The 139525-nt window shown below is 46.5% G+C and overlaps 4 protein-coding genes, 2 long non-coding RNA genes and 1 other non-coding gene across 12 annotated transcripts; 3 read left to right on the forward strand and 4 right to left on the reverse strand.

The window, feature by feature from the left end:
• Positions 1 to 4484: 4484 nt before the first annotated feature.
• On the forward strand, positions 4485 to 5381 carry LOC135374620 (cellular tumor antigen p53-like). The gene has a single exon (XM_064607580.1). The coding sequence runs from the start codon at positions 4521 to 4523 to the stop codon at positions 5379 to 5381; it is 861 nt and encodes a 286-aa protein (XP_064463650.1). The 5' UTR covers positions 4485 to 4520.
• Positions 5382 to 14032: 8651 nt separating this feature from the next.
• Positions 14033 to 16340, reverse strand: LOC135374619 (uncharacterized). The gene is made up of 3 exons (XR_010417030.1): positions 15834 to 16340; positions 15525 to 15759; positions 14033 to 14902 (listed from the first exon to the last, which is right to left on the reverse strand). It is a non-coding gene; the product is annotated as an uncharacterized LOC135374619 (long non-coding RNA).
• Positions 16341 to 17519: 1179 nt separating this feature from the next.
• Trnaa-ggc (transfer RNA alanine (anticodon GGC)) lies at positions 17520 to 17592 on the forward strand. Its single transcript has one exon. It is a non-coding gene; the product is annotated as a tRNA-Ala (tRNA).
• Positions 17593 to 37837: 20245 nt separating this feature from the next.
• On the reverse strand, positions 37838 to 65850 carry LOC135374613 (uncharacterized). 3 transcript variants are annotated; one of them, XM_064607568.1, is made up of 4 exons: positions 64786 to 65850; positions 63153 to 63277; positions 62910 to 63002; positions 37838 to 44343 (listed from the first exon to the last, which is right to left on the reverse strand). In XM_064607568.1, the coding sequence occupies exon 4, from the start codon at positions 44315 to 44317 to the stop codon at positions 38786 to 38788; it is 5532 nt and encodes a 1843-aa protein (XP_064463638.1). In that variant the 5' UTR covers positions 44318 to 44343; positions 62910 to 63002; positions 63153 to 63277; positions 64786 to 65850; the 3' UTR covers positions 37838 to 38785. The 3 variants fall into 3 exon arrangements, 2 of the variants coding, with proteins under 2 accessions (XP_064463638.1, XP_064463637.1); XM_064607567.1 differs by having other exon boundaries at positions 62910 to 63005; XR_010417028.1 differs by lacking the exon at positions 37838 to 44343 and adding an exon at positions 60696 to 62791 and having other exon boundaries at positions 62910 to 63005; positions 64786 to 65830.
• Positions 65851 to 81125: 15275 nt separating this feature from the next.
• On the reverse strand, positions 81126 to 95428 carry LOC135374617 (zinc finger protein 184-like). The gene is made up of 6 exons (XM_064607579.1): positions 95012 to 95428; positions 93891 to 94008; positions 92199 to 92293; positions 91863 to 92090; positions 86620 to 86772; positions 81126 to 83735 (listed from the first exon to the last, which is right to left on the reverse strand). Exons 4-6 carry the CDS (start codon positions 91996 to 91998, stop codon positions 82582 to 82584), a joined length of 1443 nt encoding a protein of 480 aa, XP_064463649.1. The 5' UTR covers positions 91999 to 92090; positions 92199 to 92293; positions 93891 to 94008; positions 95012 to 95428; the 3' UTR covers positions 81126 to 82581.
• A 68-nt stretch (positions 95429 to 95496) lies between these two features.
• On the forward strand, positions 95497 to 117130 carry LOC135374611 (uncharacterized). 4 transcript variants are annotated; one of them, XR_010417027.1, is made up of 5 exons: positions 95497 to 95601; positions 97190 to 97314; positions 97453 to 97548; positions 108880 to 109101; positions 109488 to 111097. XR_010417027.1 is itself a non-coding variant. In XM_064607560.1 (5 exons), exons 4-5 carry the CDS (start codon positions 109035 to 109037, stop codon positions 116974 to 116976), a joined length of 5940 nt encoding a protein of 1979 aa, XP_064463630.1. In that variant the 5' UTR covers positions 95497 to 95601; positions 97190 to 97314; positions 97453 to 97548; positions 108880 to 109034; the 3' UTR covers positions 116977 to 117130. The 4 variants fall into 4 exon arrangements, 3 of the variants coding, with proteins under 3 accessions (XP_064463630.1, XP_064463631.1, XP_064463632.1); XM_064607560.1 differs by lacking the exon at positions 109488 to 111097 and adding an exon at positions 111104 to 117130; XM_064607561.1 differs by lacking the exon at positions 109488 to 111097 and adding an exon at positions 111104 to 117130 and having other exon boundaries at positions 97456 to 97548.
• Positions 117131 to 138240: 21110 nt separating this feature from the next.
• Positions 138241 to 139091, reverse strand: LOC135374621 (uncharacterized). The gene is made up of 3 exons (XR_010417032.1): positions 139008 to 139091; positions 138565 to 138605; positions 138241 to 138465 (listed from the first exon to the last, which is right to left on the reverse strand). It is a non-coding gene; the product is annotated as an uncharacterized LOC135374621 (long non-coding RNA).
• Positions 139092 to 139525: the final 434 nt, after the last annotated feature.

The raw sequence follows: 139525 nt of genomic DNA on the forward strand, positions 1-139525 counted from the left end.
AATATTGTCTGGTGTGAGGGGCGGAGCAGCCGAGGCGGCCCGTTCGCGGAAGATGCCGTCAGGTGGCGCGCCAACACGGATGTATGCGAAGATTCTCCCGAACGCTCCAGAAGCGCGTCTGCTGCGTTTTCGCCCATGTGGCCAAGAAGTTTTGCGGAGGAATGGAGCGGTGGGGGGTAAATATCAATGGAAAACAAAACAGTAATGGTAATAGCGTAAAACACATTGAAGACCGCTTATTCAAGCACGCAAAGGAAAAGGTATTCAGCTTTGCATGCCCCATGCGTAGCTTTGACGTCGCAAAGCTGATGGCAACCCCCCTTTTCAACTTTTGTATCTCTTTCTTTTATCAGGTTACTTTTCTTTGTTCATTCTTGCTTTTAGTTCTTTTTGTTATGTCACAGCAACGAGGCCGGTTAATCTTTCTTTTTGTTCCTCGATGTATAAAGTTTCCTATCAGTCAATGAAGACACGATCATCTCCAAATTTCAACCTCGCAATGTCAAAACAAGATTTATTATACACAGCAATAGCAACAACCTGTTTCGTCCCCTCATCATGATATATATGTACATACATATGCACACAATGAAAACAAAGAACATCTGTACATGAGTGTGAATGCTCACATAAGTGTATTCACTGATGGAGACCCGCCTCCTTTGAAAGTTTGTTTTTTGCTCTGCTCTGCGCGAGGACGGTTAATGCCCTTTACGGGGAAGTGCATTCTCATCACAGCATAGAACTTTACAATGTTTATTGTGAGACTATTTGCTATGGGTTTGACAGCCAACATGCTCAGGGCTTCGCCTTGTCAGTGATGGGAAAAGTACCTCAAAATTATACTTAAAGTAAAGTACCAAGTACCTGGCGTCAGTAGTACTTCAAGTGCAGTACAAAGTGCCCAATTCCAAAGGCACTTCAAGTAAAGTACAAAGTACTAGGCAAAGTACTTCAAGTATTCATCAAGTACATTGCGAATTTAATTTGTATCACTTTGCATTTCACTGTTTAGTACATGTGTCTTGCTTGTTTGGCAAAACTTTAGCGAGCATTCTTGACAAATGCTCTAAAGCCATAAAATCCTAGGTTAAGTGCTAACCCGTGAATATGGACTTAATCAGATGACACAATTTGCTGTTACATGTAGAGAGGTAATGAGTCATCTGGGCTCTGATTATGTATTATATCCTGATTGATCGAAGATCACCTGCCTAGTGTGAAATGTAAAAAGTAAAGCATGTGTGTGTCTTTCAGAGTGTTCATCATGTGATGCAATCACACACTGTGATATAAAATGATTATTAATTGCCAATGAACGAAACAATATAAAAAAAGCATAGAACCCTGCACTGGAAGAACTGAAATGACAATTGACCAAGTCATTGTGCTGCCGGTTGCAGTGTTATAATGTGGGATGTCTATGCATTCCATTCGTTTTACATAATCATATAGAAGTGTTGATACTTTTTCAAAGTTCCAAGCATCTCAACAATAAATTTGCTTCAACAAATATGCTCTTTGACAGCACAAAAATCCGTTTTGGCAAAATGTGAGACAGACTCTTGGTACAGCATCTCACTAAAAGCATTGATGGGCATTTGATGAGCATTTTTGATACTCTTTTGTGACTTTTGTCTGGAGCCCAAGTTTGTACTTGAGTACTTGATGGGAGAGCATTTGGAAAAATGTACTTTAGGTACGGTACAATGTACGCGGTTTATAATGTACTTAAAGTAAAGTACAAGGACACAGAAATGTACGAGTACTTGGTACATCAAGTACTTCCCATCACTGCCCCTAGCACATGCCAATACTTCTACTAGGCTGTCTGCATGCCCTTTATGATATTGAAAACAGCATTGTGAAGGTATCTTCAAGTTTGGAGACAAGCTTGAAGAGTGTTTCTGACTAGTAGCGTGGGCCCCCTGTTGAATTCGTTCATGTACGACGACGGATGGTCGCCGCTCTGTTCGTCTTTGCACGCCGCTTCTTCTTCACAGGGGCATCAGAAGTCTGCTAAAGGCTCACCATTCCACAGAAACAGTGCACAGCCGACGATAAAGTAAAATAAAGCACCTCAAAGACGCGACAGCGTCGCTATCTCACCCTCTGATATGTCACGGCGAAAGAACTCCGCCCGGGGACCAGCCAGAGCGCCCAGAAACTAGCCTACATCCGTGGAGCAGCGCGCCTGGTGGCCGTCTTCCGCAAGAGTCCCGCTTCGTCGGATAGGAGGCTGTGGGCGCTCCTCACACCAGACAATATTCATCTAGCCACCATAGCAGAAAACATCTAAACCAAATCGTATCAACGTCACTAGCGCCCCATGCGGAAGCTACAAACAACTATCGACAGACTGGCGTGTTTACGTCGGTATAGCGCCTAGGAAATGCATGAAGACGAAAGTTTGCGTGGCCATATTTATTTTGTAAAGCGGTGCCTGATATCGACGATTTTTTTGTAGGGTTTCTTGGCGTAACTTCTTCACTCTGCGGCAGCGGAAGTCTGTCTGTTCAATAGGTATCGTGCCACGCGCGAAAATGTGACTGACCTTTTATAGCATACACCCTGGGTTTTTTCCGCGTGGAAAATATTTTCGCGTTTTCGAGCAGAGCGGCTTTGAGGACTCATTCGCGAGAACTTAAATTCGCGACACAGGTTTGCGGGAGTGCTTTGCTCTTGCATATCGTGCCGCCGTCAATACTCGGACATATTTCGGCACGGAGATTGTTTACGTGGACTGCGGCATTCTAGGTCTATTCCTTTCTTCTCCTCACAGAGATGGGAGGTAAAATGGCCTTTAGAGACCTTGTAGGAGGCCATAGTACTGGCCGTGTGCAGGTCAGCCAGTTCATTTTAGCAGTTCTCATTATTTGTCACACGGGGCACTGAACAGTTCGGTTGAGATGACGTATAATCATACAAGCTGGTTTTGAGAATGCGGGGAAAGGCATGTTCTGGCTTCGTGGTATAGCGGTATATTGTATGTATAGTGCAAAGCGTTTATAGGAGCAACAAAATCATGATGAATTTTCATCTCTTTGCATCTTGCCTGATGGGATAAAACAATCTTCAGCGCTTGCTTAAACTGCCTACGATGCATGGAGTAGAAAGGGTCAGGTAGTCATGGTATAGTGTCGAACGCCGAACGATTTTCGCCCTCATATGGCCAGAGTTATTCGCGGGAACTTAAAGGGACTATCGCATCCGTCTCGGTTATATATATATTCAAGTTATACTCCGCCCCGGTTATTGTTACCGCATTTCTTCATAGTTTTAGTGCCTTCCGTGAAAGCGGCTTTGAGGCGAAAAATATTGCCATGTCATTCTTGTCAGTTACTCCTAGAGCAAAATTTGTTAACAGTGTGCGGGAAAACTTGGTAAGCAACGCTTCCAGAAGCTGCTGGTTACGTCAAGGAACAGAGCATTTTAATACTTCCGGCTCATTGAACATTTCAGTAGCAGGTTCCTCCTCTTTGCTAGCACCACTTGAATGTAGATTTTCAAGCAATATGTATTTGTTTCCCAATGTATTACCTTCCTCGTAATGCTTTCTATGCCGGAAGCATTTTAAATAAAAATGAATAAGTAATCTCATGCTGGTGGAAAGCAAAGAGTACAAGAATGAAATAAAGCCGTTTGCAATGCTGCCAAAGCATGCTCACGTATGTGGGCTTTGTGTGTGCCTCGTGGCCAGGAACGCGTAGCCGAGAAAGCTTGGCCACGAACAGGTGCGCTATCGTTCGTATCGCACATCCTCTGGCAGAGAAACGCATTTGCATGTTGAAGCCGTTTTCATGAAGTTAAGTCTTGTGGAAAGAAGTAGTTGCTTTAGGAGGTTTAAAATGATTCAGCCAAATAGTCCCGGGAGATGAGCAACCGCGGTATATTTGGATCACCCGCTTCTTTTTTTCTTTTTTTGTCCGGCGCACACTAACTGCACCTTGACGTAGCGGAAGATGCTAGCACAAGAGGGCACGACAACAAGCAGCCTGCTTCTTTGAAACGATCAGCTTTATTATATTTCTTGAAATAAATAAATAAATAAATCAAAGCGCGGAGTTAACACCATTTCGTAATTCCTGGAGTAGTTCGTTACAATATTGTGTACACATGTACGCATGCAACAGCAGCTGTCAAACCTGTAGGCCACGTATTTGCGCATACAGTTCAAAGCAAGACGCAACTGCGATTTTACATAATGTGATGTAAAATACATATATGACACCAAGAGCGCCAGCAGCGTTGGGTTCTCCACTTTTCAGTGAGCTTTTTGCGCACTTCAGAATCAATATCCCGACCAGTCGAATTTCTTAAAAAAGTACCTGATTTAATATTAATAGATTTCCCAATCATCCGTCCCAGTAGTGGCAGTCGTCAACGCATATACGAGCGCTCTATAGCATTTGCATTGAGGAGAACCCTAGGATGCGAGCGCCCCAAACGGCGCGGTGCAGAGGAGGATAGGGGAGGAGGTTGAACGGACGCTTCGAGGCGAATGAGCAGGCATCGAAAACATGCCTGGGCACCTTCGTTCAACTACTGTCAACATGGAGGCTGTCAAGCAAGAAGACGTCGAACCTCGTCCGACGAATGTTCAGGTACCAAACACAAACTGCGCAAACCACAGTGCCGAAGACTGGCCAGGTGACGTTGGATTCCAAGTTAAGTTCAAAGATTATGCATCAACAAACAACGTTTGGACGTACTCGGAAGACAGGCGCAAGCTTTACACCGTGATGGGCAACGCGGTTCCAGTTCATTTCGTCACTGACCAAGCTCAGCCTCCAGGTACGACTGTTTGCATTGTCGCCGTGTATCGAGATCCAGGTCTGAGGCTCAAAAATATTCGCCGGTGTTCTTTACACGCTGTGGGATCGGACGGAAAGAATAATTCTCGTGATCACTGGATGCTTTGCGATAACCCAGCCACCGTGTACTCCGAAGATGAAGCAAACGGGCAGCGTAACTTTCTCACAGTTCCTTTCGAGGATCCGGATCGTGAAAGTAACGATCTGTTTACGTACAGGTTGCGTTTCATGTGTCGCAACAGCTGTGCAGGCAGCATTAACCGACGGGCTACTGCAGTGCTTTTTATTCTACGATCTCCGGAAGGTCGAGACATTGCACGTCGTGTCGTGGAAGTGAAGGCTTGTGCTTGTCCGCGTCGCGATCGGCAGCGCGATGAAATGCAGCGGAAGCGTGCACCGTCCGACAACGAAGATGGCAAAAAGATTTACACAATTTATGTCTATGACAAGGAGAGGTACGAATTTCTGCGTGGAGTTAAGGACTCCTTGGAGAGTTTTGAAGCAGAGAAGGCGACGAAGAAAAAGAAGACGGCAACCCAAACCGTTCGCGAACATACCAAGAACTAGAGCTTTCAGTCTCTGCCTCAAATGTAACCAATAAACCCCAACAATATTGCATACCTTCCATTTATGATGTGTTATTCAGGTACACAGGTTGCACTCCCTTTTACTGCTTTTCGGGGTATGCTGCCTTTCATAGTTCGTAATCCGTCTTTTGTTGTCCAAGTTTGGTGGTGGGTGGGTGTGGTGGGTGAGTGGTGAAAGGGCTCGCCGTTGTCGGCCTCACAGAGGTGGGCAACGTCACGACTGACGCCCTGGGGGAATGTGCGTCCTGGGCCGACTTCTAAGGGAACTGTGCCGACATATGTCTGAAAACGTCTGAGGAAAACCCCAGACAGCACAGCCGGCACCGGGATTCGAACCCGGGTACCTCCCAGTCTCGGCGTGACATGGCCAGCACGCTAACCACTGCCTTCTTATCTACCTGCGGCCGCTTTTGAGTCGCTCGGCCCGAGTAGCCTGACCACCTAACCGCCACCACCATCCCCATCTCTATGACGACCGCCCGTCCCCCTGGAACTATCATACCCCCTCTCATACTCCTGGCCAATCGCCCTGTGTGGCTAAGGGCCATTTCCTTTGTGGTTGAAGAAGAAGAACCAGCCCACCAAAACCGCTTCTGTCCATTCGCTCGGCTTCTGCTGAGTTCCAGTCACCCACCAAACTTGGTGGGTGATAGTTCCCCCACCACAGATAGTGATAGTTATGATAGTTCCAGGGGGACGGGCGGTCGTTATAGAGATGGGAATGGTGGTGGCGGTTAGGTGGTCAGGCTACTCGGGCCGAGCGACTCAAAAGCGGCCGCAGGTAGATAAGAAGGCAGCGACGCTGGACGCCACTTCGGGGATCCATATCACCGTGTGTGAGGCTCCGAAGGAGAGTAAGGACGAGGAAAGAGGGATGCCTTGTCTGGTAAAGGGCAGGGTGAAATGGTTGCGGCGGGACCTGTCGTACAGGCGACAGTGCAGCAGCAGATGCTTAGTGGTCTCGACCTGCCCGCAGTGTGGGCACGCTGGCGATGGATGGGTACCCGCGCGGTGAAGGTAAAAGTTTAGAGGCTAGGCGTGGCATCGAAGGCGCGTCAGCAGGACTTCAACACGGCGCGAATGGCAGCGGTCAGTGTGCCACGCGAAGGAAAGGTGATCGTAACGGTGGTCAGGCAAGCGGCGTCCAGACAGCTCCAGCAGCCTCCCATATCTGGCCCGAGTTACTGCGGGCAGTGGAGGTAACAGGTCGATGAGGGCCCAGCGAGGGATGCCTTGGCCAGGTTATCAGCCAACTCGTTGACAGAGAGGCCACGTGGTCCTGGAATCCACGTCGAGACGACGTCCGTGATATGACTCGGAGTAAGGGACAGGAAGGTCTTCCAGGCGTCGGCAGAGGGGTCCGACAGAGCTGCGATGACAGATAGAGAGTCTGACAGGAACAGAACCTTGCAGAACTGAGGAGGGACCATGCGGAGAGCCAGTATCATGACGAGGAGCTCGCTCTCAAATACTGGAGTGAAGTCCGGGAGGCGAATCGGGAAGTGCGCATCCAGCTGCGGGAAGACAATTCCAGCACCCGCCAGCGGCGGACACGGGGGCATCTGTGGCAACAACCAAGTGAGAGTGGAACCGGCTGACGTGGTCCGTGAGGAGGGCCTCGAGCCTGGCCGGAGGAGCTAGGACACGTCCAGGGAGGAAAGCTTCGGCGATCAGCAGAGACAGGTCCCTCAGCGGGCAGGTGGGTGGGGCCAGATCAGACAGCGATAGGGTGCCAAAAAGGAGTCGACGAATACAATTTGGGGTGTGTTGGACCTGCGCCACCGCCGAGAGACCCACCGAGTCACGTTCCTGAGGGACTCATTGTGTCTGAACGCCAGAGGGCTCTGGCAGAGGGAAAGGAAGCAGTTCACTGACAGCAGGCGAAACAGGGTCTAGAGGGGAGGGATACGAGCTTCGGCATAAAGCGCCTGATTGGCTGCATATTTAGGGAGACCCAAGCATAGGCGCAAGGCTTTCCTCTCGATAACAAAGAGCCTGTTCAGGCAGTAGTCCGGGAGGTGGGAGAACAGAAAGCACCTGAACTCCAGAATGGGCCGCACATAACACTTGTAGAGGAAGGGTAAGGCGGTCCTCCGCATACCAATGCGGGGGCTGGAGCAGCATAGCTGAGCGGCCTCACTGTTGAGGACTCTCATGAGGACGCCTCACCCTCACCTCACGACGATGAGGTGAGGGTGAGTGAGGCCAGACCACGCTGAAAGTTCCTCATGAGGACAGTCGTGAGGCATTGTCCCTCATGAGGCCCACCGTGAGGGCCCTCATGAGGGCAGTCGTCGTGAGGCCATCAATACGTGAGGGCACAACGTATTCCGTGAGGAGCCTCACAGATGAGGCCGTGAGGCCCTTTGTGAGGAGCCCCACCGATGAGGCCGTGAGGCCCTTTGTGAGGAACCTCACGGTTGAGGCCGTGAGGCCTTTCGTGAGAAACCTCACGGATGAGGTCATGGGTCCATTCGTGAAGAGCCTTACGAATGAAGGGGAAGCCGCTGTATCCCCTCGCTTGGAGAAGGTGTGCGGCAGATGACATCACTCTGCGCGAAGGGCCAATGGAAATTTGAAGATCCTCGAGGATCGCCATGTTCCGTTCTTAGGTTTCATTCCTCCATATACAGGGTGGTCCACCAACCATGATAGAAATTCATAGTAAAAGACGTTGGCCCGGGAGGGACATGCGGTCAAGGGATTTTTTTTCTGCCAATAACTGTTGCCACATATTGGTAACATTTTTGTTTCATTTTAATTGACGGAAAGTTAATTTCTTGAATTGAGCTCCGAAATTTTCTAAGGCAACTTGACGTTTTCTTTGCGGAAATGGGTTCCCCGTGGTCATTTTTCTCGGTATAGCACAGAATCCCACTCGTAACGCAATGGCAATTGCCAAGATAAATTCTCAGGCCTGCCGCCATTACTCGGTATTCAAAATAACTAAAGCGATTTTGGGGTAAAATAAAGATTTATTTGATACAAAGCACTAATTCAAAGATCTGATACATGGGTGCACTGTGCGTACAAAACCCAGTGCGTTGCTGACACAATGGGACAAAGTTCGAACATGAAGCAGAACGAACACACCGTTCAACTCCTAATACCGAGCCAGTCTGATGAATGCGTACCATTTCATGATGACCATCTTTCGCTGCTTGCGGTGCATCCATTATAGCGAAGCGAAAAGCGCTTGTGTGGCACGTAATCCTGTCTTTGTTGACAGTCCTCGAAATCCAACGGTGCCCGAACTTGTTCTTCACGCTCCAACTCATGAAGCATCCCGGTACCGCAGTTGACAAATTGTTCGTGGGATAATATAGTTGTGCCCAGAAACAGCACAACACGCGTAGACTCACAATAACGCACGAATAAACCCGCCAACATATTTCTGCAAACTGTTCTGTCGATTGACACCACCGAACACAGGAGGACGACATGCCCGCCATGCTATTTCGAAACTATACTGAAACGGCCGCGACGCTGTACGCGCATGCGCGCGTACAAAATGCGATTTCAAAACGTTCTCGACCAATAGGAGCGCGCGCACAGTCTAGGTCAATGGGCTTGCAACATGGTGTATGGGCACATACTCTACAGCCGCGTGCGCGGGTACCTGAGGAGGACTGGTTTAACCGTTTCGCTGCATGTTTTCACCACGACCGTGCTTTTCACAGTTTGCACGATTAGCGATTTTTGTTTTTTAGCGTATAGATAAACTTTTGTAACCGCTCCGAAACCATTTTTGATGGAAAAAAGAAAACGGAGCCAACGGCAGCCAGCGGCACACAATTGTCAACTGTATGTCGTACGCTTTCGGTAACATGGGGTTTACAGCAATAGACGATATGCAAAACGCAGCGCCCTCTCGTAGCGCGCACGGAAACCTTCGGAATTCCGCCATGTCTGAGGCTCTCTCCCCGACCCGAGCCATACACACGACTCACGTCCAGCTTTTCTATCGCGCGTCTTGCCTCACACATGTGCTGTTTCACTATGTTATTCACATGGTGAGACGAGGAGTTCAAAAGAGAACGCAAGCAAGGTAAGAGTGCTTCTGGATTCCTTGTTGCATTGGAGCGCTGTCATTTCGATTTTGGGAGAGAGACTTACGTTAACCTAATGCAAACCTGCTCTTTAATGCCATTCTATGACATATTTAGACAGTTCAGTACAGTTCATTTAAGAACTATTTACTGCACTGTATACGGCATAAACATTTGGCACAAAATAAAAGCTTAGTACGGTTGTGGAGTATCGATGGTCAATTATCCCAAACCTACGATGTTTCTGGATACTATCGGTGACTGATCGATAGTTTTGCATCACTACGCGTTCCCTTGGTAGTTTTCTCTCTAGCTTCTTCTTCTTCTTGATTGTGAAGACTGATGGCACAAGAAATTCATAGATGTCCCGTCTTCCATTTGGCACGTTTGCGTCAAAATCAGTCTCTTTGAAGTGCTTGAACACACATTTGCTGTGCCAGCATTGAACTTCATCTTTTCTCTTGATGGCTAGCAGTCACATCTGTCTCAGGGAAGCTGTTGAAGGTGACTGTAAGGCGAGCATGAAGTGTCCTCGCACTAAATGATCGAAACAGTCAGAGTGCACCGTCTGAGGGGCCCATCTAAGGAGGACTATCTGTCTGGTAAACAGTCACGTGAAATGCAGTGCAACCAAACGTGACAATTATGTGGAGATGCTCAAATAACGAAAACTCAGATTCACCGAGCTGAGAAAGACCCCATTTTATACCAGTGCGTAACGGTGAGCATCACAGCGGGTTTCATAGCAACAACTACAATCGTACTAAGCTTTTATTTTGTACCAAATGTTTCTGCTGTATAAAGTGCACTACCCACTTCTCAAATGAGCTCTACTAAACTGTATAAATTTCTCTTGGGATGAGATTACAAAGCATCGTTGCACTAGGTTAACGTTATTTTCTTGCCAAACCTATGTCACAGCGCTCAATGCTTTCAGTGCAATAAGGAATACAGACATTTGAGGCTCTCTTACCTGGTTTACATTCCCTTTGAAACCCGTGTCTCATCATACAAATAAGATAGTGAGCCAGCATATGTGAGAAGCAGGACACATGAAAGAGCTGTTGTATGACAGCCGTTTGCATTGCTCGTGCCGGAGAGGACGCCTCAGACATGGCGGAATGCCGGTAGGTTCCCGGGAGTGCTACGAGATGGCGCTAGGTTTTGCATACGGTCTATTAACCCTATAAAAAAATATCACAAGATCCCATAGGATTCTTTAATGAGACCAAATTGGTTTTTATTGGACCATTCATGACCCCAATGGGTATTTACGTGTCGCCATTGAAGGGTTGAGGTGGGTCCGTATGTGAGCCCGTTAGGTCACATAGCTCCCCTATTCAATATCATAAGGGCTCTGCGTACGAGGTTACGGGGACCCAATTGGTGGACGCGGAGTGGTTGCGTGTGATCTAATGGTACACATATTCTCACTGTATGTGACTTGTGGGATGGAATTTGTGGCCGAAGAGTGGTCGCGTGAGAACTGATCTTACGCATTCTCGATTATGCCCAAACTGCATGACAGCCGTAGATCCACTTGAAAAAAAGAAGCAAAAAGTGGTGGCTCTATGTCGCAACTACAACGTGGATATAACTATGGTCACGGGGGATGCCACAGACGTTTTTAAAGTTTGTGTGCACCTCAACGTGCGCGAAATCTCGCAAACCAAAGACTATATATAATGAACGACTAGCTTTCGGAGCAATTGCCATCTCGTGCCATGCCACCAAATTGCTCGCCTCTCTGTATGAGATCCAACCTGATGTGACACCTTGTTGTTTGGAAGATTAGCACAAAACCAAAGTAATAAGACCGCTGTTATCACAGAGGGTGAAAGAAAAATATTCCACGAATAACATAAACATGTTTATTACATCGTCACTACACAACTCTGAAATTAGATATGCTCTTTATGCACAACATAAGTACTTAACTTTTGTGAAAATCCTGTACTTCTAAACATTCAAAATGAAACTGGGAGGACAGCTGTTTCGGTCTTCTTGGGCCTCATCAGCAGTACGCAGGCAGGCAACGTTTGAGAGAGGGGGGTGGGGTGATGTAGGGGGAAGGTGCGGTCAGCCTACTCTGAAGTGGCGGCTCGGTGCACCCAGGGGAGGGAGAAGAGAGGAGAGATGATGGTGGCACAGGAAAGGAAGGGGGCGTGCTAACTCTCTTGCTCGGGGATCTGGGTAGTCCAAGAAGACTACCCACCACAGAAAATATGCGAGCATCCCTCAGTGGTCTTCATTGGGAAGCTCCTTGTACCACGGTAACCGCCAGGATTATTGGCGAACCAACTTGCCAAGAACAAGGCTCGAAAGAAGGGTTTTGCGCAAAGGTTCACCGCAGGCCTATGTATGCATAATATAAACCCTATATAAATATCGTATTCCAGCTTATGCACTGTAAGTGAATCCGGTCATATGTTCGGAGGGGACCACGCTCTTTGTTGCTACAGCCCTGGGAGCCGAGTGCCTTTCGAGCTAGAATCAAGTCTTTTGGTCTAGGCTGCCTCCGTGTCTATGAAAATAAAGCTCAAATTGAAATCCATAAACGAGAAGGCGCTATTCGTTCTGGCTACATACAAGCAGGACCAAGCTGTTACATAAACTTGAAACTGACACATTAAGCGGCCTTGGTAGTCGCCATTCATTCCACCTTTCTCACCCTATGACCTTGTTCCAAATGCGGGAGAGGAAGACCCGGCCTTTGTGGTCGCCCGCCTTTCGGTGCATATGAGCATTCGGATGTTCTGGACGTTTGATGCTTATGAGCGTGTTCTCCCCTCCTGCTCATTTCCACCAAACGCTCAAAACCACCAACTTTTTTCGGTGCATATGAGCGTTTGGAGGTTTTGAGCGTTTGGTGCATATGAGGCACACTGCACCGCAACGTTTGAGAGGATGGCGTCAGAGGGTCATGTAGCACTTGATGCCTTACGTCAGGGTGTCCTAAGACACCTCTGAAAGCCCAGTGCAAAGTCAGTCAAGTGTATAATCAGGGATGGGACTCTCCCATTGATCGCAATGGGGACGTTATTAGGGCAGCTGCAGCACCAAATCCGACCCCAGTGGTTGCAAGACCAATTCTGCGCGTGCGCATCCGCTATGATTTTGGATAAGGCGGCGGGTACCGCATTCGTCCGCGGACGCTGTTTTTCATGCTTATCCAACATGGCGGAACGCTCTGCGTGCTTTCAGGTGGTACGGTGCTGTGCCTTTCATTCATTATTCTACTGGTGTACGAGGCGGACGTCAGAAAGTGACAAACACAGATATTGCAACGGAAATACTGTATTCATCACGCTTATTCACAGACATGCAAATATGATGTCACTACTTTTCTCGAAATCGCTGCACAAGCGTTGCGAAAAAGTGTATTTACATAGCTAACAAGCACATCACAGGGTATCGTCGCAACAAGCCTCTTTTGGAGAAGGCATGCTTTGTGACTTGCTTTACAGAATCATGAAGCTCGGCTTTCAGGCGGTCTTTAATATATTTGCTAGGTTCTTTGGCATGTCAATGTGGATTTCCGTACGTATACACAACGCTTCCGGGAAAGCAGTTTCGGTGCTCTGCGCCTCGAAGGACCTGAAAATAACCGATCAAAAGTGGATCATGCAATTCCGGTTTCTGCACGTACTAACTATATACCTTCGCAGAGATACGAGTATTCTTATTCTTACCAGAGCGCTTTTGCGTGGCGTACATCCGTGTATCCGTGCCTATCACATCTGTGCAATACAAAATCGCAGAACAGTTCACGCACCCACCCAGGCACATTCATCATATCTCATACGGTTGCTTACTTTGAAAAATACAGGTTGATACAAAGCGCACACTGTGGACAACTACCCCCCAACCGGGCAGTAGTTCCCACTCTCAGGGCCGTAATCCGTCCGCTCGGCAGAATCAAGAAGCGAGGCAACCAACAGAGTTTAACAACACAACATACCGGTTATTCCACAGCAGCACGACACGCAACCGCCGAAACAACCGGCAACCACTCGAAGACCACTCCGCGCGGGAAAACGCCTGCTTAAATATGAACGACCACGACCCCCCTACAACAGTTCCGCAGCCACAACAGTAGACAACGCCAGCAAATAATGATAACAACCAACGACGATAACAAAGTTCAGCCCGGCGAAACGTGATAAAAAGATAGTCATACAATTCCCCCTCCCCACAAGACTGGGCGACCCGCTCACAAACAGAAGATGAAGAGAGGAAAAGTTCAGAGGTCGACCCGACGTCTACAAATGGCAGTAGCCACCGGAAAGTCCGTGGGGCCGCGCCCCGGAGGTCCCAACGCCCCACCAAGCGGCGACCAGGGTCATGTAGTCGAGCGGTCCTCACACGTCGTCCGGCATATCGATGACGCAGTCCTCGGGAAGACGGGGTGGAGGGGCGGCCGGAACGCTCATGAGGTCTGGACGTTGGCGCTGGAGGAGTGCGACAGCCGCCGCGATGTCGTTCGACGCCGCACGCTCCCTGCGTGCTGTGCGTGCTGCATCGAGCCGGGACTGATGTAGGCGTCCTCGGCGATGAGCAGATCGGTGGATCTCCGCCCTGGTGGGGTGTTGGTGATCCACCGATCCGCTCATCGCCGAGGACGCCAACATCGGTTGGGGGGTTGGTGGGCCTCTGAGTCCTCTGGCGGGAGCACCCTCGGCTACTGCTCCGGCCGGTCTGGTTGTGACGTGGAGCCATCCTAAAAAATGGTAAAAGAATGGAACGGTCAGGGGGGAGCTCCCAGCCGAGAGGGTCTGTCCAGCCCTCGCACAACACTAATTATCGTAAACAGTCGTGAAAACGAAAGACAGACAGATAATTAGCGAAAAGGCCAAACCAAATCGAGAGCACTAGAAACTAGCGGCCGATGAGGTGGCGTCACGTGCGCTGTCTACGGGGACGTAGGTTGTAGCGACGTCTTGCAGGTCTGGGAGGGGCTCCCTGGTCCGAGTCCTGCAGGGGAGGAGGCGGAAGGTCGGTATCGTCTCCGTCCGGGTCCCGGAGGTGATAAGTCTTCAGGTCCGAGATGTGAACTGGCCCAGACTCTTCGCCGGTGTCGCAGCGACGAGGCCTGTAAGTGAGGCCGGAGGGGCACGCACTTACCTCAAAAGGGCCATCCCACCTATCTGCGAGTGTAGCTGCAAAGCCTCGTGACGCATCACTTAGCGGGTGAGTCCGTCGAATGACGAGGTCACCGACGCTGTAGGTGAGGTTCCGACGTCCACCGTTGTACTGGCGAGCCTGATCCAACCTTGCGACGTCCATGTTCTCCCGAGCAGTCCGGGCTGCATCGTCCAGCCGACTCCGGAGGTCCTCAGCAAACCTTGAATAAGGAGGCCGGGTAGCACCATCCCGGAGGCCCAGAGCATTCTCCACTGGAAAAGGTGCCTCTCGTCCCCAGTTCAGGAACGCCGGGGTGAAGCCTGTAGACCTGTTGACCGTCGTGCGTGTAGCGAACGTCAGCTCAGCCACGCGAAGATCACAATCACGGTGGTGCTGACTAGTAAAAGCAACCAACAACATTTTCAGGTTCCGATTAACACGTTCGGTAATGTTAGCCTGAGAGTGATACGGAGAAGTCTTCTTATACTGAATGCCTAAGACAGCGCAAGAATCGGAAAACACCTTACTTGTAAAGTAACTGGCATTATCGCTGATCAGTTGAGCTGGGAATCCGCACCTTGCAAAGGTCTCGAACAATTTCTCCCACACTTTTTGTGAAGTCAGCGTCCCTCAAAGCTCAACCCACTTCGTGAAGTGATCAGTAACTACGAAAAGATACTGGTTACCTCTGCGGCTACGGGGAAAAGGTCCCATAACATCACAAGCTACAATTTGCCAAGGCCTATTGGAACGAACAGGCTGTAAGCGTCCCGGTGGCAAACCACCACGAGGTTTAGCTTTCTGGCATACGGGACAAGTGCGAACATACTTTGCTACGTCTTTCCTCATTCCTGGCCATGTCCCAACACGACACAACTTTTCATAAGTTTTCCTGCCGCTACTGTGACATGCCAAGGCCGAGTCACGAAAGCAACGTATGAACGACTTACGCAACTTCCGTGGCACCACGACTCTAAACGGGGAGGAGCTGCCATCGTCCTCCGCCTGGGGTATGTACCTGAGCAGGATGCCATCCTCACCCAGCAGATAGGAGTCGTACCCTTCTACAGCATTTCCGGTGTCCGCTGGGTCTTGTTCTGCAAGCCACTGGGACACCCGCTGGCAAAGGCCGTCTGCTCTCTGAGCGCTGATGAGGTGCTCTCTGAGGCTCCTCCTCCTGGGTGCCTGCCAATGGGAGGACGTGGAGGTCAGGCACTTACCAAGCCTCTGCTTTCGCCTAAGAGATGGCGCAGCTTTACCGTTGGTTCGTGTGTGTCGCAAGGCTTCTGCCATGGCGCACCAATCTAACCAATGGCTTCGCTGTCCGTCAAGATGAGAATGACGACTGGAATGTTATGTAGACGTCGTTATCTACAGCCAAAAAATGTCAAGTTGGGAATATATAACTCACACTTTGTTTCTAGATGTAGTTATTGTTTTATGGTGTGGGGTACTACCACCGCCAGGAACATAAATGTACTATCTGTCCTGCAAACAAGAGCCTCGAAAAAATTATGACTGGCCCGCGTTCTCTTGAGCATTCCAGAGAGCTGTTTAGATGCTATAACATTATGCCAATTTCAGTTTTTTTTAAGTTACAAATTGACATTAACGTATTCTTAAGTGTTCGTAATAATCGTGTCGAATTCTTGGATTTGTGTAATCTTCGGAAACGTTCCTATTCCTATCAACATAGAGCTGTACAATTTAATGTACCGATATGTAGAACTAATTACCAGAAACAGTCAATACAGTACATGTCGGCGTCTTTGTTTAACCAGTTTATAGATGCGTCAGTAGAAACTTCCTTGTTTTCGAAACCAGAATTTTTCGATTTCTTTATATCCGGGGATTAATTAAAATTATATTTTTATGCGCTTCTTCTACGTAATTTCTCTATAATGCTGTCGTATGATGTTTTCTTCGGAGCAGAGTCTCGGCCAGGCCTTCTCGTCAAGATGCTGCATTAATCCACCGAATGCGACTCGATGTGGCCTTCACAGCTCAGTGGCGTTACCGCTTGAGACAAGTTGACTCTCGCACCTGCTGCCACTGTGGTGCTCTAGAGGATGAAGAGCACATTCTTCTTCATTGCCCCCACTACCAACCTTCCCGAACCGCACTCTCCGTGTCTGTTAGTCAGCTGGACTCTCGCCCCTTCTCCCTATCGAAATTGCTTGGTCCCTGGCCCAATCCAGCCCAGCAACGATCTGCGCTCGAAGCTCCTTTGACATTTCTGGACACCATCGGACTCCGATCGTCATTGTGAAGGGGCTCAGTATTTCATTCCCCACATCCCCACCAGCAATTGGCTAGAATATCGCTTCTGGAGATGAACCTCCCCACTCTCCTTCTGAAAATAAAGTTGTTGTTGCTGTTAGGCCTTCTGGCTTTTTACTCACTCCCATCCCAAAGGAAATAAAATTGAAATATGCATGCAACTACGAACTAACCATATTCAAAATATGCACTAATAGCCTGAATAGACACGTACAGGATGTCTCAGCTAAATGCAAACATATCTTTTAAAACTATGACGGTGAAAGAGCACACTATCGCCTTTCTGCGTCCTGAGGGAACATTAAAAGAAAAGACAACGTCTTGCGCTTTTTGTCTAAACATTTAGGTCTGCTGATTCCAGGTGAGCGGCAATCATTTGCGCGTTCTCGAATTCGAACGGTGAACTGAAAAATGCTGATCATGAAAGAACTGATGTTCTGAGGCTGGAACAACATAGAAGGGACAAATACATACAAAGCTTTCTATGTTGTTCCAGCCTCAGAACATCAGTTCTTTCATGTTCAACAGTTGCCGCTTGCGTCGATCCCGTCGAATGAATGTGTGTATGAGGGAGCGAAAATGTAAGAGTGAAAGGAGGATGAGTGAGAGAGAGTGGCTGGTTTGTCCCTTCACATGACGCACCCTGGAAGTCGCTGAGAAGGCGTGTTAGCTTAGCTCAATTGGTAGAGCCCTGGACCGGCAATCCAGAAGATGTGGGTTCGAGTCCTACAGCTAGCTAACCTTTTCAGTGACTTTCACCTTTCATTGAAAAATGCTGTTGATTCACCCATAAGAAATCAACGTTGTTTTCATGGGTGCATTTCCCAGGCGGAACCTGGATGTAAAACATTCTGGGAAAACGTTGTGCAGTGCACATTCCTTGTCGCGTAATTTTTCTACAGAGAATCGTAGTAGCGCTAACGTTCCCCTCTTTGCCGTCGGTCGGTCACCGAGGAAAGTGCGGTATATCTACGCAGTGCGGGCCACGCGTTGAAATTCTATGTGTGACCTACGTTAATCTGAAGTCGAAGCTTTGCATTCCACATTCCAGAACCATATGCTTAGCGTCGGAGTTCCATTCCATGCGCAGTGTGTGTTGCCTGGGACGTGCAGTCTGCTACGTCGATCACATTACTCCAGAATACTCACAGATATAGTTCCAAACTGAAGAAAGACAAATTATGTACGCTTGAGCTGAGCTTCACACATTTTCGCTTATCATGACACACAGGGGTATCCTCGTGTCAGCGTGTCACTTTCTTAAGGACATCGGATAACGTCTTAACTGTTGATTTTATCGTGTTATCATTACCCTTTCCTTGCATATAGACTTTTACGCCACTTTACTGGGAAGCGGAGTTAAACTGGTCGTTTACATAATTAACAGCTTTGCAGTATCAATAGTTCAGCGGTTGACTGATAATATGGCATTACAATGTGATATCACCATCACCGACATTTAGGCTATTTTGGTTGTAGACAGGAGTCTCGGACTCGCTAAAAAAAAAAAAAGCGTGGCCACAAGGGAGCTGCCATCCGTTGGTCATGGAAGGTGTTGCCTTCCGTTGGCTTCTTCATTCCGCTAAACTTGACGTGTTCCTTTTCCTAAATTCATCACTCGCTCTCTAAATTCAGCGCACTATGTGGGTATCTCACATGTCTTCGTTAAACAAATAGGCAGTGAATATTTTCCCACTACATCACTCGCTTCTGTGCTGTCGTCACATTATTATCGCGAAACTGGACAGACCAGAGCATGGAATGGTGAGTGGTTTCGTTTTCGCCATTTCCGGTTCCCGTTGGCGCGCAGAGCAGCATGCAGATGTCGGTTTACCGCACTGATCTCTATAGTATAGGCTGGATCGCGCATAGGGTGGTCCACAGCGTGGTCACCGGCCGCCATATTGGTGGGCCCATCGCATCCTGTCGTCTGCATTTAGTGCAAGCGGTGCTGCCCGTATTTTTTTTAAATTTCCTTTAAATTAAAGGGCATGTCACGCCAGTTTGTTGCAGCTTTGAGTACACTTCACGCGGACAGAGAAAGAGGGATAACTTTTCGCAGGTAAGCTCTTTATTTTGAAGAAAAATCTGTTTATTCGTATCGCGTGCATCTGACAACTCGGACTTGTTTGCATTGCTACTTCGCTGGTGCCATTGCGTACTAAGAAAGTATGTGTGGCTGCTCCTACAAATCTCAAGACCATGTATTTTCTATAAACAATGCGCTTGTGCTTGCAGGTTCCCCTCACAGTCGCTCAGCTGTGCCGAAGAACCGGATGCAGAACCTACGCCAATATGCCGATTTGTTCCACTGTTCTTTTAATCTGTGAGGTACTATGGAAGTAAATAAATTGCTGTGTTAACCTCGCATGTGCAGTCGCTCCTACAGCGTGTGTGATATGTCATGCATGTGCATGCTCTTGGTGCACAGGGCTTCGAATTTCTGCAATGAAATACGCTGACAGCTGAACTTCTGCAAAGCACTCGAGACAATAACGTTATTTTAAGATGAGGAATAGGGAGTTTCATTGCCAGGGTCCATACTCCACCTCATTGCTAGTGGTGATGTGGTGAATAAAATAAAGAGCCACGCCACACGAAAACTGAACAACAAACGAAAACAAACAAAAAATATAAAATCGGAAGTACCTTACAATAACAAACAGCGTGAAACCTTTCTGAGTAAAAATAATTAATTTTATAGGTTGACATTCACCGAATTCACCATCATGCGTATGTGCCCTGTGCACGACAGTTACGACACCCCCTATTCGGAATACAGGCAACGGAGAAGAAAAAGAAGGCAATTATTACCATTAGAAACTAGAGGAACAAGGATGAAGCACGTTTGGAATACATCAGCACACTGATTCCTAGGAAAGATGCGTGGTAATCAGCAATGAGGAGCGTTTAAAGCGCAATAAATACTCCAAATCAAATCGCTCCCCATTGTTTCCTATGGGAGACACGGCGCCAGTGGGCCCATCAACATGGCGGCCGGTTGCCGCACCTCTCTCCCACGAGCTCCTCTCCTATGCACGATCCAGCCTTTATACATAGAGATCAGTGGTTTACCGTGTGTATTCGTCTTTGGATTATTGTTGTCTTCGGAAATACGTGCCTACATTTGTTACGATGCATAACGATTTATTGATTTCGCTCGCAAAGCATACAGACGCCACTTCAACACGTCATAGGCGGTAAACATCTTCATGTGTGTTAGTCGAAGGCAAAGGGATGGCGGTGTCGCATGTAATCTCATGATTCACGTTTGATATGACAACGTTTACCTTGCGATTCTGGTAGCACTACTGAATTCTGCACGTATTCCGAAGGTTCGTACATCGGGACGTTCTTCCCTCCATCGGTTCGTTTCCCCGTTTGTTATCCCACGTGACTACACAGGGTTGACAACAAATGGAGCAGCTCCGCTGTAGTTAGTGGGCAGAAATTCGTCCACTAAAACTGTACATGACCAACGGATGGTTGCGCCCGGGAGGCGACGCTCGGGGATAGGAGAATCCCATTGACGGCGCGCCAAGTACGTTCTCTAGGGTCTTCCTATATTAACTCTATGATTTTAAAACTGAACCGTCGTCGTCGTCATCGCTGCGTGCCGCTAAGCGGCAGGAGTGGCGAACACTTTCCTTCTCAAAGTTTGTGTCACACCGGCAACTTTGGATAACAGCCAGTGATTATATGGAGCCGCGGTCGCTCGGTAACTCAGTTCTTATAGCGATATTCGCAGTAACATTCAAATATAAATGGCGTTGCGATGGTTGTAGACTAGTGCGTTTGTTGCGTTAAAGAGAGCCAGCCAATATGGCTGGTCTTCCACGATGATGCCAATACATATACATATACAAATGCGCGGCTCGTAAAACGGTCGTCGGGGCAGCATCGCTTGCGGTGTTGTTTCCGGGAAGATTTTTTCTAAAGATGTTTCGGTTTCGCAGCGGGTGTTCGCAGAGTTTTACAGAGGGAGAGAGCAGTCCTTGGTGCTATGGAGTTCGGAAGACGCTGGCTAACTTCGTCTGTGCTATTCGAAGAAACACATGGAAGGTACGTTGTTCACTAATAAGCAATACTTTCCTTCGTGCCGTTATCCCGTACGCAACTCTCCGCAGTCTTGGTCTGTTGCATGGCGACGACAAGCACGAACAGCAATCCTTAACGTGACGTGACTTCACAAGCAGGAGTTGGCATTGCACTAGTTCTAGTTTTAGTCCTAGCTTGTTGAGATAGTTATATGGGAGCCAGTCCTTGTGACTGGTCTTCCGCCTCGATGCCAATACACACAAATGTTTCGGTTTGCTCCTGTCTCAATTGCCTCCTCGGAAGAACGGAAAAACTCTGAATTCACCTCCATTTCTTAAAGGGACCATAACCAGGCCGCCGAACATTTCACAACTCATGGGACCCCGTGAAAGAACGCTGGTCATAATACCCAAATATTCATTTCGTTCGACTCATACCAGCTCGCAATGACCCATATAACTGAACTTTCAAAGATGAGTAGCCAGCGCGCCTCTTTCCATCATGCGTACGTCAAATGGCTACGTAGCCTTTTGCCGACCAATCGCCCGGCAGAGCTCCGAACATGACGTTTCAAATTACCAGTCAATAAACACGCTTCATTATCAGCTGTAAGCTTAGGGCTCTAATAATAACTAGAAACCAAGCCAGCGGAGAGGAGTATGTCAACATGTGGGCCGCCGTGATCGATACGGTAGGCCTAGCGTGTTACGAACGGTGGCTCCTATGAGTTCTCTGCGCCGCTCCTTCGTGTCGAAGCGCAGGGTTTAAACCGTAAGATACTCGTTCCCTGCTTCGCACACGGCATGGCAGGCGGAACACAGCGGAAGCGGAAGCGACTTGCATTGGATTGGATATCATTGCGCCGAACGCACCGGGTCTTCACATTCGAAAGGCTGCGGCAAATCCGGCCGAATCCAGAATGTCGGTTATGGCGCCTCCCGGGCTTGGACATTGGTAGGGGGTATCGCCCCCGTACAACTCCTTTGCTCTCCCCCATCACCCTCGCTCCCAGCTTTTCTTCTAGCCTCTCTCCTTATGATTTCTATGGCTGTAAGATGGAGTGCTCCGTTTGTTTGTATGGAACTTGAGTCTGCGCTCCGTGGTTCCGAAATTCAGCGTCATGATATCTCCAACGTTTTCGCATGGCGTAAACGTCTGCAGTTGGGCCGCTGTCGTTCGACGCGGTTCGAACCCGGTTTCATCCTGGGTGACATCGCCAGCAGGCTAACCACCAGGCGAGCTGGTGACGCGACACCGCGTGACTCAAACCAAAGTACGGCAGCGCACTCGTCAGGACCATTCGAAGATGAAGAAGACAGCCCATGGCGTGCCTACATAAGATTCCGGAACTGTCGTGCCGGATATCCATTCGCGCTCGCGGCGTGCTACTGCGCGGAATACTTTGCACGCGAATGATACCTATATTGAATGCCTTTGTTTCTGAGTATGAGACTGTAACTGTTTTGATATTGAATAGAAGAAGACTCCCATTCATCTAGTCCATTTCCCCAAGTGGAATAAAATCATACGCGGAATCCTTGATTGTAATTGGTGAAAAAAGTGCCACATCAAAATGACGTCAAGTTAGGGCGCAGGGTGCAGCTAAAATGCGAAAGAGTGCGGCGAATATTTCAACCGCATGCTATCACCTTTTGGTTTTGAGCGCTAGTAATAGACCTCTACCTGTTTGTAAACAAATGACGTCATAATGTTCTACAGCGCAACGAATTTGGTAGAGTTGAACCACGTTCAAAGCTAGTAGCGAACAAGGTCGCGCCCGAAAGCCACGGTCTTGGGGTGATTACGATGATCTCTGAAAGGGACGCGACCTTCTCTCCTACTTTTCTTTCAACAGGAGGCAGCGAACAATTGCCAATTCGTAGAACCCAGCACTCCCCTTCCGATCTGTTTCGGTCTGTCTACCAACGTCATGATGACGTTGATAGACAGACGAGGTTTATTGCAAGCAGTTTTTACTGTTGAAGTTGCAATAATATAACGCAAAGAAATGCGCACCTTTTATACCTGTTTATGGTTCCTTTAATGTCTCTAAAGGCCTTGGTGAGCGACTGTCTGCACGATGCTCTTTATGGCCTTTGCTGGCCCTTGCGCGGCCCTTTTTCAGGGGTCGTCTCACGACGAGCTTGTTGTTAGCCGAGAGTGTCCACTGCCGGCGTAACAAATCGAACATGCAAGCTGAGGGCCGCTCACCCAAAATGAAGCATTTGCGCCTGTCTCCTCAGTGACGAGCAGAAAACAACCTCGGCCCCGGCATTGACGACCTCCCAGTTGAGTTCAACAAGTGCTTCTACATAGAGTGTAACAGATTCTTGCATGACTCGGGTTTTTAACATCTGCTTTGCTCAGGGGTTGCTATGCCCTAGCATGCACATTGGTGTTGTTGTCCTCGAGGTCAAAGACAAATCTAAAAAACTGGACCCAGATGCTTATCGATCGATAACCATCTGGGCTCAGTTTTTCAGCGACTACACCGTTCCTCTTCGTGAGCGACTACACCGTTTTCACATCTCTCGCTCTGACGGTTGCCCATCTGGCGGGATGTGTGTAACTGCAGAGCACTGTTTCAGGCGTTGTCGTGTTCCTCTTTTGCTGTAGAGCACAGTAACCCAGATATTTCGTCTGTCGCCTGGGCCACCGTACAGTTCCTGGAACCGTTGCCTGTTCCGCGCGTTCAGCGTAAACTGTTGGCTTAGTTAATTACCGAGATCAGCTTTCAAATTTGGATCCGTCGTTGCTAGCCGGTTTTTGGTGGCCTAGACTTCGGAGGCCCAGCTATATTTCAGGCTGTCAGGGCAGGGCTTCGTAGCCACATTGTCCGTGAGCGAGCGAGTCTTGTGGAGTGCTCTCGCCGCTGGCTGATGTCTACTCGTCTTTTCCGCCACGTTCAAGGTGAGTGGCAAATCATATTGTAGCCAGCTCGCTAGGACCGTACGGCACTCAGCAGCGGCTCTCCCGTGTTTGAATTGTTTGCTTGGTATGGTCAGTACGAAAAGTAAACCCTCCTAGAGAGTGTTATTACCTAGCTTGTAGGACTGTAACGTAAAGTTAGTGTCTGTCCAAAGGGGACTACCTCCATAGGTAGCTCTCCTGCATGATAACAATACATATATATATATATATATATATATATAACGCTGATACTTACTTGATGACAATACACAACGCTGACGCTTTGGGAAGCCAGAGATTTGTACGCCGCAGTCATGGAGGCGCCGCTGGTTCCCTCCCTGCCTGGTGCCGTGGGTGGTCGTTCCGGAAGCGGCTGGCGATGTATCACGGCTGGCTGGTTGGACGCTCGTCGGCCGAGTCTCCAGTGGAAGCTGACTCATGGTGTCCTGCCGCTCTGTGAACGTTTACACCGATTCCATATTATTCGCACGGATCACTGCCCGTCTTGTGGCATCTCGAAGTCACCAGGGCACTTCTTTCAGTGCCAGACTCCGCTGCTCATGTGGAGCAGAGTGGCGGTTGTTTTTGGTCTTCCAATAGTCGACTGGGCCACTGGAAGGTTCATGGAACCGTTGCCGGTTGCAGCAAGGGATCGGAAGCATTTGGCATGTCTGATTTCGGAAATAAATTTCAAAATTTGGATACGCCTGTGCCGGCTAGCCTTCGGTGGCCCCGACTGTGGGAGCGTAGGTTTGGTTGAGGCAGTTCGTACTGGATAACGGGCGCTGATCACCAGGGAATAGGCAGTGCTCGGCCCAGTCGAGTGCTTCCGTCGCTGGCTCTGCTCCACTCGCATCTTCCGCTATGATCAGGGTGAGTGGCACATTCTGTTCTAGCCAGTTTGCTAGACCTGTACTGTTCTCCGTCGCGACTCTCCCGTATATCATGGATTGTTCTCATGGTATGACCCGTACAAACAGCAATCTCACTCAGGAGAGTTGTTATCCTGCCTTTCAGCATTGCGCGATACTAGTGTTCTTGTTCGTGTAAAGGAGCCAACCTACATAGTTAGCTCTTCTGCTTGATGACAATGCAGCAAAGGACATTGTCTGCGAGACATTCGACCATCCGGAATTCAATTTCATAGACACCTGCTACCGCCATGTGATTATGGAAAGGAAGTCTCGGGTGCCAAACTTCATCCGCGTTAGGCCAGAGTCACACTGTTTATACATTATACACGAACATCCTGTCATACGTGTATGACGAACGTGTATAATAAACATCCCCTAACATATGTTTGTAAGTCAAACGTCGCCATGCCAGTACCGGACAGCTGTTTTGGCCTTCGTCGGCTTTATCAGCAGTACGCAGGCAGGCAACGTTTGATTGGATGGCGTCAGAAGGTTACGTAACACGTGATTCTTCCTATGAGGGTAAGCTAACTCACCACTGAAAGCCCAGTGCAAAACCAGTGAAGTATAATAGGAAAAAAAAGATAGCCGGAGGTTTGGCTGCACGTATAGCGTACGTTTGTAAGTCAAACGTCGCCCAAGAGGCCCAAGAAGGCCCAAAAACAAACGCCCAGTAGTGGCATGGCGACGTCATGGCATGGCATATGGCGACGACTGGCATGGCCTCATCAGCAGTAACTGCTGATGAAGCCCAAGAAGGCCGAAACAGCTGTCCAGTACTGGCATGGCGATGTTTGACTTCCAAACATATGCTGTACGTGCAGCCAAAGAGCTATCCCTAAACATGTGTGATCATACAGTGCTGGAAACCGGTGGCGCTGAGAGAGTGTACGCCTTCTGCGGATGTGGTGTCGGAGGTCACGGATTCTGTGGCGTTGGAGCCTGCCGCTGTTGTCGCTCCTAACGCAGTGGATGGGGAGGAGACAGGGATATCCGCTGTAGCTTGTGTGCCTCTTCCGCGCGGATCAAGTGAGGATGAATACAGCAACGATAACTGCGACAGTCTGCGGTCTATGACGGTCGCTGGTTCCCGAGCGACATATCTCTTTCAAGTGACGAAGAAAACTTGGGTCAAAGTGATGTTGACTTTGTCATGGTGGTAGAGGCGTATCAGCTGTTGTCCCAGAGCGATCAACATAAGTGTAATGGTAGTTTTTATGAGGACATCATCTGACGTCAACTATGTCGTGGAGCCCATCGACCCATTTCACGACCCGCGCCGCGGCCGGGAGACCGGGCGTGCCTCTAGCCGAAAGCTGTACATCTTATCACCCCCCACCCCCTTCTCTTTCGATCCTCTCGCCAGGACGGCTGGATCTCCATCCCCCGCGAAGATAATAATAATGCGAAGATGATGTGTCTCTATCCTCATCGTCAGGGACATCTTAGCGCCCGCTGTGTTTCCAACTGTGGGTTTTTGACTGCCCCGAGTGATCTCCTTTTGTGCAGCTCCCAGAAGACGCTCGTCATTACAATATTGTTAACACTGCAAACAGGACATTAGACTACTTGATGTTGCGCTTTAGACAACAGGAAAATCGTGCCCAGTCACTCAGAGTCGCTTGCAGCTGGCTTTACATAATGCACATCGTACCTTACGCAACTTGGGATGGACGTTTCGCATGAAAAGTGTGCCGCGGCGCCTTTCACACGCAAAATTATGACAAATTTCCCTATGCCTAGATGTCTATGCCAAGAAGCTTAAACCTGTAGGTTTCCATCGCTTCCTTGGCGCGGTAATCGACTCGGACGTCGCTTGTGTCGCTACATTAGGCACAATGAAAGCAAAGGGAACAAGCGGGTTGCAGCGGAGTAGTTGGTTGAGGTACATACTTGAGTGAAAATGCAACAAGAGAAGCGAACAGGTGGGTCTGCAGGTCTCCCGTCGTATTTGTTTGAACCCACCTATCCGCGTCTCTCGCTGCATTTTCGCTCGGGTATGAAAGCAAAGTGCACCAAAGAGTCCCTGCAATTCAATATATTCGTGGCTCAGAATGGGGATATGATCAGCGTACCCTTCTCGCTCGTCGCACCGACGTTGGTGAGAGCAACTGTACTTTACAACCTTCCTATCCTGCACAGGATCTGAACAACATCCTTAACTGGCCTTCGGAAGCTGTTTGCTCGAAGCCCTCGTAAAACTGAAGAGGTATCAAGAGGTCATATATGTATCAGCGTCGCATAGATGGCGGCCTATTGGTGCCCTACTTCAAAAGCGAAGTTCCTTGCCTTGAGTCTGCGAGCGACCTTTCAGGGTATCCAAGAGCAGGAACATCCTGCTCGGTGTCTAATAACTTTTCTGTCAGGGCCCGATATCTTCTTTCATTTCTTCTTCTTCTTATTTTCTTATGTGATGAGACGCACATGCTCGCGTTTAGAGTGCTTGGGCTTCCCACCTCAAGGCATACGTTGTGGCAATGAGCAGTCTGCGAGCTACTTTCCCGGATGATGATATAACATCATGGCCTGTATGGCGCCTTTACGTGGCACTTCTTGCGCTTGATCGGCCACCCCCGAACTCGGCGCGTATTCAGCGTCACATAGCGGTGCATATACGACCACTGCTGGCTGGCTGGACGCCCGCCGGGCCAGTCTGCAGAGCCGCTTAGAGCATTATGTCTTGCAGCTGCGTGAGCGTTCTACGCGTTTTGGTGCAACGTCACCCGGCTGTCCCTTTTGCGAGTACAGGGAGTCATCAGAACATGCTTTTAGTTTATGCTTGTTGCCGAGTGTACTGTGGCATCGTGTAGCAGGCCTCTATAGCCTGACGGCTGTTGAATGAACCCCTGTTCGTGGTGTTTACCCTCTCCATGTCTCGGGAAACGCGGCATATTGTACTCTTGGTACTCGAAATAAATTACCGGGAGTCGATTTCACGCTGTCGACGAGCGCATGCGCAGCAGAGCCGCAGTGTGCAGGAGGTGATTCAGCTTGTTAACGCCGGTATTCGCAGAGTTCTTTGCAGGGAACGAGCGGTGCATGGAACAGTTGAGTTTCACCACCTCTGGATGACCTCTCACATTCCCTTCCGGGTGGACAATGGCAAGTTCGATGTTAACCTATGAGGTGTCCACATCCTCGTGTCGTTCTCCCTCTTGCGGCTTTCCAGTGTCATGGGCTGTTGGCTGGCGAAACTGACACGTATAGCAATTGCTAAACAGCCTTTGTCGCTGGGGCGAGACTTGGTATTCAGAATGTTGTTCGCGTCTGTTTGAGATGATACAGGAAGCCGGCCCCTCTAGCCGCCCTTCCATTTGATGCCAATACACTCTGTTGACTTCGCTTGTACGATCCTACACACTTGGCAATACGCTTCAAGGAGAGAAATAGGCAAGCTATGGACAATAAACGGAGTAAATGGTTAGGGAACGTTTAGGAAGATGAGTACACGATCTTCAACGAATCAGCATCAGTTAACTGAGGCGTCATGGTCATCTCGTACTGCTTGGGGATCAGGAGTGAGGAACATTTTCTAAACGCCTCCGGCCACACCAGCAATAAAGTTGGCTTACTGGTACTGATGACATATAGCAGTCGGCAGATCCGAATTGCGTATTCGCGCTGAATGCCGTTGTAATAGTTGTAATTTCCTTAGTCCTGTGTCTTGTAGTTCCCCCTATCAGGTCTGTGCCCTTCCTGGACTGTCAATCAACTTGCTCACACGGGCCCTGCGTAACGCCATCTACTGGGCGCACAGCCGTCAGCAAGCCGCGGTACTGGTGTCTTTTGACCAGAATAAGGCGTATGGTATACCCACATGGACCCGCGGCGTCTGTCCTCCTCGTCGTTCACAGTTGGCTGAGAGGATTAGATGGCTATGACGTAAGCCCATTTCAAAGGCAATTATCCAGCAGTCACGCCCTGCTATTTTTGTCCCATAACTCCGCCCCAGTTGTACTGAATACAGTTAGAGGTCGATGTGTCTACTCGATAGTGAAGGATGATGAGAAAGTTGTCCTGCAGAGTACTCGCTATTCACGGGAATCATCATAGTCCCTTTAAGTTCGTTGATTTGCTCATCACTTTCCCGCTTACCTGGTAGTGACCTGGTGCTACAGTGGCTTGTGTTTCCTAGGAGTCGTTGCCACGCCGATACCCCTGATTCAAACTGCCACCGTAAGGCACGAGTTCCTAGATGGTGGTGGTGGTAAAAGGAGTTGCCGTTGTCGGCCTCACATGGTCGTGTTCCTAGGCATGATCCTAGGCAGAATATTTCACAGAATTGTGGCACCAGTTAACTCAGGCGTCGCTGTCATCGCGTTCCGCTATGAGAGCAGCAGCATTTTTGTTCTAAACGCATCCGCCACACCAGGAAAGATGGATGACTAGTGCTTATGATATGTAACAGTCGCCAGAACCGAATTTCGCGTTATGCGCAACCTCCATGGAGCGAATGTACAGCGCGAACTTCGCTCAGCGTCAGACACCCTGCGCGAAGCGTCAAAAATGTGAGCGTCCGCCGCCCATCTGCCCATGCCAGATATTTTCGCCCAGTGTCCGCGATTCCGGAAGCGTCAACTGCAGATGGACCAATCAAAGTGCTCTTCAGCTACGAATCTACGCAGGATCGTGTGCACGTGGTCGTCTGATCTCGTGAATCATCGTCATCGTCCTCTTCTTGCAACTGGATGCTGTCGTCTGCTCGCTGTTTCGCCAACTGCATCGCTAGAACGTGAGGCATTCCCTGCCAAGAAACATGTTTTCCTTTCGCAGTAGTGAATATGCAATTCGGTACGTTACTGGGCGCATCTTTTCACACAATTGTTCGATTTAGTTGCAAAATTTGTCATTAAATGCACTTTTTCGAGCAACTGATTTCACTGAGCATGACATGCATGACTTCCCGACGCCGCCCGCTGGTTTTTCGCCCCATGGAGCTGGTGCCGGTGAAGAACTGGCGGCGAAAGGCGCGTGGCAGTCTGCCGCGCGAACTTCGTTGCAAAAATTCGCTCCATGGTCATCGTCCGAAACTGCATTTCTCGCCGCTCCCGAATTGCCAGGTAGACCATGGTACGTTGACTCTGGCGCTACCAGCCACATGTGTAACGACAAGGATTTCTTCACGGAGAATTATCGTCAGTCAGCAGAAACTGTTACCGTGGCGAATGGTCTGAGAATTTATTCACATGGAATCGGTGATGGCATTCTACAGTGTCGCATTTCTGACTCCAAGTGCAAGTCGGTCAAGGTGAAGAATGTACTCTACGTACCCTCCCTCGAGAGTAATCTTCTGTCTGTCAAGCGCCTCACGCAACAAGGCAACGTGGTGACATTTCAAGGGGACCACTGTATCGTCACTAGGAGGCAGGAGGTGTTGGCTAAGGCAAGAGTGGAAAATGGCCTCTATCGCTTGTCCACTTTGAGTACTACGGCTGCCAATGTCTCTCGGACGTCTAGTCACCGAGAGTGCGTACACGTATGGCACCTTCGTCTCGGGCATAGAGACGCAGTAGCAGTCAAGCGTTTACAGCAGGAGGATTTGGCAGATGGGATCCTGATCGGTGACTGCGACCACTTGGTAAAATGTAACAGCTGTATCAAAGGAAAGATGAAGAGGGCATCCTTTCCTAAAGAGACTTCGTCGCGAGCAGGAGCTGTTCTGCAGCTTGTCCACACGGATGTCTGCGGCCCCATGAGGACTCTAACGCCTAGCAAAAACAAGTACTTCCTCACTTTCATCGACGATTTTTCACGATACACTGTCCTGTACCTGCTGAAATCTAAGGACGAGGTATCTGCAAAGCTGGAGGAGTACTTGGCCCTGATGAACACGAAGTTTGGGCGTCATCCGCAGATAATTCGCGCGGATAATGGGACAGAGTACACCAGTGGCAAGACAAAGGCCCTTCTGCGCAAGTACGGTGTAACATTCCAGACATCAGTTCCGTACAACCCAGAGCAGAATGGGGTCGCCGAGAGAAAGAACAGGACACTCTGTGAGAGCGCAAGGAGTATGCTTTTCGGGGCAGGCCTTCTAAAGTTATATTGGGGCGAAGCTGTTACGACTGCCTGCTACCTTCAGAACCGGCTGCCTAGCAAAGCGGTATCGAAAACTCCTTACGAAATCTGGACTGGCAAGAAGCCCCACCTGGAACACTTGCGCATGTTTGGGAGCACGGCCTATCTTCATGTTCCTAAGGAGAAGCGAGACAAATGGGACGCTCGGGCTCTTGAGGGTGTGCTAGTGGGCTTCAGCGAGACGCAGAAGGGGTACCGGGTGCTTCTTAAAGGTAGTCACAGTGTCAAAGTGACACGCAGTGTGATCGTTGACGAAAGCCCGATCATGGAAGCGTTCGGTGGAGAATCACCCGCTTTCCGGCGTCCGGGCACACAGCGTTCGGAGCAGTCGTCTTCTGGTGACGTTGAAGTGGAGCTGCCTAGCTTTCGCCCTCCTAGCTTGCCCTTGCGCGGTGACAGCGTTGGAGATGTTCCGGTGACTGACAGAGTTGTACCAGGGTCCGGTGCGGATGTTCAGATGGCAGATGGAGTTGCTCCCGCAGCTGATGGGGATGGTCCCGTTCAACCACGGCGCTCGAGTCGGAGCAACAAAGGAGTACCTCCGGACCGTCTTTCTTATGTAGCCTGCGCGGCATCCGCGCCCGATCCAGTTAGCTGGAAGGACATGCAGAAGTTGCCAGCTGCTGACAAGGACAAATGGATAAAGGCTGCTGTCGATGAGATCGATTCGCTTCTCCAGCTCAACACCTGGGTTCTTGCACAGTTACCGGAGGGCAAGCAGCCCTTCGGTTGCAAGTGGATTTTTAAAACTAAACGGGACAAAGATGGCAACGTTGAGCGTTACAAGGCAAGACTGGTCGCTCAGGGGTTCTCCCAGCGGTTTGGAGAGGACTATGATGCCACGTTTGCTCCAGTCGCGAAGCTCACCACACTGCGGATTCTTTTAACAGTGGCAGCTGCCGAGAACCTGAGAGTTCGTCATTTCGACGTAAAAACCGCATTTTTGAATGGCGAAATCGAAGCAGACATTTATATGCAGCAACCGGAAGGGTTCATCGCTTCAGGGGAGGAACATCTCGTGTGTAACCTTCAGAAGTCGTTGTATGCACTTAAACAGGCTGCCAGGGCATGGAACATCAAAGCCAATCAAGTACTACTTGGAGCGGGCTTCACACGGAGCCAGGCAGACCCCTGTTTGTACACCCAAGTAGTGAACGGATACCGGCTATACGTACTTGTATACGTGGACGACATGTTAATTTGCCATCGAGACAATCCTACCATAACAGGAATTTGGCATCAGTTGAATAGGCACTTTGAGCTGAAGGACCTTGGACATGTCTGCCACTACCTTGATATCAAGATAGAGAGACCACGTCACGACTGTTTCCCGCTACATCAGAAGAACAAAATAGATGCATTGCTGGAGAAATATAACCTCAGTACTGCTAAGATCAGCTTCACACCAATGGATCCAGACTATCTGAAGTTTACGGGGGAAGAAGACCTACTGCCCAGCAACGATCTGTATCGGAAAGCAGTCTGAGAGCTGCTGTATCTGAGCACGACGACACGGCCTGATATCGCCTGCGCAACTGGCATACTTTGTCGTCGAGTGAGCAGTCCGCGTCAGCGAGTTTGGGGTGCCGTGAAGAAGCTGTTCAGGTTCCTGATGCATACTCGGGACTTTAAGCTGACCCTTACAGGTCGACAAAGCTTGGATTTGACAGGATATGTCGACGCAGACTGGGCCGGCAACGTCACTGACCGCAAGTCAACAAGTGGCTACATCATCCTGCTTGGAGACTGCCCGGTCACTTGGTCAAGCAGAAAACAGTCATCTGTTGCTCTGTCGAGCACCGAAGCAGAGTACATTTCCGCGGCTTATGCTTTACAGGAAGTTTTGTGGCTGCGTCCATTGTTGGAAGATTTCGGACTAGTCATTGTTCAACCGACACCTATGTTCGAGGATAATCAGGGCTGCATTAAGCTTGCCCTTAGTGAAGGGATCAACGCCAGGACAAAGCACATCGATGTCCGTCACCATCACTTACGTGATCTAGTAGCACGCAACATCATCAACTTTCAGTACCGCGAGTCCGCTGACAACATCGCGGACGCGTTGACGAAACCTTTACCACGACCGAGACTGGAGGCGTTAAGGTAACGGATGGGGCTCATCGAGGGATAACCTGTCGAGGGGGGGTGTTAGAAGAAGTCGACATGCTAACCTCGTTGCGTGCGCACCCATTCTGGCGCACCTGCCCCACTTTCGGAATAAACCCGTCCCGTGCACACGCACTGTTGCTGCCTCCCAGGTTTACTGCTTTCTCACAGTACGAAAAGCAACCTCTCCTAGAGAGTGTTCTTATCTAGCTTGTGAGACTGTAACGTAAAGTTAGTGTCTGTCGAAAGATGACTACCTCCATACGTAGGTCTGCTGCTTGATGACAATAGGGACCGTGCGACACCTAAGGGGGGGGGGGGCGCGCTGCTCCGTCGCGACAGCGCCGCCAGTGGCGGTCTTGAACGTATCCGACGTGATACCACGCCGCCCGTTCTATGCATTCTCAAGTGGAACCGTAGCTTGCGTGGCGACCTCAGTAATTAGAAGGGCTAAGTTTCGAAGTGCAAATAATGTGGAACCTTTCTGGGGCGCGAACGAAGAGAATGGAGACAAACTGCACAGAAGCAACCACCGTATTTATAATGCATCTAACAGTACGGAAGGAGGACAGCCACTCGCCTCTGCCCGGTCAAAACACCTGTAAGTGATACGTCGAGAGGATGGTTATTTGACTCCTCACAAAATGGCTTGCTAGCGATGGCTATATACGTGTATTCCTCTGACTCCAGCCATTTGTAATATCATGTTTTTGACTGAGTCTTGTATTCCTTTCGTAGTCTTTGCACACACATAGCTTCGTCACTGAAATTTACATCGTGCGTCCGTTTTATCCATACAAATAAACACGTGGGGTCACAACTTATTGCCTGAACTTGTACTGCAGTTTTTCCAGTATCTTCAGACACAATAACTCTAAAGAGATCCTCAAAGAAGAAAATATATGAATTTTTACCTCGGCTACCGCCGTAAGCTTGCGGGACGACAGCTGTGAAATGGTCGGTGAGTAAATACTAAACCTTTTGGACAACGTAGAACTTCTGTTCTCTCTGTGAGACTCGTCATACCGGGAGCAATATCGGCTCTGGGCACCGGCGATGAAACACCTCAATCATTATCTCGAAATAGGTTGCCGTTTGGTCGGTGCATTTGACGGTGATACAGTATCCAGCGGCGTTTCACCGTCACGAAAGTGGCAACTGTAAATCATTGATCATTTTGCAGGTCCTCATTCAGTTTCATTGAACCTAGAACAAAAGAAATAGAATATATTCGCTCATGTTATGCACACCTCATGCAATGGCCGAACGCGCGTCACAAACGCTATTCGCTGCGAGTCTAGTGACCTCGGTGGTATTGGAAGCGTACAAATCACGAGAAATGAAGCATCTGGTCCCTAATGAAGAGTTCTTTTAGGTGCTGGTACAGTTAGCGATGCTGTGGCAAAAAAAAAGATACCCGCACTTCACATGTAAACAAAGCTGGCTACCCGGCGGCTATCACGCAAGGTACTTTCTCCGGAGGCCGCATCGCGGCGCCACCAGTTTATCGCACAGTCCCTATATAGATAGAGATCAGTGGTCTCCCTATACATCGTATAATTCCAGCTCCAACTTCCGGTAGGTACCATTCGTTAGAACTGGTAATTGAATAGCAACAGCAGGTGGGTCTCCCCGCCCGCCGACGCCACGAGAGCAATGACGGACCCAACCGAGAGGTGGCGAATGTTCGCTAGGCGCGAGGTCTCAAACCCAGGAGCATCAGTTGCGCGGCGCTGGCATACTTGCAGGTCATGCGCTCCCGCGGTACGCTTATGTGTGTCCGACCCTGTACCTCGGAGTGACCATCTCGACAGAGGAAAAATACCTAAAGGAACATGAAGACCAGATGCGAAAGAAGGCGACCAAATACGTCGGAGTGCTACGGGTGCGAACACTGTGGTCTTTCAATCGTTTTGAGGTGACAAGGAAGTTGTGGAAGGCAGCGGCAGTGCCCGGGCTCATCTATGGGAACGCGGTGTTATGCTTTTCGTCGGCCACAACCGGATTCCTCGAGAGAAAACAAAGAGAAGCCGGCCGTATAGCACTTAATACCCGCAGATCAGCGCCCAATGCAGCTATACAAGGGGACTTGGGCTGGTCTGGCTTTGGTGCGAGGGAAGCAAAAGCCAAAATTACGTACGAGGAAAGGATCAGGACAATGTCCGAGACATGGATTCCGAACAAGATATATAGAAAAATGATATATAAGGATCAGTACACTGGTTGGCGGAAAAAAACACGATCCTTTCTGAAAACCGTGGACCTAAATGAAAAGACGTTGACCGACGGGGACCATGTAAATCGCGGTACCATTAGGAACCACGTCCGTTTTCGGGAAACGACCCTATGGCGCAAACAAGTAAACCTAAAATCAGCACTTCGAATTTACGCAGCTGGAAAGGAGGTAATAAAGGCGGAGAGGACACTCTACGATAATTCACCATCAAGTAGACTCTTGTTTGAGGCACGCGAGGGAGTACTCCGAACGAGGAAATGGAGGGCCAAGTTGCGACCACGGCAGGAAAAAACTGACGACTCAGATTCACCGAAGACCGACACACGCTGCTCCATTTGCGGGCAAACGGATGAAACAATTGGACATATCGTGATATCGTGTTGCAGTGCTCAAAGTTGTCACCGGAAGCGGATACAGAATCTTTGCTAGACGCTTTGGGATTTGGCGGAGAAACGGACGCTATGGTGCGAAAAAAGTGGACAGAAATTTTATTAGAGAACGGTAATTTTTGTGGTTAGTTGTTTTCTTTTTTCCTTTAGGATTTTAAGCTAGGACGCGCTATTTTAGCGTTGTCTGCCCGCTACAAAGGGTACAGCCACCAGATTCGTCATGATCATCATCATCATGACGTTTACGCAAACGTCATCACCGGTCATCACTCACATGATCAGTAAAATGGCGGCGCACATGATCGCCGGTGAACACGTCTGTAAACAATGTCACTTTTGCTTCTGTGCTTGGATTGAAAAACATGTTTTGATCGTACTGACAAGTTTGATCGAATGCTGCAACAGTTAAACATAAACGCTCGGGGATGTGACCTCATAGTACATGGTGAAGTGTTGCGTACAGCGGCTAATTCCTTCGCAATATTTCCGCGGTACCGGCTGCCCGTTGATAAATAAAACTTGTTGTGAATGTATGTCATCTTTTTTTTTTTACCTAAACTGAAAATAAAGTGTCCGCAAAAAGAAAAAAAAACGTCCCCTACCTCAGTCATTTGGGCAGGCATAATCAGGCATAATTTATCGCTTTACCGGGTTTTACCATGACATGGTGTTCCTGAAACCTTCGCTAGGAAGTTTGAGAAACATCTTGGTAGTCCAGTAGTTACCGAATGAAGTATTTACTGACGCAGGTTAAAGGAACAGTGTTGGGGAGCCCCAGAACAAAAAGCAGCAACAAACTATTTACATGAGCCAACGTTTGCTCTTGACATACACTATGTGAAGTTTGTATTGTATCACTATATACAAGGCAACATGACCCAAGGGCAAGTGGGTGAAATATTTACAAACTATAAAACAATGAAAGGATGCTCTATATAATATATACATTACTGTAGTAGAACAGAGTGGTGTCGAGTGTACAAGCAACATGTTCATACTGAAGATTCCAATCACTAATATCGTTAGGAAAGAATTATTTCAGAAAGGAAGTGATATTACAATGAGGAAGCTTAAGCACATGGATGTCGTTCAGACGAGATGAAATGTAGTTAAAAAGCGATAGAACTTGCGTCGTCTGTTTTGTCTGTCTGTGTGCCTTGCGTTGGAGTTTTATCGCTTTTAGAAATCTAGTTAGCAGGGACTAGGAGACGATCGCCAGTGTTTGTGTTGCGATACATTTTATGGAAGAGACACCGCCTGGCTATCAACTGTCTTGACTTGAAGATCAACGTCGAGGTTTTTCTTTATACGTGAAACACTCGCGTCTCTGGAATAGTTAGATGTAATGAAGCACATTTTGAACTGACTCTAATGCTTGAATTAAGTACTCTTGATGGTGATCCCATATGGCCGATGCGTATTCGAGTTTGGGCAGCACGAATACACGATATGAAAGCAGCTATGAAAGTGATGTGGTGGGAGCACAAGATGGCTGCGAAAATTTAATTTGGTAACTCTAAACATAACTCTAAAAACAGCACGCCCTCAATGGTCCCATATTGGTCCGAAATTGGCAGCCAAAGTTACGTTGGTCCAGTATATAGGCCGTGCAACAAAGGTCTGGTAATACGCCAATGAAACTGCCAATATTGGTCCAATGTTGCAAGCCCGTGGTGAGCCAATGAAGAATACGAATGCCCTGTAGCTATAGTAACTGCCACTCTGGTCTAGTTTTAATTGGTTTGAATGGCAGCACGACAACGGGAAGGCATCACAGTACAATGCATTATTTTTTCTCTCTCTCTTTCGTCTTTTTTCTTATATTTACCTGGGTAGGTACTGAAACACTGCCATGGGTAGCACAGTGGTGAGAGTAGGATAAGCCAAGGTAACACCACTTATTGCTCTTCATTGGCTTGATTGGCCCTCATTAGGCTCACTAAAACCGAGACAGTGCCAATATTGGACCAATATTGTGCGCTGCTCGGGTAGTTAGAATCCGCAAAAGTAACTGTAATAACAACTAAAGCACGCATCCCGAGCTTTCACAAGCTTGGCCATAACTATAACTTGCGTCCCCTCGAAACACATGTCCTTGTGGCTGCTATGAGGCCCTAGGACATGTCCTGCGCTGTGTGCGAGCCGCATATTCTGATTCTCGCTCATGATGAAGAGGAATAGCAGTCTCTGTTCGAAATATATGGGCGGCTCTCCTCATGGGACTATTCCCTTCATCTTTGCTTACCGGTTCACTGAATTTTCTCCCCATCTGCATCTCTTGATGACATGTAAGTGGACACATTACTTCCAAGGACAACTGCATATAATCATTTAATCACACGTACACAAATCTAATTTGTAACATTCATATTTGAGTCAGTCGAGGTTCCTTTCCACGAACCTTGATTACTTCAAAGTAATATGTTCCGTAATCTGTAACGATAACTGGAAAAGCAATTTGGAACCCGTATATTTATTCGGTCGTAATGAAAGTACGAGTGTATCACACATGTGTTTCGCTCGACAATATTTACTTTACACAACTCTGCAGCGAAGTGAGCGAGAGTTCCAAAATAATTTGAATTAAGCCCTCTCCAATGTGCGAAAAACACTTTTGTTCATTTACATTTGGGTATATACATTTGACACCAAACATAATCGCACTAATCGCACGCAGCCGTATTCTAATACTGTGGCATATCATAGCTAACCATATAACTAGCACATTAGGAACAGACACATTTTTTACACATTTTCAAATCACCTTACGAACCTACTACGGAACGGTACTTTGTAACATAAGGAACAAGAAGAAACAAAACGCGTTAGTCATAATCTCAATCACAAAAAATCACAAGTGATTTTTTTTTCTTTCATTTTTGACACTGGATGAATATTTGTGCTTTCTCGGATGAAGGCAAGGATTTAGTATACAGCTGTTCAAAGCTCTATTAACACTTCCATATCGTCTTCAGAGCTCGTGTCCATTGACAGCTCTGTGCCACTTGGTGCTTAACCACAACCGTTGCTAACAATCGTCAGCATCATGAATGAAAGTCACTCAAGCGAGTCCATTTCTGAAGGAAGCTAACCAATTCGGGATCTTGGCTACTTTGGAGGGCTCCTTGTAATAGTTCCTTGCCTTCATCGTCCTTAGCAGAAACATTTGTATGTGGAAGCAAGAAAGAAATATAGTTCAGGAGTAGTGATATCTCAGACTCTATTAGACGCCGCAATGAATCACTCGCTACATAATACTTTCAAATGCGGCTGAGTGTTGCACAGAAATGCTTATCTACTGCCATGACATTTGAGTGGAGTACCATCAGTTTCAGACAAGGCGTAGTTTTCATACTCATATAGGCCTTACGAAATGACAGCGGGAGAATAGTCAATAAACTCGCTGTGTCATAATCACAAGAATATGGCAATAATGTCACCAGTCCTTCTTTCATATAACGCCTTGCACACATTCGCGTTGGTGAATCACCTGTCCAATCAGGACAGTTTATAAGAGAGTGAGGGATGAGACATCTCACAACGTTCATTTTCCTTTCTACAGCGGAAATAGCGCAGCACGTGTAACCCAACACGCCACGCATATTAGGGAATGAGTGGGGAAGAAGGAAGTTCACGATATCAACGGCATCACTTTCACAGGCCAAGTGAAGATGTGTCCGTCCACAGTTGTCACGGGAACTCATTCTAGAGCGGAGTAATAATAACTTCACAACGTCCATGTGTCCATTTGGGGCGCACATATGCATGGGCGTCATTCGATCCACATTGATCACGTCCACTGATGTATAAAGAGGAAGGAGAAGCTTCACCACATTTGTGTGTCCATTCGACGCGCTCAAGTGCAATGCAGTGTTCTCTTCTTCATCTGTAAAGCACACGGATGAATGGGAGAGGTGAAGTTCCACAGCTTCCACATTACCTTTCCGTGCTTCTATGAGCAACTTCATATTGCCACCGTGATCGACCATTTCCGTGTCGACATCGTCAATGTGGGGATCATCGGTGTTATTCGTGTGCGACCATCCCCGATATAAGGTAACAATGTCCTCATTTTTTACTCCACGTTCTACATAATCCTGCTGAGTGAGATTTAAATGCGGCAGTAACAGCTTCACGTAATTAATGTAATTTACTCCGTGTATCTCTCGTAGCGTGCGTAGCTTGCACTTGGCCACATCATGTAGCCGTTTACGGCTATAACGATCACCAGCGATGACATCTAAGTGGAGGAAGAGAAGTTTCAGACACCAAATTTCTCCTTGGAAATCCCCGGCGAACCACGTACACACGGGGCTTCTGCTGATCCTCAGTGCATGTCTAGGGTCAGTGTGTCGCAAATAAGGCCATAGAGTTTGCATCACTTTCCTTACACCATCTTTCGCCCAGACGCACAACGGTGATGAGCCGAACGTTTCAGGTGAGTTCACGAGCGAGTGTGGGATGAGACAACTCACAACGTTGGACTCCACACTCGAATGATATTTCCAACTTGTCCTAGCAACGTCTGAGCACGTTTCTCCTCTGTAGTTAAGCATGTGCGCATTTGTGTGAGGTAGAACAAACGTCACAGCTTTAAGGGAAAGAGAGTGAGAAGCCTCATGAAGCGTTGTGTTCGGCCTGATGTGATGTTCGTCATATGTCCGAGTGCGAAGGAGTAACAACTTCATGGCCTCCAAATCATCTCTCTTTGCACATATATCCATAGGAGTTCGTTGCTTATAATCGAGAACATTCACTGAGGGATAAAGAGGAAGAAGTAGCCTCACAATCTCTGCATCTTCACTCAAGTGCAAAGGAGTTTGAAAGCGTCCATTGCTACTGCTAACGGGTAAATGTGCGAGGTAAAACTGTATTGTCTCCAGATTTCCTTCTTTCGCGCTAATGTGCAACATTGTGTTTCCATCCTGATCAAGAATTCCCATATCGCAGTAAGGAAGGAGCATTTTACAAACAGTCTCTGACTTTGCGTAAAAAGGGACAGTTCTATTGCTACTGTCTGTAAAACTATCAAGGTTTCCAATTACCGAAGGCTCTGCAGAACATCTCGAACTTTGTTCCTTGCGTGATTCTAATTGGTCCATGATGTCTCTGTGCAGATCTACTGTACTCTCTCTCGGGGACACGTAGCTCAGATACACGTCTAAAACACCTCGTAGGTCGTGTCTCACAGCCGTGAATATTGTTCGTTCAAGAAAACGTCTCTTTTGCTCCAAGGTTTCACATGTGCGTAGATTTTCGGTAGAACGTTTCACTGCTTCCTCACTGCATCGAGCGCATAACACGTTGAGTCTGTCTCCCACAGCCGAAGTCTCAGTCTGCAACCATTCCATCCACTCTCCAGCGTATTTTACGTCCCATGGAGAACGCAGCTCTGCGTACCCAAACGGTGACATTTGAAACAAATCCTTCTTGATTAGCTCATCATCCATTGGAAGCCTCTTCAATGTTGCTTCATCAGAATGCAGGGCTGCTACATGCAATAGCGTCCTTTCGAGCTCATCGACTTTCAACATATCCTCTCTTTCGACAACGAGTTGCTCCAAATATAAAGCGTCGTTGTTCATCACAGCAGAGTGAAGGGGAAAGGACTCTGATGCCAGTGCGTCGAACAACATCATTACACCGCCGTATTCTTCTTCACGGTACAGATTGACAATGACATCCCTCACGTCGAAATTTTGTCTTATTTTTGCCTTTTGCAGTAGGTAATCAGCTGCAAAGAATTCAGTGAAAGTCTTATGAACGAACTCTGGAATTCCGTTGTTAAGACCATTCAGAAATCCTTCTTTGAGACTGTTATTAGCTGCGTCTTTCATTAAACGTCCTTCGGGCTCTAAATTCTCTAGTTCGTCTTTGTTCAATAAGTATTTCAAGGTTTCCTCAGGGAATATACACTTCATAGCGAGGAGTTTATGGTTTTCGTAAAACTGAAGCGCTGCGGAGTCATTCTCCTCTTGTACGGCGTGTAGGCGGAGATTTTCTTTTCTTTTTTCAATTCTGAATACAAGGTGCTTGTACCACACAAACAACTTGTACACGTGTACAATATATAAGTTCTTATTCTTATCGGCTGATATGTTTGCACGTTTAAGTAACGAAGAGTAATCATCAGACTCTGCAATTTCCCCATTCTTCATTTCAAAGATCATACGAAGCAGGAGAGGGGTTTCTAGGACTGTCTTGTTTGTCTCCTTCAAGTTCGTGTGCAGTCGCTGGAACAGCTTGGAGGCTCCAGTATTTTCATTGGTTGAATGAGCTGTTCCCTCATATTTTCTAATGAACTCCACCTGATTTTCGTCTGAAAAAGGAAGGAGTTCATATGACACCGTGTGGAAAGCATCTTGTGCATGGGACTTAAATACAGTGCGAGTAAACATATATATCTTGCAAGCTTTCTTTTCAGATAGAAACGATGTAAGCTCCGAGACGCACTTGCGGCATTCCTCGTTCACTTCATCGAAGGCATCCAAGATGACGACAATCTCGAAAGGGCTTCCGTCGTTCAAACTTTTCTCGAACAAAGCGAACTCCAGACCATCTTTTTGTACTTGGCAGAGATCCGCTAGATATCTGCACATATCCGCTTGACTCGGCGACGCTGTTTTAGCAGATGCCATTCTCTGAGGAAGGTCGACGTACATCACCCACCGCTTCGTATCTCGATTTTTTACTTCTGTGCACAAGCGCTTTGCTAGAGTACTCTTTCCCATACCTGGTGCACCAGAGACTATGACAACCTTCTCCTCTACGTTCGACAACACAACCTTCTCGTTCAGTTTCAACAACGCGTCCTCGGTGTAACTCTCACTTCCCGTCATTGGAAGGTGACTGAGACGACCATTTGATTTGGTCCACAAGAGTCTCTTATGAGGTTCGTCGAACTTTAGCAGGTGCACTACTTTGTTTCGGAAATGACCATCTTCCAGGAGAGCTTCGTAGTCACATGGCTCGTGGACGAGTACAAATTTCTCGAAATTCTTTAAATCCTCCTTGGCCTTTGCCTCACAACCGGGAGGTAGAAGTGTTGCGACCTGATTGTGTGGACAGCCCAGAAGTGCGAAAGCCTCACTGTGGTCATTTAGATTGCATTCTTTCAAGTTAATTTCCAGGGCTCTTCTGCACTCTCTTTTCACGTAATAGTTCTGAACACGTTCTTCTAGTCCATGAAGACGAGGTCCCAGGTCAATGTTCTTCGACTCGCATAGCTTTAGGAAAACCGCAGTGTCAACGCATTGTAAGAAGGTGTACATATTTATTGCCTCTGGAAGCCGTGAAACATATTGACCTTGAAGTTTTACGCGAGAATTTTCGAAAACTTCGTTTTTGCAGCTATTCGTGACATGCTTAAAGCGTGCTTCGTCGATCCTGTGATCTTCGTGCACCCCGGAAAATAATGCACCTTCTTGCACTTTTTTTATCAAGTTTTTTTTCTCACTGTCTTCCACGAGCAAAATGACTTTAGTTCCAGCCACACGGGACACGTCACTCAGGAATCTAAGAGTTTCTATAAAGTGTGTGACATTACGAACTGTCACGAGCACAAATGCACATTTGTTCTTCACTAACACATCACAGTCCAGCGTGGGGCAGCTCTCGTGTGCTTCAAAAAACAAGTATGGTCGACCAGTAGATTCCACAGCGTTGTGAACCATTATTTCGAGAAGCCTCAGTTCTGGACCCGTAACAATGTGAAGCGACCCCTTCTCCCAGAGACTTCTACTTATTGGTTTCTCGAATTGGACATTGAGTTTGCCAATATCGCAAGCTTTGTTGAGTTTCTCGTTTTCCCTTTTTATCTGTTCTGCTTCTACGGATGGAATGCCATTCTGAATGTATTCCCGCATGTCCGGTATGACATGTTCCTCGAAAAACTTTCGTAGTTTCGGTACTTCCCGTTCCAGAACCCTATTTCTATCGTCGCAACCATATTGGGCCAGTATGTGAGGAATCCGTACAATTAGCTCTTCTTCTTCATCATCGCTGAGAGCTAGTTGGATGAGATCATCGAGTCCGTGTTTCCTTCCTTTTATGTCATTCAGAATGGCTCTATATTGCTGTTCTCTCTCTGTATCCCCGCGGAAATAAGGCAGGCAATCATTATTATATACTAGGCGAAGTGCCATATGACATAACTCGTGAATGACAGTTCCACAGGTTTCTGCTTCTGTAGTGCTGGCCCCGATGAAAACTCTTTGTTTGTTGCAGAAAGTGAGACCGACTTCACCTTTATTGCTCCGTCCCGTAGTCCGCTGAACGCTCTCACTGTTGAAGTCGAATAGTACTTGTAGGTGCGGTGCTGTTGCAGCCACTTTCAGAATATTCCTGTTTAATTCGTCACTGGAGAGGTGCTCGAACATCTTCTCCAATCGCTCATTGAAGTCATCACATCTGGTGACGCTCCGTGATTTGCTTTTCAGATAGTCGATGTAAGAGTCCACGCGTTCTGTGGTGTAATGCCACTCCCGCTGAATTTCAGCTCGGTCAAGAGGTGTGAGACGTTCGTAACACGATAATTCTACGTCGTTCTTCACTCTGCAATCACGCGATACTAGCAGAGCATGAATGCGGAAAGCTTTCTCTTCAACAGCTTTGTAGCGAGCAGATACATTTTCATCGGCATCTAACCACATTTTCAGGGCAGGCACAGCATCCAGGCACTTTAGAACACGTGTCTCATCTCTGTCCACTATGGCTCGATGCATTTCCTTCCTGACCTCCTTCCAGTCTTCTGACGTTTCCATCTTCAGATCAACTACAGACGGTGAAGCCATTCTTCTTGAGAAGAGACGACAAACTCCTGCAATTTTGAGGGGAAATTAGAAACACGAGCACATTGATCGAAATAATTCATCGAACACAGGCTGGCAATGTACGATCGTTACGTAACATGTTAGCTTGCTCCTGCTATGAAAATTCAACAGTGTAAAAATGACTTCTTGGTGTGAATTATGTTGTTTTGTGTTGTTTAAAGGGACTATGAAACGATTTTTTTCTTCGTTTCGTTCGAAAGAAGGCATTTTTCTGAGTCTAGAACCGAAATTTTACTTTCGTCGCGCGAGCGGATTTCTCGGGAGCGAATTTAAACGGAGCGGCGAAGGGAGGACAGCTAGCGCCGCGCCGTGGCGAGCTACCGAGCGGAGACACAACGGGCAACTTGACGCGACCACGGCCGGCTCAGCAACACGTCATCGTGACGTGTTGCCGAGCCGAGGAATCCCGCCAGGAGCATGCGCCGTAGGATCCCGCGTATGCGTTCATCGGGACTGGAAATCTCCATGACAGCAGCTTTCGCGCGATCGGCAGATTTCGGCAGTGGCGGCAGCCACAGCGCGAGCTCGCGGCATTACTTGCCATTGTGCAACACCGGTGACGTAACGGGGAACCGAAGTGCGGTCCGTACAGTTACACCATCGGCAGAGAAATATGCGCGGGAGAGGAGGAACGCGGAAGAGACATTTCCAGCGCGCGCTCCTCGCAGAGTGGAGCGATTTCGTCCGGAAAAATTTGTGGCATATTAGTTTCTCTGCGGGAAGAACAGTTTCCATCGAAAAAAAGTGTGGGGGTTCGGGAAATTTCATAGTCCCTTTAAACATAAATCAGATTGTTGTGGGGCTTAACAGCGACATAATGGACGAAAGCCGATTCCACGTTAATGGAGATGTGTCAGTAGGACAAGGGCTGAGTAGTAGGTGAGTCATCTCTGAATAGGAAATTAGCAACAGCACCTCTCAAAAGATCCAGTGGCACCCCCGGGCAAGAATTTCATCGTTTTAACCCTCCCACACTGGAACCAAGAAGCGTGGGATACGTAGCCGAAGGTTAAACTATCTGTTCTCGGGGCTATTCGTGCGGTCGCGACCCTCCGTAACATCGACGATTGTGTGGACGTTACATAAAACGATATACTGGCCACAGTAGACGACACGTATCAACGACGACTAAGTGCGCGTGGCCCATTTCTAACGCTAGTGTACGTCACCCTACGTCACATGGTATATGCTTGGGGTAGTTGGTACCTTGGCGAGGTTGACATAATGCAGTGTTATGAACAAGGGTCAAACACGAAGGGGAAAATACAACCACACACACGTTTTCCTTCAATGTTGATGTTTGTGAAAAAAAAAAAATTGGGATCGACTTAAGTCGTCACGCGACAAATTCGGCTACTCCCATAAACGGACCCCCACCAAACTTAAGAAGGAATGGAAAAGGAAAACAACGCAATTTTCGCGAAAACTGTGGGCCAAAGGCCAAGTCATCGGTTAACGTTACGCAGAATGAGTCACACGGTTTTACGCTTAGTCGACAGACTCCCACGCGCAGCGCTGAATAAATGTCACAAGCTCTGCCAAGGCAGCATCCCTCTTGTCAGGTGGCTAACGATCGAGCACTTTTAAGCCTTAACCGCATGCGGCGGTTTCTCGACGGAAAGACGGCCAACTTTCCCACCGGCATGACAACTCGAAGGAAAAACGGCGGGATGAACCGCATGCACAGATTTCCACTGTGGCGGACGGTGGCGCCCTAGCGGCCGTTTCGTTAGTCCGTGTTAAATTTTGACTTCAAATTAACCGATAAATATTCTCCTACACACAGAAAAGTTAGAGTGACACACAGAACAAGTTCTTGAAGTCAAAGCATATTCGCGAAGCAACCGTTAAAAAATGCGCCCTCAGACAGCAGCGGGCGGGCGAGACCGTGCCTTCCCACTTCCAAGGTTAGCCATACGAGCATCCGAAATGCCCGCCACTGGTACGGCATGTCCGCTCATGGAACGATAGCGCGTGAAGCAGTGCTATTGGCAGCCGTCGAGCGGCCGCTTCCGCTCCTCGCCGAATTTTTCTGTTACCAGTGGGCGCGTTAGGTTCGTGCTCCGGGAACATTCCCTCTTTCAGGGGATCACTTAACACCTCCGAAGTGACTTCCGGTGCACGTTCCCGGGTGCACCCTGCGCACCCCTTCTTCGGAGCCGGGGAGCCTGGGAACGCTGGGGAAGAGCGAGGCCAGTTCCGGAGCGTGACGCATGTTCCGGTGTACTGCCTTTCGAAATGGCGCAACCGTTGGAACCACTGATCTCGATTGTAAAAGGCTGGATCGCGGATAGGGAGCGCGAGCGTGAAGAAACCGGCCGCCATCTTACGGTGCTCACAACAGTCGCCGCAGCGATCATGGCAACTTCTTGCAATTACGGTCGTACCAACCGTACTGGCAAGGTTACAGGGCCTAAATTTATACAGGTGAGTCACTCTTTATCGAGGAATAAATAGGCGTTCATTCTGTATATTTAGTTGACCATTATGAAGTGTTTTTTTGTCCAAAACGAGCACTGGATGCAGGTTGCTTAATCGCTCTTCCGACGTTCAATCGAGCACACTTGCATTTTACCCGGCGGCAAATACAGTTTGAATGCATAATATGCTTGAAAGAACACGTTACACTACACAGGTAGTGTTGTCATCAATATATGTGCGAGCACTCGAGCGCTTTTTTGCATGCATTGCTAGCATGGTACACGGTGTTCTCTGCGGAAGCAAGTGCCACATTCATTTCTTTGAATTACCTTCACGCGCAAGTTCGGTATTACGTCATAATGAGACCACGATTGTCACCTTTTTTCATGTATTGGTATTCTTTTGTGCCTTGGTTTGATTTGTGACAAAGAATCCTACATAACGGTGGTGTGGCGCGACTTGAATAACGCCTTTGTCTGAGCTGTATCGTCAGCTTGTTACGATAGTAATAATTTGTAGCGTGTCGCGCTATTTGAAGCAGTTTTTAAGGCAAAAGTGGTCTCTCAATACAGGTTTCGTCATGAGGGCTACCCAGTGAATAATCTGTGTAGTGTGATACGGCTGGGTGTACAGATAAGTGTCACGTTCCTCATCCACTGGTTTCTACTTTACAGGAAGGAACAACCTCAGTGCACGCACTGTGGTTAGCCTCTCTCAGTTTTGCATATTTTCTTACATGTTCACATCAGAAATACACCTTACACTTTAGGCTCCTTCACCCAGCAATATAATAATTAGATATTATTATTCTTTTTAGAATAGTTTTTCATCTTTTTAATTTTTAGAAGATACACGGATTGTAAACCATGTTTTAAACTGATGTTTTAACATTTGTCCAATACATTTATTAAACAACATATTCATTTTTAAGTGGTTGCACCCAAATCAATGTTCTGATGTATTATTTCCTTTGTTGTCGATGCACCATAAAAATTGGAGTAATCATCATCAATGCAGGTTACTTCACAGCTGCCTCGACATACTCAAGAAATGGGTGCAGAACCTGCGTAATGCCCACAAACTTTGACTACCACAGCACCTCCAGAAAGTAAAGGCATATGTGTCACGTGGGATTTTTAAAGGCGTTCACAGTATATAATACCTTGTATTAACTGTTGTAGATGTAAGCCGTCTCTACAGTACACTCTCAGAAATTAAAACCGTGATAATTGTTTCAGTTAATAGGCATGCACATATACGCTATAAGAAAATTATTTCGTGAGAATGCACTTCTCTGGCTACTGGTGTTGTTTACATCTACTGTTGATCACATTCATTTATCACGTATTATATTCTTATATATACTATTATGTTAACACATATTTGATCACATTAAATTCAAAATTCATCATATATAAGAAAATACCAGGAGGGAAGTTGCTATTCATTGCTCATTCTAACCTAAAATTGAGTGCTACAAATTTAGAGAGAGTACCTGTCCATTGTCATTCCTAAAATATATATTGTCATTGTAGCAAGGTCATAAAACAATAAATGTAGTCTTTTGTGACCTCCCTGCACGTTCATTGTATCCTGAAACGCATAAGTGCAAGAAATAACTCGAATAAACTTGATGTCGTATATACTTGATATAAAATGTTGAATAATATAATGTATGATATAAAATGTTGAATAAACTTGAACTTGTATATTCTCTTTACTCACCATCAGTGGTCTTCTTTACAAAAGCATATCGTGTTAGATTTTTTTTGTTTACGTTTCACAGACTGGGTACACGAGGGCCAAAATGACAAAATCACAACTGTTTCAAGCTCCAAATCGTCCTGCTGCAATTATCCTGTTGCAGACCATACGTGTGTAGTGCAAGAAGGCCCTTGCACATCAAAATGTAAGATGGGAGTCACAGTTAATGCAAAGTGGTTCCTATGAGAGACTTCGATGCTGAACAAAATTGTGCAAACTGCGGAAGGTGCCATAGAAGATATTCAGAAAGCGTGTCTGGTCTCACAACGGTGTTACGACGCTCTCTATTAGATGACGATGATACTCATTGGAGTTTCAGATGTGCAGCTGCATTTTTTCGAACATGCTCCACATAACAAGCATGACAAAGTCAGCACTGGATAGCAGGCCCCTGTTCCTAAGCAGCGTTGCTCACGCTGCAGTTGTATTCAGCAAAAGCATGTGAGTACTCGAGAAGGGCATTCAGTTTGGCACAACCGCGCCTGCAAATAATCAACAAATGAAGGAAGAAACAAACAAACATAGAAGGGCTGTACTTCAAAAAGAGGTAAATCCTGCGTCTCAAGGAGGTGTTACCACTTTTAAGTAACTTAATTGATTAAGCTTACATCACTACCTGATTAACTGTCCTAACGAGCGTGTTCTAATTGCGTGAAGCAATTAGATCACGCTCACAACGTATTTGGGCTGCTTCGGTGTGTCCATATTTGTGAGGCAAAGCACCGCAGTCGTTCACTAAAAGACACTTTCTGCGGCGGTGCTTGATATAAATCATACGAAACCGATACACGGCTAAAACAACGGCTCTGATTCTACAGAACGATCTCTTTCTGCCATGCGAGTATATCCTTTCCCGGACCGTTCTTTATGGAACAATTTTTGTCCAGAACGCAGCACGGGATATTACATACATGGTGGTTGTTAACCTCACATCGTTTCTTGTTGAAATATTGGCTGGGAAACGTACTGTAGTACAATCCCCAGCGCTGCACTGTTGTGACGGTCTAGTTTCGGAATGCAAAACATAACGTAATTAAGAATCGAACGGCAGGACACCTGTGAAACACTGTTAGGATACATCAGTATACTGGCACCTTACAAAAGTGTGTGATGACAAGCAACGATCAACGCCTGCAGCGCTATAAATACTCACAATCTCCGTTGCCTCCCATTGTTTTCTATGGGCGCACACTGCGCTTTAGGGCCTCCCAGCATGGCGGCCCGAATGCACGCCTCTCCCCCGCGAGCCCCTCTCCCATGCGCCATCCAGCCTTTATACATAGAGATCTGTGCGCGTGACGTGCATAAGAGCAATGCCGCACGTGACTTGTGCATGCCTGTTTGCGCGATAGTTGATTGTCGCGTGCTAGCATTTGTCCATTATGATGTTTTTGAGTAGCAATCACGCGTTATGTAGACTAAAATGCAGAGTAGCGTCAATGTAAACACAGGTATCACGACGCAGCCTTCTGTTCAGTACACTCATGAACAAAAACACCTCTCTGCATTCCCAGCAACGGCACGGTCCTCCGCTCCACTTTGCCCATTGGGGACGTCATGCTCACGTGACGGCTGACGTACATAGAGGATCCTTGGGGCAAGGAGTATGCGAAGGAGAAAAACGAAACCGGATGTCTTCAGAGGAGTATTTTTTATTCGATATCTCGAAAACCACGCCGTTTTGTGAGCTGACACTTTCCACCCAGCATGTAAGCCTCCGTGGCAGTTGGAAAAAATCAACTTCCGGTTTTCCCGGACTGTCCCTTTAAGGCGGTGTCACACTGGGCCGACAACCGACAGAACCTGTCGACTGACATCCAAAGGCGTCGTGTCTGCGAACCAGTCACATTGCACATACAAAAGACGGTCGACACAGACATTCGTATGTCGGCCGTCGCCGAATGCCGCTATCGACGGACCCTCCTGACAAACAAGCTTGGCACACTGAATGACAGCGACAACCGACAAGTCCCTTCTTTCAACATGGCGTCCCGAATAAGCCTTTTGGGAAAAGTACGGCGAATTCTCGTTGTTTACACTTGGTAGTCATTATCACGAACATACGAGACCAACACAGACGCAGGTGTATCTCATTCCTTGACGCTATGTCTCCCCTGCTTCAGTTCACCTTAGAAGGCTTTGCAATGCGCTTTCCGTGGCGTATTCGGCCCTTGGTGATTGCGTCAGGTGAAGTGGGATTGTGTGCGCTGACATGTGTGTTGTTTACGTTCATGGACCCCTATTCCGTTTTGGGATTCGTCAACGGTGCTCCGAGTGGTGACCTCATAATTATTCTATGTACGCTTCGATACCCCACCCGACGGGGGACTCCTAGGTTGAACTTCTGGACAATCGGACTCCACAACCGCAAGTTCAATTTCTCCCGTCTTACTGTTCTCCTTCAACCAGCGAGCTTGTCCTCCAAGCTGAGTTTGTTACAATACTTCATGTTCCAGCATAACTAGTAGAGTGTTTGTAATAAATTATGCTACCGATACGAGTGTGTGACTGGATTACTCAATGATCGGGTGACCTGCATGTCCTGCTTTTAAAATAGTTGCTGTTGTTAAGTAAATACAAATACTTCTACCATTTAATACCGTTCGTGAATAGGCCAAGCCACAATCTATGCCTGAAAAAAAAGGAAAAAAAAACCTTTTCGTGCAGTATGTGTCTGTTGTCGGCGGTATACTTTGAGCAACGATCAAACCATTGACATCGTCAGACATTGTCTGTCTTCCGATTTTGTCATCCAAATGTATCATACAGAAGCGACATTTTGTCGAATTGCGTCTGTCGCTGTCGGTCGGCGCAGTGTCACAGCTGTGCTTTGCAATACAAAGTATGGTGACAACGTCTGTCTTCCGTCGGCGCCATGTCAGTGTCAGTGTCATGTCGGTCCAGTGTGACAGCGCCTTTAGAGTGAGACGGAGCGGAGCATAACGACACGAATCATCAGCCACTGCTGGTGAGTTCATAGTTCGACGGCACTCGGTGAAACGCGATGCGTCAGCAGCCGTCGGGGGAGCAGAGCAATGCTCAACATCTGGCGCCGGCCACCGAGCTGTGCACGGCGTGAGCTCTGGTGGGCTCGCGTTTCTCATGCAGGAAGGAAACACAAGGAGCGGCTCTCCGCACCAGGCTAGCGTAGCCACCCTCTAGCGGTCGCTCGAGTCAACATCGCCCATTGCTTCCTGTCCACCACGTGATCCCCTCTAAAGTTTCGGTTTTGCGATACTTTGTTTCTCGCGCTGCTCTCCGTATGATTTTGCTTTTTGAAAGTAATTTATTGTGAACTACAGCTCGCATTGTCTGCTCTGCTGGCGCCATGCTGTCTGGAGGGTCACGTGAGCGGTCATGTGGTAGACAGGACTGTACCAGAATACAATTCGAAGCCGGATACGCTCGTGCCGATTGAAAACTGTCGGAAGGGTCGCTCCTTGTGTTTCCTTCCTCCATGGCATTTTTCATTATGGCGTCGCCCATTGTCATTGTCCTGGACTCTCTGTTAATTTGTTTTGCCCACACCGGCCTTGTGATTACAAAAATGTTTAACTAGATCCTATGGGAGTTGTATAGAAATGCCTAGATAAAGCAGATTGAATTTCTACAGGAATACTGTACAGTTTTCATGTACTCTTAAATATATTTTCTATAGATAATTGGTGACTGGTTTCTATAGAATCTGGATACAGGCGAGTGGATACAAATCCTATACAAAGCAGTTAGGAACTGTAAAGAAACTGAATAGAGATTGAATTGAGTAGCTGTCCGGGAATTCTATACATTTCTTGTTCGATGTATATACACCACGTATACATTGTCTTTATTTGTGATGCTTGGTGTTTGACTGCATAGCCCTGAGGAACATGCAACATTGACGATGTTGTAAGGTAAAACACACTCAGATTTATTTACATTTTATGTACAAAATTACTGTTGTGAGTGGCCAACAATGTAAATAATTTGAGTTTTTCAATTTTGTTCTGAAAGTTATTATTTTCCTTTTCACTAATTTATTTTGTGAAAATAAATCAATTTGATAGCTGCAAAGACAGTTACTGAGTGTTGTGCGGGTATTGAGCTACGTAAGGTGAGAAGATACATTTCGATAGGGGATATGTCTCTATTGAGAATGGATACAGAATATATACATTCTGGATTCGGATGTCTGCACAGAAAATAAATTAATTTGATAGCTGCAGAGCCTGTTACTGATAGTGCGCAGGTATCTAGCTACATAATGGTGAGAAAATATATGTTTCATGGAGGATTTAAATCTATAAATAATGGATACAGAATATATACATACTGGATTTGTATGTTTCTATAGAAAACATATAGAACCCACTAATTAAGCTCCCTATATAGATCCTATGCAGTTTTTAACTACAAGATAGACACTGGATACGCTAGGTAGGCATTCTATAAAACCCCTATAGAAACTAGAAATTCATTTTCGTAAGGGATGTCACCCGCGGAAACTGGTCTATAGAATACACGACCGATGGTCTATAGACGCGCGACTTTCTTCTTCAACTGAATGTGCACGTTGGGGGTCCCAACCCTATTACAGCAGTACAAGCAAACACAATGGGAAAACGGATTGTTTTCCGTCGGATTCCAGCACGCGTGTACAGTTGCCAGGTATGACCGCTTTCCCTATACGAAGTGAGAAAACCTTTTATAGCTTTTTCGTTAGATTATGACCCCGGTAGGATTAAGATGAGGAAGAGTGGCGTAGCGATAGGTTCCTGTAGGCGCGGAGTGATGGCGAAGACTACGTCTGACTCTAAACCAACTTCTAAAACGCGGGTGCTTCTCAACGCTGGTGCGGGCGCCTAAGAGCTGCGTTCCAAAATGACACACATTTAGCCACCATGAGTTTGTGACATCATGGCATTCTTCCTGACCCACATGAAAATGAAGGGAAGCGAATTCGACCCGCACATTTAGATATGGCAAAGAAAATGTGCAAAGAATGCCTACGAGAAGACTGTAGAAGTGTTCCTTTTATTTTCCTTATATTTTATGGGGGGAAAAAGGTCCCTGGTTGTGTGGGCAGAAAAATGGTCCCCCAGGCTCCTGCGCATCCAAAAATACGAGGGTATGGTTGCCGATAACTGATGAAACACGTCACAGCCGACCGAGTTTTACCATTCGCTCTCCCCATTTGTTGAAAAAGGAGGCATAGACCTTTTCTCATATGTTAATAGATAATAACATCTCCAAGCGAATGTAATCGCTTTTATGTTCACCATGTATGAATGGAATGCGGCTTTTATTCTTCATAAACATCGATGTTAATTAAGAAACCTGTGTCCCCCAATTTTTAAAAATCAGGAGGGTGTATGACAGCATTTGGTCGGCTAGGATCAGTTTCATGGAGTTTCCAGAGTGACTGCTCTATTTTTGTGCACACGGAACCCCGTTGGACCATTATTTCCGCCCACGCAACCAGGGACCATTTTTTTCGGGACCCGAGAACGCCCCACGGGGTACAAGGTTCTAGAGTTTCCCGCCAAATCCACACGAAGTGGACTTGAGAAGAAAATTAATGTCAGCCGTCAAACGTACACGTGTCACAAAATAAGCTATTTTTGTGTACACGGAACCCCGTTGGACCATTGTTTCCGCCCACGAAACCAGGGACTATTTTTTTCGGGACCCGAGAACGCCCCACGGGGTACAAGGTTCTACAGTTTCCCGCCAAATCCACACGAAGTGGACATGAGAAGAAAATTAATGTCAGCCGTCAAACGTACACGTGTCACAAAATAAGCTATTTTTGTGTACACGGAACCCCGTTGGACCATTGTTTCCGCCCACGAAACCAGGGACTATTTTTTTCGGGACCCGAGAACGCCCCACGGGGTACAAGGTTCTAAAGTTTCCCGCCAAATCCACACGAAGTGGACATGAGAAGAAAATTAATGTCAGCCGCCAAACGTACACGTGTCACAAAATAAGCTATTTTTGTGTACATGGAACCCCGTTCGACCATTATTTCCGCCCACGAAACCAGGGACTATTTTTTTCGGGATCCGAGAACGCCCCACGGGGTACAAGGTTCTAGAGTTTCCCGCCAAATCCACACGAAGTGGACATGAGAAGAAAATTAATGTCAGCCGTCAAACGTACACGTGTCACAAAATAAGCAATTTTTGTGTACACGGAACCCCGTTGGACCATTGTTTCCGCCACGCAACCAGGGACCATTTTTTACGGGACCCGAGAACGCCCCACGGGGTACAAGGTTCTAGAGATTCCAACCACGTCCACACGAAGTGGACATGAGAAGAAAATTAATGTCAGCCGTCAAACGTACACGTGTCACAAAATAAGCTATTTTTGTGTACACGGAACCCCGTTGGACCATTGTTTCCGCCACGCAACCAGGGACCATTTTTTTCGGGACCCGAGAACGCCCCACGGGGTGCAAGGTTCTAGAGTTTCCCGCCAAATGCACACGAAGTGGACAGGAGACGAAAATTAATGTCAGTCGTCAAACGTACACGTGTCACAAAATAAGCTATTTTTGTGTACACGGAACCCCGTTGGACCATTGTTTCCGCCACGCAACCAGGGACCATTTTTTTCGGGACCTGAGAACGCCCCACGGGGTGCAAGGTTCTAGAGTTTCCCGCCAAATGCACACGAAGTGGACATGAGAAGAAAATTAATGTCAGCCGTCAAATGTACACGTGTCACAAAATAAGCTATTTTTGTGTACATGGAACCCCGTTGGACCATTGTTTCCGCCACGCAACCAGGGACCATTTTTTTCGGGACCCGAGAACGCCCCACGGGGTGCAAGGTTCTAGAGTTTCCCGCCAAATGCACACGAAGTGGACATGAGAAGAAAATTAATGTCAGCCGTCAAACGTACACGTGTCACAAAATAAAGCTATTTTTGTGTACACGGAACCCCGTTGGACCATTGTTTCCGCCACGCAACCAGGGACCATTTTTTTCGGGACCCGAGAACGCCCCACGGGGTACAAGGTTCTAGAGTTTCCCGCCAAATCCACACGAAGTGTACATGAGAAGAAAATTAATGTCAGCCGTCAAACGGCACACGTGTCACAAAATAAGCTATTTTTGTGTACACGGAACCTCGTTGGACCATTGTTTCCGCCACGCAACCAGGGACCATTTTTTTCGGGACCCGAGAACGCCCCACGGGGTACAAGGTTCTAGAGTTTCCCGCCAAATCCACACGAAGTGGACATGAGAAGAAAATTAATGTCAGCCGTCAAACGTAAACGTGTCACAAAATAAGCTATTTTTGTGTACACGGAACCCCGTTGGACCATTGTTTCCGCCCACGAAACCATGGACTATTTTTTTCGGGACCCGAGAACGCCCCACGGGGTACAAGGTTCTAGAGTTTCCCGCCAAATCCACACGAAGTGGACATGAGAAGAAAATTAATGTCAGCCGTCAAACGTAAACGTGTCACAAAATAAGCTATTTTTGTGTACACGGAACCCCGTTGGACCATTGTTTCCGCCCACGAAACCAGCGACTATTTTTTTCGAGACCCGAGAACGCCCCACGGGGTACAAGGTTCTAGAGTTTCCAGCCAAGTCCACACCAAGTGGACATGAGAAGAAAATTAATGTCAGCCGTCAAACGTACACCTGTCACAAAATAAGCTATTTTTGTGTACACGGAACCCCGCTGGACCATTATTTCCGCCCACGAAACCAGGGACTATTTTTTTCGGGACCCGAGAACGCCCCACGGGGTACAAGGTTCTAGAGTTTCCCGCCAAATCCACACGAAGTGTACATGAGAAGAAAATTAATGTCAGCCGTCAAACGCACACGTGTCACAAAATAAGCTATTTTTGTGTACACGGAACCCCGTTGGACCATTGTTTCCGCCCACGAAACCAGGGACTATTTTTTTCGGGACCCGAGAACGCCCCACGGGGTACAAGGTTCTAGAGTTTCCCGCCAAATCCACACGAAGTGGACATGAGAAGAAAATTAATGTCAGCCGTCAAACGTACACGTGTCACAAAATAAGCTATTTTTGTGTACACGGAACCTCGTTGGACCATTGTTTCCGCCACGCAACCAGGGACCATTTTTTTCGGGACCCGAGAACGCCCCACGGGGTACAAGGTTCTAGAGTTTCCCGCCAAATCCGCACGAAGTGGACATGAGAAGAAAATTAATGTCAGCCGTCAAATGTACACGTGTCACAAAATAAGCTATTTTTGTGTACACGGAACCCCGTTCGACCATATTTCCGCCCACGAAACCAGGGACTATTTTTTTCGGGACCCGAGAACGCCCCACGGGGTACAAGGTTCTAGAGTTTCCCGCCAAATCCACACGAAGTGGACATGAGAAGAAAATTAATGTCAGCCGTCAAACGTACACGTGTCACAAAATAAGCTATTTTTGTGTACACGGAACCCCGTTCGACCATATTTCCGCCCACGAAACCAGGGACTATTTTTTTCGGGACCCGAGAACGCCCCACGGGGTACAAGGTTCTAGAGTTTTCCGCCAAATCCACGCGAAGTGGACATGAGAAGAAAATTAATGTCAGCCGTCAAACGTAAACGTGTCACAAAATAAGCTATTTTTGTGTACACGGAACCCCGTTGGACCATTGTTTCCGCCACGCAACCAGGGACCATTTTTTTCGGGACCCGAGAACGCCCCACGGGGTACAAGGTTCTAGAGTTTTCCGCCAAATCCACGCGAAGTGGACATGAGAAGAAAATTAATGTCAGCCGTCAAACGTAAACGTGTCACAAAATAAGCTATTTTTGAGTACACGGAACCCCGTTGGACCATTGTTTCCGCCCACGAAACCAGGGACTATTTTTTTCGGGACCCGAGAACGCCCCACGGGGTACAAGGTTCTAAAGTTTCCCGCCAAATCCACATGAAGTGGACATGAGAAGAAAATTAATGTCAGCCGTCAAACGTACACGTGTCACAAAATAAGCTATTTTTGTGTACACGGAACCCCGTTGGACCATTGTTTCCGCCACGCAACCAGGGACCATTTTTTTCGGGACCCGAGAACGCCCCACGGGGTACAAGGTTCTAGAGTTTCCCGCCAAATCCACACGAAGTGGACATGAGAAGAAAATTAATGTCAGCCGTCAAACGTACACGTGCCACAAAATAAGCTATTTTTGTGTACACGGAACCCCGTTGGACCATTGTTTCCGCCACGCAACCAGGGACCATTTTTTTCGGGACCCGAGAACGCCCCACGGGGTACAAGGTTCTAGACTTTCCCGCCAAATCCACGCGAAGTGGACATGAGAAGAAAATTATTGTCAGCCGTCAAACGTACACGTGTCACAAAATAAGCTATTTTTGTGTACACGGAACCCCGTTGGACCATTGTTTCCGCCCACGAAACCAGCGACTATTTTTTTCGGGACCCGAGAACGCCCCACGGGGTACAAGGCTCTAGAGTTTCCCGCCAAATCCACACGAAGTGGACATGAGAAGAAAATTAATGTCAGCCGTCAAACGTAAACGTGTCACAAAATAAGCTATTTTTGACTACACGGAACCCCGTTGGACCATTGTTTCCGCCCACGAAACCAGGGACTATTTTTTTCGGGACCCGAGAACGCCCCACGGGGTACAAGGCTCTAGAGTTTCCCGCCAAATCCACGCGAAGTGGACATGAGAAGAAAATTAATGTCAGCCGTCAAACGTACACGTGCCACAAAATAAGCTATTTTTGTGTACACTGAGCCCCGTTGGACCATTGTTTCCGCCACGCAACCAGGGACCATTTTTTTCGGGACCCGAGAACGCCCCACGGGGTACAAGGTTCTAGAGTTTCCCGCCAAATCCACACGAAGTGTACATGAGAAGAAAATTAATGTCAGCCGTCAAACGGCACACGTGTCACAAAATAAGCTATTTTTGTGTACACGGAACCTCGTTGGACCATTGTTTCCGCCACGCAACCAGGGACCATTTTTTTCGGGACCCGAGAACGCCCCACGGGGTACAAGGTTCTAGAGTTTCCAGCCAAGTCCACACGAAGTGGACATGAGAAGAAAATTAATGTCAGCCGTCAAACGGCACACGTGTCACAAAATAAGCTATTTTTGTGTACACGGAACCTCGTTGGACCATTGTTTCCGCCCACGAAACCAGGGACTATTTTTTTCGGGACCCGAGAACGCCCCACGGGGTACAAGGCTCTAGAGTTTCCCGCCAAATCCACGCGAAGTGGACATGAGAAGAAAATTAATGTCAGCCGTCAAACGTACACGTGCCACAAAATAAGCTATTTTTGTGTACACTGAGCCCCGTTGGACCATTGTTTCCGCCACGCAACCAGGGACCATTTTTTTCGGGACCCGAGAACGCCCCACGGGGTACAAGGTTCTAGAGTTTCCCGCCAAATCCACACGAAGTGTACATGAGAAGAAAATTAATGTCAGCCGTCAAACGGCACACGTGTCACAAAATAAGCTATTTTTGTGTACACGGAACCTCGTTGGACCATTGTTTCCGCCACGCAACCAGGGACCATTTTTTTCGGGACCCGAGAACGCCCCACGGGGTACAAGGTTCTAGAGTTTCCAGCCAAGTCCACACGAAGTGGACATGAGAAGAAAATTAATGTCAGCCGTCAAACGTACACCTGTCACAAAATAAGCTATTTTTGTGTACACGGAACCCCGCTGGACCATTATTTCCGCCCACGAAACCAGGGACTATTTTTTTCGGGACCCGAGAACGCCCCACGGGGTACAAGGTTCTAGAGTTTCCCGCCAAATCCACACGAAGTGTACATGAGAAGAAAATTAATGTCAGCCGTCAAACGCACACGTGTCACAAAATAAGCTATTTTTGTGTACACGGAACCCCGTTGGACCATTGTTTCCGCCCACGAAACCAGGGACTATTTTTTTCGGGACCCGAGAACGCCCCACGGGGTACAAGGTTCTAGAGTTTCCCGCCAAGTCCACACGAAGTGGACATGAGAAGAAAATTAATGTCAGCCGTCAAACGTACACGTGTCACAAAATAAGCTATTTTTGTGTACACGGAACCTCGTTGGACCATTGTTTCCGCCACGCAACCAGGGACCATTTTTTTCGGGACCCGAGAACGCCCCACGGGGTACAAGGTTCTAGAGTTTCCCGCCAAATCCGCACGAAGTGGACATGAGAAGAAAATTAATGTCAGCCGTCAAATGTACACGTGTCACAAAATAAGCTATTTTTGTGTACACGGAACCCCGTTCGACCATATTTCCGCCCACGAAACCAGGGACTATTTTTTTCGGGACCCGAGAACGCCCCACGGGGTACAAGGTTCTAGAGTTTCCCGCCAAATCCACACGAAGTGGACATGAGAAGAAAATTAATGTCAGCCGTCAAACGTACACGTGTCACAAAATAAGCTATTTTTGTGTACACGGAACCCCGTTCGACCATATTTCCGCCCACGAAACCAGGGACTATTTTTTTCGGGACCCGAGAACGCCCCACGGGGTACAAGGTTCTAGAGTTTTCCGCCAAATCCACGCGAAGTGGACATGAGAAGAAAATTAATGTCAGCCGTCAAACGTAAACGTGTCACAAAATAAGCTATTTTTGTGTACACGGAACCCCGTTGGACCATTGTTTCCGCCACGCAACCAGGGACCATTTTTTTCGGGACCCGAGAACGCCCCACGGGGTACAAGGTTCTAGAGTTTTCCGCCAAATCCACGCGAAGTGGACATGAGAAGAAAATTAATGTCAGCCGTCAAACGTAAACGTGTCACAAAATAAGCTATTTTTGAGTACACGGAACCCCGTTGGACCATTGTTTCCGCCCACGAAACCAGGGACTATTTTTTTCGGGACCCGAGAACGCCCCACGGGGTACAAGGTTCTAAAGTTTCCCGCCAAATCCACATGAAGTGGACATGAGAAGAAAATTAATGTCAGCCGTCAAACGTACACGTGTCACAAAATAAGCTATTTTTGTGTACACGGAACCCCGTTGGACCATTGTTTCCGCCACGCAACCAGGGACCATTTTTTTCGGGACCCGAGAACGCCCCACGGGGTACAAGGTTCTAGAGTTTCCCGCCAAATCCACACGAAGTGGACATGAGAAGAAAATTAATGTCAGCCGTCAAACGTACACGTGCCACAAAATAAGCTATTTTTGTGTACACGGAACCCCGTTGGACCATTGTTTCCGCCACGCAACCAGGGACCATTTTTTTCGGGACCCGAGAACGCCCCACGGGGTACAAGGTTCTAGACTTTCCCGCCAAATCCACGCGAAGTGGACATGAGAAGAAAATTATTGTCAGCCGTCAAACGTACACGTGTCACAAAATAAGCTATTTTTGTGTACACGGAACCCCGTTGGACCATTGTTTCCGCCCACGAAACCAGCGACTATTTTTTTCGGGACCCGAGAACGCCCCACGGGGTACAAGGCTCTAGAGTTTCCCGCCAAATCCACACGAAGTGGACATGAGAAGAAAATTAATGTCAGCCGTCAAACGTAAACGTGTCACAAAATAAGCTATTTTTGACTACACGGAACCCCGTTGGACCATTGTTTCCGCCCACGAAACCAGGGACTATTTTTTTCGGGACCCGAGAACGCCCCACGGGGTACAAGGTTCTAAAGTTTCCCGCCAAATGAGAAGAAAATTAATGTCAGCCGTCAAACGTACACGTGTCACAAAATAAGCTATTTTTGTGTACACGGAACCCCGTTGGACCATTGTTTCCGCCCACGAAACCAGCGACTATTTTTTTCGGGACCCGAGAACGCCCCACGGGGTACAAGGTTCTAGAGTTTCCCGCCAAATACAAGAGTATTAATACCGAAACTACCGCAGTGTGTCGCTAAGAGAGCAGTCGTCCACCCCTCTGAGGCAATGAACTGGCCGCATTTCGCCTGTTCCCGCTTTCCGCTAGGGTGTCGTGCAGAGGTGAAAGTACACAGCTCGCGTGTTCCGTAAACTTTTGTCCTGACCTGTACGTGCCGAAATATGCCCGAGTATTTACCGCGGCACGATATGCAAGGGCAAAACACCCCCGGGAACCTGTGTCGCGAATTTACGTTTCACGAATCACTCCTCAAAGCAGCTTTGTTCAAAACCGCAAAAATATTTTCCACGCGAAAAAAAAAAAAGAAAAGAAGTCTATAGTAATAATATATGTACAAGTTCCTCGGCCTGATATTTGCCGGAGCGCGTTTTGCCGTCACGCGCCTAACGTATTGGTGTGCACGAGTTCTACGGTTGTGCATTAGAGTGCCACAGTATTTTTATGAAAGTTCCACGTTATGTTCCTTATTTTGTGATCGAGGTATCGTATATCATATTTTATGACCGAGTCAAAAACGGAACATAAACAAGGTCCCATGACTTGAAGATGACTTTTCGTGTGATGTGGAGCCAGGACACGACAGCGATATCGACACGAGCGAACTATTGCTGGTGGTTTAAAAAAAAAATTAACATTGTGACAACCTTGCGCGAACCTAGTAGAGCAATGTGGCCAGACGTGTGGCAGACCGCGCAAACTATGACGGCGCACTTCTCAAAACTTAGAAATCAACTTTATGATACTTCACAAGTAGAAGCAACACTTTGAGAGAACACAGTGTGGATACATGGTTTTCAATGACATAAGTGCATTAGAGTCCCCAATACTACAGGCTGAGAAAACTTGAGTGATGGGCGACAAACAAAAACAAACACGACATGGTTGTGTCACCCATCGCGGAGGCTTGCTCAAGCTGAGGTTACTCCAACAGCTAGTCTGCATCTGCGTCATATTATGTATAGGTCCTGAAGACACGTGATTTATTCCGTTGTTTGGTCTGGCAACCCAGGAGTGTCCGAAGGGGGATTCAGGAGGAATGAAATCGATACTTTGCAGATGCGGACATATAAAGAAGGAATAAGGAACGATTGATTGATTGATCGAATGGTGAAGGCAAAAATGTAGATGCTAGTCCCAAAGTAGTTGAGATTTGCTAGTCCAGAATTATTCGGGACTCGTTTATCAGTAAAATAAATTTGTCTTTTAAACTTTATTTTCTGCGAGTTTATTGGCACGTCGTAGATACAGACCATCGACTTTGGAAAATTTACTTTTAAAGTTCGATTTGTGAGATCCATTTTTCAATTCAGTCTATCTTTACATTGGTTACTTCAGCGTCGTCCCATTGTTCCGATTATGGGTTCTGTATCAAGGGCGACTTCCGTATCGCTTTACGAAGGAACCTGTGACGTCAGCAGACATTGATTTTGTTCTCTATCTTGGCAGGGAGGCGCAAGACTCCCATTTTGAACAGATCAGAAGACGAAATAACATTCTGAATGACAGAAGGACAGAACTTACCTTATTCGATGTTATAGAAGTGTACAAGCGTCGCAGTTCCCTTGGGTGCCCTTGGTTGGATGAGAGAGTGTCGTCGAATGGCTCAACGAATACCTGCTATGCCAAAGTAAATAAATAAATAAATAAATAAATGTCGAGGGAATGTGAGCGTGACCAAGGTCACAGGGACCAACTATGCTATGTGATGTGCTCAATGTAACATCGCCACCATGGAGCCTATAGTAGTATTAGAGTCTTACATACCTTTGTTGGACATCACGTGATGTTTTTCCAAGTACCCCGCGGATCACGTGTCAGTCTTTGGACCCTGCACTGATGGTTTCCTGGTTCGTCGTCATGGGTTTTCCAAGGTCAGACCAATGTCCCTCCTGTAACGTGCCACGTGACTTACAAACTGCTCTGATGATCTGCCATCGTTAGAGATGACACGTGACGTCACAAGCGTGGCGGAAAGCGTGTTGTCTTAAATTCCATATAAGGCCATCTCCATGCTTTGTAATTACATACTTCCCTTGACGTTCCAAGGTGTATGTGGTAGAAAGCATGCTACGAAACGATGATTGGTGGACGGTCGAGGTTTCCTTTATTATAAGGGATACTACCAAAACTAACATAGTGGTTAGCATGATGGCTTCGCCACGCCGAGACCGGGAGGTGACACGGGTTCGAATCCTGTCACCGGCTGTGCTTTCCGAGGTCTTCCGTGGGTTTTCCGAAGACTCAGACGAATGTTCCCCACAGTTCCCCCTGAAGTCGGCCCAGGACGCACATTAACCCTCCTGTCCCCAACTCCTCCCCGCTGTCCTCTCTCCATTTGTTCACGTCTGTACGTCACTCACAGCCACAGTTGCTTCGCGGCGCTCACACGGAATTCAAATAACACTATATATGAAAGAGATAATAACAGTTGCGCTAAGTATTCGGGCAACAAAAGACGTTTATAAGGTCATGCCCAAAAACTGTGAAAGATAAACATAAACTGTCCATAATCTTTTAAATGCCCCCTCCCATGTCTAATATTATTGAGCTTTAATTCCTCCTAAAACAACCGCTCATAGCCATCTCGTTGATAGACACACCCTTCATGGAGGACATTACGTTTATATTTTTCACGAATGACCGTTAGAATTGTAATGTCATACACTTGACAAACTGCACAAATATAAAAATGTGTATTATAACACGCATTAATTAAGCTAGAAGGGAAAATGATTATATATTACGATATCTTATCCCGTATGTGAGCAAGACTTACACACACTCACTGCACGGTGACTAAGGAAAAGACAAGGTTCGAGAGGGTACTTCACGTGATGCCTTCATGGGTTCGTATCGTCTTATCAGTTGTTTTTGCACCTGCAGACCACCCAAGGTGACCTTTCCTAGCGAGGACATCATTAAACTTACACTTTATATAACGAACTATGACAAACAGACGACAACAATTGTTCAGAAAGACACCACCATACACGAGAAGGGATGGCAAGTGAGATTGTTCCCCACTGCGGATGCAACAGATCGTGTTGAGATGATAAGGGGGATACTGATGAGCGAACTACGCAGATATTTAGGGAGTGTAACATTAATGACGAACATTCGAATTAACCGTAACACACCCGCCAAAAAAGGGGGAAAAGGCAGACGGCACAAATAGGTGCGAATTCTGAGCGACCATCGGTGAGAGTGGCGCTTTATATTAATCCAAGGAGAAACAAGGGCACGCTTCGGTGATCCTTGTGAAATTTAGTTAGCCAGACGCAGGGTACGTACAATTTACAATCACTGTGAGAACAGCAAAAAGAAATCGGGACTACACAGTGACACGCTACAACGCAGCATAAATAATAGTGAAAGATATACGCATTGGGGATCTCACCTTACTCTTGAGTTTCACTGATGTTCACGTGAAGAGATGGAGCTCCATCGATCACCTGGCGGGGTCTGGAGGGACGCTTATGGGAAACCTGCTTATGTGGAAGGCAGATAAGGCGTTATCTTTCACCGCGCCTTTGTTTGTCATGCGTGTAAGTGTCACCTCCTGGTGTGGGAATGTGGGTTTAGAGTAAGACCGAAGGAATAGAGTTACACCACTACACTGCAAGCAGTATTTAAATGATAAATCGTGGCTTGAGTAGTAAAATAGTATGGAATAGTAGCATAGCATGGTTTGGTACATGATGCCTTTTAAGCAAATATAGTATAGAATGTGGTGAACTCACATTCATAGTCTATGCCTTGATTGATAGAGCAGAGATGACGTCATCGGGTATCATTGCTTTGGAGCGAGTATCTTAGTAAATGAAAGTGGTATAATGCGGAGAAAATTTAATAGAGGAGAGGATATTGTTGGCACTTTCCACCAGAGTGAGGGCGAGATTCAACACAATCCATTTTAAACTCTGCATTAAAGAGTGTACGTAATCTCTTTGATACAATCCCTGCTATCTTCCAAGACATTATGCACCTCTGTTCTATCCTTTCTGAACTACAGAAGGCAAACAGCTTTGCAGGTCCTCTGGGGTTATAGGGAAGATTGGAGTGAATCGATGTGCTCGATTTGGCCGATAAAATCTCGAGACCATGTTCGCATAAGGCATCAGTCCGAAATAGACGGTAATGCGAAGGAGATTATAAATTTTAAAGTTAACGCTTCCCACACGTAGGTTATTCCTCTGTAGAATGCTCCAAAGGAGAACGTCCGAAATGCTGACTCCATATTTGCCTTGTCTCTGTATTATTTACGACGGAAATGTTCCTGAAATGAGGATGAAGTGATGGTATTCGACATAAATATGTTTGTAGAGTGGGTATTATAATAGAACTGCGTTAAAACCTTCCGGGTATTTGCTTCTTCCTGCCGATGTCTACCTTAAGAGTGGAATTATACCAAAACCAGCTCCCGTGGCATAGAGGTTAGGATGATCACTTTGCTACGCCGAGACTGGGACGTGACACGGGTTCTAATCTTGTCACCGGCTCTGCTGTCTGACGCTTGCCCTGTCTTTTACGAAGACTTAACAGAAGAATGTCCCCCACAGTACCCCCTGAAGTCGGCCCAGGACGCACATTAGCCCACCTGTCCCCAACTCCTTCCTGCTGTCCTCTCTCCATTTGTTCACGTCTGTACACCGCTCATAGCATCTGTTGCTTCGCGGCGCTCACACCGAATTCAAATAAACACATATACAAAAGATTATAACAATTGCGCTAAATATTCTGGCAACAAAAGACGTTTATAAGGTCATGTTCATCAACTGTAAAAGATCTCATAAACTGTCCGTAATCTTTTAAATGCCCCCCTCCCATGTCTGTAATATTCTTGAGCTTTAATTCCACCGCTCATAAGAACCGCTGTAAAAACAACCGCCCGTAGCCATCTTGTTGGTAGACACACCCTTCACGTGGACATTACGTTTATGTTAATGAATGACCGTTATAATTGTAATATCTTATACATAACAAAACTGCACAAAAACGTGTATAATAATATGCGTTTATTAAGCTAGAAGAGAAAAATATTATATATTACAAACTCTTATACCCTATGTGAGCAACACTTACTCACAGTCGCTGCACGGTGACTAAGAAAGAGATAAGGTTCGATAAGGTACTTCACGTGATGCCTTCATGGGTTCTCATCGTCTTATCAGTTGTTTTTGTACCTGCGGACCACCCAAGGCGACCTTTCCAAGCGAGGACATCATTAAACTTACACTTTATATAACAAACTATGAGCAAAAGCCGACAGCAATTGTTCAGAAAGACACCACCAGACACGAGAAGGGATGGCAAGTGAGATTGTTCCCCACTGCGGATGCTACACATCGCGTGAGACGATAAGAGGGCAATGCTGGGCAAACTACGCAGATATTTAGGGATAGTAACATTAATAAGGAGCATTCGAATTAACCGTAACACGCCCAACGAAAAAGGAAGAGAAAAGACAGACGGCACAAACAGGTGGGAATTCTGAGCGACCATCGGTGAGAGTGACGCTTTATATTAATCCAAGGAGAAGCAAGGGCACGCTCCGCGGTGATCCCTGGGGGTTTTAAGTAATCACCTTCCGGACGCAGCGTACGTTATTTACTGTGACAATACAGATTAATATACAATGAGTCACAGAGGACTTGCAGGATCAGGGAAGATAAACGCAAGAAAATCCCGCTTCTAAAAATACGCTATACAGTTGATAAAAAATAATTTACGAACCCTGTGAGAACATTTAAAAAAAATCGCAACTACACAGTGAAACGCTACAACGCAGCATAAATAATAGTGAAAAATATACGCATCGGGGACCTCACCCCACTCTGGATTTCTTTTAAGTATAGTAGTGTAGAAAGTGGTGAACTCACATTCATAGTCTATGCTGTATTTGAGAGAGCAGAGATGACGTCATCACATATAGTTGCTTTGGAGCGAGTATCTTAGTAAATGAAGGTGGTATAATGCGGGTGAAATTTAATAGAGGAGAGGATATTGTTGCCACTTTCCCCCATAGTAAGGGCGAGATTCCATTTTAAGCCTTTTTCTTTAAATTTCTGGATTGAAGACATTATGTAATCCCTTTGGTACAATCCCTCTTGTCTTCCCAGACCTTATGCAACTCTGTTCTACCCTTCCTGGACTATAGAAGGCAAACAGCTTTGCAGCTCCTTTGGCGTTATAGGGAAGATTGGAATGAGTCGATGTGCTCGATTTGGCCGATAAAATATCGAGACGAATTTCGCATAAGGCACGAGTCCGAAATAGACGGTAATGCGAAGGAGATTATAAATTGTAAAGTTAACGCTACCCACACGAAAGTTATTCGTTTGTAGAATGCTCCAATGGAGAACGTTCGAAATGGTGACGCCATATTTGCCTTGTCTCTGTATTATTTACGACGGAAATGTTCCTGAAATGATGATTAAGTGATGATATTCGACATAAATATGTTTGTAGAGTGGGTATTATAATGGAACTGCATTAAAACCTTCCGGGTATTTGCTTCTCCCTACAATATGTCTTCTGTAGTCCATCATTCGAGACAACTTGGAGAATATGACTTCAGAACAGACGTCTTCCTTCAACTGCACTACATCACGATGGAAGAGTTTGTCAAAGAATGTTGTCTGTAAATCGAATAGCGCTTTGTTTTCTGATTATGTTATCGTACAACTAGAGTTTGTTTACATGCATCCATTTATATCTGTATGCACGCATGTCATGCGCGTGCAAGATGTGTTTCCTTTTGTTTCGTAAATTCATTCCTCGCTGCTCTAAAGTCTTCGACGATGCAGATATATTAATAAACTAAACAGACATTCTAGCCAGTCCTACTGTCCTCTCTCTTGTTAAAACCAGTAAAACTGTGCAATCCTCCTCTCTAGTTGTCGCCGTCTGTTCCCCGTAATGGCAGCTGTTGTCTTAAAGGTACTGTAAAGCAGCACCGATCAAATGTCATTTAGTGTGGCTATTCGATAGTCCTAGCCACCAGGACAAAAACTGTGCAAGTTTCATTCCAATCGACGGTGCAGTTAATTAGAAAATTACAATTAAAGGTTACGGGCAACACTGTATTAGGTATTCGGAATGAATCCGTACTTCTGACACATATGGCTGCAACCACACTGCATGCGTATAACACTGGGCCCGACATAACAATCCACCATAAAATCCGCCCCTGCAATCCACACAACGATCCACATCTGATGATAAACGGATAAGCGATCTGAAATGAAATGCTGAGCCGTTGAAAAAAATGTGTCAGCCGTTCAAGAAGCCAGACGGCGTCGGGACTTGTTTGTTCACAGAGGTTCACAGAGAGAGTTTGTTCGTTCGAAAGAGGCCGCGAACAAAAGGAGCGCGCAGGCGCAGCAGAGCAGTAGGGAGAGCCCCCATCGAACAGCGGCCAGCACTGGGTTACTTCGCAAAAACAGGGGTTAACAGGTTAAACTGTTAACAGGGATTTCAGAATGCATAGGTAAACAGGAAAACTAATAATATGGCTACTAAAATAACGAAGTTCCGATGTCATAGTGTGTAATACCAATTTTCAGTGTTGCCCGCTGTACAGGGGGTTGTTTGACACCAGGCGTCGCACCGCTCCACTACGCCGCATCTTTCATGGCAAATTAAAAATATTTATAGCGCGTTGTCGGTCGTATGGTTCCGCACATGGTATTTAGAAGCAACAAAGTCTCTAGTCACATCGCCGGCATATCATGCTTGTCTACTGCTTTACAGTACCTTTAAAGAGTTGTCAGGAAATAATAGAAAAAATAACACGGCGGCTTCCAAAGTCTTTGATGCAATTATGGTGCTTATCTATTCTCAGAACCTGTTAGAAACGGCGTGTTTGATGGCCTCTTCGCTAGATAAGGTCTCCTCTTGGGTCCCGCCGGCACGAAAACAACTGATAAGGCGATAAGAACGCACGAAGCCATGAAGAGCAATTCCACTCGAGAGTTGTCGGGAAATAATAGAAAAAATAACACGGCGGCTTCCAAAGTCTTTGATGCAATGATGGTGCTTATCTATTCTCAGAACCTGTTGCAAACGGCGTGTTTCATGGCCTCTTCGCTAGATAAGGTCTCCTCTTGGGTCCCGCCGGCACGAAAACAACTGATAAGGCGATAAGAACGCACGAAGCCATGAAGAGCAATTCCACTCGAGAGTGGTCTATCGATGAATGTTTTATAAAAGACACCAACATTCAAAGTTCGCACAACGACGTAAAACAACGACGACAATAACAACAACAAGTAAATTAGAGTGAATGATAATATTGGGCCAAACTTAAGACTCAAAAAGCAAACTAATGGTGAGAAAGGATAAATAGGTAACTATAAACTATTTAGGACTACGCATTCATATTAGAGATGGGATGAATCCAAATGGTTCCGAATTCGAAATCGTTACCAAGGAAAGTTCTTCAAATCTTACGGAACTCCAATCTTTCCAATCATTTCTTTAAAAAAAGGTCTAAACAACGAGGAAAAAACAACGTACAGCAAATTGTTTCGAATCAGCATATGATACCTTTGTTTAATGAAAAACAAATTAAATGATTTTTGAATTTCAGGAGAAAATATAGCCATATTGTTCTCCTTAAAGTTAATTTCCCGTATTCACCAGTCCCACTTAGCCACTGGTTTAGTGACGTCTGGTTTAAGTTGATCACGTGAGAACTTCGTCCGCCAATCACGAGCAATCCTCCTCTCCAGTTGTTGCGGCCTGTTCGCCGTACAGGTGTCTTTGGATTGTCTCGCGGCATGGCTTAGTGGGTTAAGGCTCGTTGGTGGTAACAAAAGTCGTGCTGTAGACTGGGAGGTGGTGGGTTCGAATCCTACCACCGGCTGTGCTGCCTTAGGTTTTTCCTGGGTTTTCCGAAGACTTTCCAGACGAATGTCGGCACAGTTCCCCCAGAAGTCGGCCCAGGACGCATACTAATCCCCCACTCCTTCCTGCTGTCCTCTCTCCGTCTGTCCACATCTGTACGCCGCTCATAGCCACTGTTGCTTCGCGGCGCTAAAATGCAATAAAAAAAATAATAATACTAAGAAACGGCGGCTTCCAAAGTGTTCAATGCAATGAGGGTGCTTATCTATTTTCAGAACCTGTTGCAAACGCTGTATTTCACGGCCTCTTGGCTAGATAAGGTCTGCTCTTGATGATTGATTGATTGATTGATTATGTGCCGGTCTGCTCTTGTATGCCGCCGGCACGAAAACGACTGATAAGGCGAGAAGAACGCACGGAGCCATCACGAAAGTGGTCTCGGCGTCGAATCCTGACAATGGACACCTACGTTCAAGCTGTGCACAATGGCATGAAAAAAAAAAGCCAGGACGAGAATAAGGACAAATAAATTAGGGTGAATGATAATATGGGGCCAAAGTTACGACTCAAAACAAAAGTAACAGCGAGAAAGGATAACTAGTTAACTAAACTATTTACCACTACCATTTATATACTATGGATCGATATCTTGTGCCCTCAGTATGTGATTACCTCTGCATTCCGATATATTTGCCTCAAAATTTCACTATTTTCTAATTCGCTATTTCACTATCCTCACCTATTTTCGCTGTAACGCAATTAAGAGCCAGAGGTTGCAAAACTAATCAGAAGTGGAACTGTTACAATTGCAGTTAATGGAACAGAAATGTAACTAATTCATCAGCGATGTTGAAGTCCGTATAGTTATTTCGGCGTGTCGGTGCATTATACATACTACATAGCGATAATGCGTAATAGAGACAGTGAACGTTACGGCCGAGACAGGCACTCTGTAGCAGCAAGCTGATTTGAATCGATGCAACGAACACTTAAAGTGACTTCGACTACACTCTTGTCGATACCCGTCCGCCGGACCCGTCAGGGTGTCATACTACCTAGCGGGACGACGCTTTCATAGGAGACGCTCGGAGACGCTTTCATACGAACCAAATATACGGCAACCAAAGTAATATTGCCACGTATCTTCTTTGGGGCGACCACACGCAACAACAACAGGCAACGAGGCGTCGAACGACGGGCTGGGGCCTGTGACACGTCGCGCTACATTGCAAGCGATCCTTCTGGAAGCATCTGCTCCTCCGCTCGCATCAATCAAGGACGGGCCGACGAGCTCGGAGAGGCCTCCCAAGCAGCACATTGTACTAAAAGTCGGGTGCAATAGGGGTGGACGGTACGTGTCTTATCAATGTTCGTTGTCTGTTCAATGTTTCAAGAGTCTGTTCAAGGTCTTCCACCCCTAGGTGGTTCAAGGCCAACCCCTATTGTATTCAACTTTTAGTACATTGAGTTGCCTGGGTTCTGTATTTCCTCCTCTCCACCGACGCGCGCTTTCTACAATGTTCGCCGCCGTGCATAAAAGTTTGTGAGCTCCCAGTCGGACCATTATTCTGTAGAGGACGATGGTCTTCCTCTACATGAGCCCCTACCGGCGATGATGGTATGCCACGGAGAGGCGATGACGGTAGCCTATCTCCATGGCCGCGCCGGTGGAACTGAGGCAGGTGCTCCAGGCGCGTGGCCATCTTCGTCGTTGTGCACGGCCCGCTACAGTGCTCCCCCCTCAGACGCGGAGCGGCGATAAGAAAGATCGAAAACTCACCGCCACACTGTGACCCCACTAGGACGTTTCGCTCTCCTCGACGCCCACTTCGACATGGTCCACCTGGACATAGTGGGACCGCTGCCCCCGTCCTCCGGCAATCGCTATCCGCTCCTTGCAGTAGAGTTTCTCCAGCAGCTGGAGCGTCCTCTACCAGCCACGTGTTAGCATTTGAGTAGTAACTTCGGGGCGGGTCTCCTGCTTTCCTTCGGTTAGACTTGTCTCGCTAAATGTTATCCACTAAAGCGAAGCTTATTACAATCGCTCAGTACAGCGCACCTTTATTTAGTGGCTCTAGGTTAGACAAAGTTACACTGCGCGTTTGTAATTTCTTGTAATGAAACATGTATGAGACGCGACGCGCTTGCTAGGAATGACTCTAGCCAGGCAAACCTCGCCGAAATGAAAAAGGAGTTGAATACTCCCAATTTATTCCGTGGGTTTGACATTTTTACGGTTGCTGGTTTTCATGGTTTTCTTTTTGTTATTTTTTTATTTTTATTTTATTTTTGCGGTGGGTTTTAGTTTTCCTGGTTTCTGACGGATGGGTTGGTGTTGGGTTGGTGCTCTCTTTTGATAGATTCCTTGTGGAATTCGAGGGAGAGGTGAAATTGCGGTACTACATGATCATCTTTATAGGAAAGGCCCGTAATAGATAATAGTGAGTTTTAGCATACCGTACGCTGTCGTTTTTGCGTACGCAAGGGATAGCATCTTGGGCCTGCGCAATGCGTAAAGCCCTGCTTATGCCTTGCGCGTGCGAACCACCAACGCTGTCCCTTACGTGCGCAAAGGTGACGTTATACTGAAACTCACTATTAAGTGTATAGCAAAATACGCGGAAATCCACCCCTCTCATTACAGGGCTTTCTAAACGGCAACCTATAGAGACCTTACGTAATCCTTATTAAGCTAAAGGTGCCGTCATGTCTACTGTTCAATGAAAGAATGTCTAAAAATTGCTGTGTAGTTCTGCATCTTCGAAATTTCATTTTCGTTTCGAACGTTTCTGCAGAGTATACTATTATAGTTGTGCAATCAGCTCTCAGACATAATTTCGTTGACGCCAGAGAGCTACAAGGCCAAGGAAACGCCAGCTCAGTATCCATGGCAATTTTAATCGAAATTTATTATCCCCTGTACCGTTTGTGAATACTTTATGCAAACTCAGTGACCAACGTAGCTGTGACCTACCTCTCGGCGTGTTTTAACTCTACATATCTACCCCCCCCTCCCTAACCATAACAATACCATAACCGTTCAACCACAACATAACAATTGGGCAAACCGACAACTACTGAGATTACATGCGTACGGAAATAGAATTTCGCAAAAGTCAGGGATTTTGGCACGAATCCAAGCCAGCACACGTTGCGACAATGCCCCGGGACATCTTCAGCACTAGCCGAATGATGTGCATTCACAGGTCCTTGACCCTTTGACAGCGCTACTTTGTCCAAAAATTTGTCCAGGAAGTTCATGGGCCAGAAACCGTGTCATAACAACAGTCAGCAACTTTAGCTATTTCTAAGGCCAAGTAGAGCGGGAACAGCCGCAACACAGTCAAATCGTGTAGTCAAAGCAAGCGAGGATACGCACCCTTCACTACCGAACATTTTGCACAGCGCCGGTAGGGGACATATGACGCTGGCTCCACCTGCCTGGTGCAAGGAGCGGATCTCCTCACCGCCCGTGGACCGTTACACTCGATGGCCAGAGGCGTTCCCCATGCCGGACATGTCAGCCGAAACTGTCGCCGCCACCTTCTTGTCTATGTGGATATCGCGTTTTGGCGTACCATCCCAAATCACAACTGACCGGGGGCGGCAGTTCGAAAGACCGCCGCTTTCGCTTCCCTCCTCGGCACCACCAGGCTGCGCACAACGTCCTATCATCGGGTCACCAAATGTAGAGGACGATGGTCTTCCTCTACATGAGCCCCGACCGGCGATGATGGTATGCCACGGAGAGGCGCTGACGGTGGCCTATCTCCATGGCCGCGCCGGTGGAACTGAGGCAGATGCTCCAGGCGCGCGGCCATTTTCGTCGTTGTCCACGGCCCGCTACAATTGTTTTAATTAGTTCTGTCTAAGAGCTGCCGCTCTCGTGTTAGCCAGCTAAGCAGTTAGAATAGAGCGTTCGCCGATTATTCGCCGTCTCGCTCGTCTGTTTTCATCCGTGACAATATATTACTGCGTGTTGGGCTGAAGTAATGAGGTGGTTGCAACGATGTTCCACTATGAGGACCAGCTGCCGTGGCAAAGTAATTAGGGTGGCCGCTTTCAATGCCGAGACTGTGAGGTGAAACGGGTTCCAATCGCAGCACCTTCTCTGCTGTCTGATGTTTTCCCAAGGACGCATACCAACCACTCTGCCTCTCACTCCTTCCTGCTGTCCTCTCTCCATCTGTCCATGTCTGTACGCTTCTCATAGCCACAGTCGCTTCGCGGCGCAAACGAGGAATTTTCTTTAAAAAATTGCTCCGCGCGAAACGGATAGAAAGCAGCGCTGGACAGCTGGCGATATACAAGCTGCATGCATAGCTTGGTCCGAATCCACGTGGAAACTGCAATACCGCGCACCAAGATATGTGACGTGTGCGGTTTGAGGGATGCTAACAGACGAGGACAGAAGAAACCACATAGGACTGGCGTAATATACAGACTTAACAATGCTGAGTACTCGAATACTCGTGGCACTCCTACCATCTACGGACGACATTTTTCGTGTGCGCTGTGTACTAGCGGATCTTCAAAGACTGATACCTCGCCATGAGGAAGGAGGAACGTATGATATATCGTACGCTCCAAATCGACATTATCAATGATGAAAATTGGCCAATCATAAATAAAAATCATTCACCCTGGTAAATGACAGAGTTACAAATCTCGCAACTTTCGAATCCTCTCTTCAAAAGCGTTAAAAAAGCCAGGAAAAAAAACTCTTCTACTGAAACCACGAAGGGAGTTCCCTGCCGGTTCGCTGGATTTCTACCAAACCATGTTTATATTTTTGTAACCCGAAGAAGCGCAGTCTCGTGCACGAAAGTCGTGTTTACCGTGTGTAAATAAATCAGTCATTCCTACCGTATAAATATCACTTTCTGATTTTCTCACCACCGACAACTTGAAATTGCCTATTTTTTCTGCCTTCGTATCGTCTATGTTCTACTGAAAAGTCATTTGAAAGTATTTTGAAGCATAACTTGATAACTTTGTTTAATAAAAACACAATTTTGGGGCAAGATATACATATAACTTGGCCTTCTGATCCTGGGACCGCGGGTTCGAACCCGCGAACCCAGGCCGCCAGCAACTTGGTGGCAGGGTACATCTTGCTTAAACATCCCGTCTTCTGCTAGGGACGTTAATTAAATTGCAGTTGCACATGCATTTAAAGCACCTTGTAAAAGGAAAGAAGGTATTTAATTCCAATAAGATAACTGCTTGTACTGAATTGGTATGTGTGAAGGTGGGCGCCAACAGTGAGCAAACAAATGCATGTGAGTGTAACTTAAGGGGAGCATCGCATCCGTCGTGGTGGATGTCGGAACTGTATTGCCATTCAATTCCTCGTTCATCACAGACAATGACGCCGAAAATGCGACGGGAATTGATGGAGTTCCTTCTCTACAATTTAATGTAATGAAATGGCAACAGCAGATGGCGGATACTGAGAGCATTCCTGAATACCCTTTCTGTAGACGTCACTTGGGCAAGGCGAATCGGTGAGCGTCCTTTGGCACAGACAAGGCCAATCAAGGAACGGCACAGAGAGCTTAGTAGTAGACGGAGAGGTCCTGCAGCCAAGAGTTCTCTCGAATCCGAGAGAAGCCTATTTTAATTCAATTCTAAGCCAAAATCCAGTTCTAAGCCACCTGATTGGTCACTATTAGCTCCGCCCACTTCACGGTTTGATTGCAGTCTGTCAACGAACGCAAGGAGCTTTGGACTCTGAGAGACTTCTCAGTTAATACTGTGCACTAAACGAATGTGATTTGTTCAAAACTTGTCTTAGTTGTTTTGAAATGCGGAATAACGAGCGAATAGACATGAAAACGATGAGAAGTCGATGGTAGTCAGGACCGGCTGAAAGGGGAGCCAAACTGACTCCTGATTTGCCGAATGGTATGCATCACCGTGCTTTTTCACTGCTTGCATGCCCAGTGTTGCCTGAATTATCTCAAACTATGGGCTCTATCGGGAGCTGTGGGAGCCTGGTCTGGCTGTCGACGCGAGCGGACGCTCCATGGCTGCAGGGCAAAGGATGAGTCATTTGCCGTAGTGGATAAACCTTTTCCCCGACGTGTCTGGTCTTGGCACATTTTTGCCTAGCTGTGAGTTCGTTTTATGCGAACATGACCAGTGTATGCACTGCCCCATGTTTAGAGTTGATTTGTAGTGTCTTCTTGAATTTTTACCCGCACCTAGTACTTTTTCTGTGTTCCAAGCAAACCAGAATGAGCCCAAACACTGTAGTTAGGCCTAAGCGCCCCGATGGCTAGCTTCGCGCTCGTCCTTTTCCCTCCCAATGAGTAATATTTTGTACATGATCTCATACTTGTTCAACAGTGTTTTTCTTGTTGCCATGTTTATTCCCCTCCAGTATTTTGTTGCTCTGTCTCTCTCTTTCATGCGTATCGACATCGGTGGAGCCATGTGGTGTGATGCCTTGCAACTCTTTTGCCACAGGTCTGTCCCTGCAACCCTCGTGCACCGGGGTGATTTCTTCGAGATGGCATCGTTGATTTTCAAATAAATTATTACTGTGTGTCTGCTCTCTATCTTTTTAGTTATTATTTTTCTACAACCCGAGTTTTATAAACAAAATCTACGACAAGTGTTGCATTGAGTAAGATTATGCACTATTTAAAAATAAGCAAGTTTCCAGTAATTGGAAAAGTAAAAAGTGCAATACTTGTGGATTTTCTGTGCAAAACTTTGGTTCAATAATAGACCTCTCCTTGTTTGTAAACAAATGACGTCATAATGTTCGACACTGGCACCAATTTGATAGAGTTGAACTACGTCCAAAGATAGTGGCGAACAAGGTCGCGCACTAAAGGTACGGTCTTGAGGGGATTACCGATGGTCTCTGAAAGGGAATCTACCTTCGGTCCTACTTTTCTTTCCATAAGAGGCAGCGAACATGTGCCCATTCGTGGAACCCAGCTCTCCATTTCCGATCTGTTTCGGTTTCAGTCTGTCTACCAACGTCATGATATGACGTTTACCAAGTAGAGGTTTATTATTACTGTACTTCAGTGTTGATTTTGCGTTGCATGCTAACTGGTGCTCGCAGACGACGCTCTGACACAATTTCCAACAATATTCACGACGCGGCCAACGTACTTTACTTAACTCAACATGCGCAGTGCTGAGGCATCCGAGGAAACTGAAACGCGAGCACAAGCATAAGCCAAAAGCATGCAATGCCAAGGCGTTCAAGGGAGATGTACGAGTAGTAGATGTAGTAGCGGATGCCAGCAAAACACATGAAGTGAGGCACAATTGCGCAAAGTGGAACAAAGACTATGGGGGAAAGAGGTGAATCGACGATAGCTAAGGCTGTGGTTCTTGTGATTCATACAGCGCAGGTGGTTTCTTTCATTTCACAGTGATGCTCCACTTCTTTCCACAGTAATGCCTATGTGTTCGTGTCGTGTCCTGCTCTTTCACTCAGGTGGATGTCAAGTCGAGGAAAAGCATGCACTACCAAGTGAAAGAGGACGACCCGGGTCATCAAACGAGTGTTCGGTCGTATTTTTCGCGTCATACCCAAGGCTCGTTCGCCGAACGTCTGGGAGGAGGCGCACGGGTTTATGCCGTAGCAGTGCTCAAATTCCTGGTTTCTGAAGTGCTCCAGTAAGCGGGCAACGCGGCTGCCTGAAATGACACGAGGATCATGCCCCATCACCGCCTCGTGCTCGCCGTTCTCAGCTGGCAGTTTGTCGTTAACCTCTCCAGCGTCAACATATAGGGTCGTGGACAAGCTGGCACTACTGGTGCGTATCAGTACTTCTTATTGAGTCTGAAATTTCATAAATGGGACATTCTGAGGGCATACCAGTCCAGGCGCATCTCTGATTCTCGATCTTTGAAAAACTAGATGGCACCACATTAGCAATGCCTTGTCACACTGTTCGCGTTCCAACTCTACAAATAATCCCTATTGTGCACGATGCACAAGCACAATGTACTGAATGTCGAGTGCAATGGGGTGGACGGTATGTGTCTTATCAGTGTTCTTTAGTTACTTTTCCATTAAAGGTTCCATGCTGGGACCGCAACACCACATCAACAAACTGCAATTCACGGGAGAGCCATATATGTCTGCATTAATAATCGAACTCTCTCGCCAGCACTACTACTACTACTACTAAATCCGCCAGCAATTGCCTGCTGCTGTGTGGCAAATGGATTTATGTGGCCAACAACATAGGGCACTGCTGAGCTCGCGTGTGACAGAGAGGGATCACTTAGTTGAGGTCATTCCGCGGTCGCGCATTGCGGGTACACCCGCATTTTTCCCGCAGCGGTCACGAATTCCTACCCGCAATTCGTGACGATATGCGGGTAACTGCGGGTATCCTCGAGTATTCTCGCACCCGTGCCCAGCTCTACATATTGTTTCATGAACATGGTTTACACTGGTGGTGACATTGAAGCAAATTTGAGCCTTGTCCCAAACGATTTGCCGTATGTTTTAAGTACATGTAAGTGCATATTTCACACGTTGCTGCATATTTCCCCCGCTCGTCACATATGACGTATCAATCTGAACCACATTTCGCATTGCAATCCGCCGATTAGACACTTGGCATCGTGACGTCTTCTTGAGATTCCGTCCCTGCTGCGTCCACACCACTCTGATTGCGCTGAATGCAGACTGTGCCCTCTCTGTCTGCAACAGAGAGTATAGCGCGTTCTCTTGGCTCCTATCGTTCGTCCGTCGCTTTTACGTCGTTTCCTTACGATGCCAAGACCTAAGCCTTCAATTTCAGGCCTCTATAAGACATGGACGACAGAGAATCCAGATTTGTTCACCGAGGGAAGGGTATCATTCCGCAGGATTTGCGAGAAGAAGGTAAGAAAGCATGGAACATTCAACTATATAGACGAGCGACACTTAAGTTTCCTCCCTTAACGTGTACAAGGCATGGGCTTTCAGGTATTAGGGAGGATTACGAACGAGATTCTTTCGAGCAAATAAGCGCAAATGTGGCCTGCTTTGCGACACAATGTACGCGCAAAGACGTTTATTAACGACACATCATCAATGCCGTTCTTTAGTTTTTATTTGCTTCACAGAAATTCATTGTCACGGCTGGTTATGTTTCCTGACACGATTTTTCCGTTATTTTCCTTTTTTTTTCTGTCTCTTATAGGTCAGTGCAGACAGGAAGTTCCAGGTGGACCAGCATGTGAGGTCTCACATTTCTGAAAAAGCAAAGGGGAGCAGAACTTCCGCAACTTCTACATCCCCACCCTGCGAGCTCTCGCCCTCAGAGCTTGACGAATTTTGTGCGGAAGACCTTTCTGAAGACTTTGTCGCAACTAACATATTCCGTGGTGCAAACTCGAAAATTCGACGTTAAGAAAATGCCTCGAGAAGTACACTCGCACGAAGATACCGGCAGAATCAACTCTCCGAAAGAATTACCTGCCTCGTTTGTACGAGAAAGCCGTGAATGAAACAAGGTCTTCTGTTAGAAACGGCCCAATGTGGCCTGCTGCGGATGAGACGACGGACGCCTGCGGTCGCTATGTAGCGCATCTGGTTGTTGGAAAACTTGACGATAATCAAAGGTCCAGAGGCCTTGTCTGCTTGCGAGTTGAACACTCGAGAAAACAAACCACGGCACCGTAGCCAGATTCGTAAACGATGCTCTCAAGGTACTCTCGCCAGATGGGGGGCGGAGAGAGAACTTTAGGATATTGTATGCAGGTGCAGCTGCGTACATGATAAAGGCTGCTGACACCACGAAAGTTTCCTATGCAAACGTCATGCACGTAACATGTTTGGTGCACGGCCTCAAGCACATGGCAGAAAAAGTTAGGGGGCCAAAGAAGGTGTCACTCGAGAAGAAAGTTTTTGTGAAGGCGACAAGTCAAAGAGTAACATACCGAGCAATGATGCCAGACGTTCCCCTGCTCCCTGAACCTATTGCGTCACAAGAAGGGGAACCTGGCTGGAGGCAGTCGATCTCTACGCCGCTCACTTCGACACCCCGAAGGACGTGGTGAACACGTTTTGTTCCGAGGACAGCGACGCAGTCGGAGAAGCACAAGCGCTCTTTGAAAAGCCAGTGCTAGCTGTGGAGATACAGTTAGTGAGAACGCACTTAGTCTTCTTTGCACGAGCCATCCGGAGGCTTGAAACGGGAGGCCTCCTGCCTGTCGAATCCTTGGATGTGGTGAAAGGTGTACACGAGGGGCTCGCAAAGGTCGGTCGGCGATCTGTTTGCTTCGGTTCCTGACGCCACCCTACCGAGGGTTGTGCAGGCGCACCTTACTTTCAGTCTTCGTGTATGTTCCTCTCACAACGGGCGACGTAGGGAGGTCATTTTTGACAGTACTCAACGGTACCTGGTGGCAAACATTTCCTTCAACAGTTCATATCATCCAAACACCGCCTCCTATTATTATTATTTTTTTTAAATATCCCGCTTTAGTGGCCTTTCACTGCAACCCCAACGTATCCAGTTAAAAAGCTTCATATACAGCTCGAGTTTTTACCGCATATATGACACATTTTTACTGCATGTTTTGACCAGGTTAAGTGCACAGATGCGTGCATGTTTCATTACTTTTCACCGCATATGACGGAACGAGGCCATCGTTTTTCTTCTCATGTTATTACTAAGGTTGATGGGAGCTGTACTTCTAGTCGTTGCAGTCTCCGGTCCACCCTTTCGGCACAAACCAACAAAAAAAAATGTTCTCGAGACTGACGTCACAGCCCTTACTCTCTCATACTATACACAATAATCCCTTGGTGATTTCTCCTGAGATTTCATTCAGAAACTGTTAACAAATTGCAACGCGTTCCACAACAGATGCTCGTAACACATATTCTACACAAAGGAATTCATCTTACAAGTCGTGACGTCTTGTAGAAATATTCTTTTATTTCTTTGGGTTGACTTATTCGTTTGTGTCATCAGGTGAGGAGATGCAGGGCGTAAACGAAGCATTCATCATAAACAGAGGAAATGAATAAAGAAAGGAACACAGAGGCAAAACGGAAGCAATGCAATGCATGTTTTTCATGGAAGTAAACACTGGTTAGCAGTTCAGAGCCATTGTATGTCTGTCCCTTCGTTGGTTGTTTGTTTGTTTGTTTACGTTTCACATATGTCACCACCTCTTTTTACCCTCTGCCTGTTCGTGAGTGAGAGTTTCAAAAATGTGAAACACAAGTAAAATACGGCGGAATACAGATCGCATCGGAATAGCGTTCGCCTATCTGTGCATGAGCATGTGCTTCTTCAGATGTCTGCATCAAGGACATGCGACAGCCCAGGACTGGTGCACTTTAAAGTGTACGCGGCCTCTAAGCACTTGTATGGTCACCATCCCAAGTGTGTCGTGGCTGCATGTTAGGTCACAGGTTCATGCTCTGGCTGAACTAGCTCTAGCAGCAGCTTCTCTAACTTTGTGCGTTCGTCCTCTGCAGCACAGAGGTTGCACTTGTATGGCTTCACACCCATGTAGGTCTTCTTGTTTCACTGCAGGTTTGTGCTGTGCCTCAGCTTTGCAGAACAGAGAACGCTCCTTTGTGGTTTCTCACCCCAAGCTGTCTGCTTTTGATATTCTACACGACAGGGACTGCACATGTTTCACACCGCAAGTTTGGGTTGTGGATGAACACTGCAGGACAGAGGTTGCAATTTTATGGCTGCTCAGCCGTGTGTGTTCGCTTGTGACGTGTCAAGGTTCCGCGCTGTCTGAACTCTGCGTGGCATAGATGGCACTTGTATGGCTTCTCGCCCGTGTGTATCCGCATGTGCTGTTGTAGGTTCCCGCCCCTGCTGAACTCTGCATGGCAGACATCGCAGTTGTATGGCTTCTCGCCCGTATGTGTCCGCTTGTGCTGCTGTAGGTGCCCGATCAGGCTGAACTCTGCATGGCAGACTTCACACTTGTATGGCTTCTCGCCCGTGTGTGTCCGCTTGTGCTGCTGTAGATTCCCGTTGTAACTAAACTTTGCGTGGCAAACGTCACACTTGTATGGCTTCTCCCCCGTGTGTGCCCGCTTGTGCTGCTGTAGGGCCCCGCTGCGGCTGAACTCTGCGTGGCAGAGGTGGCACTTGTATGGCTTCTCGCCCGTGTGTGCTCTCTTATGCCGCCGTAGGTTTCCGCCCCAACTGAACTCCGCAGGGCAGACATCACACTTGTATGGCTTCTCTTCAGTGTGTGTTCGCTTCTGCTGCCGTAGGTGCACGCCCTGACTGAACTCCGCAGGGCAGACATCGCACTTGTATGGCTTATCTGCCGTGTGTGCTCGCTTGTGCTGCCGTAGGTGCACGCCCTGACTGAACTCCGCAGGGCAGACATCGCACTTCTATGGCTTCTCTCCCGTGTGTGCTCGCTTGTGCTGCCGTACGTGCCCGCCCTGACTGAACTCCGCAGGGCAGACATCGCACTTGTATGGCTTCTCTCCCGTGTGTGCTCGCTTGTGCCGCCGTAGGTGCGCGCCTTGACTAAACTCCGCAGGGCAGACATCGCACTTGTATGGCTTCTCTCCCGTGTGTGCTCGCTTGTGCCGCCGTAGGTTCCCGCTATGACTGAACTCCGCAGGGCAGACATCGCACTTGTATGGCTTCTCTCCCGTGTGTGCTCGCTTGTGCTGCCGTAGGTTTCCGCCCCAACTGAACTCCGCAGAGCAGACATCGCACTTGTATGGCTTCTCTCCCGTGTGTGCTCGCTTGTGCTGCCGTAGGTTCGCGCCCTGACTGAACTCCGCAGGGCAGACATCGCACTTGTGTGGCTTTTCTCCCGTGTGTGCTCGCTTGTGCTGCCGTAGGTGCCCGCCCTGACTGAACTCTGCAGGGCAGACATCGCACTTGTATGGCTTCTCTCCCGTGTGTGCTCGCTTGTGCCGCCGTAGGTGCCCGCCCTGACTGAACTCCGCAGGGCAGATATCGCACTTGTATGGCTTCTCTCCCGTGTGTGCTCGCTTGTGCCGCCGTAGGTGCCCGCCCTGACTGAACTCCGCAGGGCAGACATCGCACTTGTATGGCTTCTCGCCCGTGTGGGCTCGCTTGTGCTGCCGTTGGTGCCCGCCCTGACTGAACTCCGCAGGGCAGACATCGCACTTGTATGGCCTCTTCTCAGTATGCTTCGCCACATGGTTGTCGTCACTTCGTGACCACGAGAATGCAGAGGGATAGATGTTGCACCCAGAACCCTTCTCTCCCATCTGTATATCCGTCGGAGGAGGAGTGGAACACTTTTCAGACTCATTGTGACACTCTGCAAACATGTGGCATTCGAGGCTGGCATTCGACATGCATGCGAGTGCACGTGGCTTGCTCTGGTCTCGATGTCGCCCAGCGGGTTGGTCATTCATAGTGAATAGTGCAGTGCCGTCGGGCTGCAGTTCAACTGTTGTTGTGCTGAACTGTGCACCTGAAGAAGCGCAACTAGAGTATTCTTGATCACAAGTGCCTTTAGGCTTGCCCTTAATATGGAGCGTATCAGTGTTCCCTCTTGCGTCTGAAATTTCACAAATCGGACATTACGACGGCATAACAGACAAGGAGCATCTCTGATTCTCGATCTATGAAAAACTAGATGGCACCACATTCACAAAGCTTTGTCAGGCCGTTCACGTTCCGACTCCACAAATAATCCCCATTGTGTATGACTGAGGCCACGAGCTCAAAGCAACTCACACCACTCCGGTATTTGCCAAGGAGTGAAGTGTAGGACTATCGCTCCGAACAATCTAAGCTCAATTCGAAACAGTCACAGCATTTTGTTTCTTTTCCTGTATGAATATTTTTGTTAATTTTTGTTTCAGTGTCGTATAATTAGGTTATGCTTAAATATGCACAGTTATATCTCCGCCATCATGTGACCCCGAATGTGCAGGAAGGGCTTCCGGGCCATTATGCGCATTTGACACAGCTAAGCCATTCCAGTGAAAACTAGCCAACGATGTACTAGCTCAACCGTTTCGAGTAGACTGGAAAAAATCGTTCATATTTCGTTACTGGTGTACATGGAACATAAGTTCTCTTTTTCGCCACTCTCGCAGTAGTTTCGGCTGAATTGCATATTAAAATTAGAGGGTGGATATTTTCACCCACGTGGGTGTTTCAGAATCTGTTAGACGTTAAGTACGGCTTGCAACTAGGATGGTCCACTCAACCTGCCCTGTGCCCGCTTGTGCCCGAAATCACGATTTAAAAGTTAACCCCTTGATCGTTTTGAAAAATACCTAATTTTGTTCACTATATTTGTTTGTTTTTTTCCTTTGCAGTACGTGGCATTCCATAGAAGGTGGCACAAAAATTTCTGCTCTATGTAAATCGATGGCCGAGATGTTACATTCTGCAGAAAGGTGACAGAGAGAATACACAAATGTAGGAAGCCCAAAGTATTCGGTAAATTCATCAACACCCGAAATATAGAAATGCTTCGCGAATGCCCCTGAGAATGAATGGGGACCAACGAAGAGCAGACGGCGGGACTTTCTTTGTTGACAGAACACCAGTGATGGCTGCTTGCTAAACCAGCCACACAGACATCGTCCTCCATGCCCGAAGAACTCAGACTCATTTCGTTCTTCGACAGTTCGAGGAAAGAACGAGTGTTGAAAGCAGTCAGTCCTGCACCGGAATGCTTTGAGTGTGCTCTGATGGCTTAGCCGCGTTGATCTGGGTACATGCAGAGTGATGTAGTACTTATGATGAATTTGAAATTGACCACTAAGTAATTGAAAAAAAAAACAAAAAAAAAAGGAACTGCAGCCGATGGGTCTTTCTAGCTCTCCCAGCGGCATTAAGTCACACCGTGCGTAAAGAGGAGTAACTGAGGTGTGACAACAGTACGACTTGAAAATAAAACGTAACGCTCTCCTTTGAACGGATTCAAGAAGTCGGATATATTCGCGTTGGTGTAAGGGTCCCAGAAATTATCACTATATTCCAAAATAAGACGGACTAATGTTCTGATAGCTGTTAACGCAGTACGAGCTGTGCATTCACGAAAATGACGTTTAAGAAACCATAATTTCTTGTCAGCCTTCTTCGTTATGTATTGGATGTGCATATTCCAGAGCAAGTCTGATGTAAGAGAAACGCCCAGGTATTTGTATTTGGAGACCCTCGAGAGATTCATTGAGTTAATACAAAAATCGAAGGTGAGCGGTCTCCTTTTGCGAGTGGCACTCATGACCACACACTTCTTTATGTTAAGAGGTAACTGCTAAGTCTCACAACAGTCTGCTATTTTCTGCAAACAATTATTTAAACCTGCATAGTCATCACCGCCACTGATCTCTTTATAGAATACACAGTCATCTGCAAAAAAGTTCACTTTAATATCGCTACCCACGCTAACATCATTTATGAAAATTAAAAACAACAAAGGACCCAGGACCGAGCCCTGGGGGAACACCGGGTGTAACTGTTACGAAGGACGAGTCAGCGTTATTCGTGTGGGCAAATTGTTTTCTACTGTAAAGGTAATTGGAAAACCAAGTATAAAGGTCATCTCTTATAATTTCCTTCAACTTTAATAATAGTCCTGTGAGAAACTCTATCAAATAAAAGTAACGCAAACTTGTCAACGAGCGTCTACAACTTTAGCAAGATCATGGGTTGTGTTCACAAGCTGTGTCACTGCGCTTAGGCAGTGGCGAAAGCCATGTTGACAGGTAGAGAAGAAATTCTTACCTTACAGATATTTGGAAATATGCTTATATACGACATGTTCTAATGCCTTACTACATGTGCTCAGAAGGGATATCGGCCGGTAATTTGCAATGTTTAGTTTGCAACCTGTTTTAGGAACTGGAACAACCTTGGCTATCTTCCAATCGTCCAGGAGCTCCCCACGTGTCAGAGATACGTTGGGACTAAGAAGGCACTTGGTGCCCCACTCGGCGTACCGAAATTAATGCATACGATGCATTTTTTAAATTGAAATTTATCTCTAATCTAATCTGTCTAATCTTATTACCGTGCCACACGGGCAGTCTCCACTGAGGCCAACGTCCATCGAAAATGCGTGTGGCGCCATCAAGCGGGTGATGCGTCAACTTCTCAATGAATGTTGGATCCAATGTTTTCTGTTAGGTTGACACATTACGTTCTAGGGGAACCTACCTGCATCTTCAATGGTCATCAATCTCGATGGTCGTTCAAGACAGCCCTTGTGACAGCGGTATTGGTATTAGTGCGTTCAGCTACAGCATTAAGAGTTTAAGCTGATCTTCAGAATTACAAGGTGTCCTAGCAATTGTTTGCGCTCACATCATTTTATACCCAGAACGCACTGTCACACTCAATCTGGATCGGTGCATCGGTGCATTGAAGACTGCCCATGTGTCACGGCCTGGGTTTATAAATGCCCTTGAGCACTTTGTATTTACCTTCAGGTATTGAATCACAGTTGCGTCCCATCTGGTCCAGCTCTGTTATGATTGCAACATTGTAAGGCTCTGTCTTCACTTCTATGATTGGATGTTCATTGGAAGATTCCTCTCGACGTTCTTCTTTAATGTGACACGTACCAGATGTCACTCCTGCAGTAAAACAAAAAAAAAAAAAAAAAAACGGAAGAAGTAAGCCATATTGCAAATCTCATGCGACGGTTTATCTCCATAATGAAGCTAATCACACTACGTTGTAATCTGTCCGTGCACATTGCATTCAAAAACGTCGGTCGACAAAACCAGAAATACGGGATGCGATAACCACATGTATGACATCTTCCTAAGCCACGCTCACATGTGCCACGTTTCGCTCCTAGTCGTACTAGCCCCTGCATTTTAGTACCCCTTTAAAGTAATGCATACAGATATGTTTCTTTGCCTTTAGCAGAAAAAAAAAGAAATGATCTCTAAGCTATATGTGCAGGAGTTGAACCCGTGCCCGATAGTTTGGCACAAACGAAATCACATCGCACCAATGGGAGTCACGTGGCAATGCTCCTCCTGCTGATTGGTCGATTGGCACAACCAACTTTTGAAGTTTTTGCTCACTGACCGATCTCCACTAACTCCAGTTGATGGTCCCCACTCACTGCCACCAGCTCTGAGCTGGCCTGTGTGAGCGCTCCCTTACAAACATCTGTCATACTACTATTATAACAATAATATTAATAATAAAGTTGTACCTTTATATCGTAAGACGACTACGATAATGAGTAGAGCCTGAATTTTTAAAAAAAAATTGTGTTAGGTTCAAAATCCTCATTTAGGCACGAAAAATTCGATTCCGTATTTACATCACCGTGTCCTCTTAGTGACCATCTTACTGTTTGTGCAGATATGCAGTTTGAACACCCTCCACCTAAGAAAAAATGTAAAGTAATTAAGTTGTACAACAAAGCAAACTTTGACGTCATTAACGCTACATTGGCCTCCTGTTTAACGGAATTCACTGAACGATCTATGCACCGAACAGCGGAGGAGAGCTGGTCAGTCTTCAAGGAGCTATTGAATGGCCTGGTGACTGCTCATGTACCATCGACCACTATATCACACAATCCATCAGCACCGCGGTTCAACCTATCAACTAGGCGGTTAATTAACAAGAAGAAGCGTCTTTTCCGCAGAATTCGTCACGACCCGAACCCTGATCGCCTGGCCGCTTACCGCGCATGTGCAAAGCTATGCTCCTTCGCGATTAAGAAAGCGAAAAAGGACTTTTACGCGGACACCTTACCCAATGATGACACAAAATCCACGGAAGTTTTGGAACGTGTTAAATCCGGCTACCACTCAAACAATTCAGTTAAGTGACGATGAAGGCAACAGCCTTCCCGAGAATACCATCAGTGAAATATTTAATGAAAGCTTCGCAACTGTGTTTATCTCGAGTAATATCCGTAAAAATCGTCCTGTCCAAGAAATCATCCTACCGCCAATGAACGAAATCTCAATCTCAGCAAACGGGATCGCTAAGATAATTGACGGTCTCAAAATATCTTCGGCTTGTGGATTTGACGGTATAAACGCCAAAGTACTGAAAAGTACAAAAAGGATATCTAGCGAGTTTCTGGCAATCATTTTTTCGCAATCACTCTTGTCCAGCATTGTCCCTCTAGACTGGCGCTTGGGGAGAGTTGTGCCAATTTTTAAAGGAGGGGACCGTAGTGAACCATTGAATTACAGACCCATTTCTCTGACAAGTGTTCCTTCCAAAATTCTTGAACACATAATCTATTCAAATCTTTCTTCCTTCTTGGAAGCCCATTCTTTCTTTTATCAACACCAACACGGATTCCGTAAGAAATACTCTTGTGAAACCCAACTTGCCAGCTTCGTTCATGACCTACAAACTGGCCTGGATAATAGGGTGGAGACAGACGCTATCTTCCTCGACCTCAAAAAGGCGTTCGACAAGGTATCTCACACGGGTCTTCTTTATAAATTATCTCGTTTAAACCTTCCCCCATCTCTCTTAACCTGGATCGAACAGTTCCTATCCTGCCGTAAACAAGCCACGATAGTTAACGGTACCTTATCATCCTTCTGTTCTGTCACGTCGGGTGTCCCTCAGGGCACCGTTCTCGGTCCGTTATTATTCCTCATATACATTAACGACCTCCCCACCAACATCACTTCAAAAATTCGGCTTTTCGCAGACGACTGTGTGGTGTACCGAGCAATATCGAGTATATCAGACCAGGTCATATTACAACGCGATCTTAACTTAATTGGTGAATGGTGCAAAGTCTGGCAAATGGAACTCAGCTTGCCGAAGTGCGTATTTGTTCGTTTCACCCGTTCCGCACAACCTGTAACTGTTACCTACTCTATCTCCAATCATTCTCTTTTCCCTTCCACATCATGCAAGTACCTGGGCCTTACCTTTTCATCTAACCTTTCATGGAAGGACCATATCTTAGCCATCTGTAAGAGGGCCAATTGCTCACTTGCTTTCCTTCGACGCAACATAAGACAAGCGCCCTCAAATGTTAAAATAATTGCATATAACACTCTGGTTCGACCTCAGTTGGAGTATGCAGCCTCGATATGGGATCCCCATCAGTCATATTTGGAAACACTTGTTGAGTCAGTCTAGAACCGGTGCGTCCGCTTCATCCTATCGGACTATTCCATTCAATCAAGTGTGTCCTTAATGAAACTTAATCTAGGTCTTCCCTCTTTGACATTAAGGAGGAAGTACCTTCGGATCTGCTTATTCCACAAATTTTTCTACACTACATCCCTGAGTCAGCTATACATCATTCGGGCCCGGTATATTTCTCATCGCACCGATCACAGTCTGAAAGTATCACGTACTATCTCTCGCACAGAGTCCCTCAGACACTCTTTCATACCGCTCGCCGAAACCGAGTGGAACTCACTCCCACAGAACATTGTTGACATCGCAGATCCCCTAACCTTCCGCAGGCATTTACTTTCCCATTTGTTTCATTAATAACTCTGTTGTCACATAGACCTCCTTCCCTAGGTCTACTGTGTCCAGTGTACCATCGTTATTGCATTGAATTACTATTGTTATTATTGTTATAATTCTTGTTTGTTCTCCTTTTAAACTAATAGTGTGCAAAGGCTGTTGTAAGTTTTTTTTCTTTATCGTCTACCCATGTAATGACCCTTTGTGGTCCCTTGGGTTTTGGAATAATAAATAAATAAATAAATAAATAAATAAAAATGCCATTACAGGCACGGCACTATAAATTGATTTTTTTCTCATCGTAGCACTGAAAGCTCAAAAGGAAGCGAATAAACCTGTTTTATCCGCAGGAAGAATATGGTAAATGGTAGCTGTGACTGTTTTCCTTATGTTTTGCTGCACGAAATGCAAAACTTTTTGGTCCTACTATGGTCACAAGACTTCTGTTCATTGCCACCTGTTCTACAACACTTCACAGGAGGATTTGCAGAATGTACCGTAATCTCAGCGTATTAGCCACAGCTTACACACATTCTTTATTTTTATTTTTATTTTTTGCTTGCAGGCGCTCTGCGGCTTATCCACTGCGACGACATCGAAATAGATCATGTAAGAATAAAACACTCAAAAATAGCCCTACTTGCAAAATAAACTTCAATATAAATAATAGGAAAATCCACCCTGCTTAAATAAACTACGACAACTTTGAAGAATAAACACCTTCGAAATAAACCTTTTAAAATCCACCGTCCCTGATTGGTGGACAGCTGACGGCTCAACATCCTCCGCGGAAGGTAGCGTGCTCATCGTGCTTGGGACTACCCCGGGTAAGAAGTGTGAACGAGGATCTCGCTCCACTGGAAGTAGGTTGTCTGTCTGTATGTGACGCGTGGCCAGTGTCGCCAACTTAGAGGGGCGATGCCGTCTGCTTTGGCAGCTGGCAAATTTTTTTCGTCGTGCAACTTGGCCAGCTTTATCTCTCTCTGTCTATCCTTTTTTTTTCTGTGTGTGTGCATGCTTTCTTAACATTTCTTTCCTTGAGATGGTCCGCTGGATGGGGAAACGAGCATTTTGGAGCGATGGGTCCTGAGTATGCTTCCCGGTGACAAATCGTCGCTCGTTACCGAGTAGGTGCTGGGGTTTTCGGATGAAATGATGTTTTTTTTTTACTTTGCAGCTCAAATTCTCTATAAAGGCCCTGAATCCTGCTTATGCCAACCGTATCAAACGAGCATGTGTGCTGCAATCCCTACAAAACTGCTGAGGCAGCCGTAGAGATTCAGATTCGAAGCGTTGTCTCCTGGCTTCAATTCACATTGCCACCATTTTAAATTCCGCTCCGTGTAACAGATGACGTAATAGCATCCAGTGTGGATGACCGTCGCCGCGCAATCTGTCCACAACACCGCCATGGCTATGCTCTTCCCGCCATCCTCCCGAAGCTCGTTAGCCTAGTCCGCAGCTCGGCTTGCTCAAGGGTCAAGAGTGAATGCCCGGTATTTATACGCGCATCGTCCTCATCACTTTAAGACTCGATATTTTGTGTAGCTGTTATGCAAAGAAATGTAGTTGATAACAATACAAACACGACTAAGAAACATCACAATAGGAAGTTCTGGAAAAGGGAACATTGTATCGCCCATAAACTATCATACGGAATATTACCTTCCTACACCTAACCATGATTTATTTTAACTGCCTTTATTTTTAGAGCGTGTATTTTTAAGCGGTTTATTATTAAAAAAATATTCTAAACGGTGAAGTTTTAAGCGTTGATTCTTTAGTATTTTATTTCGAAATATTTATTTCGGTGTACAGCCAACCAACGGTATAGCGTACCTTATCACCATTTTTGCTCCGGAATTTTCCGCATAGAATTCCGGTTTTAACGAAAGGGCCGACACTGTCTTTGGAACAGCACCGCCCTGCCAATGCACGAACAACGCGTAACAGGGTCAAGACCACATTCGAGTAGACTGACCTTCCCCACGAGGCCACTGATCCCTCGATCCATGAGAAACCCCTTGCCCTTGTTACACGTTCCTCATGGATCGATGGTTGTATGCGTGTCTGAGCAACTTGTACTCCGCCACCAATTTGCTGGTGTCCTCACAAGGGTTTGAACCCGCAACTTTGGGACCAGTAAGTGAACACGCTAGCAACTGAGGCATCGAGGCCAGAGGTCTGAGCGGCATATCTACAAGATCTTACTATCTTCAACGTATAGTTTATACGAGGATTTTACCATCAGCATCACCTCCTGGTGAAGGCTTGCTGCACTGCTGTTGCTGTACCTGACCCTCTTCTGGCTGGCAGGCAAAATCGGGTGGCTCCGATTTCACTTTCACGATCTGACCACTGAACTCTGGTGAGAGCTGCATCTCTTCAGGTTGTGAATCCGAGGGGCTGGAACTTGATCACTCAAGGACACAAGGATCTCTCGCCTCTTCCTTCGTGGGGAGTAAACTGTTGGCTGTCATCGTCCCGTGTAAATTATGAGTAAGAGAACATTGGCTCCGGAAGTGAACAGTTGCTGCAGGCTCAAACAAATGTGCGTATCAATTAAAGGTAATCGACTCACTGTTTGTCCCCAGAGGGCCTGTATTCAGGGGTCTTCAGAGAGGCCATCTTCGAGGGTTCCCAGTCAGGACAGAAGTCATGCCAGAGAGGGGTACCCTGTACAGATTGTTTCTTAAGAAAGAAACATGATGCTTGTCGAAGAGTAACAACGAGACGGAGGGACCACCACAAATTCTTTCAGGTTACTCCCAGCATGAGCGGATCAAACTTTTTCTCTCGACTTTTTACTCCCCGCTCGGGTCAGGTTACTCCCAGGTGCCTGCGGTTTTGACTCATTTGAATATCGAAACTCAGGGATGGATGTTGTAACGCGTGTTTCAGGATTCTTAATTTTAAGTAATTAGTCTCGTAATTGCACGCTCTCTTCGACAGCATGTCAACCTGGCCATAGAGCTCGGCCGCAAAAACGACGTTTGTACTGACCTCGTAGTTTCGTTACGAAAATTCAGTAAAGTAAGTTTTGTCACGATCTCACAGCTCAGTAAAAGAATAAGAAGGAAAAAGAACGACGGTTGTGATCAGGAATCCGGGGAATCGAATCCACAAAGCTTATGAATCTCGAATCCTCTCTTTAAAAACCGTATCAAAAGCCTCGGGGAAAAAAGTACTTCTAATGAAGAAAATTTCAAGCACAATTTCATATCTTTGTCTAATGAAAAACAAATTCAACAATAGTTTACTTCGAGGGGGAAAAATATATCGTATACTCGTTCTTAAATGCAATTTATGTAACATGTCGTTCTTCCACTATGGGAAATAACTACATAAACTCTGAGACTTCCACAAATCTGGGAAACAATCGAAAAGTAAAACCGCATAAATTTTCAACTTCGAACCAAAGAGTTCTTGCCTAAACTGTTTCAGTGTGAAGCAATATAAACAGACAAACAAGAAAACATCCACTGGCCAGTCAGGATTTCGGCACACTCCTTATGTGCAAATAAAAACAAAGAAAGAAAAAAAAAGACAAAACGCAAACCCGGTTGGCGGATTCAAAAGATTCAATACTCCGTCTCTTGCCATTGGGATTCCTGAATCCCTGTCTAGGATTTGAGGATTTGGTTTGCCCATTCCTAGTTGGAAAGGAAAAGATTCCGCTATATTCCCCCGGATGCTATCCACCTCATCCGCTGGTTCTATAATCACATGTCATGTCTGTTGTCTAGTGTTTAGCTCGGAATGCATTTTTTTCCAAATATTTTCATGAGCTGGCGACCGTGTGTGCTTAGAGAGGTACCGTGGATTGTGTAGTACTAATTAGGAATACAAGAATACTGAGACTGGTGCCTATCAGGGAAAACAGCTTGGCAAACAACTACACGAGAGTCGTTAAAATCTTCCATGAAGGTGATGTTGCCGAGACAATACCACCTGCCTTGCCCTATGTGGACAGTTCTTCAAATTCTTTTCAGATAATCGAGGTTCTTTTCTGTCGGTTACGCGGACGTTTTTACGCAGAGTTATGGAAAACTAGAACACCAGAGAACACGTTAGCATGCACACCTTAATGTTGATGCAGTTCTTTTCCCTTATATATTCACACAAAGAAACCCAATCCTGTTAGCTTTCCTTTCAAGGGTACATGTAGTAAGGCTTCATTGTGGTTTTGAAAACTCGCTTCCAAAAATTAGAACACATGTTGCAACATTTAATTATATCCGCAGGTAATGTCAAACGTCTACATAGAACTCACTGTTTTCTGAAGATGAAGCCTCGTTTGTCACACTTGCTTGTGCATGGTGTCTGTGTCCTGTTCCTTGAGGTTGTTCTGTTCCAGGTGCTTCCCCAATTGTTGCTCGTCACAGAATATCCTGGATCAGTATGTTAGCACTGAACAAAACATTTCATCAATAATGACAACGAGGAGTATGTAGATTTATACGTTGAAAGCGATTAAAAAAAAACGTGCCGGGAAACAAACAAAGGACGACACAACACACAGCGCAGCACACATGTAGATTTAAGCGCGTCATGTCAGTCAGTCAACAGTGAAGATTCCCATGTCATTTTCATTGACAGAACCCCACGTTGTTTTTGCCTCCAAGTGAACAGTAAAGGCTCCTTCTAAGTGACACTCGAAACTACTTTGTCATTAATAGAAGCGTACTAGAAGCTATGGTGGGCTAGTACTCGTTCTCAACCTACAAGCTCGTGAGATATGGCCTGTCTTCTTACAATGGAAACAGACTGCCGATAAGAACGGGCACGCTTGCGATGCGTGCTTGGTGGATGCGCACCTTGAACACCGTTAGATTAGATTCTTTCATCTTAAGCAGTCCTTCCGTACTATCTTCTTTGGCATGCGTAGCTGTGGCATTACGGGCCGCGCTTTCTAATGCTTGCGCCTTATCACATGCCTTCTGAAATGTTAGGTGTTTGTCTTCCGTAAATAAGACCCTTTGAATTTCCACACGCTGTACCCCACAAACAAACCTGTCCCTCAGGGACTCGTCCAAAAATGTGCCGAAATTACAAGTTTCAGCAAGCTTCCGTAACGCTGCAGCAAAATCCTTAATGCTTTCGTCGTCTAGCTCAGTAAGTCTGTGGAATTTCGCTCGTTCACCAATGACAGAAGGCTTCGGGGTGTAGTGCTCCCGCAGTAACTGCAGTATCTCTTTAAACTTCTTTTTTCGAAGGAGCGTCCGGGCTTGTGGGAGAATTCAAAAGTGCGTATGTTTTTGGCCCGATAATACTAACGACGGCGTCGACCTTGTTGTCATCCTCAACGCGGTTGACATTCAAATAGGACTGAAGTCTTTCTTCATACGCCGTCCAGTCACTAGTAGACTCGTCAAAACACTTCAGGGAACCTACTTGAGCAATGCGTGTTGCCTTATCCCTCGAAGTTGTTACTGTACTGCTGTGAGATTTCTTTCCGGAGATGGTTGATCGTACGTCCAGCTCGTCGCCAATATGTTGTGTCTAATCCACGAGACGGTGAGTAGCCGCAGAACATACTTTTATTCTGCTCATACCGAGCGCTCGACCCGGCAGCAGCATGAGTGAAGCACAGCCAACAAAAGACGCGCACACAGCAAAACAGGCAGCTTATCTACCTTCTGCGCACATAGCATACCGGTGCTAACTTTGACTGTCATCACACAACAATAGTAAACTATGTCATACTTCTATACTATACTACCCTACCAGTTAACCGACGATTTATCATCTACGTGCCTCTTGCACTTAGTGGTGTAAATCTATTCCTTCAATCGTACTCTAAACCCGCATTCCCACACCAGGAGGTGACACTTACTCGCAGGACAAACAAAGGCGCGGTGAAAGATAACGCCTTATCTGCCTTCCACATAAGCTGGTTTCCCATATGCGTCGCTTCAGACTCCGCCAGGTGATCGATGGATCTCCATCTCTTCAACTGAACATCACTGGAAGTCCAGTGTAAGGTGAGATCCCCAATGCGAATATTTTTCACTATTATTTATGCTGCGTTGTAGCGTTTGAATGTGTTGTTGCGATTATTTTTTACTGTTCTCACTGTGTTTGTAAATTGTTTTTTATGAACTGTATAGCGTATTTCTAGAAGCGGGATTTTCTTGTGTCTAGCTTTGCTGACCCACTAACTCCCATGCGGATCATTATGTATTAAACTGAGTCGTCATAGTAAATAACCTACGCTGCGTCCGGAAAATGTTACTTAAGTTCCCTAGAGATCACCGAAGCGTGCCCTTGTTTCTCCTTGGATTAATATAAAGCGTCACTCTCACCGATGGTCGCTCAGAATTCCCACCTATTTGTGCCGTCTGCCTTTTCTTTTTCTTTTTTCGGGGTGTGTGTTACGGTTAATTCGAATGTTCGTCATTGATGCTAGTATCCCTAAATATCTGCGTAGTTCGCCCATCATTGCCCTCTTATCGTCTCACGCGATATGTAGCATCCGCAGTGGGGAACAATCTCACTTGCCATCCCTTCTCGTGTCTGGTGGTGTCTTTCTGAACAATTGCTGTCGGCTTTTTCTCATTGTTCGTTAAATAAAGTGTAAGTTTAATGATGTCCTCGCTAGGAAAGGTCACCTTGGGTGGTCCGCAGGCAGAAAAACAACTGATAAGAACCCATGAAGGCATCACGTGAAGTACCCTCTAGAACCTTATCTCTTTCTTAGTCACCGTGGAGCGACTGTGTGGATGTGTTGCTCACATAGGGGATAAGATATCCTAATATATAATCATTTTCTCTTCTAGCATATTATAATACACATTTTTATATTTGTGCAGTTTGTCAAGTGTGTGATATTAAAATTCTAACGGTCATTCGTGAAAACGTAATGTCCACGTGAAGGATGCGTCTACCAACAAGATGGCTATTAAGGAGGAATTAAAGCTCAAGAATATTACAGACATGGGAGGGGGGCATTTAAAAGATTAGGGACAGTTTATGAGATCTTTTACAGTTGATGAGCATGACCTTATGAAAGTCTTTTGTTGCCAGAATACTTAGCGCAGTTGTTATCTTTTATATATCTTTATTTGAATTTCGTGTGAGCGCCGCGAAGACACTGTGACTATTAGCGGCGTACAGACGTGAAGAAATGGAGAGAGGACAGTAGGAAGGAGTTGGGGACAGGAGAGGTAATGTTCGTCCTGGGCCGACTTCAGGGGGAACTGTGGGGGACATTGATCTGAGTCTTCGAAAAACCCAGGGAGGACCTCAGACAGCACAGCCGGTGACAGGATTCGAACCCGTGTCACCTCCCAGTCTCGGCGTGGCGAAGCGATCATCCTAACCACTATGCTAGTTTTGGTATTATCCCTTATCTTAAAGGGAACCTCGACCGTCCACCAATCATCGTTTCGTAGCATGCTTTCTACCACATACATCTTGGAACGCCAAGGGAAGTATGTAACTACAAAGCATGGAGATGGCCTGATATGAAATTTGAGACAACACGCTTTCTTCCACGCTTGTGACGTCACGTGTCATCTCTAACGATGGCAGATCATCAGGGCGGTTTGTAAGTCACGTGGCACGTTACAGGAGGGACATTGGTCTGACCTTGGAAAACCCATGACGACGAACCAGGAAACCATCAGTGCAGGGTCCAAAGACTGACACGTGATCCGCGGGGTACTTGGACAAACATCACGTGATGTCCAACAAAGGTATGTGAGACTCTAATACTACTAAAAGCTCCGTGGTGGCGATGTTGCAGGTAGCCACATAGCATAGTTGGTCCCTGTGACCTTGGTCACGCTCGCATTCCCTCGACATTTATTTCTTTATTTTTTACTTTGGCGTAGAAGGTATTCGTTGAGTCATTCGACGACACTCTCTCATCCAACCAAGGGCACCCAAGGGAACTGCGATGCTTGTACACTTCTATAACATCGAATAAGGTAAGTTCTGTCATTCAGAATGTTATTTCGTCTTCTGATCTGTTCAAAATGGGAGTCTTACGCCTCCCTGCCAAGATAGAGAACAAAATCAATGTCTGCTGACGTCACAGGTTCCTTCGTAAAGCGATACAGTAGTCGACCTTGATACAGAACCTATAATCGGAACAATGGGACGACGCTGAAGTAATCAATGTAAAGATAGACTGAATTTAAAAATGGATCTCATAAATCTAACTTTGAAAGTAAACTTTCCAAAGTCGATGGTCTGTATCTACGACGTGTCAATAAACTCGCAGAAAATAAAGTTGAAAAGACAAATTTATTTTACTGATAAACCAGTCCCGAATAATGCGTCCTGGAGTAGCAAGTCTCGACTGCTTTGGGACTAGCATCTACATTTTTGCCTTCACCATTCGATCAATCAGTCAATCGTTCCTTATTCCTTCTTTATACGTCCGCATCTGCAAAGTATCGATTTCATTCCTCCTGAATCCCCCTTCGGACACTCCTGGGTTGCCAGACCAAACAACGGAATAAGTCACGTGTCTTCAGGACCTATACATATTATGACGCAGATGCAGACTAGCTGTTGGAGTAACCTCAGCTTGAGCAAGCCTCCGCGATGGGCGACACAGCCATGTCGTGTTTGTTTTTCTTTGTCGCCCATCGCTCAGGTTTCCTCAGCCTGTAGTATTGGGAACTCTACTGTACTTATGACATTGAAATCCATGTATCCACACTGTGTTCTCTCAGTGTTGCTTCTACGTGTGAAGTATCATGAAGTTGATTTCTATGTTTTGAGAAGTGCACCGTCATAGTTTGCGCGATCTGCCACACGTCTGACAACATTGATCCACCAAGTTCGCACAAGGTTGACACTATTTTAGCATTTTTTTTAACCACCCGCAATAGTTCGCTCCTGTCGATAGAGCTCTCGTGTCCTGGCTCCACTTCACACGAAACTTTATCTTCAAGTCATGGGACCTTGTTTGTGTTCCGTTTTTAACTAGGTCACAAAATATCGTATATGATACGTCGATCATAAAATGAGGAATATAACGTGGAACTTTCATAAAAATACTGTGGCACTCTAGTACACCACTGTAGAACTCGTACACACCAATAGGTTAGGCGCGTGACGACAAAACGCGCTCCACCAAAATATGAGGCCGGGGAACTTGTACCTATACTATTATTGTACTTTTTTTACTTTACTTTTTTGTAATTTTTTTCGCCTGGAAGATATTTTTGCGTTTGCGAACAAAGCTGCTTTGAGGAGTGATTCGCGAGAACTTAAATTTGCGGCACAGGTTTTCCGGAGTGTTTTGCTCTTGCATATCGTGCCGCGTTCAATACTCGGGCATATTTCGGCCCGTACAGGTCACGATAAAAGTTTACGGAACACGCGAGCTGTGTACTTTCACCTCTGCACTACACCCTAGTGGAAAGCGGGAACAGGCGAAATGAGGCCAGTTCACTGCCTCACAGAGGTGGACGACTGCTCTCTTAGCGACACACTGCGGTAGTTTTGGTATGAATACTCTTGTATGTGCCCGCGAAGTGAGTTGGATTGCAATCAATCAATCATCAATGTCAGCGTCAATTGTTTATCAGCTGGTCACCACTGACCCAAATAGCACAGTTTACTGAAAGTGGAGTGGTAGGTGGAAGGCCTTGAACAGATTCGTGAAACTAAAGAACACTGATAAGACACATATCTGCCACCCCCTATTGCACTCGGCTTTCAGTTTATTGTGCTGCTTTCTGAGTTGGATAATAAAGGAACTGTTTACAATATATCTTTCTTTCTCTTGTCTACATATCACATCTTTCCAATAAAAGCAATACACCGTAAAGTGTTGCCACCACGATTCATCCTTGTTATGACGGTGATAGAGGCGAGCTCCCGGTCTTAACAATGACATGCTATTGGCGACCACAACAGTTAAATCCAACACACTTTGCGGGCACCATAACGAAACTACCGCTGTGTGTCGCTAAGAGCGGAGTCGTCCACCCCCTCTGAGGCAGTGAACAGGCCCGACTTGGCCAGCTTCCCTTCTTGCCGCTAGGGTGTCGTACCGATGAGAAAATACACAGCTCGTGTCTGGACCTTTACTAAGACATCTGTTGTTCACGGGGATGGCGGCGTTCTGGGTAAATCCCTTTATTGTCCTCACATGGGAGAAAATGCCCTGTACAATGGCCTTTTTGGGGACCCTGCAGGAGGCCATAGTACTGCAGGTCAGCCAGTTCTCATTCACTATCACCGTGGAAGTAAGGAACTAAAGAGAGGGCTATAAGTACGGAGGGGGCCGTAGGACTCCTCTAGCGGTTGCTCCTGGCAATACCACGCCCATCTAGTTGCCCAGTCACGTGATCCCCACATGTTTCGGTGTTACGGCGGTCTGCACGGAGGCTTGGAAGTTTAGCAAACCTCACCTTCGGCAATCCTCTTATCTTCAAGGAGTCCATTTGCACAATACTTTGAAGGCTTGGGATGTTTCAACATTTGTTGCGTGATAAATCACGGCAAAAGTTCGGAAAAACAGAAGAGAACCCAAGCAATGTCACGATGACGTGCGATCCATTGCTTCCACACAGAGCTTGTCTATTTTGTGTTTCAACGGGTATGATAAATTCTAACTCCGAATATGTCATGAAAGCGTAATCAAGTTATTCTGCCGCGGCTCATCTCTGTATTCAGGTAAGATACGCCGCGGGCATGGAGGAAGCCATGTTTTATGACGTATTGCAGTGACGTTTATGGGTCACGTGTATGGGCAGCTAACCACAATGCCATGCATGTGTCATAGCACGCCCGCTTGCATTGGGAGAGGCGCTTAGGGCATCTCCTTAGTTTCTTTCCTCCATGATTATCACTCTGGGCACTGAACAGTTTGGTTGAGATGTCGTACTATCATACAAGTTGGCTTTGAGAAGGCGGGGAAAGGCATGTTGCGGCTTCGTGGTACACGCCTCGTGCACAGACTAAAGGTGGCGCTTTGCGCAGCCACGTAGCGGTGGGAAAGCCAACTTTTTGTGTGAGTCGTCCGATATGAAAAACAATCAAAAGTGTATGTGGGGGGCGTCATGAACATCGAAATTGTGTGAATCGGTTGTGTAACTTTGTGGATATCAATCGCTTCAAACTCCGAACGACTAGTTTCGGTCCTCAGTGGTCATAAGACTATAAGGCATGCAGAAGCAGGCATGTCAGCGTCATTACAATTCTTTGAGCTTTTCTTTGTGAGCACCGCACTTGCTTGTGTTTTCTTTTATGCTTTTTACAGCAACCTTGCAAAGGTTGCACATACAGCACAAGGATGCAGAATTTCTTTAGCTGAGTCAGAAAAAGCGAAAAGGTCCAAGCTAATTGGAAATTCGGTTCTGAATGAAGAACATACATCACATCACTCAACGCAACACGAACGATATACGGTCTGATCACGGCAAGCAATGAGGATCATTGGCATAAAAGAAGACAGATAGAATCCACGGAGTAGCTTATTTTGTGACACGAACTTTTGACGGCCGACATTAATCTTCTTCTCATGTTCACTTCGTGTGGATTTGGCGGGAAACTCTAGAACCTTGTACCCCGTGGGGCGTTCTCGGGTCCCGAAAAAAATGGTCCCTGGTTGTGTGGGCGGAAATAATGATCCAAGGGGGTTCCGTGTACACAAAAATAGAGCAGTCACTCTGGAAACTCCATGAAACTGATCCTAGCCGACCAAATGCTATCATTCGCCCTCCTGATTTGTTAAAATTGGGGGACACAGGTTTCTTAATTAACATCGATGTTTATGAAGAATAAAAGCCGCACGTCATTCAATGGCGAAAATAAAAGCGATTACATTCCCGTGCAGATATTATAATCTATTAACATATGAAAACAGGTCTATGCCTCCTTTTTCAACAAATGGGGAGAGCGAATGCTAAAACTCGGTCAGCTGTGACGTGTTTTATCAGTTATCCGCAATCACACCCTTGTATTTTTGGGTGCGCAGGAGCCTGGGGGACCCATTTTTCTGCCCATACAACCAGGGACCTTTTGTCCCACATACCCGGCATTATCATACGTTTTTGTACACCCAAGGACGCACCAGATTGTGCGCTACGGCATTACCTTTCGCAGTTATCAATTCAGGTGCGGCGTCAGCGATGCAAGGTGACCACTGAAAGCGTACCAATAGCAATCGAAACCCGAGCGGACTCACACAACTATATGGCTGCCGCCAGGATTTTCCGTGGCGCGGCGGACGCTTTGCACGAAGCTGATGGTGGAATATACGTGTACAGTGCAATGTTTGTAGGGGTAACAAAAGCGTGATCAATTTTCATTTCTTTACATCTCGCATGGTGGGAGAAGCCATTCTTCTGCGGCTTGCTTCAACTTTCTATGCTGCATGGAGTAGAAAGGGTCAAGGTAGTCACGGTACAGCATAGAACGCCGCACGATTTTTGCCCTAATATGGTCAAAGTTATCCGCGGGAACTTAAATTCGCGATTGTGGAGAAATGCGCGAAAAACGCGGAAAATAAAAAAAAGCACTCGTACAGTATTCCCGTAGGCATTTAGTCTCTGCACATTTACGTGACTGTTTTCCCCATATCTTAATGTGCGAGTCAAATTCGGTTCCCTTCATTTTCATGTGGGTCAGGAAGAATGCCATGATGTCACATACTCGTGGTGGCTAAATGTGTGTCATTTTGGAACGCACCTCTTAGGCGCCCGCACCAGCGTTGAGAAGCACCGGCGTTTTAGAAGCTGGTTTAGAGTCAGACGTAGTCTTCGCCCGTCGCAGCCATAACTCCGTGCCTACAGGAACCTATCGCTACGCCACTCTTCCTCATCTTAATCCTACCGGGGTCATAATCTAACGAAAAAGCCATCAAAGGTTTTCTCACTTCGTAAAGGGAAAGCGGTCATACCAGGCAACTCTACACGCGTGCTGGAATCCGACGGAAAACAATCCGTTTTCCCATTGTGTTTGCTTGTACTGCTGTAATAGGGTTGGGACCCCCAATGTGCACATTCAGTTGAAGAAGAAAGTCGCGCGTCTATAGATCATTGGTAGTGTATTCTATAGACCAGTTTCCGCGGGTGACGTCACAAGGCCGGTGTGGGCAAAACAAATTAGCAGAGAGTCCAGGACAATTAGAATGGGCGACGCCATAATGGAAAATGCCATGGAGGAATGAAACACAAGGAGCGGCCCTTCCGACAGTTTTCCATCGGGACGAGCGTAGCAGGCTTCGCATTGTATTCTGGGATACTCCTGTCTACCACGTGACCCTCGAGACAGCATGGCGCCAGCAGAGCAGACGACGCGAGCTGTAGTTGTGTCACAGCTTATATGGCAGTATTGAACGCGTGCCTGCGCTTTATTTCTGTGTGTTCGAATGTTTACTGTTCTATTAGAAGACCAGTCACAGTGTGCAGAACGCAAAAGGATTCCGTGGGACTGGAAACATCACGTGTTGCAACGGTTACTTCCAACGAATGTACGTCCCTTGATTAGGTGGAAAAGAATGCCGTTCCATTAATCAGATTTGTACAACAACAGAAGATATGAAATGAATCTGCGGCACAGCTTGAGGTCCCAAATGAACAATTCAAGATGACTCCAACGCACAAGGCCGACTAAAAGTAAAACAACTGACCGTGTACTTACGAACAACACGTAGCCGTAACACATTACCATAGGTCGTTTCTACGATGGTGCTCACGTTTTCACAATAAATTACTTTCAAAAAGCAAAATCATACGGAGAGCAGCGCGGGAAACAAAGCATCGCAAAACCGAAATTTTAGAGGGGATCACGTGGTGGACAGGAAGCAATGGGCGATGTTGACTCGAGCGACCGCTAGAGGGTGGCTACGCTAGCCTGGCGCGGAGAGCCGCTCCTTGTGTTTCCTGTCTGCATGAGAAACGCGAGCCCACCAGAGCCCACGCCGTGCACAGCTCGGTGGCCGGCGCCAGACGTAAAGCATTGCTCTGCTCCCCCGACGGCTCTGACGCATCGCGTTTCACCGAATGCCGTCGAACTATGAACTCACCGGCGGTGGCTGATGATTCGTGTCGTTACGCTCCACTCCGTCTCACTCTAAAGGCGCTGTCACACTGGACCGACATGACACTGACACTGACATGGCGCCGACGGAAGACAGACGTTGTCACCATACTTTGTATTGCAAAGCACAGCTGTGACACTGCGCCGACCGACAGCGACAGACTCAATTCAACAAAATGTCGCTTCTGTATGATACATTTGGATGACAAAATCGGAAGACAGACAATGTCTGACGATGTCAATGGTTTGATCGTTGCTCGAAGTATACCGCCGACAACAGACACATACTGCACGAAAAGGTTTTTTTTTTCCTTTTTTTTCAGGCATAGATTGTGGCTTGGCCTATTCACGAATGGTATTAAATGGTAGAAGTATTTGCATTTACTTAACAACAGCAACTATTTTAAAAGCTTCCGTTAGCCTAAGTACGGGACATGCAGGTCACCCGATCACTGAGTAATCCAGTCACACACTCGTATCGGTAGCATAATTTATTACAAACACTCTACTAGTTATGCTGGAACATGAAGTATTGTAACAAACTCAGCTTGGAGGACAAGCTGGCTGGTTGAAGGAGAACAGTAAGACGGGAGAAATTGAACTTGCGGTTGTGGAGTCCGATTGTCCAGAAGTTTAACCTAGGAGTCCCCCGTCGGGTGGGGTATCGAAGCGTACATAGAAGAATTATGAGGTCACCACTCGGAGCACCGTTTACGAATCCCAAAACGGAATAGGGGTCCATGAACGTAAACAACACACATGTCAGCGCACACAATCCCACTTCACCTGACGCAATCGCCAAGGGCCGAATACGCCACGGAAAGCGCATTGCAAAGCCTTCCAAGGCGAACTGAAGCAGGGGAGACATAGCGTCAAGGAATGAGATACACCTGCGTCTGTGTTGGTCTCGTATGTTCGTGATAATGACTACCAAGTGTAAACAACGAGAATTCGCCGTACTTTTCCCAAAAGGCTTATTCGGGACGCCATGTTGAAAGAAGGGACTTGTCGGTTGTCGCTGTCATTCAGTGTGCCAAGCTTGTTTGTCAGGAGGGTCCGTCGGTAGCGGCATTCGGCGACGGCCGACATACGGATGTCTGTGTCGACCGTCTTTTGTATGTGCAGTGTGACTGGTTCGAGGACACGACGCCTTTGGATGTCAGTCGACAGTTTCTGTAGATTGTCGGCCCAGTGTGACACCGCCTTAAGCCACCCTTAACGAACAGAGCGAACGAGGAGGGAAGCAAAGGATGAAAGTATGGGAGGAGGAAAGCAGAGAGGAACGTACGGCGATAGTGCGGAGAGCGCGAGGAGGAAAGTGAAGGAGGAGGGTGCTAGGAGAGGAGTCGAAGGAGCTGTTTAACTTTGTGCCCTTTAAACGTTTTCTTCCCCAGAACATTGTAAGGCCAGTGTACAAAAGTAGTGTAGGATACGCCATTACCGCCTACGAATTGTTTTGACCTGTTCAGGGGATGTGGACTACTCGCAGTGCAGAGTGACTTCAAATATATTTCCACTCACGCACTCGGTTGGGTCGCAAAAGACTGGTCTTCCTACAAGCGAGCAACAGAAATGTACACCTTCAGGATTGCAGCGGGTCCGTCTACAACAGAAGTTGTGACGGTACTGATGCGTGTTGAACGGAAGAAACGGGGTACGTGTTCATTAGAGAAGCGATTTAACAAAATTCACGTATGTTAACGGGGAAGTCTCGTAAAAAAAAAAAAAAAAGTCTACGACAGCATACTAGGGTACCTGCTCGAAAGCCCTGCGTGACAATTGGGCGAACACCTGCAGAATGACCGCAGAGTTGCCAACCAGACGGCCTCACCCTTTCTGAACTTCCTCCAACCCTCCTACCACAGAGCCCACTTAAAGGCATGGCCTCTTCGGTTCCAGTCGATGCCGATACTGTAGTATTATGTTACGTATTATGTAATGGACTGTGGTATCGAAAATACCCCGCGCGAGAAAGTGGCGCAGCTTGACTCTTATTCGATGGAATATATGGGAACAGCAGAGGCCGTACGTTGATGGTATGCCGGAATTCCAAGTCTGGGCGAGCGAGCAAACGTCACTGGCTAAGAACCAATAGAGTCGCGGCATTGAGAAAAAGAATGCCACAACAGTGCAGATGCATCGCAGAGGTTTGGGGCGTAGCAGATCAGGCCGGATACCTCATACGAGACACCTCGTATCATACTAAACAATTGAAGACTTTTTGCATGCAACCGGGCTTATGGACATCCTACGACACGGTGAATGTGTGATGTGTCCTGTGTGTGCCCCCGGCGATTCCGCCACTTTACTCTCACTTGGGCGCAGCTCTTGAACTTTTGACATACATGTTGAACTCCATTATCATCTCTGTTCGTCTCTGGACCACGACCTACTTAATAAGAGAACGACCAGTTCACTTGACCCCCCTTCCAGCGCCGGCTTTTTTTGTTTCACATGTTTGCCGCAGGAGCATTGGTGGCGCTGCCGACATTCCCTACTTCAATGGGGGTTGTAGTGCTTATGCGGTAGCTTTCTACGGACTTCTTCGCATCCGCGTCAGATATTTGTGCCTTCTTTTTTTTTTTTTTGCCAAACATATCGTAATCTTTACGCACCAAACCGCCACGAAGACCTCAGTTCTCATGAGCATAGTTTATTCCGTAGTGCCTTTTTGCAAGGCAAGATGCTTCCTCGCGTGAAAAGCGAAAAGTGTGCTGTCATCCATCTGAGATATTTCTCCAAAACCTTGCAATTCAGCTGCGGTCACTTTTACTTTGCCCCTTAACATATTACTAACATTTCTTCCTTTTCTTTTTGAGCATGTAGAAGAGATTTTCTACAACAATTCACTTTGGAGATACCGAGTGTGTACATACAGACGCACTTGTTCAGTGCGTGATGGCACCAACTTTAAATTAATCTTAAATATAAATAACGGCATACAGGAGCGTATCGCCACAGGAAGAGCAGCAGGAACTGCTCTTAACCTATGGCCCTTTTTTACCAACAGTGGTTAACTTTGGACTAAGATCCAGCGTTGCGTGATCTGATGAATATTCCAGTGACAGTAACTTCCTTTAGTGTAGCATAGTTAAGCGTTAAATTCAAGTTAAGACACCGTTGTTCTCGGTTCAAATGCTAATTGGTGATGGTGAAACCGGGACTTAGTCTATCACTGAAGGACTGGAACCGAAGCGGATATCGGTTTGGTTACGGTTCAGTGTCAGAACTCTGAAAGCGGTTACAGGTAGGAGGCTCGCCGTTTTAATGCTTGTGGTTACCGGTAACCAAGCAGTTGAACCGGTACTTTTTCGGTTTTCTGTAGGATGTATCTGCTGGCTGCGTGGATGTCGCAGAAGCACGTTCAACGCCACTAATCAGAGTTGTAAAGAAATATATATCGCATCCCAAGCTGATCGTGTTCACGCGTGAGCATATTCTTATGAACCGGTGACCGAAATCACATAATTCGGTTCAGGTTGCGGCTTTGGTTAGTTGCGAATGGTGGATTGCAGATGTGGATATGGAAGAAATTTGGGTTCCAAGTCGTCTTCGGTTTCGCCCCGGTTTCAGTCCCTGCGCGCACTTCCACGTGCCAGAGCATGATTGTCTCCACTGCTGGATCGCCAATGAGTTGATTGGTTTTTTACAGCGATATGGGGGTGGGGGTGGTGAAAGGTTTCACTGTTATCTGCCTCACAGATGTGGGCAACGTCACGACTAAAGCCCTGGAGGAAAACGCGTCCTGGGGCAACTTCAAGGGAATTGTGCGGAGATATGTCTAAAAGTGTCTGATGAAAACCCACGAAAAAATCCACACTGCACATACAGCTCCGGGACTCGAACCCGGGTACCTCCCAAGTTCTCCCAGGTATGGGGGAACTTGCTTTTCAAGGACGGCGTGGTATCAAATGAAGTACCTTGTACTGTGTACCAATATGTCATCGCACGAGAAAACAAAATAAACGGCGTCCATGTAAAGTATACCCCGACAAAACGAGCACAGGAGTCGATGTTGTACACTACAAATCAATATGGACGTCGAAAAGATGTACACGAGTCAATACGAACACCATCTCGTCACATGTCCCAATGCGGAGTCCCCCTGTTTTAGGGAATGTGGGCAGCGCGCCAAGCGGGCGTTTCACCTGGGAGAGGAGGAAATTGCGAGGAGGTTCCGCGGACAGCCGCTCCATAGGGATTTGGGAAAGTGACCTGGTCGCTCTCTTATTAAGTAGGTCGTGCTCTGGACATCACCCTTTTGTGTTGTCATCATCTCATCATCGGTTTGAACTTGCTGTATTAAGTGTACTGGGGTAGCCAGTTTGACTTCGTCGAAACTCACATCCCCATTTTATTCTTTATTCACATCACACCACATCACATACTAAACCAAGACTAGCATAACATGTACCATGACAACTCATGCCAAGCGACAACTCATGCCAGGACTGCATGAGGACTGGTATAAGTTGTCACGAAATTAGCGGCCTTGGTGTTATCTGGCTTTTAGTAGTCCTGGCATCAACTGAGGAAGGGAGTTGCCTCAGGACAGAAGCCGCCGATATTTCGAACAGAGACTGTTCTTCTGGGCACCGTCCTCATCATTGGCATGGTATTTAAAGGGTTAGGTGTGACGTGTTTAAAGGTTTATGCGGTTTGTGGGTTAACAGCCCAGAGGGTCCGTACCTACGCACGTAAGGGAACGTACGGGCAGTTGACCCACAAATACCATGCCAATGATGTGGACGGTGCCAGAAGAAGAACAGTCTGTATGAAATATCGGCGGCTTCTGTCCTGAGGCAACTCCCATCCTACATCTCTACCGGTTCGCTGGATTTCTACCCATCTATGGTATCAACTGAGCATGGTATGAGTGCTAATGCTATGAGCTGGGTAAGAAGCAAGATGACGCCGGAGCAGCGGAGGCTCCGAGGCATGACGTCTTTAAAGCGCTTTAAAATCTCTTTATTTAATATCGAAGCTCTTTTCGTACAAAAAAAAGAAAAAAAAAAGGTCATGTGGATTGTCGACCGATATCGAGCACGGAGGATCCGCTTTCACCGATGAGTTTCTGAACACGAACGTCCTTTTAAAAGAGCACTGAATTTCCCTTTTTTAATTCATCATGCAAGGCACCAACAAATCCTCAGGTCATTTCCCTGCTTTGGAAAGAAAAAATCACTTACGTCGCCAGACTTAAGTGCAGTCTATACGGTGTTTTGTAAGACATTTTTCTGTTTCTCTGCTTCCAGATACATTGCTCGAACTCTGCTACATGAGCTGCCCTGGACTTTGTCGTGTTTCCTTCCCCATTATCTAAGAGCCTGAGTATATGTGATAGCACACAGAGGGACGACACCAATACACGAGGACACAGTCTGTGTGTCAAGGCTCAGACTCTTACACAATGGAGCTTCTCCACCTCCTTGACTGCATATGCGCCATCTTGTCGTGTTTCTTTGCCCTGTGGTGCGGTACGTATTTTTTTTTTTATTTAGCCCAGACTCCAGAAAACGTTACCCAACCCTCTCTCACGCTCCCACGCGGTCTATCCATGACTTCGTTACCCCCACCTAGCGTACCTGTGACAAAGACAATTCCTTTTCTGTTTGCGTCCTATTCTGTCCGTTTGTCTTGTATGTCTCAGACCCTACCCAAGTGTGAGGCAACACAAGCAGACGAACAAACACTACTAACTGGAACGGACATACTCGAAAACTTTTGTTGCTACACTTGTACGAGGGGCGTTCAAGTCAAACCGGGACTTTTCATTTTTAGCAAAAGTAAAATGAACTTACAGGCGAGAAATTAGTTTTATTTTTCCACGTAATCTCCAACTGCACTAATGCACTTGTCCCAGCGTTTCACGAGGGCTTGGATGCCAGCAGCATAGAAATCCTTACGGGCGCGTAGCAGCCATGGTCGGACCGCATTCTTGACCTCGTCGTCGCAGCTGGGCCCCCAAGGAACGCCTTCAGTGGCCCGAAGAGATGGAAATCGCTGGGGGCGAGGCCTGGACTGTAAGGGCGACGTGGCAGCTACTCCCAGCCAAGTTACAGTAAGGTGCGTGTCGTGAGATGTGCGGTATGCGGGCGGGCATTGTCCTGTAGGAGGAGGACTCCTTTGGTGATGAGGCCCGGCCGCTTTTGCTTCAGCGGCTTATGCACACCCCTGAGAACCTGGCAGTTATATGCACTATTGATCGCACTATATGCACTGCTGATATCGAGACATGTTATACACCGGTCCTTGAGAATCAGGCGCTCCGCAAGTTGGATGTTCTCAGGAACTCTGACACTGGGCAGGGAGACCAGGGAGAGACTGGGCAGGGAGGGCAGGACGACCCCGGCCGCCCCAGCCGGGGTCGTCCTGCACTGACGTACGGCCGTCTCGGAACCGTTGGAACCACGCAAACGCTTTGTTGCGGCTAAGTGTATCGTGGCCATACTGAGCCTGAAGTCTTCTGTGAATTTCAGATGACTTTACGCCTTCATTCACGAGAAACTTCATGGCAATTCGCTGTTCGATGTGCGCGCTCACCTCGTTGTCGGCCATCTTGTCCAGCACGTGTCTTTTGTTTTGCACAAACTTTGGACCACCACGTGGTGAACGCGGAGGCCTGTCGCGTGTGAAAATGACCGAAAAGAAGTAGCGCGAGTCATTTGTACACCCAGGAGACAGAAAGTCTCGGTTTGACTTGAACACCCCTCGTATTCTGCCCTAGCATTGTTCTGAATTCATTAATCATTTGTACTGATCTTTTATCACAATATTATTGTTGCTTCACAATGCCTTTCAATCTTTGATCGTCCATATTGGATTCCTCGTGCAGCTCCAATGCTCCTATTTTTTCATTAAGAAATTCACGTTACATACATGGCATTCCCTATCCACGAGACGTCCATGTGTATTTTTTCTCTTTATTCTGGTTCCGTGTGTTTTCCTTGCAAGTGTACTAATGCTTCATTGCTTGTTTGAATCTAGTCTTGTGTACTCGCATTTGTCTACTTCTTCTGTGTCTACTTTTTGTCTACCTCAGTTTACTTGCAAGGATATGATACGGTCGACGGCTATAAGGAAGCCGAACACTTCCATCCCAGTGTCTTCTGATATGTGCCGGATGAAACAAACCTGATCCCGTGAAATGACCGTCGTGGTCTCCAGAGTGAAATCAGGAAACAAGCAGAGGTATCGATAAACACTGAAATCTAAAAGGCGCTAGACAACAACCTAAAACACAGCGGCGACGACACATCATTGCTGCTTTTATTATACAACATGATCCCAGAGCAAAAAACGAGTCCATGTAGCCACTGTTGCTTCGAGGCGCAAACACGGAAAAACGAGGGTCGCGGTCCAAACAAATTACCGCACTTGACCTGTTTCTTGCATTTCATAGTCATGATTTAGTTGTTGTTATTGTTTGCATTTCAATTAGTGTTGCTTACGTTCCTAAATACCTCGTTAAAATTACAGGAATTTATCTCTTCATCTCCAAAGGCATGCCTTCGACGTCTGAATTTGATCTCGACTTGGAAAGGTCGCCACAGTGGGAAGACCTCAGGAAGAAAATGCACGAAGCCATTGCGGCGGAAGACGAGGCTCGTGTTCTAAAGTGCCTGGATGCTGCACCTGCTTTGAAACTTTGGCTGGATCCTGTGAAAGAAAAATCAGCTCGTTACAGAGCTGTTAAAAAGAAAGCCATCCGTATACATGGCCTCTTAGTCTCGCGTGGATGTGGACTCAAGAACGACAAAGAAGCATCGTATTATCAATATCTGACAGGCGTCCATCGAGCTGAAATTCGACGGCAACGATACTACACCAAAGAATGCAAAGAATCCTACATCTATTACTTGAAAAGCAAATCAAGGAGCCACGTCAGATGTGATGACCTCGAGGGGCGATTGGAGAAGATGTTCAGGGAACTTTCAACCGACCAATTAAACGAGAAAATATTGAAAGTTGTTGCCACAGCACCGCATCTGGATATACTATTCGACTACAACAGTGAAAACGTTCATGGGATCACGGGGTGCAGCGGCAGCCGCGTTCTCGGACTTACTGATTACGAAAAGCAAAGAATTTCTATCGGAGGCGGAGCAACGGAAGCCAAAGTCCGGGGCACGTTTATTCACGAATCATGTCATTTGGCACTTCATCTGGTGTATAAAAATGATGGCAAGCCATATTTCCGCGAAGATACAGAAATGGAACGGCGATACAGAGCCATTCTGGATGACATAAAAAAACGAAGAGAAAACGATGTGGATGTCTTGATCCGACAAGCTTTGATGAAAAATAAAGAACAAGAAGCGATTGTTCGCATCCCACACATACTAACTGAATATGGCAGCGATCATGGAAATAGGGTTCTCGAAAAGGAGGTACCGGAACTACGAAAGTTTTTCGAGGATACTGTCATACCGGACATGCAAAAATACATTCAAAATGGAATCCCGTCGATAGATGCGACAATGATAGAAAAGGTAAACGAGAGACTCAACAAAGCTTTCAACATTGGCAAACTCAACGTCAATTTCGAGAACCAACCGAAGAACAGTGCCTGGGAAAACGAGTTGCTTCACGTAGTTACGGGCCCAGAACTGAGGCTTCTCGAAATAATGGTTCACAACGCTGTGCAATCTACGGGACTTCCGTACATGTTTTTCGATGCAAAACAGCTAGACTCCACACTGAAGGATGTGTTACTAGACTACAAATATGCGTTTGTTCTTGTAACGGTCCAACAAAACAAGAACGTCCAAAAGATGATTCAGCTTTTCAGTGAAGTATCCTGTGTCACTGGATCAAAAGTCATCTTGCTCGTGGAAGACAGCGACAAAGACTACTTGATGGAACGAGTACAAGCAGATACATTCTTTATGGAGAGGCACGAAGTTCACAGAATCGACGAAGCAACCTTTGCGCATGTCACGAATAGCTGCAAAGAAGGGATTTTCGAAAATTCCCGCGTAAAACTTCAGGGCCAAGACGTTTCTAAGTTCTCGGACGCCACAAATATTGATACCTTCTTACGTTGCGTTGACACTGCAGTTTTCCTAAAGCTATGTGAGTCGGGGAACATTGACCTGGGACCTCCTCTTCATGAACTAGAAGAACGTGTTGAGAACTATTACGTGAAAAGAGAGTGTAGAAGAGCCGTGGAAATTAACTTGAAAGAATGCAATCTAGGCGACGACAGTGAGGCTTTCGCACTTCTGGGCTGTCCACACAATCAGGTCGCAACACTTCTACCTCCCGGTTGTGAGGCAAAGGCCAAGAAGGATTTAAAGAATTTCGAGAAATTCGTACTCGTCCACGAGCCATGTGACTACGAAGCTCTCCTGGAAGATGGTCATTTCCGAAACAAAGTAGTGCACCTGCTAAAGTTCGACGAACCTCATAAGAGACTCTTGTGGACCAAATCAAATGGTCGTCTCAGCCACCTTCCAATGACGGGAAGTGAGAGTTACACCGAGGACGCGTTGTTGAAACTGAACGAGAAGGTTGTGTTGTCGAACGTAGAGGAGAAGGTTGTCATTGTGTCTGGTGCACCAGGTATGGGAAAGAGTACTCTAGCAAAGCGCTTGTGCACAGAAGTAAAAAATCGAGATACGAAGCGGTGGGTGATGTACGTCGACCTTCCTCAGAGAATGGCATCTGTTAAAACAGCGTCGCCGAGTCAAGCGGATATGTGCAGATATCTAGCGGATCTATGCCAAGTACAAAAAGATGGTCTGGAGTTCGCTTTGTTCGAGAAAAGTTTGAACGACGGAAGCCCTTTCGAGATTGTCGTCATCTTGGATGCCTTCGATGAAGTGAACGAGGAATGCCGCAAGTGCGTCTCGGAGCTTACATCGTTTCTATCTGAAAAGAAAGCTTGCAAGATATATATGTTTACTCGCACTGTATTTAAGTCCCATGCACAAGATGCTTTCCACACAGTGTCATATGAACTCCTTCCTTTTTCAGACGAAAATCAGGTGGAGTTCATTAGAAAATATGAGGGAACAGCTCATTCAACCAATGAAAATAATGGAGCCTCCGAGCTGTTCCAGCGACTGCACACGAACTTGAAGGAGACAAACAAGACAGTCCTAGAAACCCCTCTCCTGCTTCGTATGATCTTTGAAATGAAGAATGGGGAAATTGCAGAGTCTGACGATTACTCTTCGTTACTTAAACGTGCAAACATATCAGCCGATAAGAATAAGAACTTATATATTGTACACGTGTACAAGTTGTTTGTGTGGTACAAGCACCTTGTATTCAGAATTGAAAAAAGAAAAGAAAATCTCCGCCTACACGCCGTACAAGAGGAGAATGACTCCGCAGCGCTTCAGTTTTACGAAAACCATAAACTCCTCGCTATGAAGTGTATATTCCCTCAGGAAACCTTGAAATACTTATTGAACAAAGACGAATTAGAGAATATAGAGCCCGAAGGACGTTTAATGAAGGACGCAGCTAATAATTGTCTCAAAGAAGGATTTCTGAATGGTCTGAACAACGGAATTCCAGAGTTCGTTCATAAGACATTCGCTGAATTCTTTGCAGCCGATTACTTACTGAAGAAAGCGAAAGTAACAGAAAATTTAGACCTGAGGGATGTCATTGTCAATCTGTACCGTGAAGAAGAATACAGCGGTGTAATGATGTTGTTCGACGCACTGGCATCGGAGTCCTTTCCCCTTCACTCTGCTGTGATGAACAATAACGCTTCATATTTTGAGCAGCTCGATATCCAAAGAGATGATATGCTGAAAGTCGATGAGCTCGAAAGGACGCCAGTGCACTTAGGAGCCCTGCATTCTGATCAAGCAACATTGAAGAAGCTTCCGATGGATGATGAGCTAATCACGAAGGATTTGTTTCAACTGTCACCGTTTGGATACGCAGAGCTGCGGTCTCCATGGCACGCAAAATACGCTGGAGAATGGATGCAATGGTTGCGGACTCAGACTTCGGCTGCGGGAGACAGACTCAACGTGTTATGCGCTCGATGCAGTGAGGAAGCAGTGAAACGTTCTACCGAAAATCTACGCACATGTGAAACCTTGGAGCAGAAGAGACATTCTCTTGAACGAGCAATATTCACGGCTGTGATACACGACCTACAAGGTGTTTTAGACGTGTATCTGAGCTATGTGTCCCCGAGAGAGAGTACAGTAGATCTAGACAGAGACACCATGGACCAATTAAAATCACGCAAGGAACGAAGCTCGAGATGTTCTGCAGGGTCTTCGGTAATTGGAAACCTTGACAGTATTACAGACAGTAGGAATAGAACTTTCCCGTTTTACGCAAAGACCGAGGCTGTTTATAAAATGCTCCTTCCTTACTGCGATATGGGAATTCTTGACAACGATGGAAACACAATGTTGCACGTTAGCGCGGAAGAAGGAAATCTGGAGACAACAAAGTTTTACATTTACCTCGCACATTTATCCGCTAACAATAGAAATAGAAAATTTCAAACTCCTTTGCACTTGACAGAAGATGCAGAGATTGTGACGCTACTTCTTCCTCTTTATCCCTCAGTGAATGTTCTCGATTATAAGCAACAAACTCCTATGGATAGATGTGCAAAGAGAGATGATTTGGAGGCCATGAAGTTGTTACTCCTTCGCACTCGGACATATGACGAACATCACATCAGGCTGAACACAACGCTTCATGAGGCTTCTGCCTCTCTTTCCCTTAAAGCTGTGACGTTTCTTGTACCTCACACAAGTGCGCACGTGCTTAACCGCAATGGAGAAACGTGCTTAGACGTTGCTAGGACAAGTTGGAAATATCTGTCGAGTTCGGAGTCCAACGTTGTCAGGTGTCTCATCCCACACTTGCTCGTAAACTCACCTGAAACTTTCGGCTCATCACCGTTGTACGTCTGGGCGGAACGTGGTGGAACGAAAGTGATGGAAACTCTATGGCCTTATTTGCGACACAGTGACCCTAGGCATGCACAGAGGATCAGCAGAAGCTCGGTGGATGTGCGGGTGAACGAGGATTTCCAACAAGAAATTTCGTGTCTGAAACTTCTCTTCCTCCATTTAGATGTCATCGCTGGTGATCCTGATAGCCGCAAACTGCTACATGATATGGCCAAGGACAAGCTACGTAAGATAAAAGAAGAAAATATCATTAATTACATGAAGCTGTTACTGCCGCATTTAAATCTCAGTGAGCAGGATTATGTAGAACGTGGAGTAAAAAATGAGGACATCGTTACCTTACATCGGGGATGGTCGCACGTGAATAACACCGATGATCTCCACATTGACGATGTCAACGCGGAAATGATCGACGACGATGGCAATATCAAGTTGCTAATAGAAGCAGAGGAAGGAAATGTGGAAGCTGTTAAGATCCACCTCTCCCATTCATCCGTGTGCTTTACAGATGAAGAAGAGAACACTGCATTGCACTTGAGCGCGTCGAACGGACACACAAATGTGGTGAAGCTTCTCATTCCTCTTTATACATCAGTGGAAGTGATCAATGTGGATCGAGAGACACCCATGCATGTGTGCGCCTTTGAAGGACACCTGGACGTTGTAAAGTTATTATTACTCCGCTCTAGAATGAGTTCCCGTGACGAGGATGGAAGGACACCTCTTCACTTCGCCTGTAAAAGTGGTGCCGTTGATATCGTGAACTTCCTTCTTCCCCACTCATTCCCTAATATGCGCGACATGTTCGGTTCCACGTGCTGCGCTTTTTCCGCTGGAAGAAGCAAAATGAATGTTCTGAGATGCCTCATCCCACACTCTCTTATGGACTGTCCTAATTGGATAGGCTATTCACCAACGCGAACCTGTGCAAGTCGTTATATGAGAGAAGAGCTGGTGACATTATTGCCATATTGTTGTGATTATGACGCTGCGAGTTTATTGACGCCTCCCCTGTTGTCATTTTATAAGGACGGTATCAGTATGATAAGTACGCCTTGTCTGAAACTTATGCTTCTCCACTCAAATGTCAGGGTAGTAGACTACTGTTTCCTTGAAACACTCCACGACGTTGAAAACTCTTACGACGAAGACTCTGATACAGAGAGTGATCTATCCCGGAGTCTAGAAGAGACTTGCAGTGAAGACTCTGATGCAGAAAGTGATCTATCCTCGAGTCTAGAAGAGACTTCCGTTGAAGACTCTGATGCAGAGAGTGATCTATCCTCGAGTCTAGAAGAGACCAAGAGATCACTACTCCTGAATTATATTTCTTTCCTGCTTCCTTATACAAATGTTTCTGCTAAGGATGGTGAAGGCAAGGAACTGTTAGAAGCCCTCCAAAGCAGACAGGATCCCGAATTGGTTAGCTTCCTCCAGAAATGGCTCGCATGAGTGACTTTCATTCATGATGCAGACAATTGTTGGCAACGGTTGTGGTTAAGCACTAAGTGGCACCGAGTGGCTTTTAATATCAGTATACTGAGTCCTTGCCTTCATCCGATAAAGCACAAATATTAGCCAGAGTAAAAAATGAAACAAAAAATCACTTTTGTGTTTGTCGTGGCTTTCGCGTTCTTTCTGCTTGTTGTTCCCTTTGTTACAAAGTACGGTTCTGTAGTAGGTTCATAAGGTGATCCGAAAATGTGTAAGCAAATGTCCTTATTCCTAATGTGCTAGTTATATGGTTAGCTACGTTATACCACACTATTAGAATACGGATGCATATGATTCTGTTTATATAGTGCATCTGACATTTAGTGGAGATAACTGTAATACAGCGATGGAGCACCACATTCTTGAAAAAAAGTTCGTCAGTTTTATATCTTTTAGGGTGGTAATGGCTTGTCACCAATGCTAGTCGAAAGATGTGTGAAGTTTAACCTATCTAGCAGGGTGGTATAGGCTTCAATACTGGAGATATATGGGTGCTAAGTTTACCGCCCTTGGTGTGAAATGTACCGTATCTGCACGCGTATTAGCCGCGGCTTATGCGCGATTTTTTTTTCGCGGACGCTCTGCGGCTTATCCGCGGGTGCGGCTTATCTGATGGCTATTTTTCCCTGGTATTTTCCCTATACCCCGGATTAAACGAAAGGGCCGACAGTGCCTCATGTTTTTCGGAGCAGGACCGCCCTGCCAGTGCACGAACAATACCGAACAGGGGCGGGTTCACATTCGAGTGGACTGACCTTCCGAATACATTCCCCCACGCAGCTTTAACAAAAGGGGTGACAGTGATTAATGTCTCCTGGAACACCACTAACTCGTCAATCCACGAAAAACACGCAACAAGGGCACAATCCGATCTTAGTAGAACACTAGAACTGACCTCCTTTGTTATACATTATGCAGACACCATAATGTGGACCACAGGGTTTATGGCCTTCCCGACGGTCTCCTTTGTCGGCAGACCCACAGGAAGGGTTCAATACACCTGACATCGGGATAAAACGCGGTCAGCTAAGCGTCAGTTCTCATTTGACCAGAGCAGCAGCATTCGTGGACACAGGCACGGCAATTAGAGATGAGGCATGGCTCCAACGCGGAGGCACAGCTACGACAGCTACGTCGAAGGGCGTTGAGCGTCTCTATTGATTTTGTTTGTGCATCACTGGTTTAGCGCACAAAGAAGTCGCGTCGTATTACCCGCGCCTTATCTGCGAGTGCGGCTTATCTGCAAAAACATTTTCAAAATGTATCTAAAAACGAGTCCTGCGGCTTATCTGCGGGGCGGCTAATACGCGTGAAAATACGGTATATACCCAAATGTCAAATGTACATTAAATAAAGTGTTTTTCGCACATTGGAGAGGGCTTAATTCAAATTATTTTGGAACTATCGCTCACTTCGCTGCAGAGTTGTGTAAAGTAACTATTGTCGAGCGAAACACATCTGCTAGACACTCGTACTTTTATTACGACCGAATAAAGGTACGGGTTCCAAATTTCTTTGCCAGTTATGATTACAGATTACAGTGTAGTTACAGATTAGGGAACATATTACTTTGACGTAATCAAGCTTTGTGTAAAGGAACTACGACTGACTCAAAAATGCCAGTCACAAATTGGATTTGTGTACGTGTGATTAAATGATTACATGCAGGTAAGCAAACAGAAGGGAAGAAAATCCAGTAAACAAATATGAAGGGAAGTGTCCCAGAAGGAGCGTCGCCCATATTTCGAACAGAGACTCTTCTTCTTCTGGGCCGTTCTTCTGTTCACCATCATGAGCGAGATGCAGGATTAGCGGCTGGCACACACTGCAGGACATGTCCTTGGGCCTCATAGCAGACAAGGACACGTGTTTCGAGGGGACGCAAGTTATAGTTATGGCCAGCTTGTGCAAGCTTGGGATGTGTGCTTTAGTAGTTGTTACAGGTACTTTTGCGGATTGGAACTACCCGGGCAGCACACAATATTGGTTCAATATTGGCACTGTCCGGCTTCATTGGGCCTAAGGAGGGCCAATCAAGCCAATGAAGAGCAATAAGTGGTGTTATTTGGCTCAACCGCAAATACACAGAAATGAACGAATAAGGCGCGTCATGTTAGAAAATGACCAGCATGTCATTGTTATTGAGGTTTGAAGCGATGTCGCCCATAAAATTACTTTCTCGAATTGCTTAGTTAACGATGACGCTTCGCTGGCGTTACATTGGTCTACAATCAAAACAAACTGTCAATATAGCCAGTTTTCAACCACTGCCTGTAATTTAAGATTCCCAAAACACGTTATGCGAAGAGAAAAACCTGAATACTATTGCTCAAATTTAACTTGCGTTCCTGCGAAGTATTCTGGCAACAACTATTTCTTACTTTTTTTGGTCGATATGTTCTCAGTGATGGATACTTCTGCAGGACTACTCGAATCCCAGACCGAGCGAGATCCTACTATCTCACCACCGCGTGCCACCCTTGGCAGTGTTTCAGTATCTACAAAGATAAATATAAGAAAAAAAGCCGAAAGAAAAATAATGCATTGTACCGTGATGCCTTCCCGTTGTCGTGCTGCCATTCAAACCAATTAAAACTAGACCGGAGTGGCAGTTACTATAACAACAGAGCATTCGTATTCTTCATTGGCTCGCCACGGGCTTGCAACATTGGACCAATATTGGCAGTTTCATTGGCGTATTACCAGACCTTTGTTACTGGTTCAACATTACTTATATTGGCTGCTAATCTTGGACCGATATGTGACCAATGATGGTGTGCTGTTTGTAGAGTTACCAAACTAGATCTCCGTAGGCATGTTGTGCTTGCACCACATCACGTAAAACTGCTTTCATACCGTGCATTCGTGCTGCCCAAACTCGAATACGCATCGGCCATATGGGATCCCCATCAAGAGTACTTTCATTCGAGGATTAGAGTCAGTTCAAAATGTGCTTCATTACATTTAACTATTCCAGAGACGCAACTGCTTCACCTATAAAGAAAAACCTCGACGTTGATCTTCTCTCGTCAAGACGGTTGATAGCCAGGCTGTGTCTCTTCCATAAGATGTATCACAACACAAACACTCACGATCGTGTCCTAGTCCCTGCTAACTAGATTTCTAAAGGCGATAAAACTCCAGTGCAGGGGACACAGACAGACAAAACAGACGACGCAAGTTCTATCGCTTTTTAACTACATTTCATCTCGTCGCAGCTCGACATCCATATGATTAAGCTTCCTTGTTGTAATATCACTTCCTTTCTAAAATAATTCTTTCGTAAAACAACTACCGATTGCAATCTTCAGCCTGAACATGTTGCTTGTACACTCGACACTGCTAGTCAATAACAACAGCAACGTAGATGTTCTGTGCGCGAACTATCGTTACAGACAGGGTGTCGAACTGAACCCGAACCGAAAACCGTACCCGAACCGAAATTTTCATGACACTGTTGAACTCGAACCAGAGCAGAACCCTAAAAAATATTAGCGGTAACCGCGGTTCGCAACGAAACGGGTCGGACATAAAAGTAGTCAGCATAAGAGTTTCTCTCAATCCCCGAACCAAGACACATTGGTATCATCATCAGGCGTCCTCCATATAATGGATTTCGGAAACTTTCACCTACCAGTCGAACGAGGACGTATTGGCGGCGAGCGCGACCTACAGGGGGCGCTCTAAAAGTCACGTGGTCCGCCGGTAGTGTGGAAACAACAGGATGCGTGTCTGCGATAGTGACCGCGTTTGGTCGTGTTTATACGGTATTGCGCTTTTTTTAATTGCAAATCGTCATCAGTTACACTTGGAATGAACTTCCAGAACTAGCCGAAACGTGAAAAGTTCATAATATTATGATTATCTTCATAATCGAGCCACGAAACGGAAAGCCAGAAAGATTGGTACACTATGAGGCATGTTCGGAGCATTTCGCCGAAACGTACGTCGGAATGCAATAAAAGGGTAAGGTACCACTTGGGTGGACAGAAAACTGCAACAATATCGTGCTCTTGGTTTCCCGTCCCGTTGTCGTTGTGAGCGCCGCGGCTAGCGCCCTGCGCACACGCTGCGGCGTCTACTCTTCAGAGACGAGGCACCACATGGACGAATGAAACAGGAATGGAGTAGGCCAGTTATGTATCTCTATAGGACGAAGTAAGCGCCCAACATTTCCCTTTACACGTGAGCAGTAAATATTAAACAACTCAGACACAGGAGAAGCGGAGAAGGAGCGTACACAGAAAGGAGTCTGTCTCATTGGTCGTGGTTTGAAAAGTAAATGCAGTTTTGCTTGTTGATAGTGCAACTGTGTCGTGACACATTGCTTTTGTGATGTGGATTAACCAGTACACTGCTGTGAGCTCGGACACAGTAAGACTGGCAGGCTTATTTTCGACATGCTTCAATACGGTTTCAGATCGATTCACGCTGCAAATGCAGTGTGCAAGCAAGTACCGTCGTTTATGTATAACGCTGTCTGATTAGGCTTCCTTTAAGTGTATCTTGCTGGCACTGTGCGTGTGAAAAAAGAGATTTTGGGAAGAGAAAGTAGCAGGACTACACCGCTTCATCTCCGTGGACACTATTTGCAATAACCGTTCATCCATTTCTCCTGTCTCGCGCTAAAGGGAGCACTTGACCGCTAAAAAAGTCAATGCAAACAACAGCAGTAAGTTATTAGCCACGCATTTCCTGATGAAAGCAATTTTATGGAACTTAAAAAAATTGAAGCTTTGAACCGGTTCGCGAGTCAGTTGGGTTTTTGGCGTGGCCGAACCGGAACGAAATCAAAGCAACCCGAATCCGAACCGAACCCGTATTTTTAGCGGTTCGCCCCCCGGTTACAAGTATGTCAAACTGCTGAAATTATATACAACCTATAGGTACACTTCGTATGTACACCTATCCGGTGAAATTCGACAGAATTTTTTTTGATTATTTATACTATTTACATAATCCGAATCCCTCGTCAGAAAACGAGGTTCCTCAGAGCAACGCGCCCATACTTCACACAAATGTACCGATTAGACCAATGACGCGGGGATTCCTGCTCCCCTAGCGAAAAGAGAGACGATGCTCAAGGAAGTCACGGAACAAACACATAACAAGAGCAAGTCGTGCATGCATTGCTCGAATGCATTCTCGATTCTGAGCTACAGCCCGACATTGAACAAACGATTTTCCGAGAAACGCGATTGACAAATCGAGGGTTGACTCTATGCACTTGTATTGTATTTATGTAAAAAATCTCTTCCCGTTGAGGCTCGAAGAAATGCAGTGGGAGAGCCGGGACGGCTACTTAGTCACTCAAGGCTTAACAGGCACGAGAAACGAAAAAAAGAAAAATCTGCATTGAATGTATATTGCGTAATTGTACGGTAATTGAAAACCCATGGGATAGCGACACCAACAAATACATTCTGCGTGGATCTAGCGCAATGTTTTTATTAAACGCGTTTTGGCGGCTGTTGGCGCATGGTGGCGCTGCAGTAGTCGTCTGGCGCGCTATCGCCTGTCGTTATCTCCAACGGCGTACGTAGTCGACGGAGTAGATTTCTTTTCCTTCTTCAGCTGAACACGACTGTCGTAATTGTTATACTGAATCCTAATCAGACCACCGGAGCAGTGAAGTTTCACAGGGTGTGACACAGGTACTCGTGACAGGGTGTGAACTGTTGACGTCACAACGAGTGCCGAGCGTGTGGATCTTCAACGGTGACCCCTTGCATAGGAGCTGAGAACCCCTGATTCACAAAACCCTGAACATTCCAAAAGGGATCCTCAATGCAGGGGGGTGATCGGACTTAGCCGAAGAAGGGTTACCATAAGGGAGCCACCATCCGCTTGCCATGGAAGGCGTTGCCTTCCGTTGGTTGCTTCATTTCGCTAAACTTGACTTCTTTTCTTCCTAAGTTCGCTGCAGGCTATCTCAAATTCGGCATACTATCTGCGCATCTCAAACAAATTTGTTCAACAAGTAAATAACGAAAGAAAGGTTATAAATAAAAATATATAAATAAATGGATGGCCAATGGATATTTTCCACTACATCGCTTGCCTCGTGTCCTGTCGTTGGTACGTGACTTTATCATTACAGAAACTCGACAGACCGAAGCAAAATGGCGGACAGTTAACTGTTCCTCGTCACATTCGGATTTTTGAAAAAAAACAAATCTTCCTGGCAAAAGGACCGCAAAGCATACAGATTGCTGTGTCCCTGCGGAGTGCTTGCTATGTTCCTTACGATTTTTCCCATGTCATCATCACTTCTTCATTTATTGTTGTTGTTGTTGTTGTCCTTACGATGTATTCCTTATTTATGTTGCAAGTGGGACTCCTCCATGCCGTGGCTTCAACATTTCACACTCGGTAAACATGATCAACCGTGCTGCTGGAAAGCAAAGGCTTTCCGTCCCGCCACCGAGGACGATCACACAGATAAGATATCCCATACGTGCGTATATCCCAAAAGTACGTGCGGGGCTTGCCTCGCTACCTTCACTAGCCATCGTTGGCGCCATCCATTCCTCCATAGGCCTGCTCCTCTGTAGTATTTGTGGCATCTGACTTGACAGAGTTGCTCGCAAACGGTGCAGCTCCGATTACGCTTTCCCCTACCTGCCCCGCTACGCATTTGGACATAGAAATATCCGTCCTCAGCCACGTGACGGCGTGGATGTGACCCTGTCCTTCCGGCTCCCATGGAAGCGACAATTTAGACGCACCTTTAATATCTAGCCTTCTTGACCGAACATTTCAGCACCCACTGCACTTTTGTGAGCCCAATCACTTTCATAGTCCCTTAGCTTGGGCAGCAGCCCTGATTGAACGCTGCAAGGCAGGATGAGGCAAGGCTTCGGAAACAGCGCCTGCGAAAAGGGGCGTTATACAGTGCAGCTCATCATGCACGAAGGGAGACACCCATACTCACCCCAAGCGACCAGAAGGAACAGAATCATGATGGCCGTCTTCATAGATGATTGTCTTCAGAGTCTGCTGTGAGAGGAGGAAAGTGGTAATATTACAACCTTTTTCATTTATTTATTTATTTTATGTACGTCAAAGGCCCGGGTACAACAGGACCATAGCAGAACAATGGAGGCAAATGAACATAAGAAAAAGTCAGGCACGTGATACATCCCATATAGGATACAATGGGCAAGAAGATATGTACAAGGTCACAAGGCACAAACAGCAAAGCACCTAAAGTTATAGATGAGACGCTGAGTAAGAAGAGGATTAACTAGGGCGAGCAGAATAAATCGTGGATTGCTCGCTTAAAAGTCAAATGATCACTAATTGTAGCAATGTCATGAGGAAGATCGTTCCACCAACGTTAAGTTCGGAAAAACGCTGAGTATTACATCGGTATTCTCTAGCCTTAAACGCATGATCCACGCGGTGAGATATATGGCTTGGGAGCAGCAGTATAGAGGAGTAGAGGAAGATATTGTGGAAGGTTTTATGGAAAAGTAGCAGGGCAGAAATCCTACGACCAAAGGTCAATGTGGTTAAACCGAGCTTCAATTTTATCGCAGAGACACTGCTGTCGGGACGACAGTCACAGGCTATGAACCGGGCGGCCCGGTTTTGAACCTTCTCCAAAGAGTCTATGAGGTACGCCTGATGAGGGTCCCATATCGCCGCGGCATATTCAAGCTTTGGCCTCACGAATGTCGTATAAGCTAACTTTTTCACCGACACTGGGGCCAGTCTCAGAGTCCGCCGAAGGAATCTCAAGGTTCGATTAACGGCAGCTATAGTGTGAAAGATGTGATGGGACCAAGAAAGGTTGCTACTTAGATTAATCCCGAGGTACTTATATGAGGTAACGTGTTCAAGCAGAGACGAACCACAAAAGTATTGAAATAATGTGGGGTGGACCGCGTGAACGACATTGGTTTACATATCGGCGTTAATAGGTAACTGCCATGAGGAGCACCAGGAAGCGATCTTATGAAGGTCATCTTGGAGAGCAATTTGTTCTGACGAACTTGATACATGACGATAAATGACGCTATCATCAGCAAATAGGCGAATACGAGATCTCAATCCAGATGGAAGGTCATTAATGTAAATGAGAAATAACAGGGGGCCAGTAACCGAACCCTGAGGGATTCCGGAAGTTACTCGGTCTAATGAAGGCGGGGAATTGTTAACTAACACGAATTGCTTTATGTTACTTAAAAAGTTCCATATCCATGTAAGAATCCATAAGGTATCCATACCGTCCTGCTCTTCAGTGTCATGCCTCTATCATTCCTGTCACTACTGTCACCCACACGCTCTGCACTTTTTTTATTTATTTTATCTATTTATTTAATTACTTACCTTATATGCTCGAGGGCTTTACATGACAGGTGGGAAAATAAAGCGACACAGAATTACATTTTTATGAAATTCTGTGTAGGTTTATTTCTATTATTTTTAGAAGCACTACACAATTGCTTCCGGAACTACCGACATATTCATCACTAGAGCGACTTTTGAGCACCTCAAACTTTCTTGATGTCCACCCTACTACACCCTTCCACATACTGCCTCCGGCTCCTCCTCTAACCTGGCTTTCGTCATCCTCAGCATCCTGCTTGTTCTCATGATGAACCAGATGAAAGACTGCACTTTCTTCCTCAAGTGCCCGCTCATTTTCTTATCTGCTTTTCTCGCAATATTCTCCCGCATTTCTACCGAATTTTCATCGCCACCGCCCACATCCGCCGAATTTTCCACATCCTCAGCGACACCGTTGTTCCCCTCCATGTCCGTGTTTTCAAAACAAGGAAAATTCTCGTCGGAAATCCACGGAGTGTGAGCAGGATCAGAAGCTTCTCCCCACACCGAAACTCTAACGTCGGCTGGGACGTTCCGTTTCTTCTCCTTTTCTGCCTTACACTTCCCACATTCTCCTTCATAGAAGGAGACATACCACCGTCATCTACGGGTCTTACAGTCACGAGCTGAATGGTATGTCGCAACACAATCAGCACACCTTCGTGTAACCCGTGGTACAGACATTCAACGCGTGTCCCTCTCACCGTCAAAAAGCTGGGTAGTTCCCCTCTAAGCTCCATGAGGAGGAATTCCGTACCCATCTCGCAGTCCTCGTGGTCACACACTGTACTTCTCTTTCTGTGTTTGAATTACAACTCTGTATTGCCTCAGTTCCTTCTCTAAGTCTGTGTGAGGATAACCAATCGGGTACCTGAACACCGTGACCCTTTTCATCTTTACTCCCAAATCAAACACATGAACTTCACTCCCCCCAATCACAACCGATCCCTCCTCCTTAAGCAACCTCACTGCTTCCAAATCATTCATTACCACCTCATAATAACCGTACCTTTTATTCTGCCCACCACGAACTTTACCAAGCGCGGCAGGTTTTCACTCATCCAACACATCTTTTCCAAAGTAACGCTGCGGTGCTCGCACTTTGAACACCAATACACATTTGTTGCCGCGCATTTTATCATAGCCCGTTGTCTCAAACGGGAGACACGGCTTCGCACCCAGTTATTCAAGAAAACAGTTGTAGTTACAAGGAACGAACGTGAAAAAATTTAAGGGAAAGAATTCCACTAGGCCTAACAAAGCAGCAACGGTGCGTGTCTCCGTATTGCCAGCTGTAGGATGGGACAAATGAAAGCTTGCTCACATCACATTTCAAAAACAGTACTGCTCTCGTCCTAAAACAAAGAGCAGTGCACGTCTTGCCACCTCGTCGTCTTCCTACCGTTGTATTCTCATCAAGCAGGAGAATTACCTATGGAGGCTCTTTCGTGTATTGTCATCAAACAGCAGACCTACGTATGGAGGTAGTCCCCTTTGGACAGACACTAACTTTACGTTGCAGTCCCACAAGCTAGATAACAACATTCTCTAGGAGAGTTCGCTTTTCGTGCTGAGCATATACCAAGCCAACAATCCAAACACTGAGGTGTCGCTGTGGAGTGCAGTACAGTCCTACGAGCTGGCTAGAACATGATATGCAACTCACCCTGAACGTGGCGGAGAAGACGAGTACACATCAGCCAGCGGCGAGAGCACTCCACAAGACAATACAGTGCTTCCTCACGGACAATGTTGCTACGAGGACAGCCCTGCCCTGACAGCCTGAAATATAGCTGCGTCTCCGAAGTCTGGGCCACCGAAAGCGAGTCGGCAACGACGGATCCAGATTTGAAAGTTGAGCTCGGTAATTAATAAAGCCAATTTTTACGCGGAACGCGCGGAACAGGCAACGGTTCCAGGAATTGTACGGTGGCCCAGGCGACAGTCAACAGCTCAAATATCTGGGTTACTCTACGCCACAGCAAAAGAGGGAGATGACAACGCCTGAAACAGTGCTGCTATTTCACACGTCCCGCAAGACGGGCAACCGTCAGAGCGAGAGATGTGAAAACGGTGTAGTCGCTCACGAAGAGGAAGAACATCGTGGCCCAACTTCCACTGAAAACTGGCGCGGCGGGCATCTAGCCAGCCCGCACTGATTCGACGCCAAGACAGCTACGTCAGAACCGAAGGAACGGGGGGACCAGTCTCCAACTCCCGGAGTGTGTATTGTTGCTAACGCGAAATTCTACTAACTCCTACTAACGCTGGACGTGACTGTTGTTAACGCGAAATTCGGGTCTGGCGACTGTTACATATCATAAGCGCCAGTCATCCAACTATGCTGGTGTGGCGGATGCGTTTAGAATAAAAATGCTGCTGCTCTCATAGCGGAACGCGATGACGACGACGCCTGAGTTAACTGGTGCCGGTGGCACAGTTCTGTGAAATATTCTGGCTAGGATCATGCCCAGGAACACGACCATGTCAGTCCGACAACGCCGAGCTCTTTTACCACCACCACCATCTAGGAACCCGTGTCTTGCGGTGGCAGTTTGAATCAGTGATGTCGGCGTGGCAACGACTCCTAAGAACCACAGGACACTGGTGCACCAGGCCACTACCAGGTAAGCGGGAAAGTGATGGGGAAATCAACGAACTTAAAGGGACCATGATAATTTCCGTGAATAGCGAGTACTCTGCAGGATAACTTTCTCATCATCCTTCACTATCGAATAGACACATCGACCTCTAACTGTATTCAGTACAACTGGGGCGGAGTTATCGGACAAAAATAGCAGGGCGTGACTGCTGGATAATTGCCTTTGAAATGGGCTTACTTCATAGCCATCCAATCCTCTGAGCCAACAGTGAACGACGAGGAGCACAGACGCCGCGGGTCCATGTGGGTGTACCATACGCCTTATTCTGGTCAAAAGACACCAGTACCGCGGGTTGCTGACGGCTGTGCGCCCCTGTGTGTGCAAGTTGATTGACAGTCCAGGAAGGGCACAGACCTGACAGGGGGAACTACAAGATACAGGACTAAGGAAATTACAACTATTACAGCGGCATTCACCGCAAATACGTAATTCGGGTCTGCCGACTGCTATATGTCATCAGTACCAGTAAGCCAACTTTGCTGGTGTGGCGGAGGCGTTCAGAAAATGTTCCTTACTCCTGACTATGGCGGGCTAGAATCTTCTAGCCCGCCATACTCCTGACCCCAAGCAGTACGAGATGACCACGACGCCTCAGTTAACTGATGCTGATTCGTTGAAGATCGTGTACTCATCTTCCTAAACGTTCCCTAACCATTTACTCCGTTTGTTGTCCGTATCTTGCATATTTCCCTCCTTGAAGCGTATTGCCAAGTGTGTAGGGTCGTACAAGCGAAGTCAACAGAGTGTATTGGCATCAAATGGAAGGCCGGCCAGAGGGGCCGGCTTCCTGTAGCATCTCAAACAGACGCGAACAACATTCTGAATACCAACTCTCGCCCCAGCGACAAAGGTTGTTTAGCAATTGCTATACGTGTCAGTTTCGCCATCCAACAGCCCATGACACTGGAAAGCCGCAAGAGGGAGAACGACACGAGGATGTGGACACCTCATAGGTTAACATGGAACTTGCCATTGTCTACCCGGGAGGGAATGTGAGAGGTCATCCAGCGGCGGTGAAACTCAACTGCTCCAAGCACCGCTCGTTCCCTGCAACCAACTCTGCGAATACCTGCGTTAACAAGCTGAATCACCTCCTGCACACTGCGGCTCTGCTGCGCATGCGCCCGTCGACAGCGTGAAATCGACTCCTGGTAATTTATTTCGACTACCAAGAGTACAATATGCCGCGTTTCCCGAGGCATGGAGAGGGTAAACACCACGAACAGGGGTTCATTCAACAGCCGTCAGGCTATAGAGGCCTGCTACACGATGCCACAGTGCATTCGGCAACAAGCATTAACTAAAAGCATGTTCTGATGACTCCCTGTACTCGCAAAAGGGACAGCCGGGTGACGTTGCACCAAAACGCGTAAGACGCTCACGCAGCTGCAAGACATAATGCTCTAAGCGGCTCTGAAGACTGGCCCGGCGGGCGTCCAGCCAGCCGGCAGTGGCCGTATATGCACCGCTATGTGACGCTGAATCCGCGTGGAGTTCGGGGGTGGCCGATCAAGCGCAAGAAGTGCCACGTAAAGGCGCCATACAGGCCATGATGTTATATCATCATCCGGGAAAGTAGCTCGCAGACTGCTCATTGCCACAACGTATGCCTTGAGGTGGGAAGTCCAAGCACTCTGAACACGAGCGTGTGTGTCTCATCACAAAAAAAAAAAAAAAGAGAAGAAGAAGAAGAAATGAAAGAAGATATCCTATAGGAAACGGAACGCGTTGCGAGTTATGACACTCGAATGGCTGCAGGTGGCAGACATACAGCGGCGAGGAGCAACAGACTACTGTAGTACTAAGAGGCCAGTAAACGGGCACGGAAAGTGAGGGGCAGGTCTACATGCAGATTTGAGTTCACGGAGAACAGCGGATGAACGTTTAAACACTGTAGGCCAGTTTACTCGAGCTACCCCACTACCATCGAAGACAACACCGAGGATTTTGACTTAATGCTTTGAGGGTAAGCTATAGGGGGCAACGCGGGAAGATTCCGCATTAATGTAGAGGGCACGGCTCTAAGCCCTGTTGAGTTGTGCGCCAGACACTTCACCGTGATTGTCGAATGCCTTCAGCACAGGTTCAAGGCATGCTCCCCCGGTAGCATGACAGAGATATCATCTGCATCCGCGAAAACAGGAGGAGGGGCAACCACCAGGCAATCTAAGAAGCATAGATTGAGAAGTTACCCGTCTAAAAGAACTCGTGACAAGTTAAGTTACCGTATGGAAAATGTAACTAAGTTAATAACGAAGCTCTTCAGCCTGAAATGTAACTGACAGTTAGTGAGTTACCTAAAAATGAAAGAGTTACTTCCAAGTTACTTCGGACACAAAATAGTATTGCGCAGGTGCAGCGCGCGTGAGCAGCTGAGTTAGACTTTGAGTTGCCCGCGGAGGAGTGCAACACGCTTAGATCTTTTTGATTTATGTCCAACAGTAGACCTCTCCCTGTTTGTAAAAAATAAAGTTGTCGGTCTCAAAATAAAGTTATTGTTGTTTTGACAGCGCCAAAATGTGGTAGAATTGAACTACGCTCGAAGCTAGAGGTGGACAAGGTCGCGCCCGAAAATAACGGTTTTGAGGGGATTACGGTATGGTCCCTTAAAGGGAGAATCCGCATAAGGTCCCTTCCTAGATTTTCGAATATTCGTCACCTTTAGCCATCAACGACCATGCCTGTAAAATTTCTCCTTCGAAAACTGAGTCAAACTTGATAAAAATGATTTTCTTCTATGACGCGCTCGGTGACAGGGTAGTGCGAGCCACGAGCGCTTTTCTGCAAGCAACACCGAGCGTGATGCAAGTCGCGAGATATCCCGCGCCGTCCGCCTTGCTTTGCTGTGTGTTTTGGCAGTTTTGACGAAGGAAATTTTCCGTAGCAATTGTGTTCGTTACGTCGCACACTGATCTTACACCCACCACGATGGCCGGTAAGACATGCTGTATAATCAGTTGTGGCAACAGGTCGGATACAACAACAGACGTAGCATGTTTCCAGTTTCCGACGGCCAAACAACGTCGTTTGGAGTGGGAAATGGCGCTGCGCAAAATCAAGTGGAGGAAGACCAGCTCGAGAACGATATGTTCTCATCATTTTGAGCCAGGAATGTTCGACACGAAAAGACGGCTCATGCGGGAACTCGGAGTGGCACCTGCGGGAGGCACCGACCGCATGTGCACCTGCAACATGTTTCATATTACGCGTGCACCCGTGGCACTTATACAGGGTGTCCCAGAAAACGTGTCATTGAATTATAATAAAAAAACTACGCCACCTAGAATCATGCGGTCAACAGCATTTGTTCTTATTAGTTTTTGCCACCTCCTAATGTGAATGTCATTACTCCAAGTTTAATTATGTAAATATTTGCGAACTGAACTCGGAAATTTGCCAAGTAAATGTCACTTTTTTACCCCACCAATATGAAGAGCGTGCCGAATACACTCAAATTCATGGTAATTCACAGTGATATTCACGAGCTATTCAATCGGGAAAAATAGCCGAATATCATGCTTTTCGGAGCACCGGACAATACGCGCGATGACGTTTTGAGCGCAATCGCTCTCAGTGCGACGAAAGGAAGTTCCGAAGCCAGCCCACAGAGTGATAGTAGAAAAAGTAACAGTTCCTAAAATTGGGAGAGGGAAAGCAAAATCCCAGCGAAAGTCGGACATGATAAGCCGTGCCTGTTTTATCTCTTTCTGCGATGTCGGGGAGGGCTGGGTTTCCAACCTCCTTTCGTCGGACTGACAAAGATTGCGCTATCATGCGCTATTCTGTGCGACCTCCGTAGAGTATGATGTTCGGCTATTTTCTCCGATGGGATAGCTCCTGAATATCCCTGTCAATTATCATTAATTTGACTAAATTAGACACGCTCTTCACATTGGCGGGGTTACAAAGTTACCTTTACTAGGCAAATTTCCGGCTCGCAAAAATTTACATAATTAAACTTACGTTACACGACATTCATATGAGGAGGTGGCAAAAACCCAGTAAGAACAAATGCCATTGACCGCATGACTCTAGTTGGTGTAGTTTTTTTATTATAATTCAATGACACGTTTTCTGGGACACCCTGTATAAGAATGTGCGACAACCTATTAGAAACTCATCAATAGTTACTCCGAGTTCGACAGTCTTCAGTGTATGGGTCCGAGGCCTCGGTTCCAAGCGACGCGCGCACTGGTACAGGGTCCGTCGAATACGGCGAGTCGTTGTGGTTTATGGTGACGGTCAGGTCATTCTCCTCATCAGAATACACGTCTGAATCAGGCTGAAGTCCCGTGGAGTTCTATTCTGATGCGGAGTCGGTTTCCATGATTGCACGTTGAGCGTAACTTGCTTCCTTGCGTCTTCAATGCAATACAACACATGGGAATCACGGCAGACGAATCTCGCGACTGACGTCACGGCGTGGCGCTCCTCGATTCCGATGCCACCGCCTGCTCTCATAGTTTCGGTTTCGCTTTATCGTTTTCGCTGTTTATAAATTATACGCGCACGTTTATAGGAAACGGAGGCTGTTGTCAGCATCTGGGGGGTGGTCTCTGCTGAAATCAACTTTCACTTAATTTTGGGCACAACCGTTGCGGACCCTCCCTTTAAAGGGACGCGACCCTCGGTCCTAGTTTTCTTTCAATGGGAGGCAGCGAACAAGTGCAGCGTTCGTGGAATCCAACCCTCTCCTTCCAATTTGATTCGGTTTCAGTCTGTCTACCAATGTTATGATGACGGAAGGCAGTTGCCTCAGTACAGAAGCCGCCGATATTTGGAACAGAGTTTGTTCTTCTTCTGGGCACCGTCCTCATCATTGGCATAGTATTTAAAGGGTTAGGTGTGACGTGTTTAAAGGTTCATTCAAATTTCTTTCCCCACGTAACCGCTGACCTCCTTATCTTTCGCTATGATTGCCAACTCTTGCCTGTTGTCCCGTTTCGTCCACCTGTTCGTGAACCTCCCATTATTCTGTAACCGGTCAGGAGCCTAGATCAGTTCGGGACGATGTCACAGATGGCCATCCTGTGGAGGACCGATGACCTGCCAGGGACCGAACAGGCTTGACATGGGTGCAAGACCTTCTGCGGCGAAACGCGTAGGACAGGCGCCTTGGCTAGAATTTTGTAGTCCCAAGTCAAAAGTGTTACGGGGCGATACGCATCCTGGTCCTGCTTTCTTGACGCTTCCCTGCAGAGAAGGACAATCACGCCACTCTGCATCGTGGAGCAGAGCGCGGCTCGCGACATTGATTACATATACGAGTTAAAGCACCGCCAATTACCCTCCAAGAACGTTTGTAGAACTCCTCTAGGAGGCCATCGATGCCGGGAGATTTCCCGTTCCGTATTGACGAAACAGCGGCAAAAAGTTCATTTCGCGTGTGCGCTCCTGAGTGTGCAAACTCTATTACCCGTATTCACCAGTCGACTTAAACCACTGGTTTAGTGACGTCGGGTTTAAATCGATCACGTGATCTATCCGGCTATGAAGCGCCATCCAAACGGTTGACCACATCGCATGCGCATTATTCACGTTGTCACGTGACGGTTGAGGGGAGGGAGAAAGTAGCAGACGACAGGACTGCGAAGGAGGGAAGGATCCTGTTTTTTTTCTTTTTTTTATTATGAGGTTGTTACGGAAGAAAAGTTGAGATGGCGCTGCTGCAGGTGGTTGCGGATCAGGGTATCGGTAATCGGTGGTTAGATCTACCTCTGTATCTGTTAATGACAAGCTCCGCGAGATATGGTTTGTTATGGTCACTAAATAAGTGTACTACACAGTGAGCGTTTGCAATGTTATTTGAAAAACAGAAGTAGGTATCCCCGCGGAGGTGATCGTTGTGCTATTGTCAGCGTTTCGTCGTCGATTGTGGTTGCGTGTAATCATTTCATCCGCATCGACCATCGCTTATTTATCGTCTGTTGTGCGATATGTGTGGTGAACTGAAACGATCAAGATTGCCTCTCAATCGCTGGGGCATTCCAGCAGCGCCCTTTATACGCTTTCGAGCCTGGTGTCATGAGCGCAACGTGTGTGCAAGTGTTTGATCACTGTGGGCTATGTAAACAGAAAGAAAGTTGATGCAAGGGTGGCCGTATGCTGCATGGGACTCCCACACGCACAACTTTTATGTTGCTATCGTTTTAAGAAATCGACGAGATACTTTCAACGTGTCACAAACCTGCAACGCGTTAGAGTATCTCTTTGCTGGCTGTGTTTCTTTGGAGCGCGACTGATACGGAAGACGTACTCAGGGTGCTGCCTTGTTTGCGTCGTCGTCCTGTGCGTGTGTGTGCATTTCGTTTGTTTGTTTAGCTCTGTTTTCGTCATGTTACCCAGGGCGTCCTTGCTTGTGAGCGTGGAAGTATTGTGACCCCCTGTCAGTGCGGTGCGTTGCTGTGCTTAACTCTGACCGCTTTTATTTCTGCATTTCAGCATATCAGATTATTGTAGAGATCACTAAGCACTAAATTGATTGTTCTGTTCAGCCCACAAAGATCCATCGTTACGTTGTGACTGGCTCTTGCTCTGATGAAATTTCACGAAATAGGAACATACCTAATGTATATATTTGTTATTACAGTTACTGAGTATATTTGTCATTTGATATGATGCATTCGACATTGTTAAAATAAATGGCCACACTTTAGTGCCAGCACACTACGTCTGAACCATTCAGGATTTGTAGCTTAATGAGACCATGTACACAAAATTCAGATGTTAAAATGAACCAAATATCTCATAAAGAAGGAGGTGTTATACCAGTTTTACGAGTGGTGTTCAAAGGATAGAACAAAAAGGAATGGACCAAAGAAAACACAACATCAATAACTGCGTTGTGCTTATTTCTTAAACTTCATATATTATTGAGGGAACACTTTTATGCAACTGGTTCGGGACTTTTTCCATGCTCATTCTTTACAAGCTTCTCTCTCAACTTCATACTGGCATTGTAAATTTCACTAGCATTATCATCGCACCATTACATGCCAAACCATCACGACCACTAATGCTTAAAAGATCCACAGCTCATGCCATACCATGCTAAAATACGGCTGCCGACAGCGTATCATGCACTAAACAAGTGTAGCAAGGCAGGGTAGGTCATACGAATTATGGTGTGTAGACAGCCAAAAGACGCGGACAGAAGAACAATGATACGGACGACTGCATCATGCATTACGCTCTGTGAAATCACTCCTTATTTAAGCTTTTAATTTAGGATTCTTGTTCAGAAAGAATTTGCGTTAGTGATGCAGTTAGTAATCACTCCACCCTAACACAGATCACTCAACTTTGACTGTGAAATGACATAAGAGGCCTGTGCGATGCCATGAGAATGATAACTGCCACTGTATAATTGTGTAAACTTCGTTTGTTAATTTTTATTTCAGCAGCTCTTCACCGCTTGCTTGGCATTTTTTTTAGTTTTCCAGTCATGGAATAGTTCTCGGACTATTTTCCCAGTTTTCCATGCTTTACTGGATTGCAGACATCCTGAGCTACACACTAATTCAAGCAACTGGGCATTCTAGGATTACATGTTTGTGACCTGCCTCGACTAATTCTCGTTCTTTACACCGATGATAAAGCTCTGAAAAATTATTGCGCAGGCTGCATTTCTGCACTGTGTGGTTATCCAGTTTGACTGTACAGCTTTGTATTGAGAAATTGTGCTATTTCTTGAGAAACAACACAGTGGGATATCAAAGCAAGGCACACCTAGAGGTGCTCATTCTAGCATGAAATCTCTCTAGTAGCACTGATCATTGTCTGCTTGCTTTCTGTATTGATCTATAGCAGACAGTGAGATGAAGTTTGCAATGGACAAATATGTGCAATGCAAATAAGCTCACACAAAGAAAGGAATGCAACTTGAAATCACGTGCATCTTAGCTACAATGTGCTGTATTACTTTTATTAAAATTTACATGTTTGTATATCTTTCTTCCGCAATTTCACTTATTTTTTTAACCACTTTGGTAGTTGTCACTTTGTAGGGGCGGACATATTCATCCAGTTGTGTCAACACAAATCTATGCAACTGGACAGTTTAACGTAGTGAGCATGGTGTACTGCATCATGAAGGACAAAGTTTGGGAGCAGATGTATGGGACATTACACTGAATGTGTAGTAAAATAATACAGATGCCTCTGCATAACTAACCACCTAACTTCAGTAACGAGTGATAAACATGCAGTCTTCAGGCAACTTCAGGAAATTAATAGATGACGTATGGGGAAATGGTTCAGAAGATTTACCAGCACCCAAAGCAACAGTTTCACAAGTTCCGGCCAAATGCATTATGTTGGCGCACAAGATAAGCATGTAATTATTTCGTCCCACTTTACTGAACTTTATGCACCCCAAAGGGTGCAATAGAAAATGTAGGAGGAGAGGGGCGTTCTAAAAAGAAGCAGAAGTAGTGTGAATTTCTCGTTAAAAGGAAATGAAAAATTCCACACACACAACCACATGATTTATGAACCTAAGGTTGAGGCAAGCTCTTACACAGACTTGTTTTTCGTGCGTTTCATGAAGGTCAGTTGTGTTGGGGATGGCATGGTATGCGATAAGCCTAAGCTAATGCCAGTCACAAATTTGTGTAGCAGTAAATTTTCTTCACATGTGGCTTTGAAGAACTGCTTACTTGAAAAAAAAATAACCAGGTGTGACATATATACAATCATATGTCACTGGCATTTGGTGCCAGTCATTCACATATTCTCCTCGTGACGATGAGGGGGAAGGAAGCATTCCTGTGATGAATGTATGTCATGGTGTCGCGTATTGCAACAGCATTCAGGCACTGTTCCGAGTGACAGATCCATAGATGTTAAAATCATTTGTCATGACGCTGATGACACATTCTTAGTCACATCCGAACTTGGTTACCGTAGTATTCCCATATTCTGTATACCCTCCACTCACTGCTTCAGGAGTGGAGTGTGAGTCAAGGCAGAGGAGAGCCGGTGTGATATGGGGGTACCCATTCTGCGTAGATATTGTACAGGACATGTCATACGGGAAAAACCGTGGACATTTAGCATGCACCTGAGCTGGTGTAACGGGAACAAGTTGTAACATAACTGAATGTACAGTGAGGTACTACACATATGCATATTAGAAGTGGATATTGGTTTGGTTCACTATTTTTGCTCTCAGCTATTCAGGACATGTTGACGACAGGCACAACACCAAATTAGAGGCATTGTGGCATTCGCGATAAATAGAAGCATGATTGCAATGTGCATGCGGGAGTATATTATAAATCGTTTAGCATGATTCCATAGGAATGTGTTTTCCCATTCTTAAGATTTACCTGTACAGGATACGAGACTACACAACAAGAGTGCACTGATCACACCACTGTAAAGCTGCAGTGTCGTCGAGCAATTTTTAACATTCCTGCTCACAGAAATGATGCAGAACAGCATGCATACATTTTAGCTTGAAAGAAAAGAAGGAGAGCTAGTGTAACATGGGTGCATGTTTACCCTGCGTTGCTACTGTCATCAATATCCACACTGAACACATACACACAGAAATTAACTATGCAGCCATACGTCAGCTGTCTATAACGTAAAAGAACGATAGCTACTGTTAACATGGGACTGTGCTTTCATGTTCTCGTGTGCTCAGTGTATATATAGAAACAGCTGCACTGGCAGGACAAATCTGTACCCATGTTAATAGAAGCTAACTTTCTTTTAAGTAGTTGACAACAGTCATGTGGCCATGTACAACATTTCCATGCACTCATGCTACAGTTATGGCAGAACCACATTTCCATTTTGATGTTGCATGTACCAGCTGGCTACTATTATAATTGTCAATACCAGATAAGTCCGTAGCCTACATTTTGTTATATTTATCTGGAAAGTGTTATATGTAGTAATTGCGGTTGATCTAATTTTCAACTTGCAGTGCAGTGCAATGTGAGCAAGGGAGCTCAAAGTTTCTGTACACATTGCCCTTGATTCCTATGCAATTCAGCTCTTTTGCAGTACACCTCAGATATATTAGTGGAGTCAGCATGTGGAATGTAGCAAGGATTTTTTTGCTTGTGCACCGTTGCTTATGTTTTGTATGTTGCTTACACTGTTGCTTATGTTTTCACGTGACCTCACGGAGTAATTGAGCAGGGTATCGAGAATGCATGCCTGTATGAAAACAGTCATCCTTGTGGAACTACGTAATAGCCTTTATTGTCTGAATATAAAGAAAAATCTCACGAATACAAAGTTGTTGTGACGAATGAGTCCACAACAGAGATTTTTTAAGATCTCCAGAATATCTGTGCTTATACAATGCAGAAAAACTGTCAGTGATTGGTTATGGCTATGTACCTGCAATAGTTAACCTGAAAAGGTAATGATGCATCCAAAAGGTCTCCAGCCTCCTTTAGCACACTGCTGTGTAGTGTCTTTTGCAGAAACAGCCCTACAAAAGCAGATCTACTGTTACCATACGATAAATCAAAATAGAAGTAAGGAGCTGTGTTTTTTAATGTGTTTCAATGTAGCAGTAGTAACACAATACCTGAAGAACTGTTTTTCATTGGTCTCCTCTGCTGTGGCATGCTGAAATAAGTAAAACACACATTTCAGTTTCATCTATGTGAACTACAAATCTATTACATGTGAATTCAGGGAAAATGGGGACCTCGTTCGGTTTGCTCCGGTATTTTCATAACCTGGGAAAGCAAAATCTGCTCAAATTCCGTGCTCAGTGTAGTGCAACAACATGCATATTTCCATGCCTAGATAGTATCCACACAACAGCCGCAAGACGCTAATGCACTTTATGATCAGTCCTATTGCACGGTTAAATGTCTCTGGAGATAAGACACGCTGCAAAGAGATTATAGATACTGGGACGGTTTATAAACATGCGAGTGGATAACGCCCGTCAATTTCTCCATCGGGATCGCAACAACCATCTAGCACGTTATTGCTCTTACTGTACAATGACGGGGTGCTTACAGTGTGTATCACAGGAGATGACATCATAATAAGCGCCAGCACTATGCTTTGTTTTTGACGATGCACATTGACGTTCGGCCATCCGCACGCTCTATCGGTACATTGGATTGGTATCTGGATTTTGTCCAGTGGCACATGTCGATGTCACTCTCTTTGACCACACTTTAACGGTGTTTTTTACGTTTGTCATGCAAAAGTTCGCGATAGCGCCTTCTAAAAACAACAGCCGCATTTCGTACCCCCGGTCAAGCGTTACGCCGTTTTCGTTTACTAACCATGCATTTAAAACGATTCTGCTTAATTTTTACCAGTTAGATTTCGAATTAGTGAAGCATCACCTACCACAACCACTCTACAATAGTTTTTTAAACACACGTTCACAGTTGCAGCGTACTTAGGCCGACGTTAAACTAGCCTCTCGCCTAGTTTAAAATACGTCCTATTCAAATACATGGGTCTTAAACCACCGGTTTAAGTAGCTTGGGTGGATGATCGAAATGGAATATTTGAATCGAATA

Source organism: Ornithodoros turicata, unplaced genomic scaffold, assembly GCF_037126465.1.
Source record: "Ornithodoros turicata isolate Travis unplaced genomic scaffold, ASM3712646v1 Chromosome86, whole genome shotgun sequence".
NCBI lineage: Eukaryota > Metazoa > Arthropoda > Arachnida > Ixodida > Argasidae > Ornithodoros > Ornithodoros turicata.

Coding starts and splice junctions, on each gene's coding strand:
- LOC135374611 (XM_064607560.1), top strand. CDS start 109,035: ATGGAGCTTCTCCACCTCCTTGACTGCATATGCGCCATCTTGTCGTGT. Junction 109,102..111,103: donor TTTCTTTGCCCTGTGGTGCG/GTACGTATTTTT, acceptor TTAAAATTACAG/GAATTTATCTCTTCATCTCC.
- LOC135374620 (XM_064607580.1), top strand. CDS start 4,521: ATGCCTGGGCACCTTCGTTCAACTACTGTCAACATGGAGGCTGTCAAG.
- LOC135374613 (XM_064607568.1), bottom strand. CDS start 44,317: ATGGCTTCACCGTCTGTAGTTGATCTGAAGATGGAAACGTCAGAAGAC.
- LOC135374617 (XM_064607579.1), bottom strand. CDS start 91,998: ATGCAGCTCTCACCAGAGTTCAGTGGTCAGATCGTGAAAGTGAAATCG. Junction 86,773..91,862: donor ACCAGGAGGTGATGCTGATG/GTAAAATCCTCG, acceptor GTTTTACTGCAG/GAGTGACATCTGGTACGTGT. Junction 83,736..86,619: donor CTGTGATTCAATACCTGAAG/GTAAATACAAAG, acceptor GTGAAATTTCAG/ACGCAAGAGGGAACACTGAT.